General features: G+C 38.6%; 1 protein-coding gene across 5 annotated transcripts; it reads left to right on the top strand.

Moving 5' to 3' along the window:
- Positions 1-75,395: 75,395 nt before the first annotated feature.
- Positions 75,396-140,170, top strand: ARHGAP29 (Rho GTPase activating protein 29). Of its 5 annotated transcripts, XM_021921017.1 has the most exons (24): positions 81,604-81,698; positions 83,314-83,425; positions 88,252-88,340; positions 92,878-93,012; positions 103,303-103,399; positions 104,049-104,121; positions 107,267-107,315; positions 107,738-107,875; positions 108,918-108,982; positions 109,691-109,801; positions 109,902-109,982; positions 110,207-110,395; positions 111,112-111,249; positions 122,473-122,630; positions 123,213-123,349; positions 123,624-123,728; positions 125,966-126,064; positions 127,093-127,232; positions 127,508-127,696; positions 128,261-128,398; positions 132,605-132,837; positions 134,396-134,723; positions 134,855-134,963; positions 137,800-140,170. In XM_021921017.1, the coding sequence occupies exons 4-24, from the start codon at positions 92,940-92,942 to the stop codon at positions 138,681-138,683; spliced, it is 3,534 nt and encodes a 1,177-aa protein (XP_021776709.1). In that variant the 5' UTR covers positions 81,604-81,698; positions 83,314-83,425; positions 88,252-88,340; positions 92,878-92,939; the 3' UTR covers positions 138,684-140,170. The 5 variants fall into 5 exon arrangements, with proteins under 5 accessions (XP_021776699.1, XP_021776705.1, XP_017800359.2 ...); XM_021921007.2 differs by lacking the exons at positions 83,314-83,425; positions 88,252-88,340 and adding an exon at positions 75,396-75,703 and having other exon boundaries at positions 81,462-81,698; XM_021921015.1 differs by lacking the exon at positions 88,252-88,340.
- Positions 140,171-144,179: the final 4,009 nt, after the last annotated feature.

Here is a 144,179-nt window from a genome sequence, read left to right as displayed (position 1 = left end):
TGTGGTGGCTCACACCTGTAATCCCAGCACTTTGGGAGGCCGAGGTGGATGGATCCCTTAAGGCCAGGAGTTTGAGAGCAGCCTGGCCAACATGGTGTACCCTGTCTGTACTAAATATACAAACATTAGCCGAGTGTGGTGGCACACACGTGTAATCCCAGCTACTTGAGAGGCTGAGGCAGGAGAATCGCTTGAACCTGGGAGGCAGAGGTTGCAGTGAGCCGAGATCACATCACTGCACTACAGCCTGGGCAACAGAGTGAGACTCTGTCTTTAAAAAAAAAAAAAAAAAAAAAAAAGAAGGAGGGGGGACATCTCTGCTCTTTTGTCTTAAGTTTGTTGTGAACCTAAAACCACTCAATAAATAAATAAATAAATAAATAAATAAATATGAAGAAGAAGGAGGAAGGCAGGACCAGATTTGTATGATGCTACTAGGTCAAGTAAAATGAGAACCAAGAGCTGGTCACTGGATTTGGCAATGTGGAGTTCATTGGTTATTCTGACGATGGAGTTAGGGGGATGTGGAAAGATGGGGAGGAAACCCTGACTGGAATATAGTCCAGAGAAAATGAAGGAAGAGGTGGTGAAGACAGCAAATATAACAACTTTTTCAAGGAATTTTGTCACAATGAGAATCAGAAAAAAGAAGCGGCAACTGAAAGAGGATATGTGAGAGAAAGGTGTTGTTTGTTTCTTTGTTAAGGGTGGGAGATATCACAGTACATTTGCATGTTTGTCTGAATATTCCAGTAGAAAGAGAGAAATTGATGCAGAAGAGGGGATGATCATAAGAGCAAGGTCATTGCATGGGGGAAGAAGAGACACAGGGCCCAGGTGAGGGCTGGCCTTGGAGAAGAGCATAGTTACAGAAGGAGCCCTGCATTGTAATAGGAGGGCAGACAGCATATGAGGATACAGATGTGGACATTTAATGGACTTAGTGGTGCATATGTGAAGCTCTCTTATTATGCTCTTATTTTTTTCAGGAAAGTAAGAAGCAAGCCCAAGAGTTAAAAGCAAGAGGGCTTTAGAAGAGAGAAGAATCAGTGAAATAATCTCTTGAATGGAAAGAGTGAATTGACTGAGGAAATCAGCTGGAATTGCCAGGCAGCATGAAGGGTTTGAGATCACTTAAAATTTGATGTTATTGTTGGGTCTTTAAGATTAAGCACAAAACTCCAGACCCCACTTTGCTCTTACCCCTCAAATGTAGTCTTCTTTAAGACATAACAGCATCATTATTTTATTTGATCTGACAAGCATTTGTGTTGCACCTATCCAAGCCTCTGGTGCAGAGGTGCAGTCAAGGGCACGTTCTCTCCAGGGACAGACTGGTCGGTGGGTAGAGACAAGAGAGAAAGAGAGAGAGAGGGAGAGAAGAAAAGGTTGATTCCATTGGGAGTTTTGCCTTCATCCTCCATGAACAGAGGGAAATCAATACTCACTGACGGCAGCAAGCTCCCTTGAGAAGGAAAGACATTAATAACTGGGAAATGTGGCTTAGATTTGACCTTTCACTTATTGAACAGCAGAATTAGACAGACTTACCCATTCAGACCCAAGCCTTAGTGAACCCTCCCAGACCTCTCCAAAGGAGGCTTCTCTGAAGCTAACAGCATGGAGGACATAGGTCAGGAAATGAGTGGCTCCTTGTAGGCGCTTGCTGCCAAGAGGAGAGAGGCAAGGAAGGTGTCCCCATCTGGTGCAGGCTCAGTTCTCCTTCCAAAGCCACCAATCAGGTATGTTATTCCGTCTGGCAAGAGTGCAGTAGAAAAGGGCAAGTGGGAGAGTAGAAGGAAACCAGGAATGTAACACTAGTTCATGTCCCCACATAGAAGAAAACAGCAGGCATGAGGAAGAAAGGTTCCCTCTCGTGAATTGAAAGTGAGGTCTTGGACCCTGGAAGGCTGCCCTGTCCCATGCCTGGGCCTTTGAGTCCCCCTCTCCTGCCCCCCTTTATCACTGAAGCAAGCACCAAATAGGTGAGAGAGTGAGAAATTTGAGGGTATAAACATAACATTGATTACTATGTTGGCCTTTGAAATCTGAGCTAACCAACGAGGAAAGTGAGAGAGCAAAAAGGAAGTAGGATTAATCAATTGGAGGCTCAACTGGGGTCAAAGAATGGTTGACTCAGAAGTTTTAAAGGGATGGTGCTGGAAAGATCACAGCCTTTCACATATTTGAAAATTACTATGGTGGTCCTCTTGAGTCCTTTTCCTCGGATTAAACATACTCAGTTCCTTTAGTGGTCCTCATAGGGAAATGTTTCCAGTATATTTGTAAAGAGCATGTTTGCTTTCTATTGTGCATGCTCCAGCATGTGCCTTTGAAAGGGTGCACCTGGACACTACTACATGGCTTCATCCAGCTGGGGGTAGGCATGGAGTGCCCATCTTCTCGGGCCATAGACGCCCTCCTTCGCCTGGGACAGGAAGCTGAGGATCTCCTTCCTCTTCACTGTTTCCCTGCCCCACGAACTCAGCTTGAGCTCTTTGTCTACTGCAACCCCTGTGTCTGTTTTGCCTGGGTATTGCTGCCAGGTGAGGACTCCACCACCCCATAATTAGGAAGTTGTGGCAGTTTTCTGGGGACCTCATAAACACCGATATTAAATAGCAAGGACTGGAGGAGTGATTTATCTGTGGGTCATTTGAACTCTTACTAAAATTCTTAATGACATTTTTATTCATTTCTTGATCATTTAGTGTTAGTCTCAGAAGTTTTTGGTGGTAAAGGGAATGTATCTTTACTCATATCTATTTATTCAGCAACCACAAATGTTTACTGAGAGCCTTCTAAAATGTCAGTACTGGGCTACAGACATGGCCCCTGTGTTCATGAAGTGTGCAGCATAGGATCCAAAAACATCCCTTTGTTTTGTATTTTTGAATAAGGGAGATCTCCATTTACATAGAGACCTAAACTTATCTATAGGAGTTTCTTCTTCTGCCCTCTGGTTGTAACAGAGGAATTGACTCTCATGTCTTCGAAAGCCAGGCTCTTTATTTCTACTTTGGGACCTATTGCCTCTCATTCACTCTTTCTCTCCTGCATCATCCATCCCTCCCTCTGCTCATATTTCTCACCTTCAAAATCCCCTTTCCTTGTCCCACATTCTCCCCTCTAGCTACTGATCTATTCCTTTGTACTTGTTCACCAAAAAAAAAAAAAAAAAAAAAAATCATCTATGCATAATGTGTCTGCAGCTAGAAAAAGCGGAGACATGTTTGGAACAGCTGTGAGTGTTACAGCCGAGGGCTGATAAGCGAAGAAGAGCACTTTCCAGAGTGCAAGGCACTGACATCAAAGCACTCTGCAAATATTTTGATAGGAGGCAGCTGTGTTATAGCAAAGAGGGCCCTGACCTCCCCTCTCAGAGGGCCTCTGCTGAGTCCCTCTCGCTGTTGTGATCCTGATCAAGTTACTTAACTTCTTTGAGCCTCAGTTTCCTCATCTGTCAAATGGAAATAGTTGTGGCTCTCTCATAAGTTTGTTGTGACTATGAAATAGGGATGCTTGAAAGTATGAAACAAATGTTAGGAAGTATTGTACAGCAATAGTCTCCTTTAAAAGAAAATGGTTAACCCCAGTCTGTCTGGGTGCCCCTGCAACAAGAGCCTGAGTCAATGGCTCTCCTGTTGTACACTTGGGAATGTGATCCCAGGGAGCAGGACAGAGGAGGAGGAGGAGGGGAAGGAGGCAGTCCAGTGCAAATTCGGGTCACTAAGTTGCTCAGGGCTGCAGGCAACCTTGACCCACACAACCTCCTGAAGAAACTTATGAAATGTGTCTCAGAACTGTCCACCCTGGGAACAGAAAGGGGCAGCATTTACCAGAAGGTTCCCATTACCATCTATCACGGGTGGTCCACGAGCACTGACTCCCCTCTCTTCAGGGTTACAAACACATAAATGCCAAGTGGACACCAGAGAGCCTCAGGGGAGGAAGTGAAAGGTAGAAGGTGCAGAAGGAGATAAGGCCATGTCAGGTTGTACCTTTGAAACGGGCTCAAAATGGGATCCTGCGCAGTGGCTGGACTAAGAAGTGAGACCAGGAGGATTTGAAATGGTGCACAAGATACAACCCCATCCCACAGAAACAAAAACCAAAAAAATGATGACATGACTTGGCGACTTGGCTTGGGTATTTTTAGCAGGGGTTATGTGCCATCTCTGTAGAAAAAGAGGGTAGGCCTTACATACTAGTTTTTAACCTGTTTTTCTAGACACTATGTGTTTCTGCAGAATTAAGGAATGGAATCTCAAATGCCTCACCTGTCTTTTTGCATCAAATTGTAATCAGAGCCTGCATGACCTAACTGAGAGAGACCCAGACCAAGATTTTGGGGAAACTGCTCAAAGTCTCTGAAGCACGGGGTGGGGAAGGGGGGTAAATTGAGAACCTCACTACTACCATCTTTCCTGCCTACTTTCTAGTGTTTTGGGGGCTTTTGTGGGGAAGGGGAGAGGAGGTTCATAAAATAACATATGAAAAAAATTTTTATAAATGAGGAAGGATTATTATCATTTGGGTATTATTAAGTATTGATGATTAAAGTCTATTTCTCCCCAGGATTGTACCACAATCAAAGTAATTTTTTTTTTTTTTTTTTTTTTGAGACGGAGTCTCGCTCTGTAGCCCAGGCTGGAGTGCAGTGGCCGGATCTCAGCTCACTGCAAGCTCCGCCTCCCGGGTTCACGCCATTCTCCGGCCTCAGCCTCCCGAGTAGCTGGGACTATAGGCGCCCGCCACCTCGCCCGGCTATTTTTTGTATTTCTTAGTAGAGACGGGGTTTCACCGTGTTAGCCAGGATGGTCTCGATCTCCTGACCTCGTGATCCGCCCATCTCGGCCTCCCAAAGTGCTGGGATTACAGGCTTGAGCCACCGTGCCCGGCCAATCAAAGTAATTTGAGTTCAGTTGAGTGAAATCAATAAGCCTAGAGCACATACTTTGTGCCAGGCCCTGTGCAATCCATTAAAGATAAAAAGATCCATAAAGAGGAGGGACAGAGAGTAATGTTAATTCTTGGGTACTAGGCATGACTGCTATTACAGGAAGAAAAAGAAGGAGCATCAGTGCTTTGCTAGGCAGAACTGTACAGAAACAAAATTTTGCTTTTTCTTGCATTAAGTCTTGCTTTATAAGGCCTTTCCCATTATGAAGATTATAACTACCCCCTTATATGTCCATTTAGTACTTTTGAAATTTTGTTTTATATTTAATGTATAGCTTTTAAAATCTAACTTTTAAAATTGATGAGTTGTGGACATATAACTTTATTTTTTCAAATGGATAGCCAACTTTTCAACACCATTTGTTAAATATCTTATCCTTTCTCATCCTTTTGAAATGCTACCTTTATCTTATTTTACCCTTACACGTGGTCTTTGGTCTGTGCCATTGATGTATTGTCTCTTCCAGCAGGAATTTAACATTATTTAATTACAGTAGCTCTATAATTTGTTTGATAACTGGTAGGTAAACATTACTCCCATTTTTCTTTTCTCATTTTATTGATTATTCTCATGTATTTACTTCTCTGGGCAGTGTTTATCACTGCTTTATATTCCATTGTAAAATCCCATTGGAGTTTTGGTCATGATTTGCCCATATTTTCTAGAGGAAATATTATTCAAAGTCACATATTTAGAATAAGATAAAAAGGAAGTGATCAGATGTTTGAAGAGAATGACAATATGAAACCATTGTGGAGAGTGGAAGAGCTAGTCCATCAGATTGTCCTGTAGATGAGGAGGCAACCAAGTATTTATAGTGGCATCAATCTGCAGTTTAGGTGATTTTCATCAATGTTCAGCTACTCAGGAGCAGGCCTAAAGAATGATTTCATTGGTCTTACACTGGGATTGGGTTTGGCAAGACAAGCATAGCAGAAGGAGAAAGGGGCACACACAAAAAATGAAGGTACTTTTATTTCTTTGTCTTCCTTTCAGTAAAGACAGAATAAAAATAATTGTGTTTTTCTTTCACCAAATAGTAATATATATGAATAAATAAAGAGAGGTGTAACATTTTTGTTTTGTTGGGTTTTTTTTGGTTTTTTTTTTGGTTGTTGTTGTTTTGTTTCGAGACGGAGTCTCGCTCTGTCGCCTTGGCTGGAGTGCAGTGGCTTGATCTCGGCTCACTGCAAGCTCCGCCTCCCGGGTTCACATTATTCTCCTGCCTCAGCCTCCCGAGAAGCTGGGACTACCGGTGCCCACCACCACGCCTGGCTAATTTTTTTGTATTTTTAGTAGAGACGGGGTTTGTTGTTGTTTTAAACATCTTTATATAATGAAAGTGTTAACTAGTGGACAAGAAAGCTAAATTACAACTGAACTTCATATTGTATAAATAATTTATCTTGTGTATATATATATATATTTTTTTTACCATGTGACACTTGAGATATTTTCTTTTGACAGGAGAGCACTTTTGGTGTAAACCCCTATTTTTTGAGTGTGGATATTTTCCCCTAACATTTTCTCTCTTTGGAACTAAGCATTCTCAAATGTGTTCCCAGGGGAATCTGGAAATGTTGGTGCATATCCATTTGGCAGTTTGGAGGTTTGTTAGAGTGTGGGAAAATTCAGAGGTTATTTTCAGGTTATGACATCTGAATATTTCTTTGCAGGTCCAAAATACAGTTTATTTTTAATACTGTAAAGATACCATAGTCTTGATCCTCATTTTGAGAAGAAAATGCTGCCATCTTTAAAGAAATATAGCTTGAAATAAAATCCTGAGTTGCAAAATGAAGACCTAAAATTCAGGTGAAACATAACAGTCTATTAATGTTTAAAATTGCCTATTGGTTTATTATGTTTTCCCTTACTTAGGCAAGTAAAGTTAAGAACTATTGAAGTTCATGGCCATGAGGGCACATCCATGGATATCATAAAGCAGCCCTTGTACATTTTCTCTCTCTGCGAATCCAGCCTTCGGCAGGGTGATTAACAGCTTCAACCTGGGGAAAGAATGCAGTCTTTCTTCTGGGGCTTCCCAGACCCAAGACCCTCCCCATCCCCATCACAGCTCTCTAAGCCCGACTGCCTTTGAGGTGGGAAAAGACTCAAAGAAAAGAAATGTACCAATCCTAATGATACTCAGGGCCCGACTACTGTAGGTTAGCAGAAATGATGCCTTGTAAATTGGTTATAAAATGGCCTTGTCCAAAGGCATGTGACTGCTGTTTGCATAGTTCCCGTCAGCCTCAGAAGGTTCTCCATATTTCTTTCAGCCATGGGAAGCCAGTCTCACGCAATTCTAAATGAGTCGTTGTTCCAGTCTAGACTCTCACTGAACCAAAATGTGGTCAGGCGGGGTGATTGCCTTTTTCAACAGTTGCCAGCAACCTCACATTCAACTGCTCTGCTCATGTATCATATGTATGGTTAACCACAACTTATTCTTTGAACTTTGAGGTAAGACAGTGAAAATAAACTTGAACCATCAATGTATTCTTAGCACATACCACCAATTAGAATATTCACATTTCAGATTCTGATTCCTTTCGTCACTTCTACTCCCACTCTCTCCATTCAATCATAAATCCAGTCAATTTTACCTAAAAATATATCTATTATGTTCATCCCCCCCACCATCTATTGGCACTGCCAAGTTCTTGATTCAAGTCTTCCTCACCTCTCATCAGGTCCACTATAAAAGCCTAATAAATAGTCTTGTTCATCCTTCAAAAATATACAGTTGCTTATAATACCTCTCTGCCTAATAGTTATCTATGGCTCATCTGCCCAAATGGTCTGAATTCCTTCAAGTTCTGATCCTTACCTGTGTTTCCTGACCCGTCTTCTGTCATTCTCTCATTGGTGCTTTGCGCTCCTACCACATAGAACTGCCTTCACTTCCAGTGCTGTTCTCTCGGCCCAGAGGTGATATTCAACATATTTAAAGAATAGAAACTGACCAATCAGAACAAACCCCATGACCACTCAGGACTGGCACACTAGAGCATCCTGGTGAATATCGGTTGAGGCTGCCATTTCCAGCACTGTGGCTTTAATTCTTTCCCCGGCATGTCTGCAGATCCTTTACATGGTCCACAGAGGACCTTTGAGGAGGGGCTAGGGGTGAGGGAACAGCGTTATTTAGAAAGGTTTAGGGACTTATACATGATTAACATTTTCAGTACCTGTGTAGAGACTGAAGTATTTGCATAGTAGGCACTATTTGCAGAACCTGAAATGACCTCTTCTGTTTTTTGAGATATTCTCAAAATAACCACCGCTTCATCTCTGGTTGCTCTGTAAACACTTTTGCCTGCTTCTGTTTCTCAGAATGTAATCAGCAAGAGACATCTACCTCTTACACAGGCTCACCAGCAGATTGGCTTTTTTAACCAGGCTCCATCTTTTTATTTCCATGCTGACTAGGAATCATTATGTCCTGAACTGCCCTAAAAGTACAAGGAGAAATTCCAGTATCTTGTCTAACAAAAAGAAAATAATACATGCTTTTCTTCAATCCAGATCATGACTGTTTGAACTAGTCATCGTTAATCAGATTTCCTGCATCAGCAACCTTAAGAAATTGTTATCAAGTTGCTACTCAATGCAAAACACTAACCTGGCATTGAGGGAAATTTAAAGCAGTAATAGGTACAATACCTGCTCTCCACTGCTGCGGAGCTAAGACATGAACAGCTGCAGTAATAACTTTGATTTAAGCAGTACCTTATGTGTTGCTATCAAATAATAAACACTGTAGTAGTGAAGAGGAGGAAATGACCTGTCTCTCTCCCAGTTAGGCGAGGCTTTCTGGAGGAGCTGGGTCTTGAGCTGAGCATCAAAAGATAGGTAAAGGCCAGGTGTGGCGGCTCACGCCTGTTATCCCAGCATTTTGGGAGGCCAAGGCAGGAGGATTTCTTGAGCCCAGGAGTTCAAGACCAGCCTGGGCCACATAGCGCGATCCCATTTATACAAACCAATAAAAAATTAGCCAGATGTGGTAATGCACACCTGTAGTTCCAGACACTCAGGAGGCTGAGGCCAGAGGATAGCTTTAACCCACGAAGTGGAGGCTGCAGTGAGCTGTGCTGGCGCCACTGCACTCCATCCAGCCTAGGAGACAGAGTGAGACTTTGTCCTCCCATCCCCCAGAAAAGGTGGGTAGAGTTTCAACAGTGTTGCAGCAGAGTAACCAACATATGCTACAAGCTTAGAAAACACAAAGCAAGGTAAAGCAGAGCCTTGACATCAAAATGAGGTTAGAAAAGTAGCTGGGGTCAGACTGCAAAAAGAATTGTATCAGGAAGAGGCATTTGTGTTTTAGACCACAGGTAGATCCCTTAAGTTTTGTTAGGCAGAAGCTTAACATAATCAAAGCAATATTTAAAAATATTAGGCAGTGGCAGCTGGCAAGCAGAGTGCTGGGAAGTAACACAGCATAATAGAAAATAGCAGAGCCTTAGTGGTCAAGCAGTGGGTTTGAGTCTGGCCTCACCACTTTCTAGCTGGGTGGGCTTGGACCACTTACTTAACCCCCAAATCTCCACTCACTCAACTATAAACGTGAAGATAATAATATCTGTAGGGCTGTTATGAGAATAATATTTCACATTTATGAGCACTTACTATGTATTCACTCACACTGCACTGAATCCTTTACATCTGTGGTCTCATTTAACCCTTATGTTACTTCTTTAAAAACTGTGGTGAAATATACGTAACATAAAATTTGCCATTTTCACCATTTTTAAGTGTATAGTTCAGGGGTTTTAAGTATATTCGCACTGTTGTACAACCATCACCACCATCCATCTCCAGAACTCTTTCATCTTGCAAATCTGGAACTCGGTACCCATTAAACACCAACTCCCCGTTCACCCCACTCCCCAGCCCCTGGCACCACCATTTCACTTTCTGTCTCTATGAAGTTCACTTCTCTGGGCATTTCATTTAAGTTGCATTATACAGTATTTGTCCTTTTGTGACTAGCTTATTTCACTTAGCATAATGTCCTCAAGGCTCATCCATGTTACAGCATATGTCAGAATTTCCTTCCCTTTTTTTGGCTGGGTACACGGGAATTTATTAATGTTGTCTGACAAGGTCGGGCTCCCTAGGTCCTTCCCTTTTCAGGGTGTCTGGTGTAGAAACGATGAGGAGGGGAGATTCTCAGTGTGGTGGAGTACTGTGTGGCAGGGACTTCCCAGCAACTAAAGGCTTCTCTCTTCCTCTCATGCTCTTGCTGGGGCTGGTGGTCTGGGGGCTCTTACTTCTTGGAAGCCATGTGGATCATGAAGGTTATCACTTTGTTGCTGCAGCCAAATTCATTGTCATACCAGGAAATAAGCCTGACAAAGAGGCCGTTAAGGGCAATGCCAGCCCCAGTGTTGAAGGTGTAAGAGTGGCTGCCACTGTTAAAGCTGAAGGAGACAGCCTGGTGCTCAGCGTGGCCCACGATGCCCCTGAGGGCCCCCTCCGATGTCGCTTCACCACTTCCTTGATGTCATCATATTTAGCTGGTTTCTCCAGAAAGCAGGTCAGGTCCATGACTGACACATTGGCGGTGGGGACATGGAAGGCCGTGCCAGTGAACTTCCTGTTCTGCTTGGGGATGACCTTGCCCGCAGCCTTGGCAGCACCGGTAGACACATGCAGGGATGACGTAATGGAGAGCCTCATGGCCATCACACCACAGTTTCCCAGAGGGGCCATGCAGTCTTCCGGGTGGCAGTGATGGAATGGACTGTGATCCTGAGTCGCTTCATGATGCCAGAGTTGTCATGGATGACCTTGGCCGGGGGTTAGGCAGCTGGTGGTGCAGGAAGCATTGCTGATGATCTTGAGGTTTTTATACTTCTCATGGTTCATGCCCATCACAAACATGGGGGCATCAGCAGAGGGGGCAGAGGTGATAACCCTTTTGGCTCCACCCTCTAAGTGAGCCCCAGTCTCCTCCATGATAGTGAAGATGCCAGTGGACTCCATAACATAATCAGCACCAGCATCACCCTGTTTGATTTTGGTGGGATCTCACTCCTGGAAGATGGTGATGGGATTTCTGTTTTCAGCCTTGATGGTGCTGTGGAACTTGCTGTGGGTGGAATCATACTGGAACCATGTGATTCCATAGTAGACCACATAGTTGAGGTCATTGATGGTGATGATACCCATTTTGCCAGAGTTAAAAGCAGCTGTGGTGACCAGGCGCCCTGTATGGCCAGATCCATTTACTTGTTTCAGGGACTGGCTGGTGCCTCACTGAAGACTGGGGCGTCCATTGACGGGAGGAGCTAAGAGGTTGAATTTCCTTCCTCTTTAAGGCTGAGTAATATTCTGCTGAATACTTTACATCACTGTTTTATCATGAGAAAACTGGATTTAGAGAGGTTAACTCATCCAAAATAACAGAATTAGTAAGAGGAAGAGCTAGGATTTGGGCCAAAGCAATCTGATTCCACAGTGCACCCTCATTTCCCTTGCATATCCCGATGCATGTAGGTTAAGGGCCTAGCACTGCACCTGGATCAGGATGGCTGTTGCAGAAAGGCATTCTATTGTTTTTAATTATCCAGCACCTCTTCCACAGCTTATCCTGGTAACACAATTCCTCTTTTCCTTGAGAAACTCTGTCTTTGATTGTACCCTCATCCCCCCCATTACAAGGGGCAGAAAGCTGAACATGTTGCCCAGGCCAAGAAATCAGAGCCTTCCTTCCCTCCCCATTGCAGTGACAGATTCAGGAATAGTCACATGGGTGCAATCAGAGTCCTCCCTGGTGCTATGAGGAGATTGCGAGTCAGGGGTTGTAGGTGTTCATTTCAAAAACTTAGCAGGGAGATGGCAAGAAAGGTGGAGTCCTGAGTAACATCTGATCTAGACACGTCTGAAGCCAGTTGTCCCCATCAACTTCCCTACAATGTGATTCCTGGTTTTTGCTTTTAAGCTAATTGGAATTGTGCGTCTGGAACTTGCAAAAGAAAGAAATCTGACTAATTCACTAGATCAAAAGGCCCTCATGGGAATGGAAAGGAAAAAACTAACAAGAGGTATTGTGAAGCTGTGTGACGTGAAAAAGAGGAAAACATTGAGAGTCTTTCTGAGATTCAGATACCTGGTAACCAAGGATACTGCTATTACTGAGAAGGTGGAAGAAGTTGCTACTTTGGGTAGAGCTAAAAGAGAAAGTTTCTGATACTCCCAGGAGTCCAGACTACTAGTTAGTTTCCAAAGGTAAAATGCCCAATCTCACTTATGTCTGCTAAGCACTTCATCCTCTTCCAGAATCTCAAACTCATTAGTGTGTCCAAGGTCTGATTGGGATAGGGCTTTTGGACTCTGATCTTTATCCCCAACCCTGCTCAGTAACCTGGTATGAATTCTCCTTCCAAATATAATGTATTCATTTATCTGCTCATTCATTAATTGAACACATGCTTGCTTATGTGTACAGAGGACCTATATGCCAAGTATTAAGCCTATATGCCATGGTAGCTATATGCCAGGTATTATGACAGGTACTAAGAACAGAGTGATGAGAAAATACATATGGTCCCCTATCTTCAAGAAGTTTGTAATCTAGTGGAGAAATCAGACATAGGATGGATTATCACCCACATGAATATAATTAAAAATTGTATTACATTCTATGAAAGTAATAGCGTTTAATAAGAGGTGTACGGGGAGATCTAATTCAGGTGGAGGAGAGTAGGATGATTAAGGGATAGCTTCTCTGGGAAAATAACATTCAAGCTAAGGTCAGGTCAGATGAGGTCAGCACTAAAATGAAAAAGAAAGGTGGAAACCAGAGGTGTTGTTCTCACCCACCCATAAGAAACAAGTGATTCACCCACCAGGAATGTGAGACGGAGAGGCTTGAAACTGGTTTCTCTAAAGTGGAGCTGCTTAAGGCTCTTAGAGCAGGGACTGGCAAATAAATTAAGTATTGTAGGAACCTCACTGCCTGTTGCCCAGTCACCTCTCTGTGACTCTGCTCATGTATTCATCCATTCACTCATGTGTTCAAGAAATAGTTATGGAATACCCACAAGTGAAGGGCATTGTACTAAATGATGAGGCTTCAGGAGAAGCAAGACAGCCTCCAGCCCAGCTCTCAGCAAGAAGGAAGAAGTACAGGTGGGCCCACCTTCAGATAGCTCCAAGAGATGCTAAGTCTTTCCCTTAGGGAATCTGTTGCACACTGGCATATGTGCATGCTTCATAAGACTTCTATCTCTAGGCCCCAATGCCTAAAAGACTTGTACACTTTTTTCTTTTATAATTCAGAGTTAAATCTAGTTCTCCCAGTAGAGGCAAAGGTCCTCTCGACACATAAAGCTAAGAAAGAGATCACATGGGACAACATGGCAGGCTGACACCAAACACAGTGTGGCTGCCCAGTCCCTCCAGATAAACATAAGGAAAGGTCATCCAAACACAGGAAGACAGCCGCCCCCTTCCCTTTTCCTTTACCCCCTCCCCTTCCTCCCTCTGGCTCCCTTATCCCCAGAGGGTGGACCCAGCCTTTCCCAAAGTTTATTCTGAGAGCTCCAGGCTCCCACAGTGGAACGTGCTGTGGACATGGGAATACAACAGCCTAGCCAAAAGGGAGAACCAAAAATATAAACTGAGATATTTAATAGATTTCTGTTCCCCCCGCCCCAACTACCGAAAAAGTTGTGGCAGAAATGTCTGGTACTACTGTTTTTACTGTCCTTGATATGTCAACCCTTCCTAGGAGGTGGTCTTCTAAAGTTTATCACATTTGTCAGCAAACACTTCACAGAGAAAAGTTAAGCTCTTTCTTAGGATTTCTGTGCCACTCACATAATCCACTAAACAAATGCAATAAATGTTAGGGAACAAAGTCCAGAAAGCCTTGCATTTCAAATGCCAGCGACGAGTTTAACAAGAGTACAAGTAACACTACAACTGAAGGAAAAAAATTAGAAGGCTGAATTTCCTCTAAATTCGTGATTGGAATTTTGTAAATAATCAGGAATCCCAGAGTCCATAAATAGAAAGTCATTTTATCTTTTACTGACAAAATGATATGCTGATCAAAACAGTGGTGAGAACATAAGCTTTAGATTTTACTTGCCACTTATGAGAAAAAAGCATTAATACTGCAGGATTATTTACCTTGATGATTATAAACCAGCATTTGTGATGAAATGTGCAGTACTAATTTCAAAACAGACCCAGTGTTTGGAAGCAAAGCATAATGGTGACCTTTCTCATTAGCTGTTGCTCAAACAAAGATATGTTCCAGCAATATCCGATGCTTCCTTCCTGCCAGGGCCTCCACCCAATGCAATTTAAAACACTTGTGTTCCATCCAAACTAGAGCTGAGAATGTGGTGTTATAGCTGAGCTTTAGTAGCATTGTGTTTATAGTTTATTATTACTTTCTAAGTTTTTAAATGTTTTGTTTCCATAAATTTATTGCCATGAGTTGGGTTTGCAAGATTAAACGTGTGAAACCATATAAATGTACTTGTTATATACATATTTACTCTTCTACTTTTCCATCTTTCTATTTTTGTGTCAAATAGCATTATAGGTCCTTAAGCGTAAGAACAGAAATATAACTCATTTCTCTTTGGTAAGTGTTTTAATGAATATATTGCAGGCAAAAACAAAACCAAAAACAACTTTTAAGGATCATGCCTATCTTGTTTTGTGTAAAATGCTATAAACACAAATGTAAGGAAAGAATGTGAGAAACAAAAAGAGAGAAATTGAGAGACCACTTTAATACAGGTAATCCTCATGTCTGTCACGTCCAATGCTCCTGCAATCGTTAAAAGTTGAAAATGGTCAAAGCCGAGGCAATTTCCCATGGAACAATAAGTAATGAAGAATTTAGACGCTGAGCAAAGACCCAGTGCTCTATCTCTATAGAAAGACCATAAACACTTAGTACAGCTATAAATTATGTAGACCATTTATATTTTCTATAATGAGTATAATATGGTAATAGAAAAAAATTAAAGGCACATTATTTAAAATAATTTTGCCTCTTTATACTTGTGCAGTATAAAACTTTCTAAAGTATATGTACATAAGTTAGAAAGAGATACACACTAATCAATCCCATGAAAGTGTATTCCGGATGGTACACTGTCACAATCTATGAGAATGACAAGTATTTAGAGTATCAATATTTGCCGCTGAATATTATTTCATTTAACTGTAAAAATAAGCCAGCAAAATTCTTTTTATCATTACCATTTTGAAAATGGCATCTCAGAGAAAATCAAAATCGATAGCTTTCTCAGAAGGAGCTTTATTGGCTCATGGAACTGCAGTTTAGAGGTAGTGCTGCCCCAGCTGGCTGGATTTAGAGGTTCACTACGTTATTTGGGCTCCAAGTTCAGCACCTCTAATGTTCTCTCAGCTCTGCCCTTTTCTCTGTGGTCATCACATCCTCAGGCCAGCTCCCCTCATTGCTGCAGCCGTTCCAGGCTTCCCGTGCTCATACCACATGCAACTCAGAGGAAGAGGGAGTCCCAACATTCCCAACAAGAACCCCGAAGTTCTTGATGAGACACTCTATGTCACGTGCCCAGCTCTAACCAATCAGTTATTGAGACCAGGGAGATGGGTGACTGACTAGCGTAACCCCCACTGGAACTATCTGCCCTTCTTTAGCAATGTTGCTAAGAATGGAAGATCCCCTTGTCCCCAGAGAAAATCTGGGCACTACTAAGAAAAAAGAAAGGGGAATGGGTAGTAGAACAGCAATAAGTGACTGCCCAGTTCAGGACTTCATAGGAGTCATGAGGATCAGATAACATTACGATAGAAAGCAGTTTGCATAGTGCCCAGCTCACATAAGTGCTCAAGAAGTGTTAGCTGTTGCCCTTGGAGGCATCACTAGAATGCTGCTTTTTAACGCTCATTAGCCATTACATAAAATCTTAAGAATTGAATAATATGTGTGACAAAAAAGTACTGAGACTTTTAAAGAACTCATTGGAACACGTACATACCATGAGTATTGTCATATAAAGCAGTCTTTCTGAGAGAACAAATGAGCTGTCACATGCTGCTGCCAGGCTCGGCGTGTTGTTTCACCTCTGCGATGGGTGTCTGCAGCTGCTGTCTTCTCAACATCCCTATTTTGCTTGGGAAAACTTCCTCTCACCCACCCCTTTGACACTGGAAAGCCTGTCAATTACAAGACTTCCCTCTCCTCCGTGTCCTCTTCCTCCAGGGATGGTCACACAAATCAGACCTGGCCAAAACTTTCGCCACTCTCATTCTCCCCCCACTATGTCTCAATAGATGTCTTCACAGACAAAATGAGATCCATAAAAAGCTGTCTGCAAATATAAACCATTTTCTACTACTTCTCTCTTCTCAGAATAACAAAGTTATGATTCCTATTTAAGTTCCATTCAACTATCTGAGACTTGAATCTCAGTCTCTCCCAACTTGTCAGAAATATGCATTATCAGTTTGCCCTGCTCTAGCTTGTGTCTCTAATCTCACTAGGCTGGATGTCTCTCTGTTTGCCTCTCTAGAGCAACTTTGCATCCTTGTCTACCCAGCTCTGTGTTGGGGGAGGCCAAAGTCTATATAAACTGTATCAACAGACTTCTTTGTCCTCTACTTTCTGGTGGGGTTTGTCTACGGGGAAGCCCCAGCAAGGTACTTGAGAGAAAGAAGAGCGTGAAATAAAAGTACAGTAGTTCCCCCTGATCCGGGGGATATGTTCCAAGACCCCTAGTGGATGCCTGAAAGCAAAGATAGCATTAAACCCTGTATATGCTATGTTTTTCCTATATGTACTTGCCTATAACTTTTATCTTGTAAATTAGGCACAGTAAGACTTTAACAACAATAACTAATAATAAAGTAGAACAATTATAAAATTATGCCAGCATCACCACTCTTGTGCTTTGGTGCCATTATTAAGTAAAATAAGAGTGACTTGAATACAAGCACTGCCATACCACCTCAACAGTCGATCTGCTAACTGAGAGAGCTACTAAGTGACTAGCGGGCAGGGAGCATATACAGTTTGGATATGCCGGACAATGGGATGATTCACGTCCCAGGCCGGATGGAACGATATTTCATTGTGCTACTTGGCATAGTGCACAATTTAAAACTTATGAATTGTTTAGTTTTGGAATTTTTCATTTAATATTCTTAGACTGTGGTTGACCATGGGTAACTGAAACCCTGGAAAGAGAAACTATGGATTAGGGGAACTACTATATTTATTCCTCTGCCTTCTTCCCAGAAAAGTCTTCTTGGATTGGCTGTTTCTTTTGACCAAAGTCATTGTCCTCTCAAGACAGCCTTCTTCCAGGTTCTGGTAATTGCTCTTTCCCCTCATCTTTTCAAATCTATGGTAATTGTTCCACTGTTTCTTGCCTCAGAGTTCTCTACGATCCTGTTGGTTCTCTATATTGTAACCGCACTGTTGTAAGTAGCTCCTTCCTCAGATATCCCAATGTGGAATTAGAAGATTCCACAATGTGTGGAGTTAGAATTTCACATTAGAATCAGAGTAGGTATTTCATCTGTTTCCTGCTGGCTGATACATTCTCCCTCTCCAATGGATTCATTGTGTCAACATATAAGCACACGCAAGTATCCAAGATTCACAGATCATTAATCTTTTCCTGATATCTAGTTTTTTCTAGTCTATACTCTAAATTACTTCCTAGATCTTGTCATCAATTAGAATTGTTCCATTTCTGAAATCTTAAACTACAATTTAAATTGTACAATGTCTGAGTACAATCTTCTTATCAATGTGTGTTTTTAATTGCATCAAAGTCACTAAGCCCCTTGATTCTTCTTCTACTTCACCCCAATTTCTCAGCTTCCTCTAGTTTTTATTTCCTTCTCTAGGTAGCCTAAAAACAAAGCCCCATCCTTTCAATCTTTCTCTTGCTTAACACTCTCAATTTCATTCTTCCTCATTCTTCTATATACCCACTTGGCAAAATCCCAATCCTGGTGAACCCAATTACCCACCTTCTCTAACCTATACCTGATACTGATGAAGGTAGACCAGACATTGGTACAAATTGGTATCACTATTCTTTTAGGAGCTCCAACCTTACCTCCGATCCTTCTAGTTGGCCCTAGTCAACATGTTCTCCCCTTCCCCTAGCAATACAGTTTCAAACCTTCTTCTTGAACTGAAAGGAGGGGTCTACATTTGTCATTTTACCTTTCTCACCTCTTTTCTCACCTTAATTCACTTCAATATCTTTTGGTTTCACTCTGTTCACTGAAGTTGCTTTTGCCACAGTTAGCAATAAATTCTTAATTTCTCAAAATAATTGAATTTTCAGCCTTTGCCTTATGTGGCCTCTCAAGGGCATTTGACCCTGTTGTCTGCTTTCTTCTCAAAACTCTTCATTTCTTGCCTTCCAGGATAATATTATTTTCTCAACTGCACTTATCTCTTGAATATTAGTATTTTCCAGGATTCCATCATTTTCCCTCCTCTTATCTTGTCATTTAATGATCTTGACATTTAGCCCTCTGCTCATCTTATCTAGGTGTTCTTATTCACTGCCAGTGGTCACTAGCATGAACAACCTATACTCCTATCATCGCTAAGTCTAGCAGCCAAATTTTGCTCCAAAATTCTAAAGTAATATATCCAATTGCTGGCCAGGTGTGGTGACTCACACTTGTAATTCCAGCACTTTGGGAAGCCTAGGTCAAACAATCACTTGAGCCCCTGAGTGTGAGATCAGCCTGCTCAACACAGCAAGACAGTGTCTCTACAAAAAATAAATTTAAAAAATTAGCCAGGTGCTATGGCACATGCCTGTAGTCTGAGCTACTTCACTTGAGCCTGGGAGATGGAGGCTACAGTGGGCCACAATGGCACTCCAGCCTGGGTAACAGAGCAAGATTCTGTCTCAAAAAATACATACATATATATTTATATTACATATACACACGTCTGTGTGTGTGTGTGCACATATATGTATATATAATTGCTGATCCTTTTGGCTGTATGTCTGACCAATACCCACAACTCAATATGTTCCAAATTAAATGATTAATATTATCCATTCCACACTCTGCCCAAATCCTTCTCCTTTATTGAACAGCACCTGTGATATGTGAAATACATATTTGGTCTTCAGCCTATTTCTTGGCATACAACTCCTAAAATCCTTAGAAACTCTACATTGACATCTTTTTACACAGTAATGATTGACCAATGGCTGGCAGTCCCTAGATAGCTTCTGGTTGGGGGCTGGTCACCAGAAAGACCAACCCACGATTAGAGGATTGGGACTTTCAGCCTAACGCTCTAACTGGGAGAGGGGAGAGGGGCTGAAGGCAAAGTTGATCACAAGTGGCCAATGGTTTAATAAATCATGCCTATGTAATGAAGCCTTCATAAAATCCTTGGAGGACTAAGTTTGGGAGCTTCCAGATAGCTGAACACATGGAAGTTCCTGGAGGGTGGCACACCCATGGAGGGCATGGAAGTTGTATACCCTTTCCCTCACACCTCCCGCTATGCATAGCTTCATCTGTATCTGTATTCATCTGTTCTCACATTGCTATAAAGAACTGCTTGAGACTGGGTAATTTATAAAGAAAAGAGGTGGGTTGCTTCCAAGGTGGCCAAATAGGAACAGCTCCAGTCTACAGCTCCCAGTGAGATTGACACAGAAGACGGGTGATTTCTGCATTTACAACTGAGGTACCTGGTTCATCTCACTGGGACTGGTTGGACAGTGGGTGCAGCCCATGGAGGGTGAGCCAAAGCAGGGCAGGGTGTTGCCTCACCCGGGAAGCGCAAGGAATTGGAGGATTTCCCTTTCCCAGCCAAGGGAAGCAATGAGTGGACTGTACCTGAAGGAACAGTACACTTCTGCCCAAATACCATGCTTTTCCCATGGTATTTGAAACTGGCAGACCAGGAGATCCCCTCCCATGCCTGGCTCGGTGGGTCCCATGCCCACGGAGCCTTGCTTGCTGCCAGCACAGCATTCTGAGATCAACCTGGGACACTAGAGCTTGGCAGGGGAAGGCACGTCTGCCATTGCTGAGGCTTGAGTAGGTGGTTCTATGCTCACAGTGTAAATAAAGCAGCAGGGAAGCTCAAACTGGGCAGAGCCCACCACAGCTCAGCAAGGCCTACTGCCTCTCTAGAGTCCACCTCTGGGGGCAGGGCATATCTGAACAAAAGGCAGCAGACAGCTTCTGCAGACTTAAATGTCCCTGCCTGACAGCTCTGAAGAGAGCAGTGGTTCTCCCAGCATGGCATTCGAGCTCCAATAACAGACAGACTGCCTCCTCAAGTAAGTCCCTGGAGACACCTCCCAGTAGGGACCAACAGACACCTCATACAGACAGGTGCCCCTCTGGGATGAAGCTTCCAGAGGAAGGATCAGGCAGCAATATTTGCTGCTCTGCAGCCTCCGCTGGTGATACCCAGGCAAACAGAGTCTGCAGTGGACCTCCAGCAAACTCCAACAGACCTGCAGCTGAGGGGCCTGTCTGTTAGAAGGAAAACTAACAAACAGAAAGGAACAGCATCAACATCAGCAAAAAGGACATCCATACCAAAACCGCATCTGTAGGTCACCAACATCAAAGACCAAAGGTAGATAAAACCACAAAGATGGGGAGAAACCAGAGCAGAAAGGCTGAAAATTCCAAAAACCAGAACGCCTCTTCTCCTCCAAAGGAACACAACTCCTTGCCAGCAAGGGAACAAAACTGGATAGAGAATGAGTTTGATGAGTTGACAGAAGTAGGCTTCAGAAGGTCAGTAATAACAAACTTCTCCAAGCTAAAGGACCATGTTCTAACCCATTGCAAGAAAGCCAAAAACCTTGAGAAAAGGTTAGATGAATGGCTAACTAGAATAACTAGTGTAGAGAAGAGCTTAAATGACCTGATGGAGCTGAAAACCACAGTATGAGAACTTCGTGAAGCATACACAATCTTCAATAGCCGATTGATCAAGCAGAAGAAAGGATACCAGTGATTGAAGATCAAATTAATGAAATAGAGTGAGAAGACAAGATTAGAGAAAAAAGAATGAAAAGAAATGAACAAAGCCTCCAAGAAATATGGGACTATGTGAAAAGACCAAATCTACGTTTGATTGATGTACCTGAAAGTGACAGGGAAAATGGAACCAAGCTGGAAAACACTCTTCAGGATATTATCCAGGAGAACTTCCCCAACCTAGCAAGGCAGGCCAACATTCAAATTCAGGAAATACAGAGAACACCACAAAGATACTCCTCAAGAAGAGCGACCCCAAGAAACATAATTGTCAGATTCACCAAGGTTGAAATGAGGGAAAAAAATGTTAAGGACAGCCAAAGAGAAAGGTCGGGTTACCCACAAAGGGGAGCCCATCAGACTAACAGTGGATCTCTCTGCAGAAACCCTACATGCCAGAAGAGAGTGGGAACCAATATTCAACATTCTTAAAGAAAAGAAGTTTAAACCCAGAATTTCATATCCAGCCAAATTAAGCTTCATAAGTGAAGGAGAAAAAAAATCCTTTACAGACAAGCAAATGCTGAGAGATTTTATAACCACCAGGCCTGCCTTACAAGAGCTCCTGAAGGAAGCACTAAACATGGAAAGGAACAACTGGTACCAGCCACTGCAAAAACATGCCAAATTGTAAAGACCACTGAAGCTATGAAGAAATTGCATCAACTAACAGGCAAAATAACCAGCTAGCATCATAATGACAGGATCAAATTCACACATAACAATATTAACCTTAAATGTAAATGGGCTAAATACCCCAATGAAAAGACACAGACTAGCAAGTTGGATAAAGAGTCAAGACCCATCAGTGTGCTGTATTCAGGAGACCCATCTCACGTGCAAAGACACACGTAGGCTAAAAATAAAGGGATGGAGCAGCTATTGATTGGAATAGTTTCAGAAGGAATGACACCAGCTTCCCTTTGTAAAGGGTATTCAATTAGGAAAAGAGGAAGCAAATGAAAAGCAAAAAAAAAAAAAAAAAAAAAAAAAGCAAGGGTTGCAATCCTGGGTCTCTGATAAAACAGACTTTAAACCAACAAAGATCAAAGGAGACAAAGAAGGCCACTACATAATGGCAAAGGGATCAATTCAACAAGAAGAGCTAACTATCCTAAATATATATGCACCCAATACAGGAGCATCCAGATTCATAAAGCAAGTTCTTAGAGACCTACAAAGAGACTTAGACTCCCACACAATAATGGGGAACTTTAACACCTCACTGTCAATATTAGACAGATCAACAAGACAGAAAATTAACAACGATATCCAGGACTTGAACTCAGCTCTGGACCAAGTGGACCTAACAGACATCTACAGGACTCTTCATCCCAAATCAGCAGAATATACATTCTTCTCAGCACCACATCACACTTATTCTAAAACTGACCACGTAATTGGAAGTAAAACACTCCTCAGCAAATGTAAAAGAACGGAAATCACAACAAACTGTCTCTTAGACCACAGTGCAATCAAATTAGAATTCAGGATTAAGAAACTCACTCAAAACCACACAACTACATGGAAACTCAACAACCTGCTCCTGAATGACTACTGGGTAAGTGATAAAATGAAGGCAGAAATAAAGATGTTCTTTGAAACCAATGAGAACAAAGACACAATGTACCAGAATCTCTGGGACACATTTAAAGCAGTGTGTAGAGGGAAATTTATAGCACTAAATGCCCACAAGAGAAAGGAGGAAGGATCTAAAATTGACACCTTGACGTCACAATTAAAAGAACTAGAAAAATAAGAGCAAACAAATTCAAAAGCTAGCAGATGACAAGAAATAACAAAGCTCAGAGCAGGACTGAAGGAGATAGAGACACAAAACACCCTTCAAAAAATCAATGAATCTAGGAGCTCGTTTTTTGAAATGATCAACACAATAGGTAGTCCACTAGCAAGACTAATGAAGAAGAAAAGAAGGAAGAATAAAATAGATACAATAAAAAATAATAAAGGGGACATCACCACTGATCCCACAGAAATACAAACTACCATCAGAGAATACTATAAACACCTGAATAGACCAATAACAGGTTCTGAAATTGAGGCAATAATTAATAGCCTACCAACCAAAAATGTCCAGGACCAGATGGATTCACAGCCGAATTCTACCAGAGATACAAAGAGGAACTGGTAGCATTCCTTCTGAAACTATTCCAATCAATAGAAAAAGAGGGAATCTTCCCTAAATCATTTTATGAGGCCAGCATCATCCTGATACCAAAGCCTGGCAGAGACACAACAACAACAAAAAAGATAATTTTAGGCCAATATTCCTGATGAACATTGATGTGAAAATCCTCAATAAAATACTGGCAAACCGAATCCAGCAGCATATCAAAAAGTTTATCCACCACAATTAAGTTGGCTTCATCTCTGGGATGCAAGGCTGGTTCAACATATGCAAATCAATAAACATAATCCATTACATAAACGGAACCAACAACAAAAACCACATGATTATCTCAACAGATGCAGAAAAGGCCTTCGACAAAATTCAACAGCCTTTCATGCTGAAAACTCTCAGTACACTAGGTATTGATGGAATTTGTCTCAAAATAATAAGAGCTATTTATTACAGACTCACAGCCAATATCATACTGAATGGGCAAAAACTGGAAACATTCCCTTTGAAAACTGACAGTGGACAAGGATGCCCCCTCTCACCATTCCTATTCAACATAATATTGGAAGTTCTGGCCAGGGCACTCAGGCAGGAGAAAGAAATAAAGGGTATTCAGTTAGGAAAAGAGGAAGTCAAATTGTCTCTGTTTGTAGATGACATGATTGTATACTTAGAAAACCCCATCATCTCAGCCCAAAATCTCCTTAAGCTGATAAGCAACTTCAGCAAAGTCTCAGGATACAAAATCAATGTGCAAAAATTATAAGCATTCCTATACACCAAGAAGAGACAGAGAGCCAAATCATGAGTGAACTCCCATTCACAATTACTACAAAGAGAATAAAATACCTAGGAATCCAACTTACAAGGGATGTGAAGGACCTCTTCAATGTGCAAAAATTATAAGCATTCCTATACACCAAGAAGAGACAAACAGAGAGCCAAATCATGAATGAACTCCCATTCACAATTACTACAAAGAGAATAAAATACCTAGGAATCCAACTTACAAGGGATGTGAAGGACCTCTTCAAGAAGAACTACAAACCACAGCTCAGTGGAATGAAAGAGGACACAAACAAATGGAAGAACATTCCATACTCATGGATAGGAAGAATCAGTATCATGAAAATGGCCATACTGCCCAAGGTAATTTATAGATTTAATACTATCCCCATCAAGCTGCCAGTGTCTTTCTTCACATAATTGGAAAAACTACTTTAAATTTCATATGGAAACAAAAAAGAGCCTGCTTAGCCAAGACAATCCTAAGCCAAAAGAACAAAGCTGGAGGCATCACACTACCTGACTTCAAACTATACTACAAGGCTACAGTAACCAAAACAGCATGGTGCTGGTACCAAAGCAGAGATATAGACCAATGGAACAGAACAGAGGCCTCAGAAATAACACCACACATCTACAACCATCTGATCTTTGATAAACCTGACAAAAACAAGCAATGGGGAAAGGATTCCCTATTTAATAAATGGTGCTGGGAAAACTGGCTAGCCATATGTAGAAAGCTGAAATTGGATCCCTTACTTACACCTTATACAAAAATTAACTCAAGATGGATTAAAGACTTAAATGTAAGACCTAAAACCATAAAAACCCTAGAAGAAAACCTAGGCTATATCATTCAGGACATAGGCATGGACAAGGACTTCACGACTAAAACACCAAAAGCAACCACAACGAAAGCCAAAATAGACAAATAGGATCTAATTAAACTAAAGAGCATCTGCACAGCAAAAGAAACTACCATCAGAGTGAACAGGCAGCCTACAGAGTGGGAGAAAATTTTTGCAATCTACCCATCTGACAGAGGGCTAATATCCAGAATCTACAAGAAACAAACAAACAACCCCATCAAAAAGTGGGCAAAGGATATGAAGAGACACTTCTCAAAAAAAGACATTTATGCAGCGAACATACATATGAAATAATGCTCATCATCTCTGGTAATCAGAGAAATGCAAATCAAAACCACAATGAGATACCATCTCACGCCAGTTAGAAAGGGGATCATTAAAAAGTCAGGAAACAACAAATGTGGGAGAGGATGTGGAGAAATAGGAACGATTTTACACTCTTGGTGGGAGTGTAAATTAGTTCAACCATTGTGGAAGACAGTGTGGATCAATGATCTAGAACTAGAAATACCATTTGACCCAGCGATCCCATTACCGGGTATATACCCAAAGGATTATAAATCATGCTACTCTAAAGACACATGTACACGTATGTTTATTGCAGGACTATTCACAATAGCAAAGACTTGGAACCAACCCAAATGTCCATCAATAATAGACTGGATAAAGAAAATGTGGCACATATACACCATGGAATACTATGCAGCCATAAAAAAAGGATGAGTTTATGTCCTTTGCAGGGACATGGATGAAGCTGGAAACCATCATTCTGAGCAAACTATCACAAGGACAGAAAACCAAACACCGCATGTTCTCATGCATAAGTGTGAGTCGAACAATGAGAACACATGGACACAGGCAGCAGAACATCGCACACCAGGGCCTGTTGTGGGGTGGGGTGCTAGGGGAGGGATAGCATTATGAGAAATACCTAATGTAAATGATGAGTTGATGGGTGCTGCAAACCAACATGGCACGTGTATACCTGTGTAACAAACCTGCAACTTGTGCACATGTACCTTAGGACTTAAAGTATAATAATAATAATAATAATAATAATAATAGTAAAAAAGGTTTAATTGACTCACATTTCCAGATGGCTGAGGAGGCCTCAGGAAACTTACAATCAGGGTAGAAGCAAAAGGGGAAGCAAATAACTTCTTCATACGGTGGCAGGAATGACCCAGCTAGAAAGAGCAGGGAAAACTGCCTTATAAAACTGCCTTATAAAAGATCTCATGAGAATTTACTCACTATCATGAGAACACAATGCGGGAAACCACCCCCATGATCCAATTATCTCCCTCCCTCAACATGTGGGGATTATGATTCCAGATGAGATTTGGGTGGGGCCACAGAGCCAAACCATAACAGCATTCTTTGTAATCTCCTTTATAATAAACCAGTAAATGAAAGTGTTTACCTGAGTTCTGGGAGCCACTCCAGCAAATTAATCAAACTCAAAGAGGGTAGTGGAAACCTCAACTTGAGCCAGTCAATCAGAAGTTCCAGAGGCCTGGACTTGTGACTGTTGTCTGATAGGTGTGGCAGGATGTCCTGGGGACTGAGCCCTTAACCTGTGGGATCTAATGCTATCTCCAGGTTGATAGTGTGGGAATTGAATTGGAGGACACCCAAGGATTGTGATTGTTGTGTGAGAGCAGAGGAAAATTCAGTTTGTTTTTCCACATTTACCACATTATATTCCACTTTCTCAGTCACTGGAACCCAACTTTTGAGATCATCTTTGACTCCTAACGTACCAATTCATTTGATCACCAAAGACCTTGTTTATTCTATTTCCTTCTTAATTTTTCTGAAATCTATTCATCCTCTGTTTCTTCTGACCTCACTTTTTAAATGTATTTATTTTTGAGACAGGGTCTCACTCTGTCGCCCAGGCTGGAGTGCAGTGCATGATCTCAACTCACTGCAACTTCAACCTTCCAGTGTCAGGTGATCCTCCCACTTCAGCCTCTCGAGTAGCTGGGACTACAGGTGTGCATCACCACGCCTGGCTAATTTTTGTATTTTTTGTAGAGATAGGGTTTCACCATGTTGCCCAGGCTGGTCTTGAACTCCTGGTCTCAAGTGATCCTCCTGCCTTCGCCTCCCAAAGTGCTGGGATTATAGGCATGAGCCACCATGCTCAGACTAAATTTTTTCTTATTTTCAATCCTTAGTATATGTTATGGGTTGAATATTTGTGCCTTTCCCAAATTTATATGTTGAAGCCCTAAACCCCTAATGTGACTGTTTTTTTAGGCCATAATTACAGTTAAATGAGGTCATAAGAGTGGGGCTGGTAGGATTGGTGGCCTTATAAAAAGAAGAAGAAATCTTTCTCTGCCATGTGAGGGCACAGCAAGAAGGCAGCCATCTGCAAGCCAGGAAGAGGACCCTCAACAGACCCTGACCATGCTGGCACCCTAATGTAAGACTTCCAGCCCTCATAACTGTGAAGAAGTAAATTTCTATTCTAAGCTACTCAGTCCATAATATTTTATTAGGGTAGCCCATGCTGACTAAGACAGTGTATTACTTGCTGTCTCCTAGAACAAGTCATGTTCTTTCAAACTATTTTGTCTCTGTGTCCTCGCCTTTCCACCAACTGCTCACTAGGGCTTGACTGTAGTTTTTTTTTCTCCAGAATCTTTTTCTGTCGTCAGGCTGGAGTGTAGTGGTGCAATCTTAGCTCACTGCAACTTCCATCTCCCGGGTTCAAATGATTCTCCTGCCTCAGACTCTGAAGTAGCTGGGATTACAGGCACATGCCACCACACCCAGCTAATTTTTGTATTTTTAGCAGAGACTGGGTTTCTCCGTGTTGGCCAGGATGGTCTCCATCTCCTGACCTTGTGATCCACCTGCCTTGGCCTCCCAAAATGCTGGGATTACAGGCAAATGTACTTCTTTTTCTCTGCACCAGTATATTCCTTCTCCTTCTTCATCTGCAAACACTCATTCATCTTTTAGGAATCAACTTATGACTCACTTCCTCCAGAATGCCCTCTTTGACTCTTCCAGGCTGATATTCTTCCTCCATATATCCATAGCTTCCTGAGCTTAACTTTATTACAGCTCTTATCATGCTCTAGTATAATTCCCTATTAACTAATTTGTCTCTCGCACTAGCTTGCAAGACCTTTGAGACTGGGACTGTATTTTTTTTTAACCTGTATCTGCAGGAGTGAACACAGCACTCAACTCATTGTTGATGCTCAACGTGTATTTGTGGAATGAATGACTGAAACTCATGACTGCCTCGTTCCATACTCAATCTACAGTTAACAAAACACACTGTCCTAAAAAAAAAATTAAAAATAAAAATAAAAATAAAAAAAAATAAAAAAAACAAAAAAAAACAAAACAAAAAACAAAAAAAAAACACACTGTCCAACTCTATTCATTGCCTTTTGACACAGCTGGTTGTGAATGTGCGACTCTCACTCATGAAATTATGAACAGCTGGAAGACAATCATTTTTATGTTTTGTTTTTGTATCAGCCATGACACCTCACTCTGTGCCTTGTACATGTTATGTAGACAATAATTTTTTTGTTAAAGAAATAAGTACAGTTGACAAAAAAGCTAATGTACTCTAAACCTTCATTAACAGATGTTCAGTGTAAAAAGAGTGTTTGTACTCCTAATGACTCTTACGTGGATCAGATCACATCTGAAGTATTGTGTTCAATGCTGGGCAACAACCAAAAATTCCTTCCTTCAACAAATGTTTATGGAGTGCCTAGTCTATGTCACTACCTTTCTTCTGTGCCCAAGGCTTAGAAATCAAAGAAACTTGAGTTTTGCCACTTAAACTGTGTGTACCAGACAGGATTGGCTAGATTTTGTTACAGAAATGAGCAATCTCGAACTATCAGTGGCTTACCACCTCCTAGTTTTGTTTCTCATTCATGCTTTATGTCCATCATGGGCTGAATGCGACTTTACTCCACACAGTCTTCACTCCAGGACCCAAGCTTCTTCCATCTGGAGCAGTGCTGATTTCACAGCAGACAGAAGGCATAGCCAACCATGCATTGGCTCTTAAAACTTCAGTCCAGAAGTAACACACATCATTTCTGCTCACATTTCATTGGCCGAAGTCAGTGCTATGACCATGCCTGGATTCACACAAAGAGGGGCAAATAGGGTGAACAGTAATATAATCAACTATACTATGTGACCTAACCTGTTCAAGTCCCCATTTTATCATTTGTAAAATGATAATAATAATCTCTGCAATGAAGACTGAGGTAAGGATGCAAACTAACGTATATGAAGTGTTTGGCATGTTGTAATCTGTCAGGAAATTGTAGCTATTTCAATTTAAATTCTATTTAAAAGTTTAAAAATTCTGATATTCAGCATAAGAAATTACTGTAAGTAAAGCTCTCTAAGCACTTAACAGTCAAGTAAATTAGTTCTCCCTTCCTTTGAATTTTTTCTCTGAAAGCCCACTTAAACTGTCTGATTTATGTTTCCAGCCCTGGTTTGATGTTTTTTTCCCCATTTCTGCCTTTCAACTTTTTGCCAGAATCAACATAACCTATGAAGAAATTGATTGGGTGAAAATTCTGTGATTTATTATTCATTTTTTTCATGTTCAAGATCTGTTTTTCAAACAACTAAGCAACTGAGTACAAGACCATTTTTCACACTTTATTGCATCACTAGAAACTAGCTCTATTCACCATCCAGAAAATTTCTGGGTACCAATAAGGATGTTTGGAAATGGGACTGGGACTTTATGCTATAATTTTATAGTATCCACTGATTTTCTAAATTTATGGCTACATTTTAGCAGTATTTATTTTTAAATGCACCTTATTTGTTTGCTAAACTTCATACCATTTTCTACCAAATTATGCAAGAGCAAAGAGCATGATGGTATGACTTAACATACAGAGTTACACAGATCCTGGTAATATTGCTTCCAGATTCATCCACTGAAAACTCAGTGCAATAATAATTTACTGCTTTTTCATTACTCTCCCTGGAATGACTAAAAGAAATTCTAGATGCAGAGTTGAACATTCTTTCCATGAGATAATCGATTCTAGTTTTTTTTAACTATTTGGTAACCATTCGAGTTATCAAATATCAAATGCATAATCATCTAAAAAATAATTATGCAATTGGGGGCATTTTAAAATAAGTCTTTGAAATCTATTGTATACCTCATTTGAAGTGAGGGACAGGAGTGGTGCTTGGGAACGTGGGTAGCACCTTCCAAGACTTCTCTAAACCACTCAGCAGTCCTGTGAGCCACGTGTGCATGGCAACCAGGTTTTCCCTCAGCAATGTCATCTCATGTAGAATATCCTTAATGACTGTGCAGTGTTTAGAAGATAGAAAGCAATGGTACCCAGGTGGCCATTCAAACTAATGGCTGGCTACTTGCTACAAAAACAGAGAGCCACCCTGTTTATAAGTTCATTAAAATATACTCAATAACAATAAAAAATCTTACAGAGTTGGCATTGGCAGTTTAGAATAATGCGTTTATGTATTTTTTTTCCTTAAGGTTAAAAAAAGGTTGCTGACAGTTGGTCTATGTCTTTACTAAACTTTATAACTTGGTATTTATCTATAAAGCTCTAAATACTAGGGCCAAGACTGTCGAGAGAGTAGGAGGGAAAGACATCCTTCCTTACTAACAGAGGGAGAAACACTAATTTGAACTAGACTTGAGTTATTTAGATTCACTCAGATCTAAAGTCCTCATTTTTGCCTGGAGACAACCACATAGAGAGGGGAATCATCTTAATCAGCTTAGGCATAGCCCATTCTTAGTTCTTCTTCTGCAGTATGAAGCAGTCCATAGCTCTCTAAGCTGCCAGGCTTACCCTCTCATCATCCAGAAGAAAACCTCAGGGCCGTGGACCTCTAGGCAGAAGAGAAGAGGGTTAGAGGCCCTGACAGATACTATGGGACTCTCAAATCTCATTCCCTCCTTTTTTACTTATCTTCCATTTTTGCTACTTACTGGAAAAAATACACTTCGACCATGTGCTATGGCTCATGTCTGTAATCCCAGCACTTTCAGAGGCCTAGATAAGAGGATTGCTTGAGGCCAGGAGTTTGAGACCAGTTTGGGCAACATGGCAAAACCCTCTCTCTACAAAAAATACAAACATTAGCTGGGCTTGGTGACATGCACCTTTAGTCCTAGCTGCCTGGGAGGCTGAGGTGGGAGGATCACTTGAGCCCAGGAGGTCAAAGTTGCAGTAAGCCAAATTGCACCACTGCACTCTGGCCTGGGTGACAGAGGGAGACTTCGTCTCAAAAATAAATAAATAAATAAATAATAAAGCACTATCACGTAAACCAGTGGTCCCCAAACTATTGGATTACAGAACCACCATGGAACTTTTTTGAAAAAAGACAAGGTTGTGGGCTCCAGCCCAGACTTACAAGGTCAGATTCTGGGTGATAGGGCCCAGGAGTCTATGTTTTTAAAACAGTTCCTTGGTGATTCTGATTGTCTGCCAACTTCAAGGACTATGGAGAGAATTTCCAGCTGTGGGCTGCCTTGATCTCTGCCCTTGATAAAAGGGCTCAACCTATATAGTTTGAGTCATTTTGGCAATTAGAGAGATCTGGTCAGAACTGTAGCTCTCCCCACCACCCCTCTGCACTGCCCCGTCACACCTACAGCATGCTATGGTAGATGCTGAGGAGTGCAAACAAAGAATGTCCCGTGCAGGAGTCTCAGTGATTGCATGTCCATCATAATGACAGTCCTAAACTATCACATCCCCAAGGGAAACAAATATTCCCCAGCAATGCTGTCAAAACTGCACTTTTTACTCAGAATTGAATTTCACCCACCCTGGCTGCACTCTGTCCTACTGTTTACACTTTATAGCATTTGCCCAACTTCGTGTAACTGCTCTCTAATTGATTTTATCCAGAACCCCATTTTCCTTAAGTGCTTGTAAGCAGTACCTACTGGGGGAGAAGTCTGTGTGCACATAATTCAAATTCTAGTCACCAGTGATAACGCTATTATGTGTGATTGCAATTCTCTAAATTCTTTCAGCTTATTTCCTGCCACCAGAGTAACGAATGCTTTGATATGTTCCTGAGTTTCTGTGATGCTCTGCCATGAAGTCCTATAACTCATCTCACTGACGGTGTTGATCTCAGGGTTAACTTTACGTGCTGGGCTGTTCCCAGCAAAAGAAGCCTCTAGCGCACATCCCTGCCTTGTGCTTGCCCAGCAAGTTATGATAGCACAAGGGCCTTAATTCCTTCCCTGTCATGCTGTCATGTTTGGCAAACACAGAGACTTAGTGCAATCTTAGAAAATTATGAATCTTTGTTTTAGAAAGGGAGTTTACATATCTATATACCTGTACCAATGTGAGTATTTTACAAACACATATGTGTGAATACAGGTATATGTCTATAGGAGTGTGTGTGATACTAAGGTGCATGTATACACCAACATACCTTAAGATGCAAATATTCCACTGCTTTTTGTGTCTCAAAGAGCAACATTATGACCATTTCTTTTTTTTTTTTTTTTTGAGGCCAGTCTCACTCTATATGGCCGGGAGTGCAGTGGCGGATCTCCAGCTCACTGCAAGCTCCGCCTCCCGAGGGTTCACCGGCATTCTCCTGCTTCAGCCTCCCGGAGTAGCTGGGACTACAGGTGCCTGTCACCGGCTAGTTTTGTATTTTTAGTAGAGACGGGGTTTCACCGTGTTAGCCAGGATGTCTCGATCTCCTGACCTCGTGATCCACCCGTCTCGGCCTCCCAAAGTGCCTTATGACCATTTCTATATCTAATAATCACAGTTGTCACTTGTGGAGATATAATTAGCTCTTGAAAGGGTTGAAATGGCTCTGTGTCACTGGAAGTGATTATTCACCATTGGGAAGTGACTCCTAGATATTCAAGATTGATGGCAGAGGTGGCACAAGAGAATAGAAGGGAGGATGTCAGTCTTTTCTGCTTACACCACCATTATTCCATTTGTGAGGTCATTTGACAACTCCATCCTATCCTCTTAGTTATGTGGACCATGTAATAGTTTGAGAATTGAGTTGTAATTTGCAGAAAAGAACCAGGGTAAGCTCCGGGCATTCCACCATAAATCCTGACGACAGCCAGCTATTACACATCAGACATCAAATTTCCCTTGTGCACTCACCGTTCCTGGCCTTTGCTACAATTTGGCTTTCATCCATGTATTCATTTTTACAGCCATGCATTTCATTTCATTCAATAAATTATTATTTCATTCAATAAATTATTGCGCACTTTCTACATGTGGTACTGTTCTTTACTGTGTTCTGCCAGGATCACTCTTCTCCTCCTTTAGAAATTCTATTCATCTGTCCGTCTCTTCTAGTTAGACCTAATTTTTCCTCCTCCTTCCATCTCTTAGCACTTGTGCATTCTGGTAGATTTTTAAATTTTTAATTTATTTTTACTGCATTTTGTTTGATAATTAGTTTTTTGGTCTGGCTTTCTTCTCCCGCTGAAGAGGAGTTCTTGGAGGACAGGAAGATGGTCTGAAGCACTGTGTCTCCCACCCAACCTGGCACTGCCTTTTGCAGGTAACCTTCCACTGGAAAAGTCTCTTGAATTGAAAAGTGAGTGAACTGTTAAGGAACCTGGAGAGGAATATGGAAAGGCTGGAGGCTTCCAGGGATCTCACTTGTGTCCTCTTGTTAATCTCTCCCATGGGCATATAAGCTAGCCATCATGAGTGTGGCAGACTCATGGAATTCACCATTAAGAAGTAAAGAATTTAATTCCCCTGAATTGTACACTTATAAGTGGTTAAATGTAAATATTATGTTACGTATATTTTATCACAGGAAAAAACAAGTACAGAAATATTTTGCTCTGGAGTTGGGGAAATAAAAAACTAAAAGAACAAACAACTTGCAGGCACTAGCAGGAAGGGAGGCTGTTTCAGGAAGATGCTGTTAAAAAAAAAAAAAAGTTGGAACCAGATTAGGGAAACCCTTGGCCCAAAAGAGCAATGCTCATCAAAGTCCCAACAGAATGAATAGAAAGACTTTGAGGAAAAAACTCAAGGCATAGTGAAAACCCAAGTCATACCCCTAAAGGCGTTACTCAGGGCACTGGAGCGGAAATGGGGGTAGAGGTGGGGCCCAAGGATAAACAGAGAAATTTGGGCTAGAGAAGAGAGTCTATGAATATACTTATTTAGTGAATCACAGAACAATGAAGCATCAGTATGCATTCAACCAACATGGGCCAAAGGCCTACTCAGGCCACTTTTAGCCATAGAAGAAGAGATGCAGTCACTTCTTCATGGAGCTCCATTCTACTTGAAACGGTAAAAAGATAAATTAGTGATTTTGATATGATCTGAAAAGCATTGTAACAGAAATTGTGTGTTAAATGCGATGGAACATACTGGAAGGAGAAATTAATGCCACCTTTTGGGAGTCAGGAAGAAACCTCATGGAGGAGATGACATTTAAATCTGCTCTTGGAAGTAGAAACTTGTCAGAGAAGTCAGAGAAGAGAGGCAGGGCATTCCAGGCAGAGGGTCTAGCACAGACAAAGGGGCATGGAATCGCACAGCAAGTAAAGCATTGCTTCATACTATAAGCAGCTGTCCACTAATCTGCACAGAAATACTAATGCTGTTGGAGATTAACCATCTGGAGGACCTTCACAGCTACTTGTTGGGAACCACTGTGTTAATGGACAAGTATTACAGTGAATCTAGCCAAAAGGATCAAAGAAGCTAGAAAGTAGGACACTGTCGTCTGACACCTAGATGAATGTTAGCCAGATTAATAACAAGTTGTTAGTCACTACTTTGATTCCTTGCAAGTGTAAATTGATCAATACCAGGTTATTCTCCTATGCATCAGATGTTAGTACTTTTCCTAATGATCACTGAAATCACATTTGTGCATTTCTCTAAACCAAAGGAGGAACAGGAGTTATACCAGGGGAGAAGCCCTAATGCTTGGAGCTGTTAAGCATTTGCTTGTATTTATTGACAGTCGGGTTGAAAACCCATCTTTCCAGGCTGGCATGCATACTTAGTAATTAAAGCGGGATTTTATATGGCTTGAAATATTTTAATGTGAATGTATCCTGAGGGACCTCAGCAGAGAGTCTGGTTTAATAAATTTAATAACTAATTAAGACATCCTCAACTTCAACCTCCATTAGGTTAATTTTTTAATGAGTCTCAGAATGTCTCTCAAGACATTTCTTCCCTAGATGTGGTGAGAAACACACATGCATGCATGTGCACTAGCTCTAGATTTTAATCTTTGACTTGCCAGGTACTAACTGTGTAACCTTGGTAAAATCACTGAGTATCTCTGGGTTATTCTTTCCTTCTCCATAAAAAACATGTTTAAATGAATCTCATTTCATGAATCTCAAACAGTCTGATGGCTTTGTGCAAGTAGTAGAATTAGAATTGGGTATGTTATCAGTAGGCAGAAACATTTCTTGAAAGAGTTTTTTAAAGTTAAAATTAAAATTTAATAATAATTTTTTTTTTCTAGAGAAAGGGTCTTGTTCTGTTGCCTAGGTTGGAATGCAGCGCCATTATCATAGCCCACTATAATCTCCAACTCCTAGGCTGAAATTATCTCTGTGCCTCAGCCTCCTGGGTGGCTAGGACTACAACTGTGTGCCACCACACTTAGCTTTTTAAAATTTTTATTTTTGTAGAGATAGGGTTTTGCTATGTTGTCCAGGCTGGTCTCAAACTCATGGCCTCAAGCATTTCTCCAACCTTGGCTTCCCAAAGCTCTGGAATTACAGCCATGAGCCACTGCACCCAACCTACTTGAAAGGTTTTATTAACTGGCCAATATACCAACAAAATGTGTAGATAATCCAAAGCTACTGAGATGTGTCTATTTTTCAAAAACTACTTAGCCCTTTTGCTTCTGAGGGCTTGAATTGTTTTCCCTTCAGTAGCTATACCTTGGAGGACCCATCAGAAAGTGATGGAGACTATCTCTCACCAATCTGCCTCCCTCCAATAAAGATCTTAGACTTAGGGAAAAGCAAATCACTAGCCTATTCTTCTTCCTTTCTTTCCTCCCATCATTGTGTCAGACCAATCCCATCATGGAAAATTTACCTTGATGGAGAAGCAGGAGGGAATTGCAGAGAAAGGGAAAGAGGAAAATTAAAATATTAACTTCTTCGTATGCTAAAATAGAATGGTCTTCCTCATTCCCAGGCAGACTTGGGTAGTATAATCCTCTATTTTTTTTTCTCTTCCACACTAATGGTGAGTCTGATCCACCTACAAAATAATTGGTACTTTCAAAAAATAACTTTTGGAATATATTTAAAACACTCTTTACATATACTTTTCATAATATATTTAAAATGGTAAAAATAATATATTTTAAATGGAGCATGATCTGAGGGAAAATAAGGTCTGAACTGTCTCATTCAGTACAGCCAAATGTTGATCATCCAAATCCATGACAAACCTGCCTTTCAGTTTCTTTGTGACATTACTCCCTCCCTCTGCGTATTTAACTCATCTTTAAGAATGAGAAGTTGGCCTGCTTTCCAATTTCCTAGGAACAAGATCTTCCGAGAATGGCAACACTATTTTATTTAAAGTCCATTTGAATTCCCAGCATTTTAGAGAATCCATATTCAAATGTTAGAATAAAAATACATTCCGAAGTAAGATGAAAAAGTGCACTCCGCTCCAGAGCCAATGTACTATTTGGGAAAGTTCCCGCTGTGTTGAAACTGGTTAGAAGCAGGCCTGTTTTCCTTTGCAGTGTTCATAAAGGCCTCAGTAACAATCTGGGGGTCATAGCTCTGGGGAGTTACACCCATAGGCTGGAGAGTGCGAAGACACTTAAGTCATATTTGTTAGGTAAAGTAAGCCGGCCCTTTGCAATGCCCAGGAGCCGGGTGACACATTTTATAAAAAAGAAATTAAGGAACATACAGGATGAGAACTTTTTCCAATATGCTGGTAATAGGAACTACAGTGAATGGAGAATTGGGACACAGGACGTTTTTTTGTTTTGTTTTGTTTTTGAGACAGGATCTGGCTCTGTCACCCAGGCTGGAGTGCAGTGGCAACATCATAGCTCACTGTAGCCTCAAACTCCTGGGCTCAGGCAATCTTCCCACCTCAGCCTCCTGAGTAGCTGGGACTACAGACACACGCCACCATGCCCAGCTAATTTTTGTATTTTTTAGTAGAGACGGGTTTTGCCATGTTGGCTGGGCTGGTCTCGAACTCCTGGCCTCAAGTAATCTGCCCGCCTCACCCTCTCAAACTGTTGGATTACAGGTATGAGCCACCCATCCTGGCCCCAAAACTTTTTTTTTTAAGGTTGAAAACCCTCCTGCTAATCTTGTAGCTCTGTTTCTACCCAAATGCCCTGATTTGTGATAGAAGTTGAGAATTCTAGGTCTTTGGAGTAACAAAAAACCCCAAACCCAAAAATTGACCTAATTTTTAAAGCATAATCAGGAAATAGGAAACTTTCTACCACTCCAACATACCTTTTCTTCCTCGTTGCTTTCTAACACATTTTCTCGTATGTTTTTTTTTCTTTCTTTCTTTCTTTTTTAACCCTTTTCCTTCCTTTGCTTATGACATTTGCCAACTGGAACTCAGTAACCCTACTGGACAGTAGTTTAAACCAACTCTGGGTCTAAGAAGACTGCCAAGCAGCACCCATCCTGAACCTGAAGGCATGAAGAATTCTCCTGTGTTTTGCTAGGCTCGATTTATACACAGCTACTGCTCTTTTACTGTGTAAAGCATGCCTGAATTAAGCATACAGGCATCATCCATCCAAGATTCACATTTTTGTTCTGTTACCTAACAAAGAGGAACTCCTGACCATTCTTCAACATATTAGGGCAACAAAGTTTACTCCCACACATCAGCCTATCAAACCATTGTCCTTACATGGTAGTGATGGGAAGGTAGAAATCATGGTAAACATCCCTAAAACCATTTCAATTTTCCCTTCCTTCTTAGTAAGATGTTTGTAAATGTAGCCATGGCAATAAACAGTTGGCTGGAAAGATTAAATGCATCTTTAGAAATCCTTCCAGCCAGCAGTTTCCAAACATGGTTCATGCACACCAGACATACTTGTGGAGCTTGTTTAAAAGTTGGCTTCTCATCCACTTAACAAGTACTTTCTAAATCGCTAGGCTCAGAGTTCTAGAATGCTGTTCAAGTAAGTAGTTCATAGACAGCCAGGTTTCAGAATCCCTGGTAGATTAATCCAGGCTTACCCACTTGCTCTAAATGCCACTCTTTGGGTGAGTAGATGACAACTGAGTTTGAGCACTATGGCCTCTTAGAGAGGGTCAGGATTCAAGGTGAAGCTAGAGAAACCAAGACCCTTCAAAACAAACTGGTGATTTCTTTGAACGGGTCTCCAGGTGACATTGGCAGACCCTGGTTCATGAGACTACAAAGGGCCTGAGCTTGAAGCCCATGGAGACTGGACAGCTAGCTGAAGCCATGCTTCAGCTGTTGTTGTTTAAATAACCTTTGCTCCTGGAGAGTGGAGCTGGGTGGTGGGAGCAGAGAGTTGGCAAAGGACCATTGGCCTGTTCTGCTAGAGGCTTCCTAATTGCCCAGGCTAGGTTTGTTGCCCTTTTGCTGTGTTTTCTTGGTATCCCAATCCCTGCCCCATCAAATAGCATTTATCACAGTGTATGGAAATAATAACTCTCTATTTACTTGTCTTTTTTCCACATTAGACTCCATTAAGGTCTCTGTGACCACCATATTGCCAACATCCCAGCAATAAGCACTCAGCTGGTATTTGCCGAATGAATAAGTTTTGTAGCTTAGTTAGATTCAACTTGGTTAGAATTTTCTCTGTAGGATTTAAAATACATTTACTTTGAAAGCAGCTCATGTGCTTTGCAATTTAAAACAGAGTCCCACCTAAGAACAAGAAACATTCACAGTGATTAGGCCCACTAACCAAATCTAGCTGGCCTGTTTTTGTAAATTAAGCCCCTGGAACACAGTCATGCTCATTCATTTATGTTATCATTGATAGCTTCTATCACAATACGACAACAAAGTTGGTAGTTGCAATGAAGACCCAGAGACTGTAAGACCTGCACAGCTGAAAATATTACATCTGGTTTTTTACAGAAGGGTTTACCAACTCCTGCCCTAGAATCATGTGGACCTGACTGTGTGACACATTGGGCATGTTGCTTAGCCTCTCTAAATCTTGGTTTTCTTATTTGGATAGTGGGGATAATAATGGCATCCTGTCTTACAGGGTTCTTTTTTGGAATAAATAGGATAATCTCTATAAACCTGCCCATAGTGTTCAGTAACTATTAACTGTTATTTTTATAGCTTTAAAAATTTTGCCTACATTCTTTCTTGTGTCTCTTTTTTTTTAATGCTACTGCTCATCTGCTCTTCAAATTTTTAATCAAAATAAAGCCAGAGCGTTCCCTAGCCTTAATGGAGGCACTGACATTTGAAATAACTTAGGGTTCAATCAGGTTTTGGTGACTATTCAGTTTCTTAGAAAAAAAAGACTAAAAACTTCTCTAGTTCTATAAAAAAAATCCAAGGCAAGATCTTTTAGATGTTTAATTAACATGCTGTGATATGAGATGTTTGTTTTGTACAAGTTTCAGTCATAATAGACAGAAGTAGGACTTGACTTCTTACACATTTATCCCCTAATTGTGTATCTATCTTACATATTATTTCAATTGCCTCTGAAACCAAAAAGCCACAGCAGTTCTATTAAATTTCTTTGAAAAATGCAGAGGGTGGAGTAGTGTGGGAGGAAACACTGAAAATATCAAATGGTTTTTTGTATCAAGAAAGTTCTGAGTGATAAATAAGAGACCAAGCCAAGAATTTCCAAGGGATCTTTTACTTAACTTGCAACTTTGATTGCTGGAAAGCTTACTGATCACTTTTGTTAAAATAAATTGCTTAAGGCCTTTAATCAGAAAAACGTCCTGCAGAGTAGCTCATGCAAAGGAGGAGAGCATTCTGACTCATTTAATATTTTATTTACTTATTTGTCATTCTGATCATGGAGCTTAAATGGAATTACAGTTTACCCTTTAGTATTCAGGATTTCCAAAGTCTTGGCATTAATCAAGACTCTGTCTTACAGGAAAGGACAGCAGTAGGCAACTCCTACTTTCACTCCTTCAAGCACTCATATATCCATCTGAGGAGCTACCTGCTTGGTCACAGGGTCCAACTGACCATAGCAACAGGTATTTACAGTGTTCGTTAATGTATAAATCTATTCTCCAAAAGTTACACTGCAGTCTGGATTTGTATAATTGGGACATTTACATGTTGAGTTAGAATCTATCTACATTGAAGATACTTTTTTCTGGAATTTTACCTTCAACTCCAAGAAATAAGGTCACTCTGCTCTGGGTCATTTTGTGTCCTCCAAGAAGCAGTCCCCAAAAAGGAATTAGACACACATAAGATTTACTGGGGAACAAAGCCCATGAAGGATATAGGGGCAAGGGAGCAGGTAGGAAAAGCCTTCAGACTGTGACGCAGGTCTGACCTCCATGGAAGGAGAGAAGGGGAAGGAGAATTGTGAAGAAGGAACCTCAGACTGCAATGCAACTCGCCGCAAGTCTCAGCCAGGCCAGTGGAGAGTTCCAGAGCTGAGATTATTCATCAGAGGAATGTCATGTTAGCCATAAATGACCCAGCTGTAGTACTTCCCATTTCAGTCATTGGCTTGGACCAGCCTAGGTAGACTGTGACCTTGAAGTGAATGCTTGGATGTATTCAAAGATGCAGCAGCTGGAGACTGTTGGCTGCCTACCTCCTTGCACCTGGTTCTCTAGAAGGGAGATCTGAGCAATACACTTTCATGGTCACCACAGTCTAGCCTTTACCTCACAGATCCCCTTCTCCACACAAGTTCAAGGAGCAGCTCCACCATGGTTCCCATAGTTCTCTCTTCCTGAAAAGAATCTTAGAAAAAGGAGGTTAGTGGGACAAACTATAATCCCATCTCTGCAGTTAGTCTTTTTTTTTTATTATTATACTTTAAGTTCTAGGGTACATGTGCACAATGTGCAGGTTTGTTACATATGTATACATGTGCCATGGTGGTGTGCTGCACCCATCAACTGGTCATTTACATCAGGTATAACTCCCAGTGCAATCCCTACCCCTCCTCCCTCCCCACAATAGGCCCCGGTGTGTGATGTTCCCCTTCCCGTGTCCAAGTGATCTCATTGTTCAATTCCTACCTATGAGTGAGAACATGCAGTGTTTGGTTTTCTGTTCTTGTGATAGTTTGCTGAGAATGATGGTTTCCAGCTGCATCCATGTCCCTACAAAGGACACAAACTCATCCTTTTTTATGGCTGCATAGTATTCCATGGTATATATGTGCCACATTTTCTTAATCCAATCTGTCACTGATGGACATTTGGGTTGATTCCAAGTCTTTGCTATTGTGAATAGTGCCGCAATAAACATACGTGTCTGCAGTTAGTCTTAGAGCCAAAGTGACACTCACCCTCTCCTTCCTCTACTATCCAGGCTAAGTCTCCCTTACCCTCAACCTTTACTTCAGCAGGTGTTGGTGGCTCTCCTGGTGGTTTAACCTTAACTCTCTTCTCCGAGGGATCTGAGCCTTTGGCATTCATAGCCTTCCTACACCAGGACTGCTGTCTGTGCTCTTTCACAGTTATAGTTGAGTGAGGGATTATCAAGAGATCCCCAAGTAGATAACCCAGGCTCATCCCTGACCCCATTGTCTAAAAGCAGCTCCATTTCTCTTGCTGATCAGGATTTATTACTCCTGCCAAAATGGTGGCACTTCTTGCCTACTTGCCTCTGGACACAAAGGTTCCAAAGTGTCCAGGTAGAAGCTGTACCTTGTACTTCAATGGAATTCTTTGCTCTGTCCCCTCACTTCAAAGGAAGTAAGAGAGTACTTCCTTTGGGGACCAGAACTTCGAATCCTGCAGAGTCCAAAATTACCAGAGTGAGTCATCGGGAGTAATGGTGAGTGACACTACTGCTGCTTCCACCTTTTATATTCTTAATAGAGGAGATTCAGTCTCATAAAGAGGTCCTCTGTCCTGAATGATGACACTCCATCTGTAGGATATTGCCACCCAATTGGCACTTGAGCTGCATGTTCAGTAGGCCATTCCAATGTTCTAACGAGCCGCTGTTACTGGTCATTGCCCATGAGTCTGTTTTGTGGTACACAATTTCTAAGCTGGCTCCTAATAATCTTCTCTTACTAGTATTGGTGTCCTTATGTAATCCCCTACCCTTGAGTGTGGACTGGACTTAGTGACATACTTCTAACAAATAGAACAAAGCAAAGGTAATGGGACATCACTTCTGAGATTAGTTACAAAATAGCTCTGGTTCCATCTTGCTTGCCCTCTCTTATTCTCTTGCTCACTGTCATAGAAACCAGCTGCCACATAGCAAACTGTCCTATAGAGACCCATGTGGTAAGCAATTGAGGGAGGCCTCTGCCCAACAGACAGCAAGGAACCAAGTCTCTCAGTCTAACATCATGTGTGACACTGAATCCTGTTAACAATCACATGAGAGAGCTTGGTTGCAGATCCTCTCCCTCAGTTGAGCCTGGAGGTGGCTCCAGCTCAACCAGCATCTTGGTTGCAGCCTTGTGAAAGCCCCTGAGTTGGGGGGTCCAGCCAAGCAACACCTGGATTTCTAACCCACAGGAACTGTGAGTTTTGTGTTATTTCAACTCCCTACATTTTAAAGTAATTTGTAATGCAGCAACAGATGACTAATAGATATTCCTATTTGGGGCCATTCTCTTTTCTTCGCAAAGTGGGTATTCAAGTACACTGCGTGGCAGCTCTGCCCACTGGGGAAATTTGCTTTCTTTGCTGTCTTTCTAGTTCATCTCTGAGGGTAGCAGTAAGGAAGCTACTGTCCATTTTTTACTTGCTCCCACATGCCAAGCTCATCTGTCCATAACCTAAGCTTAGGCTTTTTCCTTCTGTTTAAGTTGATCATATAGGGATCCCTGCATGGCATGGGTGCCAACTGAGGGAGAGGTGCTGGTGTAGCTGTGGCCATGAGGTCCTGGGCCACCTGCTCATGAAGTTTATTTGGCCCACTGGTGCTGCTTGGGCTGGATACTGGATGTACCAGTTTCATGTTTTAATGGACTATCGCTGGGAATGTCTGACTTTATGATATGGCAGCACCAAAATAATCCAACTCATAATGGGTAGTTTTGGGTACCTGGTATCCCATGGTCACACATTCTATGTCTTCCAGGGCACAGTTACACACATCAAGAGTTATTTCTCAAAAAGTGCATAATGTTTCACTGCAGATGGCATAGCAATGCTCTGCAACTTCAGGGGCCTTCATTGTGAGTCTCTTCCTGGGACTTACCATCAACTCCACTTTCCCGGCACCAACATGTCCACCACTACAGCTCTGCCAGAAGTTATGGGCCAAGCAGTAGGGCTGCTTGTACTGGACCTGTTGCAGAGCATTTTTTTCTGCTCTGGACCCCAGTAAAAGCTGGCAGCCTTCTATGACACTGGAATATGGGTGGTGCAATATTCCTAGGTGTGAAATGTGTGACTTCTAGAGCCCAAAAGGCTCATCAGGCTCTGTGCTTCCTAATGAGTAGAGAAAGTAAGATGCAGTGCTCTATCTCTTGCTTTGGAGGCAATCCCAGGACACCTATGATCACTGGACTCCAAGAACTTTATTGAAGTGTCAGATCCCTGAATCTTGATAGAGTTTATTTACCACATTCCAGAGTGCATGTATCTGACCAAGGTCTCCAGCATGCTGACTGCCTCTTGTTTTTTCGCCTGATCAGCATGAAGTTATCAATGTCATAGTGTTTTGAGGGAAGTCTGGATTGTGCAGCTCTTTTTCAGAATATTTTATGACAAACGATTAGGATAGTTAACATAGCCTGGAGCAAAACTGTAATATTGTTGTCCATCCCATTGATTTTCTCCAATTTTCATGTATGTTGATCTCAATTTTATAATTGGGGACTATGAAAATGACCTGTATCTGGATTCATGGGCCCAGTGGACCCCCCAGTAAACGGAGCTTCAATCAGGACTCTAATTATAAGCTCATGCACTTACCTATTATTTATTCATTTATTTATTTTATGTCTCCCCAACTAGAATACCAGCTCTTTGAGAACCATGATTTTGTCAGCTTTAGTCCCTACTATACCCCCAGCACCTTTAACAATGCCTGGCACCCAGTAGGTGCTCAATAATTGAATGATTCTATTTCATTATTATTTTAATTTGCATTACTTCAATTATGAGTAAGATTGACTTTGTTATTCTATAAACTGCCTTTTCCTTACCATCATTGTTATTACAAATATATTAATAGTAATAATAATAATAATATATTTTGCTCCTTCTGTTTCTGACCACAAGCAATTACCATCTCAGAGCAGACAAAATGGCTGGTCCTATCCCGAAAACCTGACTGTCTCAGGGTGAACCTGGCAGTGGTCTTGATTACTTACAGACTATCAGTATCTCCTAACTGCTTGTGTTCCTTTAGCATCCTGTTGTCAGCTATAATGAGGCACTTACACTACATTATAATCACGGTTTAAACTTGTCTATTACTTCCCCTAGATTGTATTCTTTAAAGGAAGGAATTTTGTCCTTTCATCATACATAAACAGAACCTAGCACAATGCCTGACAAATAATGGAATGTGAATAAGTTAATTACATGAATGCTCACAAATCAATCAATCAAATGAATCCAGTCAGGGCTAAGCAGCAACTAACAAGTTTAATTTAGGTAAAAATGGAGAAATCCTAGGTCACTCATTACTCTGTAGGATATGTGATGAAATAGCTATTTATTTAGAAATAAACTTTCCCTCAAAATAGAAAAGAAGAAAAAATACTATACAGTTTGAGAGATTTAAAAGTTATTGCACCATTAAAAAATATAACCTTCTTACATGTGTATATGGATGTACCTTTATATGCATATTATATATGTATATGCATGTATATATATATATACAGGCATACATAAATAGTCATTACTAAAGTTTAGTTAGGCTTAGCAGGAAGACAAATAGAAGTTAATGGCTCAGGGATTTGTCTCTCTCTATATATATCATATATCATATGTGTGTGTGTGTGTGTATGTGTGTGTGTATATATATATATCTCTGTTCTTGAGCCCAGAAGTTCAAGGTTACAGTGAGCTATGATCAGCCTGGATGACAGAGCAAAACCCTGTTTCTAAAAAGAAGAAGATAGTTATTTGATAATTTAAGAAGATCTAGTTTAATAAATATGCCAGTATATTCATTCAAAAAACATTCAACCAATACTTATTTTACTTACTGAACTCTTACTATGTCCCTGGCACTACTCTAGGCACTTGAAAGTATTAATGAGAGAGAAACAGAGAGAGGCAAAAACCCTTACCCATGTGGAAAAATACAATAAACAGTAAAAATTATGCAGTATATTAGACAGTGATAAGTGCTGTGGAAAAAAAAATTGAGCAGAATAAAGTGGGTTCAGGGATGCCAATGTGTGTGTGTGCTGAGGGGATGTGGCAGGAGTAGGGGAGGGTGAAAGTTCCTGGAATGGTAGGTGTAGGAGAAGGTAGAAGCTTGCAGAATAGGATGATCAATTAAGCTTCGTTAAGAAGGTAAGATTTGAACAAAAACTCAAAGAAGAGAAGGGACTTAGTAAAGTGGATATTTTGAAAACCATGTATTGAATATTGTCTATAGGTCTTGCTATGTAATACAAATATTTAAATTAAACTAAGAGTTTCAACAGCTATATTCAAAATGATATCTGAATTAAGACAGACACACTTAATTTTAAAAATACATGTATTATACAGAACTATAATGAAATTTACTAGTTCTTTTTTTCGTTTATCAGAAGAAGTTTATGTTTACCATGTGAAAGTAATGAAGAGAGCTACAAAAAGGGGAAAAAAGTAATAGAATAAATATTAGCACCACCAATATGCCAAAAAATGTAGTTATTTCATCTAGCAGCTTGAGCATCCAAGGTCTCTTACTATGTAGTGAAGACTGAGGTGGTTCAAAGAAATGCAATAATACAACTATTATTTGGGAGGCATTGGCTATTAGATATGCTCAGTGTTAAGCCTTTTTCCTGGATTATTTCATGTAGTGATCTCAAGTAATACTCATTTTATGAATGAGAAAACTGAGTCTTGGAAAGGTTATGTAATTTACCCATGATCACACAGTTAGCAAGGGACCAGGTCAGGATATGATTCCAGATTTGTTTGGCACTGGAGTCCACTATTTCATTATTTATGTTATGCTACCTCTCCACAATGTTTTATTGCTACATTCATGTATACAATGGAAGATTAAACATAGGTGAGTTAAATTTTCACTCACAACTATTATTTGGAAGGCATTGGCTATTAGATATGCTCAGTGTTAAGCCTTTTTCCTGGATTATTTCATACAGTGATCTCAAATAATACTCATTTGATGAATGAGAAAACTGAGTGAGAGAAAGAAAAATGAAAATAGGATTTGACAATCACATTGCACTTTTACCTGATCCCAGTACTTAACATAGGTCACTCAAGTATATTCATGGCCACAATCCATATGCAAGACTTGTGACACTGTAGCCTTTGGAAACCAAAACTGTAGACCACATCTTAATTGAGAACACACCAGCAATGACTTTCCAGAATTTGGGATTACTAACACACCTGTTGAGGATCTAAGATGGCTCCAAGAGGCCCCAGTTTTCTACTTTAACAGTCCATAGTGTTTTGAGACTCCTATGTAGAAAGGCAGAAAGAAAATGCTAATGAGGCAATTGTCCTATTTCTAAGCTATGGGAGTAATTTCAACTTAAGATACAGAGTTGCATAAGCCAAAGATGAGCAAAATCCTGAGGAAGGCATGATAGCATAACAGAAAGATCCCTGGATTGAGGGCAGATCTGACTTCTTGTCCTGGCTCTAACTCATGTGACCTTGGGCAAGTAAGTCACTTCGCCTCATTGAGTCTTGGTTTCCTCACATGTAAGATGTCCGAAGTTGTAAAGCTTTAAGAATGCCAATGGGTGTGCTTCCTCTAGGAGATAATGATTGGTTTTCGCAAATAGTTGATTTGTGTATGTGTCTCTGGAACGTGAGGGCAATCAGAAAGTTTGATTCAAGGCACTTAGGATGGAAAACTTCAGTGCTAGAGAGGCTATGAATACTAAGAGGTAAGTTACCATGAATTTAATAAGGATGGATTAACAGGTACTCCACCTGAACAGTTTTCTTTAGAACCAGAGTTATGGCAATGAGTTAGTTCTCCCAACCTCTCTCTGTGTTCTGCACCCTGAACCCCAAAATAATGCAGGTGAAAAGAAGCAAAGGCCATAGTTTGAAGGGGCTCAGTTCATGAAGGGGGAAGGAGAGAAGGGATGGAAGAGGTAAGGAGTTAGCTCTTCAGTTAGCACAGTGAGCACACTATTCAGGAAAAGTTAGTTCCTGTCTATCATGAAGAGAGACTCAGAACTTCATTCAAAGCTCTGATAACTCCCCAACATGATTTGGAGGTGAGAGAATATTCATTTGTTGAGAGGAGTTTCTGGACTAGCATGGGCCCCAGGAGTTCCTAGTCTTTTTGTAATCAGGAGGAAACCAAGGAATAAGCATGCCATAGAAGGAACAGAATGACAGTGACCAGTGTTCATTCAATACCTGGCTTTTGAGCCTGGCTGACTCACTGCTCTGGACATGACAGTCCATTTGCCTGTCATTTTCTATTTTCCTGCTAGCATTGCTAGAGAAGGGCCAGCTCTTCCTCTTATTGCAATTGCCTGAACCCTAAGTAGGTTTTGGTTTCCTTTAATCAAATGCAGCTTGGCCAGAAAGAACACCACCATGTGCCTTGCCCTGCTGGCTCATACAATAGGCCAGAAACAAAAGCAATGTTTCTTCCTAGTCTCCCTGCATTCACATGCTTGTTCTATGCCAAGTCTATAGCAGCTGCCAGAGCGGAGGGGCACCAGATGCTCATGGATTTTTGGACTTTGGCTCCCATGAACCAAGAAACATTTCCTCACCCTCCTGATTTTGGTGCTCCCCCATTCCCTCTGGTGAAATAGCCCCCACAGCCCCTCACCTTGTAGAACCCACTAAGGTGACCAGCACCCCCACCCTTGAAGCAGGGTGATTCAGACATTCAGCAATAGGTCTAAGGAAAAAGTCACTGGAGTCTGGGGAGCAGAAGCAGTAGCAAGGCGGGAGACCCCCCGCAACTGATAGATAAAAGCACCTTGGTAGCTTTTCAAAATTGGTAACGTAGAACTGGGTAAGAACACACTATAGAGGGATGATCAGGGCATTCCAGGAAATAACTGCTGGTTTATTTCTTAGAGTTTCTTCAGTTCTGAGTGGTTGCCCCTATTATCCACTTTCCTTCCCAAGGCATGTCCCTGGAAAGGATTTGCTGGAAGAAGGATGGTCTGAGACTGGACTGCCCATACTCACGTGTTAGGCCCCATGTTCTCAAGAGAAAATTGAAATTGGAGGGGTTAAAATATCCTATCCACATGGCTTCTGGAGCAGGGCCAGAGCCAAGGAGGAAGCAAGCCCATCAGGAATGCGAGGTCATGCCTGCCAGGGCAGCTTACAGATTCAGCTCACAGGGAAGCCAGACCCAGTCAGCAATGCCAAGGCAGAAGGGGAGCCAAACTGGGCACTGAGATACCATATGGTGGGCCAGAGGTCAGAAGGCAAGTTAAGATTCTGAAGCCAGAGATGGAGCTTCAATGAAGCGAGTCAGGAAGGACCTAACAGAAGTAGGGCAGGGCTGGGATGTCTGGGGAGTGGCATAGAGTTCGTTAAGATGTAACTGGCAAAATGCCACGGCCCTTCTATGCATAATTAATACACTCCTTTTGTATTCTGAAGCAAAGTCTTGAACTATCAGTTTCTCACCAGGCTTGTAACATACAGGCCAGGGCATGCTGGGAATAGTAAAGCCTTGCACCAAAGTGAAGGGGAGTCACCAGAGTCAGGGGCAAAGCTAGGGCAGAAGTGGCAACCTACAGGAAGGGGTAGCAATAAGGGACCAAGAGTAAGCAAATGCATAGAAAATATAGCTCCATTTCACAGATGTCAAAGTCAAAGCAACAACTAATACAGGAGAGTAGCATAAGGGAATGGCCTCAGTGGCCTTGGCAAAGACCGGAGATGGGGTGAGATGGAGGACTGTGACATGCAAAGCTAAATCATCCAGGGAAGTCTATCTAGTAGGAGGTGGAGAAGAGCAAGAGATGAGCAGGTGACCCAGCCCCAGGTAATAAGGCAGGCCGAGATGATGCAGAGAAAGCAGATATCAGCTTGATGGCAGAATATAGGATGGAAGTCCCCTGAGTGAACTCAAGAGCCCAAAAGAAGCAAGTGGAAGGCTGCCATAAATGGGCATCCAGGGGCATTAGGGAGAACCACTGCCCGAACACACTGAAGCATCTGTGTCTTAGGTTTTGGCCTGTGAGCCAAAGACCATTTCCAGACCCCAACTGACTAGTAGGGGAGGGCTGTTGATGTTCTTCCCAAATGGAGTCTTCTCAGTCTTGGGACGGAAGGTGCAGGCTTTGGATGGTTGAGCACCAACCATGAATAATGGAGATGAGATGAGAATTAACACAGAATCTAATGCAGAAAGACTCAGAGAGGAACCAAAGAACTCCTGAGCCTCAACGAGAATTGTGCTAAATCATGGAAGAAATCAAGGGCTGCCGTAGTCAGATGGCCATTCTACCGCCATCTCACTACAGCTACTGCCAATATGCTACTGCCAAGATTGTGAATAAGTTTGTTCTTTCTGGAGATCAATTTGGCATTACGTACGAAGAGTTATAAAAATATACCCAGCCTTTGACCCAAAACTTACACTTCTAGGGATCTCAACTAGGGAAATAGGATTGATGCAAGCTCAGCTTTATTATAAGGATGTTCACCACTGTGTTATTTCTACCCAGAGAACATTGGGAACTATACAAGCACTCAATGATAGAGAACTTTTAACTGGCTAAAGTAAGGAACTTCTACAAAATGAACTATTATGTGGCCACATTAAATCATGCTCTTGAATGGCATGGGAAAATGTTTATATTATAAAATGCTAAGTGAAAAATGACAGAACAAACCAAAGTACACAGTGGCATATATGGAATAATTTCAATTTTGTGAAAAATTTACATATATCCACACAGGAGAAAACATTGAATGAAAGGGAAAATATCAAGGTATTAATAGTCACTATCACAGATAGTGATATTATATATTATTTTAGAATTCTAACCAATTTTCTAAAATGAATCTTGTATTATTATAAGCAGAAAACATAAACATGTTATGTAAAACCCAAGGGGAAATAGGGAAGGGAATGTAATTTACTACACTGAAGGGCTCTGCTGCCTCATTTGGTATTTCATAATTATGCATGAGTACATGGTCTGCATGATGTCTAACATTGTTAGAGCACTGCATTTTCTGATTGCAGATAAAAACCAGATGCACAAGACCCCAAACCTTTTTTTTTTTACTTTTAAGTTCAGGAGTACATGTGCAGGTTTGTTATATAGGTAAATTTGTGTCACAGCGGTTTGTTTTACAGATTATTTCGTCACCCAGGTATTAAGCCTACTGCCTATTTATTTTTCCTGATCTTCTCCCTCTTCTCAACCTCCACCCTCCAATAGGCCCCTGTGTCTGTTGTTTTCCTCTATGTGTCGATGTGTTCTCATCAGTTAGTTCCCACTTATAACTGAGAACATGCAGGATTTGATTTTCTGTTCCTATGTTACTTTGCTAAGGATAATGGCCTTCAGCTCCATCCATGTTCCTGCAAAGGACATGATCTTGTTCTTTTTTATGGCTGCATAGTATTCTTGGTGTATATGTACCACATTTTCTTTATCCAGATTACCATTGATGGCCATTTAGGTTGATTACATGTCTTTGCTACTGTGATTAGTGCTGCACATGAATATATGTGTGCATGTGTCTTTACGGTAAAACGATTTATATTCCTTTGGGTGTATATCCAGTAATGGAATTGCTGGGTTGAATGGTAGTTCTGTTTTTAGATCTTACAGAATTGTTTTCCAAAATGGCTGAACAATGTGTAAGTGTCTCTTTTTCTCCACAACCTTGCCAGCAACTGTCATTTTTTTGACTTTTTTGTAATAGCCATTCTGGCTGGTGTGAGATGGTATCTCATTGTGGTTTTGATTTGCATTTCTCTAGTGATCAGTGATGTTAAGCTTTTTTTCATATACTTATTGGCTGCATGTATGTCTTCTTCTGAAATGTCTGTTCATGTTCTTTGCTCACTTTTTAAGTGGGTTGTTGGTTTTTTTGTTGTAAATTTGCTTAAGTTCTGTATAGATGCTGGATATCAGACCTTTGTCAGATGCATAGTTTGCAAACATTTTCTTCCATTCTGTAGGTTATCTGTTTACTCTATTGATAGCTTGTTTTGCTGTATAGAAGCTCTTTAGTTTAATTTCCATTTGTCAAGTTTTGCTTTTGTTGCAATAGCTTTTGTCATCTTCGTCATGAAATATTTTCCCTTTCCTATATCTAGAATGGTATTGCCTACATTGTCTTCCAGGGTTTTCATAGTTTTGGGTTTTACACTTAAGTCTTTAATCCATCCTTAGTTGATTTTTATATATGGTATAAAGAAGGGGCCCAGTTTCAATCTTCTGCATATGGCTAGCCAGTTATCCCAGAATCATTTATTCACTAGGGAGTCCTTTCCTCATTGCTTGTTTTCGTCAGCTTGCTTTGTCAAAGATCAGATGGTTATAGGTGTGTGGCCTTTTTTCTCAGCAATCTGTTTTATTCCATTGGTCTATGTGTCAGTTTTTGTACACGTTCCATGCTGTTTTGGTTACTGTAACCCTGTAGTATAGTTTGAAGTTGGCTAGTGTGATGCCTCCAGCATTCTTCTTTTTGCTTAGGATTGCCTTGCTTATTAAGGCTTTTTTTATGGTTCCATATGAAGTTTAAAATAGTTTTTTTCTAGTTCTGTGAAGAACATCATTGGTAGTTTGGTAAGAATAGAATTGAATCTATAAATTGCTTTAGGCAATATCGCCTATTAAATTATTTTGATTCTTCTTATCCATGAGCATGGGACGTTTTTCCATTTGTTTGTGTCATCTCTGATTGCTTTGAGCAATGTTGTGTAGTTCTCCTTATAGAGATCTTTCACCGTCCTTGTTAGCTGTATTCTTAGGTATTTTATTATTTTTGTGGCAATTGTGAATGGAATTGCATTCCTGATTTGGTTCTCAGCTTGACTGTTGTTGGCGAATAGGAATGCTAGTAATTTTTGTATGTTGATTTTGTATCCTGAGACTGCTGAAATTGTTTATCAGCTTAAGGAGATTTCAGGTCAAGACTATGGGGTTTTCTAGGCATAGGATCATGTCAAGATCCCAAATCTTAACCTTACTTCTAAACTACAAAATCTTCTTAATTTTGTTGAGATGTAGCTATACTTCACCTGCACGCATAACACAGTAAAGCCAAATGAGACCCAAACTTGTTATAGTAAACACAAATAAGTGTTTATTACTTCATTATGTTCAATTATGGAGACAAAATTACATTAAATGAGATCAGTGTTATAATAACCTATGTACATTGATTTATAAAGCATGTCCGAGCTTCTGCAGCAGGCAAACTGGAAAAGGGGAAGCAACAGAGCTGAGGTAAGAAGGTCTGGCCAAGCAATAGTAAGGGACTTTCCAAGTGTTAATGTCTAAGAGGAGAGTGTACATTCAGAATCTCTGGATTGTTTCCAGGAAGTCCAGTTGGATGGAATTCGGTAGCGGCAGATGGTGGTTTCATGGCCTGGTTTTTCAATGTTTCAAGAATAGAGATGCATTTACCTTAGTTAATGGGGGTGCAGAACTAGGAAGCTGGCATTGCAGGGATACACAGGAGGATGTAAGGAAGTCAGGAAGCACTCAACAGCTGCACAGCTATGCCTCACAGAGACCAGAACATCATTTACAAGATAGAAGCTGCTTTAGAACACAATGCAGTTTGAGTTATCCTGTGGCCCTCAGACACCAGCATCAGCTGCCCTAATGCTCTGCCACTTTTATGATGATGCAGCTGTTCTTGTCTCTGTTTTACTATTCCTGCCACTACCAGCCAACTTCCTTCATTTTTGTCTCATGGCCTCAGCTCACTAATGGCACGTGCTACCACATGATTTCTTTCTCTGTGTGTCTTTCCAATCTCTCTAACTATTACCAACAGCTGGGCACCCATACCCCAACAAAGCATTCTATTTAAACTCTCCAAGACAGAAGGTCCTATTGATGCTATTGATTATTCTTTCCTTCATTAAGTAAAGCTTCCTTGCCAGATTACTCCATAGAACACTGACAGGCCTACGGATGAGCTGCTTTTGGACCAGACACCCAAATTTGGTTGAATCAGCTGAGGATGGGATATAGGAGCTTGTGATCAGCTTTCTTCAGAGTTGCTCTGGGCATTCCAAAATTGAAAGTGTAAGAAATCCCTCTCCAATGCAGAGAGTCCATCAGATTTGAGGCAGGGCCCCTCCAGGGGTAAGAGTAAGGAAGGGATCTGTTTTTAGAGAAATGAAAGCTGGTTTGGTTGTCAGAATCATAGTCTCAAAAGGGAAACTGAGTCAGAAACCACTCAGATAAACAGGGCAAACACGGCAGAGAATGGGAAAAGCCTACCATATAATGCACACTTGAATGTCCACGGCTCGCCCCAGGCATAACAGATTTTAGGCTTGTGATGACATGGCAAGTGGTGGTAGATATTGGTAGATGGACTTACTAAACACAAGCAAGTCTTACTCAGGACTAGATCAGAACTAAGCCATTTTGAATCAACACATGGAATGCCTCTAGTCCTCTACAGAAATGCCATAGAGACTTTTGCATTATGCAGGGAGAACACTTTTCCTCTCTGGAAAGTTTATTCTTCAGTCAACAAACAGTGAGTCAGAAAATGCTTTCTGAACTTTTGACTTGAGAGCTTTCAAATTTAGGCTTCCAACACAGATTTCTATTCCATCTTGAAAGGGCATTTTAGTATTTAATTTTTTTTCTTTATCATGTGTATTAGTTTCCTGTGGCTGCTTTAACAAACTACCACAAACTTGCATCACTTAAAACAACAGAAATGGATTCTCTCACAGTTCTGGAGGCAAGGCAGGCCCATGCTCCCTCTGTAGTCCCTAGAGATGAATCCTTCCTTGCCTCTTCCTAGCTTCTGGTGGTTGCCGGCAATCCTTGGTGTTCCTCGGCTTACAGGTATATTGCTCCCATTTCTACCTCTTTCTTTATACAGCTAACTTCCCCTTGTGTCTCTGTTTTCTCTTCTTGTACGGACAACAGTCATTGGATTAAGTCCCACCCTAATCCACTATGACCTCATTAGAACTAATTACATCTGCAAAGACCCTATTTCCAAACGAGATCACATCCTAAAGTTCTGGGTAGACATGCATTTTAGGGGGACATTACTTGATCCACTATAACATGTCCAATCTTTGGTCAAATTAATACTAGAACAAAAATTCTATGCTTTTCCTAGTCTCTGTTGGATGAGTTATATTCATTAATTGTATTTCTAAAATGGATACAGGTCACAGAGATGACTGAAACTGTGAAACCTCAAATCTTTGACCAGCTGCCCATTACTGGCAGAGCTCCAAAGAATCTAGGCAAAAGGAACAGACACCTAGTAAAAGAACACTGCTTATGACTACTTGGGAGTTTGGCCCTAAACTCCACTGACTGCCCCCACCCCGCCTTGTTCTAGAGATTTGTGCTGAACCACTTGGCCTGTGTTCTACATACCTGAATGAAAACAAGAAAATATCTTCTTGCAGACTCAGAGTCAAGACTTTATGATTTTCCATGGTGACAAGAGCTCAAAAATGACTCACCCAAATGAAAAACACCCCAATGGAAAGAAAAACTTGATCTGTCTACAGTGGGAAGCAGCAGACACAGAGGATAAAGATGTGGGTTTTTTGAGTCAAATCTGACATGAGTTCAGATCCCTGGTTTTGCCACTTACTAGCTGGGTGACCTCATTCAAACTAATTAGTCTCTTTAAGTCTCAGTTTCCTCATCAGAGCAATGGAGATTGTAATATCTTCCTTATAGGCAATCGTGAAGAGTAAATAAGATAATCTGTGTAAGACCTTACCACATGGGAAGTGCTAGCTATAATCATTACTAAGGCCTCGAACAACTGGCCTAAACTGCCCCTATCAGGCCTGTTGTCTCCTGGGCCTTGCCCTGATTACCAGTGGAACTGCCTAAAGCAGAAGGCTTTCCCCTGTGGGATTCCCCCTAAGACCCTCTCTCACTAGCCCATGAGAGAGAAGGTCTCCAAAGAGGGAAGGCAAAGAACACTGTAGTATCAGCTAGAGTTTCTAACTTACAGGTGACAGACTGGCAGCTCTCAAGCCAGATTCCACCTCCCTTTTTTTTTTTTGGCCTGGACAACTTTAAAAATTTGGAATTTATTGACCACATTAAAAAATTCAGAAATGTTCTATAAAAATCCAAATTTCTGGCTTAAAAAATTGAGAGACCAGGCAATATTGAGCATAAGTTCTCCTGTGACTAGAGTACACATTTACTGTATTGTGCAAATTGGCACACTTCTGAGACCGAGAGGAGGGTCTATTAATAATTTTACCTGAACAATTAGTGTTAACTGAAATTGTCCAGGGCAAATTAGGAACAGTCACTTTAACCATGACCACAGTGGTATGGAGCTAAGTAGGAATGGATGCTTCCTGCAGGAGGTCTTGTCTCTCTGTTTGTCTAAGGTTTTGAGTTTTCAGCTGCTATTTTAATACTTTGTCATATCATACCTAACACTTGGTTGTCCATCACCAGAATCCAACATCCCTGATCGGGGCTTATGTCATCATCTTCCTTCTCTAAAAAAGAAAAGGTATGGCGTGAGTTATCAAATCAGTGCATATACTGGACTTCATTCCGGTGCTCTCAGGGGTTCTGGTAAGATTTCCAATCCGGCAAGACTACCTATGCAATGTTGGCAACACTCTGTCACCATCCAGTACCTATTAACTAGTCCTTGCTGCTCTTATAGGGCATATATCATTGGGATAATGTCGCATGTGTCATAGATACATTGCAAGCTTTTCATCTCCTTCTCCTTCTTCTCCTTCTTCTTGAGACCGAATCTCCCTCTGTCACCCAGGTTTGAGTGCAGTGGAACAATCACAGCTCACTGCAAGCTTGAACTCCCAAGCCCAAGCAATCCTCCTACTTCAGCTTCCCAAGTAGGTGGGACCACAGGCATGTGCCACTATGCTCAGCTAATTTTTTTTTACTTTTGTGGAGACAGGGTTGCCCTATGTTGCCCAGGCTGGTCTCAAAATCCTGGGTTCAAGCACTCCTCCCATCTTAGCTTCCCTAAGTGCTGAGATTACAGGCATAAGCTACTGCGCCCAGCCAAGATTCTTTTTTTTTTTTTTTTGAGATGGAGTCTCGCTCTGTTGCCAGGCTGGAGTGCAGTGGTGCGATCTCGGCTCACTGCAACTTCCGCCTCCAGGGTTCAAGTGATTTTCCTGCCTCAGCCTCCTGAGTAGTTGGTGGTGCATACCACCACGCCCAGCTAATTTTTGCATTTTTAGTAGAGATGGGGTTTCACCATGTTGGCCAGGATAATCTCCATCTCCTGACCTCGTGATCTGCCTGCCTCAGCCTCCAAAGTGCTGAGATTACAGGTGTGAGCCACTGTGCCCGGCCCAGCCAAGATTCTTGAAGTGCCTTCTGAATCATAAAAGGATTGGTTTGAGAGGATCATAAATCAATTCTTTGAAAATTCTTAATTTACAGTCTCCAGCCAATGAATGAATTATGTTTCAAAAAGTTTGCTTTTAAGTCTAGCATAAAAAACCTGAAAGGTATATTCCTATAGAAGCAATGTTGCTTCCCTATTCCACACACAAACATACACAAAGTAAAATAAAAAGTAAACCATAGAATATATGAAGATTAATATTGTTAAATCTGTTTCTGGGTATTGGTTAAATTGGAACTCTGTATTTATGTAAGAGAAAGTATCTCCTAAGCAATTAGTCTTAAGAAATTCTGACCCAAGTTCAGTAGAAGGGAAGTAACTTATGAAGGGGTTCTGGGGGATTCTCCTTCTCTGCCCATTTGTATGTGCCAAGTGTTTATTCATGTAATATTTGTAGGGTAGGTACAATCTGTGTAATAAATATCGAAGCTCTTCATTATCAAGAATATTTGATGAATACAGAAAATGTCATTCCTTGATTAAAATGGATTATTTAAAACTTATTGGGAGGAATAGAACTAACGACCTACAGCTGGTGGGTATATTGGAGAGAGTCCTGCGTGAGGAGACAGGTGACCCTGCTTTGAGTTCAATCTCTTCTATTAACTTGTTGTGTAATTTTGAGTAAATAGTTCACCTTCCTTGAAATACAGGTTTCTTAGTAGCTGAATAAGGATGATAACAATAATTCATATTTCACAGACTTGTTTTGAAGGCTGAGATAATGTGTGTAGCAGAGCTTTGTATACTGTGAAATGCTATAGAACCAAAAAAAATAATGCTTATTGAGCTCATATTATAAACTAAGCAGGGTGATGGAATTAGTATTATTAACTAGCCACCAATACTAATTGCAATGGCAGCAACAGTATCCTTAAAACTGCCATACTAACTCTTCCTCTCTTAGATACAAATGAAGAGACCAGGGCATCCCTTCAACTCTGAGCAGAAATGAATCAATCTCCTCCCACTGAAAATTCTTTACTTACAGAGCACTAGGCTTGTAAACATCCTGCCTTCTCATTTTAATGACAATATTACAATGGATGTGATGCCTTATCCTGGGCCACACCCCAGAGTAGGAGTGATATTGACTCATTGTGACTTGTGAATATTAGGAAGAAATGCCCCACTTAACAAGTTGGATAATGGCAATTTTCAGCCACAGTTGGACTAACATTTCTACAGGGAAGGGAAGAGGATGGTCTTGGTTCCAACTAGAACCCATCAGTGCTGTTATTATTTAATTCCTATAATTCGAATGGTGTTGCCTTATGTGTTACTTTGCTAGGACTGCCATAACACAGTACTGCAGACTGGGTGGCTTAAACAACAGAAATTCATATTCTTACAGTTCCAGAGGCTAAAAGTCTGACATCAAGGTGTCACCGTGGTTGGTTTCTTCTGAGGACTCTCTCAACTTGCAGATAGATGGCCATCTCTCCCTGTGTCTTCACATGGTCTTCCCTCTGTGTGTGTTGGTGTCCTAATCACCTCTTCTTATAAAGACACCGGTCATTGGTGAGGGGCTGCATGCACTAATGACCTCATTTTAATTGAAGTACCCCATTTGAAGCCCATATTTCCAATATAGTCGCATTCTGAGGTACTGGGTGTTAGGACTTTAACATACGAGTTTGGTAGAATGGAGGTGGCAAACACAGTTCAACCTATAACGCATTGTTAGATAAATCAGTAGTCTACTTTGTTCTCAAGAAATTTTCCATAAGGTGTGATCTTTGTGTCCTTTATCTTTTCCTCTTCCCCAAAGCCCTGTCTCCACTACCAAAAACTACCTTCAGTTTTCATAGCACTTCAGATACTGATTCATGAATACAACATTGTTATTGGCATCTGGCAGCTCCGTTTCACTGACTTGGTGTTCAAGAAAAGCTGTGTAAATTAAAATGCCAGCTCTTGTGAAACATCTTCACAGGGTACTTCTGGAATCCACTGTCCCTTGATCCACATCCTATGCTTATATTTTTTGACTCACTAAGCAACTCCAAGGTCTGGATAAGACCACTTGCCTACTGGTCTACTATTTCCTTGGATTCTGTTTTTTTAGTAGGCTTGTTTTACCTTGTAGTCATTTTTCCTGAATGGAGATCTTTTTCCCCTCTTCTTGGTTCTTAGTCATTACCCAGGAGGAAGTTACTAGAAGTCAGATTGCTAAGCAGTATTGTCTTCATCAACTCACAGAAGAGATCTAAAGCACTTCTCACCTTGCAGCCAATTCGCGCTAACTCCTAAGCAAGGCAACTTCCTGTCTGCATGCCTTGTTTGCCTTTCTATCTGTTCTCCACCCTGAGTCTACTAAGCTGATGGTTTCAATGACATTATGTAACAGGTATTTCATCAGTTTTTTGGCTAGTAGGATATATGGTTATGTCTGTGACCTCATATATTCTAGTACCATGTAGCTCCCAGACAAAATTTAATTGCATTCATGAGTATCCTAAACTGAATATGTCATCAAGAAGAATAAGGTAAAGGGTGTCAATACATCAGTGACAATCAATATTTTTGAAGCTCTTTGAAGTAAAAGCATTTATAGACATTTCTAGACACCAATATTATAGAATTATTAACTCATAGTACTACTTTCTCTTGTGTTTTCCTTCTTCTAGTTTAAACCACACGTTGTCAGCTATTGAGATAATTTCACAATAAAATCATTTAAATTCGAGTATCTAAATGGTTGGATGATAATAGTTCTTATAATGCTATAAAATGTAATGTTATCTTGAGTGAATTTAAAAACAGGTTTCTAAACCAAATATTTTCCAACTTTTACAAGCAATCACTTCTCAATTCTCTGGCAAGCATGCCACAGGCAGCCACCCCTATATAAATATGTAGTTGGAAAGATAAACACTCATTGAAGTCACTAAGTCACTAGTGGTAACATTGTTTCTCAGAGAGTTCAGCAGTACTTGCTCAGTGGGTAGATAAAGAAAGATTAGTAATGTTTCCAATGGGCTCTACTCCTTCCTAAAGCCAGCCAGCCTTTTCCCTTAGAGAAAAGCCTTAATGTGTGCATGTGCGTGTGCGTGTGTGTGTGTGTGTGTGTTCCAGATGCCTGCAGACAACTTTCTACTTCAAGAGCAACCCAAGCTCCTCATTGGTTCTGTGTTAAGGGCCATTAATTTTTAGTAACAATAAATTGGACCTCCAAAATTATACAAGTAAATTTGTAGAACAAATTTCATATTTCAACATGTTAGTATAGCTCAAATATTTACTCATTAAACTAAGAATGATTGAGGCAGGTGCTCCCGTTTAATTTCATAGGTTTACAGAGATTTTGAAACATTGAGATTTTAAAACATTAGTGTAGAAAGGGCCCTGGTCTTGGTTCCAGTCTAGTCAGGCCAATGACTAACTGTAATCCCTGGGAAAGCTGGGCTGGGATTTCCTTATAAAATAAAAGAGAATGGGTCGGGCGCGGTGGCTCACACCTGTAATCCCAGCACTTTGGGAGGCCAAGGTGGGCGGATCACAAGCTCAGGAGATCTATACCATCCTGGCTAACATGATGAAACCCCGTCTCTACTAAAAATACAAAAAATTAGCTGGGCGTGGTGGCATGCACCTATAGTCCCAGCTACTCAGGAGGCTGAGGTGGGAGAATCACTTGAACCCAGGAGGCAGAGATTGATTTTATCAGAAAAACAGATCTCATTTTGTTATAGGTATTTTGTGAGGTTCATAGAATACACAGGTTAAGGGGAGCAGTATTTGTTTTCCTATCTAGTCAGCATTTGGTGAATTGATGAAAGAAAAAAACAATCACAGAAAATGTTCACCCCTCTACTTTAAAGAAGGAAGGAAATAATTTAAGATTTTTTTTTTCATTAGAGACGTTTTATTAGAATACTAACAAGGCCATGGGGATTTGTTCCCTTTCCCTTACTCTAAAACTTTGGCTGATTGGGTTGTTCTGATTGTTTGGCGTGATTCCAACATTTATTACTGATGTAAGTACACCCTTGGTAGCATGGGCAGCGTCAGGCTGTGGTTGTCTACTAACCTGCCCCTGAATGTCAGGAGGTTTGCCTGAGGACTCCCTGGACTACTTCTCCTGCCTCTACGGCACAGGGTGATCTTTGACAAACACCCCAGCCAACGCCGTTGAAAGTAACAGAGGCAAATGACCAGAGGCTTCACTTTTACTTCTATGATAAAATTGTGTTCCTTGGAAGAAGCATTCTTCCTTAAGTTACGAAGGCCTCTAAACTGCAGAGCCCAGAAATCCAAGAAAGGGAACCACGCTAAGAGTAGGACTTCATAATGTAAGATCCTTGAGTTACTTACGGCTCTTTCAGATAAATATTTGCTGAAGTCATGAAACTTGTCATATGTTAGTATATTGGTTACAAGCAGCTAAAGTAAAATCATTCTCAAACAAAGTAATGTGGTTCTCTTATCTGATTAAAACTCTCAAAAAGTTAACAAATTAATCTTTTCAAAAGATAACTCTAATGTTTGGGTATATGTATTGTTATTTTCTTTAAATCTTTCATTTGTTGATGAATTCCAAGTACTTTTCCAAGGGCTGGAAACACAGCGGTGAACAAAGCAGGCAGAGTCCCTTCTTTCTTAGAACTTAATATACCCATACTAGTAAGGGGACATTTAAAAAATCTGTAAATAAACTAATAAATCTATATCAAGTCAGTAGAGGGATAAGTGCAGAAGTTAAGCAGAGTAAGGAAGACAGGGAGTATCAAAAAGGTGGGTGCTATTTTTATGGAGGAGTCAAGGAAGATGTCAATAATCTGGACTATTTGAGGAGAGACCAGAAGGGAGCAAAGAAAAGGGAGCAAGGAACAAGTCACACAGATGTATGGGAAAAGCCAATTCCAGGCAGAGGAAACAGCAAAGTCAAAAGTCCTGAGGCAAGAGGGACTTTGGGGTACCTGGGGAAAAGAAAGAAGGACAGAGAGTCAGAAGTAGAAGAAGAGGAGTCATTTCCTAATATCTTTTTCTAAGAGAGGTATGGTCAAACTTAACTTCATGTTAATGTCAATTTTTATAAAGTCCAGCAGAAATTCTTTATTGAACTTCTTCTGTGTCTCAGCTTTTCATTTATAAAATGGGCATGATAGGCCAGGCATGGTGGCTCATGCCTGTAATCCGAGCACTTTGGGGGGCTGAGGTGGGCGGCTCACGAGCTCAGGAGATCGAGACCATCCTGGATAACACGGTGAAACCCCGTCTCTACTAAAAATACATTAAATTAATTGGGCGTGGTGGCGGGCACCTGTAGTCCCAGCTACTCAGGAGGCTGAGGCAGGAGAATGGTGTGAACCCGGGAGGCGGAGCTTGCAGTAAGCCAAGATCGCGCCACTGCACTCCAGCCTGGGCGACAGAGCCAGACTTCATCTCAATGATGATAATAACGATAATAATAATGGCACTTCATAGGTTATTGTGAGGACTGAATAATTTATGAAATGTAAAGTATAATTAAAAGTATATCATTAGCACAATAACTAGCCATTTATAGTTTACTAGCATGGAGTACACTATAAATGGCTAGTTATTATTACTACCACCGTAATCTTTTTATTCACAGTAGTATCAATAATTGCATTTTTAAGGCTAATATTATTTTTGGCACTGACCATAAATTATTAAGGGAGTTACCTTATACATGTTACTAAGACATCAGATAGGGTTATGGTATATGATGGCTCAAGCACACAGGTTTATATCATCAAGGTCTTATAAGAAAGTTTAAAATACATTAAAAGTTGGAATTTGAAATGTAGTAACTTAATCTGGACATAACATGAGTATGATATCCTTATCTATATACTCAAATATTTCTTTATTTTTGTCAGTCTTAGTTTCCTGTTCTCATGACAGCACAGAATTCTTGGATGTTGGTAATGTCTTTCACATTCATTTCCAGCATGAGGTCTGAATTGATGCCTTGTTTCTCAATTACACCCATCATGGAATCAAGATTAATAACCTGCTTGGTGAGTTTTGTCCACCTTGGAATCTGGAGGCTTTGTACTCACTGTGGCCTGTCAGGCTCTGAGTCGTTCTTTTTACGTGCCCCAGCAGTGAGGTCAAGGACAGCCGCAGTCCAGGGAGTCCAAGGACTGCCTGCCTTGGGGCCACCATTGTAGGTTTCCATTATTTCTTCCCCTCTTCCAGGCATTATTCATCATGGTTGAGAAGAATCTGAGAGTGGATTTAAAATTCCCTGATATATCCCCTGTGCTCAGAACAATGTCTGGCCACATTAGAGGTACTCAGTAAATATTTGTGGAATCGATAAAAATACAATAGACATGATGGACAATGTGGGTCCCTCTTATACAGACTGCTGTTCAAGCGTGGCAGAGGGAAGATCACCTGTCCACTCTCCTCCCCTGTGGGGCTGGGCTCCTACCTCCACCAGCCACATGCAACATGCACGTTTGTGATCAGCCCCTTCACCTCAGGGAACAGGATATCTGGGATAGACTTTGCTTTAGACATGAGGTTTTTGTGACCATCATATTTGGTTCTACTAGATACAACCAATTTAGCACAGTTTGTGATTAAAAAAAAAATCACACTGGAAGAATTTTTACTTCTGGACCTACTGATCATTCCCTCAGCATCCCTCCAGAAAATTCTTAGTGGGGACCCATTCTGGATTAGATACAGACCTAACTAATGTGGTAGTGTGGAACTTTCAATCTAATTAGCATAAACACTGCCAAAAACCATGGCACCAAAACCACAAGTGCCACAAGAATAGTATCCTATGTACAATATGATGTCAAATAGGGTGACTAATTTTCTTTCCTTCCTGTTTTTTTTTTTTTTTTTTTTTTTTTTTTTTTTTTTTTTTGAGACGGAGTTTCACTCTTGTTGCCCAGGCTGGAGTGCAATGGCGTAATCTCAGCTCACCACAGCCTACACCTCCGGGGTTCAAGCGATTCTCTTGCCTCCGCCTCCCAAGAGCTGGGGCTACAGGCAAGCGCCACTACACCTGGCTAATTTTTTGCATTTTTACTAGAGATGGGGTTTCTCCAAGTTGGCCAGGCTGATCTCAAACTCCCGACCTCAGGTGATCCGCCCACCTCGGCCTCCCAAAGTGCTGGGATTACAGGCATGAGCCACTGCGCCCAGCGGATGACTAATTTTCACTGGAGAGAACAGAATGGCTTCAGAGCAGGGGCAGGATTCTCTATCATGGAAGGAATGAAGAATATTTCAATAAGCAGAGTGGATATGTGTTAATATATACTGTAATTATAAAATAATACCACATCATCTGTCATATATGCTTCATTAATGCAGTATCCAGTTATGCCTTTGATTTCTTGTTTGTGTGTCTGTTAGTCCTTATCCTCCAAAACCATGATCACAAGCCACTTTAATGAAGAAACATTTAAAGGTAAAAAACCTAGATGGCTTATAAGGATGATTCAGGGCACATGCTGAGTCAGTGTTAGAGGATGTGGTGGAGATATTGCCCTTTATTTTTTAGTTTCTTTGCCAAACACAGCCACTTGTCCCACATAGCAGATGTTTGACATTCACTCTTTCTCAGTTAATAATCATATTTACTTATAAAAATGACCCAGGTGTGGTGGCTCGCACCTCTAATCCCAGCACTTTGGGAGGATGAGGCAGGAGGATCCCTTGAGGCCAGGAGTTTGAGACGCCTGGGCAACACAGCAAAGACTCCATCTCTATGAAACATAAAAATAAAAGTAGCTGGGTGTGGTGATACGAGCCTGTAGTCCCAGCTACTCAGGAGGCTGAGGTGGGAGTATTCCTTCAGTCCAGGAGTTCCAGGCTTCAGTGAGCTATGACTGTGCCACTGCACTCCAGCCTGAGCATAGAGAAAGGCCCTGTCTCTCTCTAAAACAAAGCAAAAACAAAAACTACCATCTTCCTTTGAGAATGTTTTCAAATATATTTCTCCTAACGAAGAAGGGTGAAGAATATGACAGATATGTAATCTTTTTGAAAAATATTTAAAGGGAAGATGACATTAAGTGATTTTTCCAAATTCCCTTTCCATAATTTTACCCATTAATCAGCTAATATTCAGGGAGTGCTTATGTGTCAGCACAGTTTGAAAGGTATTCTTAGTAGAGTTGGTAAGTGTTACTAACATATATTATATATAAATTCAGTGTTTTGTTTTCCTCCAAACATGATATGATGTGTGATCCAACATCTAGATAAATGGTTTATTTTGGTTGTGCCTTCCCCCACCGTGTTGATCAGTCCCATGACTCAAGGAGCACCTAATGGTAAGAAGCAGGTGGCGTGGTTAGGGACGTGCAATCAACTAGCATCTACTGAGCACCTGCCATGTGCCGCGGACTGTATAATAGCTGATGTTTTGAGTAATTTATTTAGTTTGCTGAAAGTGACAATCAGTTGAAGACAGAAAAGAGTGGGGGGAGTTTTAAAGTTAAGCACAAAATGTACTTTTGTTTTGAATGGGAGAAGAAGGGTGGAGGAAGACGGCCGACAAAACAAGTTGAAGACCTGAGTCCTGACTGGAAGGAGTTCAAAGTGTCCACCTGAGAAATGTCTAATTTAACAAGGACAGAGAACCTGCTCCCTGCAGGAGGGTACAAAAGGTGACTTTTCCTCTAAGTCGCTCCGCCTGCCCCGCTGCAAGTCAAAAGGGCGGCCGAATGAGTAAGTGGTACAAGAATGAAAATTCTTTAGGGTAACTTTAGGCGGCCCGGGATGCTGGGACAATTTCAGGCCGGGCACAGCTGACCGCTGCCTTCAGCGCGCGAGCTACAGCCGCCCCCCCCTGCCGCGGTCGCAGACCCCGCCCCCGGGAGCGCAGACCAGGCCAATGGGCTGGGCTCCAGGGGGCGGGGCGGGCGGCCGGCGCGGCTGTGGGGGTTGCTGCAGGGGCGGCGGCCGCTGTGGTGGTGGTGGTGGTGGTGGTGTCTGTGGCTGCGGCTGCGGCTGCGGCTTGGCCGGGCGTCCGCGGGCCGTGGGGGATGGGGGCGGCGAGCTCCAGCCCTCGGCGGTGGAGGCGGCCGTAGGTGTGGGGCGGGCGTCCGCGTCCGGGACGCGGGATGGAGCGCCGTGGTGAGTGTGAGGAGGTGGCGCTCACTTCGGTCGCGGCGGTCGTGGCTCCTGGCTGTAGTCCGCGCGGGCGCCGGCGAGTTGCCGTCCAGTGTCCGGCCGGGGCTAGGGGCGCGCCCGCCGAGGCAGGCGCGGATGAGCGGGAGGACGCGGGCGGGCGCTGCTGGTACGCCGCGGACCCCGGGTGCGCGCGTTCCGAGTTGGGCAGCCGGCGGGCAGCTGGGGAGAAGCTGGCCGGGTGGACTTTCCTCCCCTTCCAGGACCCCCCGAGCGTGTCTCAGCCCCGCTAGCCACCCGCCCTCATCGCCTCACTGCGGAATTCACGGGCTCCTTTACCCTTCCCCCATTGGTTTCCTTCACGGGGTCTTCAAGTCCGTCTTTCTCACTTGGGATCCTTTTTGGAAGTTTGGTGACGTTTTCTGAAATTTCAGTCTGACATATGTAAAGGCCGAGTAAAACAACAGACATTTCATGTTCCATGTTTACTTTTTCTTATTGCACTTCACCTCACCTAGGCCCTGGCTATTAGGGGAGATCTAAGGTTGTAAAACACCGTTTTGCGCATTCTCACTGTGTGCCCCTTCTGGAGCGTCTCTGTCGTTCCCTCCCACCCTACTCCTCCCGTTCTGGCTCCCCGCTCATTACTGCCCTTCCACCTTTTCCCAGCCATGGCTCTAGGGCAAGTCGTGTGCTCTGCAAAATCGGAAGGGACAAGCTGGGAGATTGCAGCTACCACCTGGAGAGCGGACCCCGGTGCGTTTGTTTCCCTAGGTGTCCCAGGACCGGGTCTGTGATAGAAACTTGGTGTTCCCGGGGAAGGTCTTCCCTTGGTTTAAACAGGGCAGTCAAGGACGGTCCTCCCTTGTCTTTCAGCCCCTCTGATAGGTCCAGAGTTTATTTCACCTTTTCACCACCACCACCCCTCTTTAAAGACCGAGGGTGGCGTTCCACATTGTGTTTTTTGGATCTTTGACATTCTCTATTTTCTAAAGATGGATCTTTTTTGGGCGAGGGGTGGAGGGGTTGGGGGGGAGGGGAATGTTAGGAGGTGTTTTATGAAAGTTCCAAGTAGCTTTTTGTTCTACATTTACCTTTTTCTTTATTATTCTTTGGGAATTAGCTTCACTTCCTCCTCATTCAGTTTGGGAGAGGAGATTCCTTTTTCAAGAAAAATACTTCAAAATTAGATATGAAAGTGAATATTCAGAATGAGTGAATCACGACAAAATTATGGGAGTCTTGGAGATTAGGTCCCTTTCTGTAGTGATTTCTTTACACAGTTTGCCAGACATGCCATTTCAAAATGCCTCCTTGTTACAGGAACTGTGTAAGTGAGCAACCCTGATGCTTAAGCTTCATGAGCTTTACGGTATATACAGTTCTTGTCTCATGATTCTGAGAAGAGTTTAAGAGTGAACTTGAAGAAAATAGAATAGGCCTGAGTAGAAAATGTTTCAGTCCCCCCAAAAATAGAACTTTGGCTGAGATGTAGAAAAGCGCTGCCCAAGAATGCACAGTGGTTGGTCATTACTGCTCCCCTCACCTCCTTAAAATAGAATATCCACCTCAGTTGTAAGCACCTTCACTTCCTCGCCTTTTAAGGCTCTTGACCTAGGAACATGAGCTTTTATATTTTATAGCCACTGCTCTTGGTCCCGGGGGTTAGCACCACATTGAACAAACTTCATGCCCAGAAGTTACCCTAAAGAATTTTCATTCTTGTGCCACTTACTCATTCAGCATTCACTAAGAAAATTTAGTCTGATCCCATTTTGTGGTAGACAGTCCTGTAGAACCTTTGCATCTTGGGTAGCAACAGACAATACAGATGGGGCCCAGGGTATAATATCATGAGTTTCCCAAGTATGTTGAATGTCCTATGGGAAAGTAGAGGGATGCTTTATATTTAGTGGAGGAAATGAAAGGCTTCTTGCAATTTCCCCCACACCTACACCACCAAGGCATTCCTAAGCAACCGCTGAAATTCTTTTGTCATTTAAGATTAGGTTCATATTCTCTAGAATTTTATGTAAATGTAATCATGCCAAAGATATACAGTGTGTGCGTGTGCCTGGCTTCCTTCATTTAGCTTAATGCTTGTGAGATTCATCTATGATTTTTTGCTATGTCATGGATATTTATGTTAAATAGTATTCCATCATAAGGCTGTACCACAGTTTATCTGTGGATGGAGATGGGGTTGTTTTGGTTTTGACTATCATGAAAAATTGCTATGCATTTATGTGCAAGTTTAGGGGTGAATGTATGTTTTCATTTCTTTTGGATGCATGTAAAATGAGAATTACTGGGTTGTATGTTAAATGTATGTTTACCTGTGTAAGAAAATGCCAGGCTGTTTCACAAAGTGACTGTATACCTTGTGTAGAAGCATGTATTACAGTTACAGTTGCCCTACATCCTCACCAACAGTTAGTACTTCAGTCTAGCTGAAATTAAAATTTCTTGCGACTAGTCAGTGGTATCTCATAGAAGCTGAAATTTGCATTTCCCTGATACTAATGGTATTGAGCAGTATTTCATGTGCTTATTGCCCAGTTGTGCATCTTTTTTTGTGCAGCGTATGTTCACTTCATTACTCATTATTTTATTGGATTTTATTTTATTTTTATGGAATTGTAAGACTTCCTGATATATTTGGTTAGAAATCCTTCGTCAGATGTTTTCTCCCAGTTTGTGACTTGCATTTTATTTCAACACTGTCTCTCAAAGAGCAGAAGTTTTGAATTTTTTTTGTTCAATTTTTTGTTGCTAGTGTATAGAAATAAAATTGATTATAGTGTGTTAACTTTGTATTCTGTGACCTTGATAATATTCATTAATTAGACGTAGTAGCTAATTTATAGGCTTCTTGAGGTTTTTTTTAGGTACACAAACATATTGTCTCTGAGTATTTTACTTCTTTCTTTTTAAATATGAATGCATTTTATTTCTTTCTCTTGTCTTACTGTACTGGCTAAGACCCACAGTAACAATATTAATCCTGATCTTAAGGAGAAAACCTGTAGGTTTTTTGTAGATGCCTTGTATCAGATTTTATCAGATTGAAGAAATTATCTTCTATTCCTACTTTGTTGACTGTTTTAATCATGAGTGGCCATGGAATTTTGTCAGATGCTTTTTCTGCATCTTTTGAGATGATCACATGGTTTTTTTCTAGTGAATGTTAAACTAAGCTTGCATTCCTTGGACAGACCCTTCTTGGGCATTATGTATTATCCTTTTTATATATTGTTGGATTTGACTTGTTAATACTGTGTTAAGAAATTTGTTGTGTGTGTGTGTGTGTGTGTGTGTGTATAATATCTTTGTCTGATTTTGGTATCAGGGTAATGTTGGCCTCATAGAATGAGCTGGGAAGTGTTCTTGTCTCCTCTATTTTCCAAGAGTTTGTATAGGATTATTTTATCTGGTTCAGTGAATTTTTTAAGTGAAGCCCATGTAGGTGTAGTTTTCTTTGTGGGAAATTTTCAATAATGAAATCAGTTATTTAATACATGTAGGGCTATTCACATTTTCTATTTCTTGTGTCAGGGTTAGTAATTTGTGTCTTTCAAAGATTTTTCCATTTCATCTCAGTTTTTAAGTTTATTGGCAAAATTGTTTGTAACATTCCCTTGTATTCTTTTATCCTTGTGTCTGTAGGGTCTGTGCTGATGTTCTTTCTTCCATTCATATTAGTGATTTGTGTTTTCTCTATTTCTTGATCAGTCTAGCTAGATATTTAAGAATTTAATTGATTTTTTTCAAAGAACCAATTTTTGGTTACATTGATTTTTTTCTATTTTCTGTTTTCTAAATCATTGATTTATGTTCTTATCATTATTTACTTCAGCTTACTTTAGGTATAATTTGCTCTTTGTTTTCTAGCTTCTTAAAATGGAAGCTTAGATCATTGACTTTAGACATTTCTCTTTTACAATAAAGCATCTAAAACTGTGTATTTATCTAACCATGACTTTTACTGTGTAATCTCCACATTTTGAAATGGGTTTTCATTTTCATTCAGTTCAAAATATATTAAAATTTCCCTTGTGGAAATTTGACCCATTGGTTATTTTAAAGTTATATTTTATAATTTACAAATATTTGGGGATTTCCTGGTTATCTTTCTGTTACTAGTTTCAAATTTAATTTTTTTTTTTGATCAGAGGACATACACTGTGTGATTTCAGTCCTCTTAAGTTCATTGGGACTTCTTTTTATCATCCCATATATGGCCTATCTTAGTGAATATTCCGTATACATTTGAAATGAATGTGTATTCTGCTGTTTTTTGGTGGAATCTTCTGTAAATGTCTATCAGGTCAAGTTGATTGACAGTGCTATTCAAGTCTTCTATGTCCTTACTGATCCTTAATGATTTTCTGTTATTCTATTACTGAGAGAAGAATGTTGAAATCTTAACTGCCGTTGGGGATTTGTATATTTTTCCATACATTTCTCTCAGTTTTTTTCTCATATTCTGCATCTCTATTTTTAGGTACAGATACCTTCAGGATTCTTGTCATTGTGATGAGATGACTCATTTATCGTTATGAAATGTTGCTTTTTATCCTTGGTAAAATTCTTTGATACCTATATTATAGAGCTACTTTGGCTTTCTTATGATTAGTGTTTGCATGGTGTGTCTTTTTCTGTTGTTTTACTTTCCATATATCTGTGTCTTTATATTTCAAGTCTGCGTTTTAATAGGCAAAATATAGTTGGGTCTTACTTTTTTACTCTGAGAATCGCTGCGTTTTTTTTACTGGGCTGTTTAGATTATTTATATTTAATGTAATTATTGGTATGATTGGATTTAAGTCTGTTACTTTGCTGTTTGTTTTATTTGTTCAATTTTTTTGTTTCCTTTTTCTTCTTGTCCTGCTTTTTTTGTTGTTGTTGTTGATTTTTTGAAATTCTGTTTATGCCCACTATTGGCTTAATTAACTTTATCTCTGGAGATTTTATTATACATTTTTAACTTACAGTATACCTTCAAACAATATTACACTACTTTACCTATCATGTAAGAACCTTACTGTATACTTTCATTTCCTCCTCCTTTATGCTATTGTCATACATTTTGCTTCTGTATATGTTATAAATTCCACAACATATTATTACTTTTGTAAAAAAATTATAAAATGTGCCTGTTCTGAAGCTTTGTTGGAGTGTGGCTAGAGTACAGTTTTCACTAGAGCTAGGTTAGATGTAATATGAGGCCTGCCCTGGGATCTCCCCTGGGGTGTTCAGTAGGTCTCTGTACTCTGGCTGATGAAAATTTGGAGTTCTTCCAGCCCTGTGGGAAACCTGGGAATTGTCCATCTATAGCTTTCTGGAAATCCTTTGCCAATCCTTGTGGTGTTTTGCTGTATACATGTGCATCTTAGTGTTCAGCAAGATAATTAAGAAATTCCCTATGCAAATTTCTGGAGCTCTTTTTCTACATCCATAGTCTCTAGTACTCTGTCCTACAGATTCTGGTGACTCCAGTCTCCTGGAACTAAGATCTCTGTCTCTTCAACTTGTTAAGAGTGCCATGGTCAAGAATGTGACTTGAGGCAGAAAGTTGGGGTAATTGTGGGGCTCACCTCATTTGTTTGTGATCCCATCTCTCAGAGATGGCGGCCCCGATCCCAGTGCTGTGTGTAGTTCAGTGTCTGAAAACAATACATATTTTCTCTATTTTTCTAGTTGTTTACTACAGTGGAAGAGTATGTCTGTTTGTATTTATTCCTCCATTTGAAATATCTTTTTATTATTATTATTATTATTTTGAGACGGAGTTTTGTTCCTGTTGCCCAGGCTGAAGTACAGTGGTATGATCTTGGCTCACTGCAACCTCCACCTCCCGGGTTCAAGACATTCTACTGCCTTAGCCTCTTGAATAGCTGGGATTACAGGTGCACACCACCAGGCCTGGCTAATTTTTTGTATTTTTAGTAGAAATGGGGTTTCACCATATTAGCCAGGCTGGTCTCGAACTCCTAACCTCTGGTGATCAGCCCGCCTCGGCCTGGGATTACAGGCGTGAGCCACCGTGCCTGGCCGCATTTGATATATCTTTTAAGGATATTTTAATCTAGAGATTTTTCTTTCCATCATTTTTCCTGCAGTTTATTTGTTGAAGAAATCATGTTTATCCTATAAAATGGCCCACAGTCCAGATTTTTCTGGGTATACACTATGGCATAAGTTAACATGTTCCTAGATCTTATAGCTTTTTAAAAAGTGGTAGTTGGATATAGAACAGGGTGTTTCACCTTGGCACCATTGACCTTTTGGGCTGGATAATTATTTGTTGGGGGTGAGGGCAGTCCTATGCATATGGGAAGTTTAGCAGCATCCCTGGCCTCTACCCACTAGATGTCAGTAGAATCCCCCTCCCCAGTTATGACAACCAAAAATGTCTCCAGATACTGTCAAATGTTTTTAGACCCATGTTCTGCTATGAAAAGTAGGCTACCTAAACTACAGAATTGTCTTCAGGAAGATGAAGCAAAATTAACAATGCTGATAATGTCACCACTGTGGATAGAAAGAATACTAATCCATTCAGTCTGGTACCACAGACATTTTGAAGAGAACACATGAGGAAGATGTGGGGAATATAAAAGTTAAGGCTGCACTGAATGGCTGACTTGAACAGCATCATAGAGGATGTGAATTTCTGTTTGAGAAGGAAAAATTACTAGAGGCAATAATAATATAAATGGTAAAAACACAAGTATTTAAAAAAAATTATATGTTGCTTCCAGAAATGTTTTTCTGCAACTTGTTGAAAAACTTAAGATATTGGACTGCTATGGTAGATACACTGGTGGTTTTACTCTTTTTTTCTGAACACTACAATTTTATCATAAGCTAAGAATTTTAGACTTGCAGAAAGGTATTATTGCATCCATTAATGTGCTTTTCATATTTAAAGTGTATTCGTGTGATAAATTACTTCAAACAAATTCAAGTCATGGGAGATTAATACAATAACCCTTTTAAATTAAAAGTGAACTACCATTTTTGCAAATATTCCCCAATGTCATCATCCTCTGGATGAAGGATGGCAGATAATGTATTTTTTTAAAGGTTTAAGAGGAGGATTGAGATTGAGAGACTTCTCAAAATTTCCCTTAGGCAACCTTACTTATAGTTTATTTAACCATCTAAGTAACATTCCTTGATTCCCGAACAGCCAGCTATTGTGACTTGTGTCAGGTCCTATGCACAGTAGTTGGCTGTTTTGGGATGGTTTAGAGGTAGTTCTGGTTTGGGGGGTGTTAAGAATAACCCAGAGCAGATATGAGGGGCAGACTTTACTTCCTTGAGCTCCCTGAGAGTTGGCCAACCCCACTCTCCTTGGCCTTCAGAATTCTTTCTTCATCCCCCATTGATGTCCTTCAATTTTGAGTCATCAGTGGATGAGTGTCCATGGTGCATCATTCTCTGGTGGGATTTGAAGGAGTGTTTGTTTTTTAGGGGTCTTCAGTACTGCTTGTCATATTAGTACTGTTAGGTTTGAGGCCTAATGGAAAAAAATTTTTAAATTAAGTCTGAAAAATAATTGTGGAAGCAGGTAATCAAGTAGCCTTGGATTCTTATATTTATATTTTTAAGGTAACAACCTCAGAGCCTAATTGGCTTCATTTCCACCAGAACTGTTTGCATGTGAGAAGTGACCCTCTTTCCTTTCTCTATCAGTGGGTAGTCTCTGTCACCTCTGTTTGTCTCTTTTATCTTCCTTATCTCTCTCCATCTCATTTTCTTTTTCTGCTTCCCCTTGTCTCTGCATATTTCTTCTTTCCCTCTTGTCTTTCTTTCTCCTTTATAGTTGTCTCTCTTTCCTTCTTACACCTCCCTTTGTCTCTCTTTCCCTGATTTTCTTTCCCTCCTTGTGAGCGCCTTTCTCTTTGCCACACCCCCACCTCCATCCATACACCCTTTCTCTCCATCAGGAACTTGTTCATGATTTTGTCAGTGATGCTTCCAGTTCCATTTTAATCAGCAACACAATCCTCTTTATTAATCCAGTTCCAATTAATCCCTTATTAAGGGAAATGGTGTATAAGTGCAAAATAATATGTTTTAAAGTAGACTTAAGAGGGTGTTTGAGGTTGAGGGACTTCCTCAAAAATTTCCTTCCAAAAACCTTACTTATGATTGAATCGTAGTTGCACTGTTCAGCCTCCTCTTGGCCTGGGGACTCCTTTGTCTCCTCTTATTAGTTTGCTTCAGTTCAGGCATCATTGGTTTCCATGGTGAGAGTCTTTGGTGCATTTTTCTTTTTCAGCACGATTAGAAGGAATTTTGGTTTTTGAAGTTTGCTGAGTATTTGTGGCAGGACCTTGGACTATTATTTTGGGGGTTTGAGGGGAAAATCTGTGTAAGTTGAGTCCAAAAAATCCAGTATCGTGCCAAAGTAACCAAGGAGCTGAGTTTTCTTATTTATCTTTTTTAAGTAGCACCCGAGGAGCCAAATTTGTTGTATTTTCTTGGCATTGTTTTTCCTGTAAGGGTTCACAGATACGTATACGTAAGGAGTCCCTCTTCTCTTTCTTTGTCAATGAGTTTTTCTCTTGCCCCACTACCCTACTTTTGGTTCTGTCATGCTCACTTCCTTTTCTGTTTGTTAAGTGGGTAGTCTTTCCTTTTATTTTTCTTCCTTATTTTCTCTTTTTGCCTTCACTTGTTTCTGCCTTCCTCGGTTTCCTCCCTTTTCCTGTGTCTGCACCTCATTTTCTTTCCACTTCTCCTCAGCACATTCTCCTGTGTCTTTTTCGGTTTCTCCTCTGTGTGGTCATTTTTCTGTCAGACCCCAGCACTACCCACATTCTCCCTCTCTGTGTTTTTTCCTCTGTTTCTCTATCTCTTTCTTTCTGAATGTTCCAGCACTGAGATAAGTGCCATCGCTTGTTCCAGCGAGTGGTGTGATATGGGGGCCGTGTGCTTTCTAGCCCTGCTTGCTATAATTATTCCATCTTTCTCAGACTTTTTTCTTTTTTTCTCATTATGAAGTGAGTTTGAGAGTGCAGCTAAGAAAGAAAGGACCGGGCACAGTGGCTCACGCCTGTAATCCCAGCACTTTGGGAGTCTGAGGCGGGTGGATCGCCTGAGGTCAGGAGTTCGAGACCAGCCTGGCCAACATAGCAAAACCCCGCCTCTACTAAAAATACAAAAATTAGCTGGGCATGGTACTGGGCACCTGTAATCCCAGCTACTCAGGTGGCTGAGGTGAGACAATCAGTTGAGCCCGGGAGGCGGAGGTTGCAGTGAGCCTAAATCAGGCCATTGGACTACAGTCTGGGAGATAGAGCGAGACTCTGTCTCCAAAAAAAAAAAAAAAAAAAAAAAGAGATAGGCCTACCCTCCATAGAGGGCAAAGGGGCATAGTAGATGGCTGGTTTTGAGGTAGTTCATTCTTCATTCAGACGTGTGGCGCCCTTCCCCAGGCCCTAACCCCTGGAAGAGGGAGGAAAACAGCGATCCACAGAAGTGCCTCATAAGAAATGTAGCTGCTCATCTGGCCATTAGCCGCATCTAGTCCCCAGGTGACTTTTCTCTGAGTCGCTCTCCCTGCCCCCTGCAAGCCAAAAGGGCGGCCGACGCAGCCCGTCACACTGGGACTGCGAGCGACCGGGCGCAGCTGACGGCCGCGTTCTGCGCGCGAGCTAGTTGCAGCCCCGACCTGCCGCGGTCGCCGGCCCCGCCCCCGGGAGCGCGGGCCAATGGACTGGGCTCCAGGGGGAGGGGCGGGCGGGCGGTCGGCGGGCCTGTGGCGGTAGCTGCAGGGGCGGCGGCGGCTGTAGTGGTGGTGGTGTCTGTGGCTGCGGCTGCGGCTTGGCCGGGCGTCCGCAGGCCGTGGGGGATGGGGGCGGCGAGCTCCAGCCCTCGGCGGTGGCGGCGGCCGTAGGTGTGGGGCGGGCGTCCGCGTCCGGGACGCGGGATGGAGCGCCGTGGTGAGTGTGAGGAGGTGGCGTTCGCTCCGGCTGCGGCGGTCGTGGCTCCGGGCTGGGGTCGCCCGCGCGAGCGCCCGCGAATTGCCGTCCAGGGTCCGGGAGGCCCGCGGAGGGCCCCGAGCGGAAGCGGTGGCGGGCTGCACTGGGACGGGTGCCCTCGCGCCAGGACTGGAGTCCTCGGGGAGGGTCCGGCCAGGGCTAGGGGCGCGTCGGGCGAGGCAGACGCGGACCAGCCGGGGAGGACGCCAGCGGTGGCCGGGGCAGACGGTGACGATCGTAATGAAAGTTAGCACACGGCGCGTACTACGGGTCCGCCTGCTGTTCTGAAGACTGCACATTTTAACTCTTTTAATGTTCAGAACAGTCCATGATTGTTCGACTCGGTTTTCACACGGGAAACCGAGGTTAAAAACCTGCCAATGCACACAGACTAGTGGTTGGCAGCGTCAGGACTAAACTCAGGCGCTTTTGCTCCGGAATGGGTCTGTGTTGACCACTATGGGTCTGTGTTCTTGCCTGGATTCCAGCCCCGCTCCCACCTGCCCTGACCGCAGCCCTCACTCCAGTTGGGCTCTCATTCCTGAGATATTTTAGGATTTCCGTGGTGCATTTTCTCCTGGTCTCTGTCTTTTGGGTTTCGTTGAGAGTTTCCCTCAGTCTTAGAGGTTTGTCCCGGTTCAATTGTGGACGCGTTTTGGGGTTTGACAGTTTTAATTAAAGTATTTTTTTGGACGGGTTAGTTGGAGTCGGGCGTTTCAAGGTGGAGCCCTCGTGACTGACGAGCCTCTTGTCTCTCTCTGTGTTGATCTTTTTAAAAGTATGTTTCTCAGAGGGTATTGGCCCGAAATCTTTTCGGAGGGCAGGATGTTACCTGCTAATGACAGGAGCTGAGCTCTCCTTCCCTTCTCTCCATCTGTCTCTGTGATTGTATCTCTTGTCTCTCGTTTATCTTTTGTCCGTCGTTGCCAACGTCGGCTGTCCATTTTGGTTGCTCCATTCTTCTCTCTTTATTTAAATTCTTGGATGAGGAACTTGCTCTTTGGCAAAGGGTAGTTTTGGCTGGTCAAAGGAGAGCCCTGCCTGCCAGGAATGCTAGACATTCTGGAGGCGGGGGGTGCTGGGCAGCTTCCTCTTTTTAAAGCGTGCTAGGTTCAAACTGTACAGAAATGAAGTGCATGTGTATTGCATGCTTTCCTTTAAAAATTGTTTACATAGTATTGATAAAACTGTTTTTCACATGTCCCTAATATGTTTTTGTGGAGAGTGCTTTTTGAAACCATAGTTAAAGATTTAATCATCATTTCAGAATGAGCTCGTCTCATCTTTTTAGCATCTTTAAGTAGATTCTTGCCAAATCTGAAATTGTACTGAAATAGCAGATTTCTGAAATATCTGGCAATTTTTCCTCAAGAAGAAATGGTAAAATGGGAAATAGTAAGTATAGATATTTGGGGCAGTTTTACACTTCAATTAGAGAGCCTAAAATGAAACCACTGCCATAATGTGCATTTGGCAGGGGGTATGTGGGGCAGCAGACATTTGATTGACACAGGCTCCTGAAGTCGTGGGGGATAGGAAGTTTGTGTCTACATTTCTAATGCACACATTACTTAGATTTACAACATACGATGAAAGTGGTTTTGCACGGTGATTTTCTACTTGCTACAGAATTCTTCGAGAAGTGGATAATACATGTTTTTAATATTGTTGGTTTGAAGTTGAAAGAGATGCACCAGAATTAGTGTGTCACAAATATTTTGCACAACAGTCTATTTGTACAGTTCAAATTTCACTTGGAAGCTTTTTAGTAGGTTTCCACAGAGTCAGTTAAGTTTCTCCAATTGTTTCCAGTCCTGTATTTCTTGCTCACAATCCACTAATGTATTGTAGTGAAGCTACATCTTGTTCAAAAACAATTTCCCACAATGAAGCACTGCTAGTAATAATGGCTTTTCTTTGTTGTTCATCTTTATGATGAACCAGGCACTCTGCTAAGTACTTTGCATGCATCATTACCTAATTAAGTTGCCAGTTGCAGTCTGTTAGTAACTACATTTTATGTTACTGCCAACAAGAGAATATTCATTTTAGCACATGAGAAAATAGTGTGTATGATCTTGGAAAGTGTATATTGTCCCAGCTTCTCATTATCATAGTTCATTTATGAAAGCTTGGGTTAAGTTTGTTATTTTAAGCATTTTTTCAATTGTAATGTTTCTTTTTTTACTCTGGAATATGAAAAGTAGTAATATATAACAAAATCAGCACATTAATCATTATAATGCTGGCTAGAGGTAAGGTGTCATTCTTTTTTATAAGAGGTGAAGAGTTCTTCCCCTTGCCATGTGTTTGATGATGTTGTTGTTGTTGTTTGTTTGTTGCAGATTTTTTAAGTCTTATTTAAAAATGTTCCAGCAGTTTTGAAACACTTTAAAAGTTTAGGTTACTATTTTATATGTAGTTACTTAAGTAAATTATTTCTGCTAAAATAGGTGAATTGTTTTAATGTCTTTAATTTTTGTAGCCATCTTTACCAGTGACAGTGACCAATTCTCTAATTTACTAAGCTTAAAAGCTGTCATAACTAAACAGAATGACTTTATTAGGTAAACTGCAAGAGTGATGTTTTGTTAGGCTAATAGGCATTTTGGTTAGTGATTTGTAAAAGAGCTGCCCAAACAAGGCACTTTGAATTTTTGTTTTGCTTTTGTTGATGGGAAAGAAGACTTAGATATAATAATAATGCTCAAAAATTGCCCTAGATTCATTTTAGAAATGATGCACACATTTAAGGATTAATGTTAGATAGTTTTGAAACTGGTTTAAATGTAGAAGTTAGATTTTCAGAAATAATTTGAGATTATCAAAAGGACAATGAATAAACTTTAAAAATTATAAAGTGTGGGGTCCCCAGTTTAATAATCAGGAGGAGCAATAATAGAAATCCAACTTTGATTTCAGTTTTATGTGATCTTCCCTCAGCTTCATATGCTTTTATTTTTGAAACATACCATTTTAGAGAGTTTTTAAAAATATATATATTTTCACTTCGAAACATTGCAACAACCCAGAGTTATTTTTGTTTCTATAAAAATTAATTGAAACTTTATTAAGTTTATAAGCCTATCTGCAGATAGTTCTAAGTAGTTCATTCCTCATATGCCAAGCATTCTGCTATGAGCAGAGAATGCATGGTTAGCAAACGGACGTGGTCTTGATTTCCATGAGATTATAGTCTAGCTAGGAAGAGGTGATCTATTTGAACTATGGAATAAGCAGTGATGAAAAGTAGAGGATACTATAGAACATCTCACAGGTGATTCTACTCTGGTTTGGTGGTAGTGGTTTTGTGGGGGATGGGGATGGTCCGGGAACATTTCTTTGAAGAGGTAAGCTTTGAGCTGAGATCAGAACGAGTTAACAAAGGAGAAGGAATATTCCCGGCAAATAGAATTACTTATAGACAGGACCCTGAGCTGAACAGTTGGTGTTTTTCAAACTGTAGGGTCATGAGCTGTTACGTGTGTGAAACCAAGTTGGTGAGTTGCACCCAGCATTTTAAAAAATGAAATGGGATGGAATTTTAAAAACCTCACATACATCACATGAGCCTTACCCAGAAGCCGTGCCACACACAAATATGATACCCTTAACATGTATATTGGCTCATTATGTGAAATTATTTCCTGGTGAGTGTCATTGTAAACAAATACTGTTGAAAGAATGAGAAGGAGGTGTGTGTGGCAGGAGTGTTGAGAGCCAGCAGGTGTGTCTCCATATAACATTGCACAGGTAGGTAGGAGCTAGATCTCATGTTGAGCCTTATAAAGCATGATAGCTTCTCACTTGTCCTTTGGAAGGGTTTTCAGCAGAGAAACGACGTTATGAGATCTGTGTTTGAAATGTTCAGTCCATTTGTGATGAGACAAGAATGGTTGCAGATAGATCGTTGGGAAAGTAGTATAGTAGCTCAGAAAAGAAATGATGAGTAATTCGCTAGTGTGGTAGCAGTAGAGAGAAGTGGATTGATTAGAGAACCCTGTAGATCAGAAAGAAAAATAAACTATGGAGTTGGGTGAGATATAGGAAGGAGTAAATGATACAATAAAATATCTTACATATGACTAGAAACGGATATTGCATAAAACTTTCTAGTGGGCCAGGCATAGTGGCTCATGCTAGTAATCCCAGCATTTAGGTAGGCTGATGTAGGAGGATCACTTGAGCCCAGAAGTTTGAGACCAGCCTGGGAAACATAGTGAAACTGTGTCTCTACAAAAGAAAAATTTTTTCTTTTTAGCTAGCTAGATGTGGTGGTATGTCCCTGGAGTCCCAGCTACATGGGTGACTGGTGGGGAGCAGATGGCTTGAGCCCAGGAGTTTGAGGCTGCAGTGAGCTATAATCACACCACTGCACTCCAACCTAGGTGACAGAGTGAGACCCAGACTCAACCCTTCCCCCCCCCCCCCCGCAAAAAAAAAACCCAAAAAACTTTTTACTGTAAATTTTATAGAAGTCCTTAGTCATCTACCATTTTTAAAGTAGCCAAATATTCAAGACAAAATACTTGAAAAAAGTGTCAATAATAAAGTGTGAGTTAATTTAATTTCTCCAATTATTTCCTTTTTGATTTCCAGAGATACAAACAAGATTAGAACTTTTAACTCTGGAAAGGTAAAATGAGAGTGAAGAAGACAATAACTGATTTTCTTGAGTTTCAGCTATGTGCCAATATTAGGCGTTTTAACATATGAAGTCTTATTTTGTGATCCCTTTTAATCCTCACACAAGCCTATAAATAAAATTGTCCTGGTCACCTATCTAGAAAATATTAGAGCCAGGATTCAAATCTAAATTTTTCTCATACCAAAAGATTACCTTTTTACTACCATCCTGAGATTATCAAAAATATTGCTCTGATAATCACACCTTTATTTATTTAACCAGTCAGGGTATGTCAGATTAGTGGACACCCTTGTAACTTGTTTTCAACAAAGAAATATCCTTGATGAGACTTGGTAACCCAGGATGTGTCGTGTGTGTGTGTCTGTGTATATGTATGTATATGCATTATTAGGAAAAACCAACTGTAATTGAACTTTTATGTTCTCGACACTTCTGTATCATTGTGTCACGTAATCCCTACAATAATCTCCTGAAATAGGTGTTGTCAGGATGTTATTCCCATTTTATAAATGAGCATACTGAAGTAAAGAGATGAATAGATCATATGATAAGTGACAGAGGAGGATTTTAACAACAGGTCTTTCTTTTTTCAAACCCCATATCTCATCTTTATTTTTGAAGGTGATGTCATGGAAGGAGAATATGACCTTCTACTAAGTGATGTTTCAGAACAACTTTTACAATTAAATAAAATTCTGTACCCTAGGAATCAACAGGGAGTTATTAAGAGCATGGATTTTGACTTCAAGGCAGATATGGGTTTAAGTCCTAATTCATTCTCAGTTGAGAGCTTAGACAAAGTTTTAACCTCTAAACCTCAGGTTCCTCATTTGTGAAATGTAAAGAACAATGGTTTGCATGTCAGAGTTGTCAGAATTACTGGCACTTAATAAATGCAAACTGCTATTATCAATAATACAGTGAATGATGATTGGTTTTTAAAAATTTAAAAATAGGATACCAAAGTGGGCTGTTGTTGAAAATCTAGTGTAATATTTCCCTGGCTGATTTAGTATTTGTGTTTTTTTCTCTCTCCCCGCTTGTTTTTGTTTTGTTTCTTGCCCCCTTAAGGATTTCTGTTTTTCTGACTGTTACATGAAAGGATGATTGCTCACAAACAGAAAAAGACAAAGAAAAAACGTGCTTGGGCATCAGGCCAACTCTCTACTGATGTTACAGCTTCTGAAATGGGGCTCAAGTCCTTAAGTTCCAACTCTATTTTTGATCCGGATTACATCAAGGAGTTGGTGAATGATATCAGGAAGTTCTCCCACATGTTACTATATTTGAAAGAAGCCATATTTTCAGGTTTGTCACTTTTCTATTAGCATTCTTACTGGATAGTTCGTAAAATTTTAAATGCTGGCCTGCAGATAAGTTTGTACACGGTGGTAGGAATAGGGTATTCTGCTTTAGAGATTTTAGGGCTTTTTTCCCCAAATCTTTGATGGTTACAATGTAAACCATTTTATAATTAAATAATAGTCTAATACATAATAGAAACTTTAGTGTGAGGGAATAAGAATACAAAAAAGAAAAATATCTTTGATTCCTGTGGTTGGGTCCATTTGACGTAGGAAAACTTGAGATCATTGGGATTTCAACCTTTTTGTTAATGGTAACATAGTGCATTGATTGGTCTTAAATAAGCAGACTAATGTTTATAATTTACGTTGTTGACACTGTTACCTAGTTCAGCTTTCCACGTTTTAGATGAAGTTTTGGTATCTAAAATGACTGCGCTTAAGTGATTTTTTTTTTTTTTTTTTTTACAAAAATCAGACTTAATTCTGTTTTGCTGATATGTAACATCTTGAATTAAGGGCTAATCACAGAATTATCTGTCTAGTTAGAAATGGATAATGGAGCATTAGACTCTGTTCTCCTAAAGTAAAAGATTGTTTATCTCTGACTCGTTCTTAGTACCTGTCTTTCAATGTTTAGCACCTCTTAGGTCTAAATTTGGTGACAGTGATAATTAATAGTTACAAAAACAGCTCCTATTCTTTTGTGGTAAATGGCAGTTTCATTTCCATATTCATGGTGGTATGTCTAGATATAAAAATGAAGATTCTCAGTGTTACTTATATGAGACCTCCTGGGGCTTTATAGAAATTTGTAAGATTTCAATAAATAGTTCTATGTATGTATGTAAGTTAAATACTTATTTTCTGATGGACATTTTGAAAAACTAAAATTGTATCTTATGCTTGTACTAAATTTAAGAGTTTATTTCTAATCTGTTATTTTCAGGTTGAAATGCCCAAAATGACTGGAATTGAAGCCTCAAAGTTTTAGTATTTGAGTTTTCCTTAAAACAGCAATCACATAAGTGATTCTTTTGAGACTGTATAAATATTATTAGAAAAGTTGTTCATATTCCCATTCATTTTAATAGCTTCATTTTGAAGTCTGATTGTGGATGATTAAATGGCAGTGAAGTTACCTAAAGTTATTGTGGAAAGATACCCTGAGTACATTAAGTATTATAATGGTAGCAAATTTGCCAAAATGATTAATTTCCCATTTATTTAAAGAAGCATAGCTTTGTAATAACAATTTGTTCTCAACTAGTTTGATTTTTTAAATTTACAAACAAAATTTATACTTCTTGATACACAGTTCATTAACTGGGTTAATTTTTAAGGTGAAATTTAAAATGATGTATTAGTTGACAAGTCATTTACTTTGATTTAAGGTATAAAACCGTATTTTATTTAATACACCAATTTAAATGCATTTTTATTCACATAAATAAGATTTCTAGTTAGGATTTCTATTTGTTTTTAGTTATTTTTCTTAAGAGATTTATATCTCTTAAAAAATCTTCATTTTATGTAATTATCCTTGTGTCACAGATTTAAAATGATAGTAATTTAAAACAAGTTGGACTACTTCTTATCTCCAAAAAACATTTTTATAGGAGTTTTAAATTGTGAGCAGACACTTCAGAGAATACTGAAGGATGGGGACTGAAAGTTGATCCTAAGTGAGAAAAGAAAAAAATAAGATACAGAAAGAGACTACCCCTTGAGGTAAAAAGATATGTATGGAAATATATTCACTGAAATTTAATTTTAAGAATTCATAAGGACATTATCAAAAAGTTTGCAATTTATGGTCAACAAATTAATTACAAAATGGATAAACTGTTTTTTTGATAACCAACGCAGTAATATGCAATGGCCAGAGGATGTTCATTATTTACCTTTGGGTTGATTTTAATGCTTAGTCTTCAATCAGAATTAAAAGGATATATGTATGCCACGTCAGGATGAATTTTGAATATAACAAGAATTTGGTTTTTTGGTCTTTGAAATACTGTTATCAAAATCTATAAATAAACAAGTTAATTTGAGTTGATGGAACCTTTTTGTTTTATAAACATAAATGTACCTCATTATAAAAGATAAGTTAAATGCTACATAATATTGTGCGTGTTTTTAATTTTGATGATTTTCAGCTTCTTTAGAATATCAGACTATTCCTTATTTACTTAACAAAAGTATTACAAAGATCTCGTGAGATGTAATCTTCAGGAAAGATAAAATGTTTAAAATGCTCTAACTATTTAAGATGGTATTATTACATGTATCCCTATAGTAATGAGCCCTGCTTTTCATCTCTGGGTGTTGAGAAATATCCCTGGACTTCTTTTCTGTGGTTATCACTGCAATGTTGAACTGTGGCCAGACAGCAAAGAGCCGTTTCATTCACTGTTTTTCTTTTTAAGTGGAAGAGCCTTGTCAGTAATTTCTCAGTAACCCTCCCAATATTTTGTGTATTGCCTCCTTAAGAGGAAGATGCCATATTTTTGGCATTGTTTATTACCTTTTAATTCACATTTGTTAATTGTTAAGCCAAAAAGGCAGCTCTTAAGAATAAAGAATGTAGATATACAATTAAATCATCTTTTGGTTTAATCAGAATACCATTTTCTCTGTAATAACTTTTATCTGTTAATACCTTTATTACTAACTGCAGCAGTAATGTGCAGTCACTTGACTTTTACCACAGATGTTTAATCATAGGTTGAGGCTAGTCTTAGATAAACAGCTTCATGATTGGTTTATGGCTACATTTTACCTTCTCCAAGTAGTTAGAAATGATATATAACTGTATATGGTGCTTTTCATTTTACAGAGTACTTTGTCATACAGACAAGTTTAATCACCCAGTCCCCTCAAAGGCAGGTACCTTTAGCTCTGTTTCACAGATGAGATGTATGTATAACTTATGTGATTTCATCATTGTCTTATTGCTGATAAATAATGACCAGGTTATACGATTTGGTTAAATTGGTAGTAAAGGATGGCAGCAAAAGCTCTGAAAAGAGAATCAGAATCTAGGTTCTAGGCTTAGTTCTACTGACTAGCTTTGGAATATGGCTTAATTCATTTAATTTTTTGTTAAGAATGAGGCACTTGTGCCAGATGTTATCAGTTTTACGAATCTGCAATTCAAAATTTGATTAGAGTTGGAGATTATTATGCATTGTTCTGAATGTTGGCAGTTTAGACCTAAGAAGACAGCTCAGTATTTGTTTTCAAATTATATGAAAACAAATTAATGAAAATTTCCTGAGAATATGAAGCTCATATTGTAATCGTCATTGAGGAACTGATTAGAAAAAATGTAAATGTCTGCCAAAGAGCTCTGTACTCCCAACAGGGTTAAGATATGTATATGGTTTATCTCTAATTTTCAAATTTACAAATATAAATAGCTTAGTGTGGAAGATTAGAGGACTGAAAATATTCTATTCTTGCTGGGGTAAGTTAAGTGACAGAGTTTGGTAATTCTCTTTCCACTACTTAACCGCCAGGAGGAGGTTACCTTGTAGCCTTATACAACTAGCAGATGTGGAATTTGAAGTTCTAGATCTCTGTCCAGTGTCATCAAGATACATTAGGAATAATTGCGGAGTAAATGTTCTATCTTATATGAAAATGCTGAAGGCACTCAGTTATGCATATGCATGTTGTGTTTAATTATAACACTGTAGATTAATATATGTGCAGTATAAGTACCAATTCAGGTTTATGGTTTCCTCCCCGTGGAATAATGTGTTCTAAATTCTAAATAACAGACTCATATAAGTGCTTTTCAAGTTTATATAATAATTTTAAAGTCTGTCATTGTGACATACCTCCCCATTTTCATGTGGAATAGCATTCAAGGAAGCTCAAAATCTGAGAATATGGAAAATGTAAAGGCTTTTTAATTGGGCTAGAAAGAATAGTATAAAATATCTAATTGTTCTGCTACTCAGTGCTTGTAAATATTAACTGCCATTTTAAAATATATTTGAGGGAAAATAAATAGTCTAATAATTTCTTACAGCTTTTTTATTATATAGTACTATTTTAAAATGGATTTTTTGGTTTGTGACTATCGTGCCTTGTTTTTGTTTCTTTTTTCTTTTTTTTTGGCTTGGTTTTTAAATAGGCTGGAAAGGAAGATAAAAATGTAAGACCAATTTCAGATGAACTAGTCAAGTTCTCTTATTTATTTATTTATTTTATTTATTTTTTTGAGACAGAGTCTCGCTCTGTCGCCCCGGCTGGAGTGCAGTGGCATGATCTCTGCTCACTGCAAGCTCTGCCTCCTGGGTTCACACCGTTCTCCTGCCTCAGCCTCCCGAGTAGCTGGGACTACAGGCGCCCGCCACCACGCCCAGCTAAGTTTTTGTATTTTTAGTAGAGACGGGGTTTCACCTTGTTAGCCAGGATGGTCTTAATCTCCTGATCTCGTGATCTGCCCCCCCTCGGCCTCCCAAAGTGCTAGGATTTCTCGTGAGCCACCATGCCCGGCCAAGTTCTCTTATTTTTAAAAGATGCTTTCTAATTTAAGAGTGTATCACCTTTATATTATTTAAAAAATAATTACACTGACCTCATAAGTGATAGCTTCTGATGAATTGTTTTTACAGGACTGTAGTCAGAAGTAGTATGTTAACTTTCTAAAACAAATTTTATTGAACAGTTAGGTTGAATAAAAAGTTTTTATTGAATTTTTTATTAAATGAGAAGTTTAATACCATTAAATAATATATTCTATCATGAGAGGTTCTGCATAAATTTACAAAGTCTTCATTGAAATCCTGTCTTGTGAGTTAACTCAGTTCTTTTCCCAGGGAGAATATACAGGAGGATGTGTAAATTTTTTTTTCAGACAAATTGCATTGTTACTTTTACCACTGATGCCTCTTATGTAACTTTACAGTGTGCCAGAAATTTTGTGAAATATTAGACACATTAAACTGCTAGCCTCAGATGTGTACTGCTCTATATTACCCTAGAAATAAATCTTTTTAGAAGTGATTTCTAATGGATATCACTTAGAAGTTAATGTGAATGTTAATAGATCATTGTTTAGTGACTAGAAGGTATGAAATGAATCTTTGAGAAACGAAGTATGAAATACAAATAGCTCATTTACACCTGTGCCAGTTCTCTGTGCATTAGATTCCTCTTCTGCATTTGCCTAGAATGGTTTATATCATTTAACAATGTTTATAGTAGTAACTAGCATATTCACTGGAAGTTAAAGCCTGGTAAATTGCAGATCGCAGAGTACTTGTCATTAAGCTTAGCTTCTTCAACCATATGCCAATATATCATAGTGATTAGGAGCTCAAATTCTAGACCCAGGATACCTGAGGTGGAATCCTCATTTTGCCATTTGCTAGTCGTTTGTAGCCCTGGGCAAGTTATTTATCTTCTTCCTTTATGCTTGTTTCCGTGTCTATTAAAAGGAGATAATGGGGGTTTTGTGACGATTAAATGCGTTTATGTGTGTAAAACTCTTAGAATAAGCATTTTCAAATGTCAGTTGTTACTATTTTCATAATCCCCGGTAGCTGAATAAAGTAAGTTGCTGTTTCTCGGGCTTCACTTTCATCCTGTAACTTCAAAAGTCATCACAGCAAAAGGAGTTTCCTAGTGATAAGTTCTGAAACATTTTTTCTCCTTATTTTCATTGCTTTCCCTAAAGAGGTTAAGCTGAATTAACAAGATTGATTTTCAAATTATTGTCAGGTTTTTTTTTAATGAAAGAAAACATCATGTTTTTTTCATTTATTTACTTAAGCATTTCCATGAAGTATTGGCAATACAAACACTGTGGTATTTTGTTAATGCATGAGAACAAAAAGTGGAGCTGGCTAATCTGTCTTCACTTGATAAGTGGAATGAAGCAGAAAATAAATGACTCAGATGGGTGAAATAGTAAATTAAAATTCAGATTACTGTATTACAGAGTGAGTAGATAAGCAAACATTGGGATACAGAAGTTTTACTATTCTAGACAACTAGTATTAAGACTTTAGTTGAATTTTATTATATTCACATCTATAATAACTTTGTAGTATAAATTAAATTTCATTACATTTACAATGTGAACACTATGGCATTTGAAAATTATCTTGTATTTAGTTATATGACTCAATTAAGTACTATAACTTGAGAGGTGTAGAAATTTTTAATAAAACATATCCTGAATGACTTTCTTTTTCAGATAATTCACCAATTTAGATTTTACGCAGAAAATGAAATTGAAACTTAAATGTAATGTCTTTTCTTCCTTAGTCAAAATACTGTGGGATCTAGCTATAAATGTATTTGTTATTGAACATGATTGTATGTGAGGCAAACCTGTTTTCAAAGGTAGTTTGAATGGCTTACAGAATTACTAGTAGTAATTGCCATTTATGTATATTAAGACTATAAAGTAGCTTTATTTCTATTTATTTGATATTCACAACAACCTTGTAGGTAAAACAGGTATTATCAATTGTGTTTTTACTGACGATGAATCTGAGATCAGAGAGGCTAAGAGTTTTGTATGTGTTCTTTTCAAGGAAGAAGCTGATCAAGGGTTGGAACCCAGGTTTCTCTATCTAAATCTATTGTTTTTTACTGCATCAAGCAGCCACTTTCTTCAGTTTTGGTAAAAATGGAATTTTCTTTAAACCATTTATGGCACAACTAGTTGAGGGCTTGCTGATTTATGAAGTTCCAACTGAAATATTATTAGGACATGCTCATGACCTCGTAGTTTACCCTTCTGCCCAAATATATAGGAAAGTTTATGAACCTTTGTGATTAGCATTTTCTTTATTTAGTCATCATGTTCATTTCTGTTTATTTGTGGGCTTCAGAAGGGTATTTAATTTCAGGAATTGGAATTCTTTATAGTGCAACTGAAGGAGCTTCTGAAACTTCTTACTAAAATAATTCTGACGCCATTTTTTAGTATGTTAGTTGGGGACAACTTCAAGATCTGTTTATTAGGGCTACCCTGTAGGAAAAAAAGGAATTGCAAGTTTGTAGATCATTTGTGCTGCCACCAATTATTAGAGTGTTTTGCAGTTGCAGTGATTTTTTTTTCTTTTATTTTTCTTGAAATCCAGGGACAGATTGGATACAGTGATTTTTAAGAAAAACTATAGCAGGGACTCCCAGGACCTTTTTACGCTGTTAAAAAAAAATTACTGAAGATCCCAAAGAGTTTTTATGTGGGTTGTATCTATTAGAAATTAAAACTGAGAAAGTTGAAAAGCATTTAATAATTTTAGAAATATATGAATTTCTACATGTTTAATTTCCTTGATTCTGAGAAGACCACAGTATTACTTTGGTTTATGTAGGCATTTAGGCCATTAGTATTTTGTAGTTTTTGCCCAACACTAATTTTGAATATTGATGGTTGTTGTTGGCACTCTGAAAATCAAGCTCTTTTGGCCTGAGATTTAATGTTTCCTAAGTATATTAATACCTGAAAATTTTATTGTAAAACATTAGAACACGGGATAGAAATAACTTTTTCTAAGACTAACATTTACTAGGTTTCAAAAAGAGGGCAGTGTAACTCTCTGTGATGAGAATCTCTCCACCTTGGTTTTGGTTAAGTCAGCAGAAGTACTAGCATTCACCAACTTTAGTTAGTTATATATGTGCCAAAGATTTGGCTGTACAAAACTGGGGAAAAAATAGCGTATCAGGAACGTTCCATAGGCTGGGCGCAGTGGCTCATGCCTGTAATCCCAGCACTTTGGGAGGCCAAGGCCGGTGGATCACCTGAGGTCAGGAGTTCGAGACCAGCCTGACCAACATAGTGAAACCTTGTCTCTACTAAATACAAAAAAAACCAGGCGGGTGTGGTGGCAGGCACCAGTAATCCCAGCTACTTGGGAGGCTGAGGCAGAATAATTGCTTGAACCTGGGAGGCGGAGGTTGCATTGAGCCAAGATTGCATCGTGGCACTCTAGCCCAGGCAACAGAGCGAGACTTCAACTAAAAAAACAAAATAAAAGACAAAAAAAAAAAAAAGGAAGGTTTTTTGATTTTTTTACACCTATTCAAATTATATTATTTTCCCAGAAGTTTCCTTTATTTCATATCTACTAGATTTCATTTCAGAGCTAACCTATATCATTAACCTATTTCTACTGCTGCATAAAATATTACGTTGGTGCAAAAGTAATTGAGGTTTTGGCTATGTATACATATATATAATTTTTTTTAGTGACCAAATCCGCGATTACTTACTTTTCCACCAACTAAAAATAGTTGCAAACATTTATGAAGGGCCTACTGTGTTCCAGCCACTGTTCTAAGTGCTTTGTGTGTTTTAATTCATTTAACCCAATAACCCTGTGAACTAGCTACCTTACCTTCTTTTTATAGGTGAGGAAACTGAGGCACAGAGGGGCTAAGTAACTCACCCAAGGTTTCTCAGCCATGGAGTTAGAATTCAGTCAGGCAGTCTGGTTTCAGAGACTATGCTTTTCAGCCACTATACTGTATTGCCTCAACTAAGTAAACCTACCAAACTAACATTACCAGTTATAAAAAAGAGATAATAGTGATACTTATTAAATTAAGACAGTTATTTAAATTGCATATTCACATTTTCCCTAAGAATTACAAAAATTGTATATCAAGCTTTAAAATTATGTTTATGGGGAAAATTTCAACAACACATAAAATTCCTAAAATATTTTACCTACTTGTATTTCATTTTAAAAATAGATTTTATTTTTTAGAACAGTTTTAGATTATAGAAAAATTGAGATAATAATACAAAGTTCCCATATAGTCCATACACTGTATTAACATCTTACATCTCTTAGAGTTATAGAGCCAGTGTTTGATAACCAGTAATAATGATGCATTATTATTAACTAGTGTCTATATTCAGATTTCCATAGATTTCCTCTAATACTCTTTATTATCTTCCAGGATCCTATCATATTACATTTAATTGTTTCTCCTTAGGTCTTCCTTGGCTGTAAGCTTCTCAAACTTTCCTCATTTTTATTTTAAGGAATACTGATTAGGTGTTCTGTAGGATGGCCCTTGATTAGAATTTGCCTGACATTTTTCTCCTCATTAGACCGGGGTTATGGGATATTGGGAGGAAGATTACAGATGTAAAGTGTTGTTTTCATCACTTTATATCAAGGATACTTACCTTGAACATGATTTGTCACTGTTGATGTTGACCTTGGTCACCTGTCTTCAGTAGTGTTTGTCAAGTTTCTCCACTGTCAAGTTACTCTTTTTGTCCTCTTTTCCATACTACACTCTTTGGAAGAAGTTAGTCCACATAGGTCATATGTAAGAGAGTTATGTTTCACCTTCTTGAGAGCAAAGTATTTGCACACATTTTTTACAGTTCTTTTACACTAGAGATTTGTTTCTTTTCCCCTGTTTACTGATGTATTCAATCATTTATGTCAGTATGGACTCATGAACATTTGTTATGTACTTTAGGTTATAATCCAATATTACTTTATTTGTTGCTCACATAGTTCCAGCTTTGGCTATTGGAAACTTTCAGTTGGTTCCTGTGCACCTTTGACATGCCCTCCTCACTGTAGGGTGTTTTTTGTTGTTTGTTTTAGTTTTTTTTTTTTTTTAAAGTTCTTCCTTCCTTTCTGGCATTACAAGATGCTTGTTACTTATCTTGAACATTTCTACCCCGGTCCTAGAATCAGCTATTTCTCTAAGGAGACCTGGTTGCTTTCATTGGAGAATAGTATTAGAAACCAAGATCTGGGTGCTAGGTGTGCTTGTTGCTACTGTCATTTCTTTTAGGCCCTCTCAACTAACAAAGAAATATATATATATATATTTTTACATATAGATATTTATATAGACATACATATTTTATATGTACATTTTCATGAATATATTTATACATGCATACATATGTGCACATACATTTGTATGTATATATGTACATATGTGTATATATGTTTAAATATATACACATAAATATTTCTATATGTAGTCATACAGAAATGTGTATAAAAGATATAAATATGTATAAAAATATATACTTATATAAATAATATAGATGACTTGATACAGAAATATGTGTATATACATACATGGGTCATAATGAGTATGACCCATCATAGTATTCAGTATTACATTGAATGAAATAATATCCTTTTGTTTTTAATAGTGCCTAGCACATAGTAAGTGCTTAATAGATATTAACTCTTATTAAAAACCAATGCTGTGTAAGTTTACAGAAAGGAAAATTATATAAAAGTACCGTACTTAAAGTAGTTGTCTTGTCAGACTTTTGAGGATTACTTCAGGGGTTAAAGGTAGGGTGATTATACTTTCTGATTTACTTGGGATGAAGATCGTAGAATGTGATTGTTGTGCTAGCATGACTGTGAGTAGCATCCCCCTTTCCACTAGCAAAAGTATTTTGGTTTGAATGATAAATTATATAGTCATCTTATTTAAGGGGTAATAAAACTGCATCTCTCTGACCTAGAATGATGTAAATGAGTGGAGTAGGCTGGGAGAAAATGAATGGGCACTGAGAAGAAACTCATCTATCTAAGAGAGCAGCACTGCTCTGTTCCAGCTACTGTGGCCGAGGAGGAATGTGGCCCTGAGTGTAAAAGATTTTGATTTTTCAGGAGTAGGCAAAATCTAGAATTTGTGTAATGATCCCTCAATTTTTCATCATTGGCAACTAATTCAGTTTTTCTAAAAAGCACAAAAACTCATTAAAGGTCTGTACATTTTATCATAGGTAAATTATATCATAATTTTAAAAATGTGTAGGTTAGATGATGATCTTTATATGCCTGAGTTACTGGATATGTTAAATAAATATATGATAGTAAAAGTATAAGACAAGGAAAACTTACCTTATAAAGTTGTCTCAAGGGAAGTCTGGAGCATATATTAAAACTGAGAAAACTGAAAAATGTAGTACTTAAATTGACCATAACTGTGAGAGCCTTTGAAATCCTTAATGAATTAAAATGACTAAGGATTTTCTGAAGGCTTTTTAAATTGTATGTAATTGCAACAGTGAAGATAGAAATGAACGTATAGTAGGCAAAAATTGTGTAACCAAGGCTTCTACTTGAAATGTGCTTCAGGTGATGTTTTGTAGTTTAGATTTGTGGAACTTTGCTCTGGAAATAAATTATTTTTTTTTCTTTTTAAAGACTGTTTTAAAGAAGTTATTCATATACGTCTAGAGGAACTGCTCCGTGTTTTAAAGTCTATAATGAATAAACATCAGAACCTCAATTCTGTTGATCTTCAAAATGCTGCAGAAATGCTCACTGCAAAAGTGAAAGGTAAGGAAGATATAGTCAAAGTGGGTTGCTGTGGGCAAAAAGGAGCCAAGTGATATATTTTAGTTTATAATGAATATATAGCCAATTCCTCTCATTGCATTTGTATGATGTATGTCAATAAGGAGTTATATATACTTTGATATTGAAATATTCCCACTAAGTCACACCTAAAGCTTTCTTCTTTTTAAAAACTAACTTTATTTAGCAGCAAATACTTTAAAAAGACTAACTTAAACCGAACAATTGATGTTTAAAATTTGAGTTTTTTATGAATGAGTGCATGCTCTTTCGAGGTGATTAGTGTACAAGAAGTCTTTGTTATGTGAGGACAACTGGTGTTGGAGAGTGGTAATCTCTAGTGACTACTTAAAAGAGGGAATCAAATGCAGAAAAAGAAGGCTTAATTGGGACCTTATTTTAAAATGTGAAAATGAAATTAAAATTATAAAATAAGTTTATCATATATATGTATGGGTGTGTGTGTATCTATAGCATATAGATGCTAAAACTTAGCATGAAGAGTTGGACCATTATCCTCTGATGAAATGACTTGCCACTCAAAATTGTGAAAATTATTCTGGGTTGCGGTATATAAAAGAAAGATTGAGAACGAAGTGAGTGTTTGAGAAGAAATGAGACAGGAGGCAGGGAAATTAATTAGGAGATTGTTAGGAATAATGGGCTAGATGAGGGTTGAAGCTGAGGGCTTAAGCTGGGTGTGGTAGTGGTCAAATGCGATTTGTTATATAAGAGGGAATGAATGTCAGTTTGACAGAACGACACAGGTTGAATGTTAGTGGTTATGGAGAAGTTCGGTGTTGAAGATGTGGACTTGGGAATTGTTGATGTATAGGTAGTGGAAAAGGATGACATCAAATGAGTATGCAGAGTAAGTAGAGGACTGATGTGAGATCCCAGGGAGAGAGAGAAGATATAGAGGAATTGGAGAAACACCTAACAGGTAGGGAGTTGGACCTACAAGGAGGTGACATGGAATTTTAAAAGTGCAGGGTTTTAAGAAGTTATTATCAGTGTTAAATGCCACCGATAGGGTAAATGGATTCAAAGTAATAAAACTACAAAAAGTGACCTTTAGGTAGCAGTGATGTAGCAGTCAGAGACAGACAAGGTAACAGCAATCCTGTGACCAATTCTGTGATAGAGGTATGCCTAGGCACCATGGGAGCACAGAGTGAGGAACTCACTCTAGGCTGAATGAGGAAAGGAAACTCTCCTTTTGGGGAAAGGGATTGCCTGTCCTGAGTCAAAGGTCAAGTAGGCATTAACTGGACTGGGCTGAGTGGGAATGGGGCTGCGATACAAGAACTCTGGGTGAGAAAAACACGATGAGATTGGTGAACAGGATCATATTCGGAGAGGCTAAAGGGCATGCGTCAACGGATGAAGCAGGAAAAAAAAAAAAAAAACCTTGTCTACAAAATATAGTTCACATACTTAAGGAAACCACCCCACCCAGCACTTTTTGACATAGATTTATCATGTTTGTGTGGTTTCCTTTTTTCTGTATTTCAAACACTGAAAAAAATGTAGATGATTTTAAATGGGAAACATGAATAGCTTCTTCTGTCCTGACTTTCAAAAATGTGCTTAGTAACCAAATTTGTTTCTAAATAGATTGTTTACAAGTACCATTTAACTTTACTTAGATAGGGAAATTTGCGTCTATAGATAGTAAAATTTCCATGCTTGGAAATAGCAACCTAGTTCAATTGTTGTCAGTAGCTATTGTGTGCGGTCAGGATGTCCTGGGGAAGGAGTGCGCCTGTGTCTAGTTGGTGTCCACATTCCAGAAACAAACTTGAAGAGAGTGCTGTCTCAGATACCTTGAAGATCTTTTTGTCTTTGAGGAAAAGTAATTTTCTGAATATTATTTTCCACTATTACTATCTTTACACTTGGGATTATTGTTACTCTTTTACTTCTGTGCTGGATGACATTTAAAAGGGGAAGATTATTTTGTTGTTGGGAAACTTCCTCTGTTTCAGTAGGACTCCATGAGACTAGAACACTTTAAATAATTGTGTTTTCTTTGTGTTAAATTTGTATGGTTTATAATAAAACTTCTTTCCCTGCCCCAACTCTTATTTTGAGGCCATTTAAAAATATCATTGATACTCCAATTGAAAAATATTCAGCGACTTGAATAATTGAGGTCAAATCAACTTAATTAATTATTTCATTTAATGGCAATTTAGTTTTCAAAACCTGGAAAGGCAGAGAGTAGGTAGAAACCATTTTGAGTATCTGTTCAGTGCCAGCCAGTCTAAGTGCTTTAAAACCTATAAATGTACAGTAGTAGCTATTTCAGAAAGGAAAAGTTTTTGGGACAGAAAGCTGTCTGGAATATGGGGATCCTTTATATTAGTTAAGGTTTCAGTCTTTTTGTTTGTTTAAGAGATGGCATCTCACTCTGTTGCCCAGGCTGTAGTGCAGTAGCATGTTCATAGCTCACTGTAACCTTAAACTCCTGAACGCAAGCAATCCTCTCACCTCAGCATCTCAGTTAGCTGGGACTACAGATGTGAGCTGTCACTCTCCTAGCTGATTTTTAAATTTCTAAAAATTTTCACAGGGACAGGGTCTTGCTATGTTGCCCAGGCTGATCCTGAACTCCTGGCCTCAAGCAATCCTCCCACCTTGGCCTCTAAAATTCTGGGATTACAGGCATGAGCCCCCACACGGGGTTCATCATTGAGTGTTTTTTTTGAGACAGTGTCTCACTCTGTTACACAGGCTGGAGTGCAGTGTCATAATCTCAGCTCACTGCAGCCTCCGCCTCCTGGGTTCAAGCAATTCTCCTGCCTCCGCCTCCCGAGTAGCTGGGATTACAGATATGTGCCATCACACCCGGCTAATTTTTGTATTTTTAGTAGAGATGAGGTTTTACCATGTTGGCCAGGCAAGTCTCAAACTCTTGACCTCAGGTGATCCGCCTGCCCTGGCCATCGAAAGTGCTGGGATTATAGGCATGAGCCACCTCGCCTGGCCCCATCATTTAATTTTAACTCTGTGTATGTTTAAAAAACAGCAGTGACTTGGGTATATGATTAACTTTAAGACCTTAAGTATGAAATGCATTTTTTCAGATCTACCAAACAATAGAAAAAAATACAGAATAACTTTAGAATCAGGGATGTGGAATCGTATTTGTATTACCACAGGTTTGAATGCATGAAGTGTGTCTGCTTCCTCTGTGTAAGTGAGAAAAAGGAATCTTTACCCATATTTTTTATTTTAAATGTGGAGTTTACCTTCTAATAACTTTTAAAAGAAAAATCTTTAGTTTTTTTCCCATTCATTCTAGTAGTGATTTGCGTTTCCTGTGTGTCCTCCTGTTTCCAAGCAGGAAATTAAGTCTGACAAAATATTTGCAATATGGTAAGAGAGATACAGCCTGTTTTTAAAGGAGATAAAGGTATCTTCAGAACTCAGTAATTTATTATGTACTATTTGTTTTCATTATTTTCAGTTATTTTGGTCAATCTTATTTTTAATATAAATGAAAGTAACCCTTAATTTAGGTTTTTTATGTTCTGCATTTTACCCTATATTTAAAAATTGGTAAACAAAAAAGAAAAATAAGTCTTAATTATGCCTTCAAGATTGTAGAAGCCTTATACTTCTGTTTTGAAAACTTGATTTTATTAATAGGCAGTTCACACGGAATGCAAATGGTATAAAAGGGTATTGAATGATGAAGTTTTTTTGTTGCCTTTGACCATTAGTCACTCATTCCTTTACCTAGATAAGCGACAACCTTTATTGGTCTCTTGTGTGTTTTTTCAGAGATATACATATACAAGCACATACACGGATGTGTTCTCTTTTTTAACCTCCTTTTTACACAGATGGTAGCGTTCTGCTCCTTGTTCATTGTCCTGGTTACCTGCACGGAAAGGGTTTCCTCATTCTTTTGTTACTATTTGTTTTTTCAAAGCTGTATGGTAATCCCTTATATTGATGTACTATAATTTATTTAACCAGTTAACTACTGATGGATGTTTGGATCATTTCCAGTTTTTTTTCTATTACAAACAATGCTTCAATAGTCATGCAAATTCCTAGATGAATAATTGCTGAATCAGCAAGCATGTGTGTTTATATTTTTTGATATTACCAGATACCCTCAGTATAGGTTCTGCCCTTCTGATAGCAGTGCTGAAGAGGCTGATTTCCTGTACCTTTGCCAACAGACCTGGTTACAAAGCTCTGTTATCCAGTGTGATAGTGAAAAGTGGTATCAGTCTAGGTTTGATTTGCATTTCCCTCATTTTGAGTGCAATTGAATATCTTTTCATTTGTTTCAATACCATGTTTACATCCTTTTATGTTAATTGACCTTTTGTCTGTTTTTCTTTTGCTGGTAGGTCTTCTTTTATTATTGATTTATAGAAACTCTGTGTAAGTAAAATTAGCCTTTAGTCTTTGATTAATGTTGAAATTTTTTTTTACATGATTTTTCTCTTTTATTTTTGCATTAACATTTTTCAGTGTTTTTTATGGTTTCTGGGTTTTAAGTATCAGGAAAGACTTCTCTGCTCTGAGATTATAATAGAATTCTTGAATGTTTTTTCTTCTGATGTTTCATGGTTTCATTTGTTGAAGTTAAGTCTTCAGAAACATTGTAAAGTATCTAAGCGTCTGGTAAGTTTTAGCAGGTAATTCATCTTTTCGCCACTAATTTGAGGTGTCATCTTTATCATAAATACACTACATTCTCACATATATCTGTTTCTGGACCTTATTCTGTTTCATTGATTTGTTCAGTTGTATGCCCAGACCATTCTGTTTTTATTGTAGTTTTTGTGACATTTTAATATATGGTAGGGATAACTTGTTTAGAATTTTATTTTTTCCATGAAGATTTTTGAATTGGCTGTTTGGTTCCAAAAAATACCTACTTTTTTAAAATTTATAGATTAAATTAAGGAAAATATACATACTTAGTATTTCTATCCAAGAATATAATATGTACTTTATTTCTTCAAGTTGTCTTTTGTGTTCCTCGGAAGCAACTTAAAGTTTTCATTAGGTAGGTCTGGTAGCTTTTTTGTTTTTTTCCCTGTGTATTTTATTCTTTTTTCCCCCCCCTTTTCATGCTTTTCTTCCATTGTATCTTTTAATTGATGGTTTTTGAACTGTGGGCTCTGACTCATGACATCAAGTTAGTGGATTGTGACCAGCATTTTTTAAAAATGAAAGAGAATAGAAAAGAAAAATCAGAAGCAACACTTATTATATAAAACTTAAGTATGTGTCAGAAATGTTATAGGTGTTATATAACTGATTATTATTATTATATGTGTATAGAATACTCAGTCATGATGCAATATGTATTTTTTCCCAAGGTTGTGGTAGAAAAACATTTGAAAGTTGCTGCTCTGATAGGTTGGATGAATGAAAGCTATTCATGTGATTTCTTGAAGAGATACTAAATGTGTCTTAGGGCTTTGTATTGTGATTTAATAGGGAACTCAAGGGAGGCAATCATTTAAACCTTAAGCAACATTTTAATGAGCTTTTGAAGAACTATTAATAGAGGGGATGGAGTGGAGACAGAGACACCAGTCAGGTTGCTAAATAGTTCAGACTAGAGGTAAAACATGGGCTTTTAAATTAAATCAGTGGCAAATGGGGATGGAAAGGAGGAAAAAATATTTTAGAGGCATTTTTGAAAGTGAAGCTAATAAGCTAAGGATTGTATGGAAAATAACAGGTGGAAAGTAGGAGAAGAAATATATCAGCCTATTAGAAATGCAAATTGAGCTCGGAGGTTAAAACTAGACAGGTAGTTTAGGAATTTGTTCCCTCAAAGGTATGGAAGTGGATGAGATTCTGTAGGGATAGTGTATATAAAGAAAGAACTATAGAGGCTAAGTAGAGAAAGCTCTATGGAGTACAGATTGTCTACAGATGGATATTGAACAGAGGAAGAGAGCTTGTGTTTACTGAATCCAAGCACTGTACTCTGGGTGCTTCACACTTGTTTTCTCAGTCATTCCTCTCAATAATATGCTGTTTTGCTTATGAGGAAATTGAAGTAAGGTAATGTATCCAGACTAACACATAAAGTAGTAGAAACCAGATTTAAACTCAGGGCTGAAACTCCAAAGCCTTATATTACTTTTATATCACCTCTCATTTTGCAGATATGGAAACTGAGGCATGGAGAGAAGTTTGTCCAAGTTTTGCATATATATTAAGTGGTAGTGTTGTTGAAACTTGCAAAAAGGTTTAGTAGCTTGAAGACTTATAAGAAAAAAGACCTCTAATTTTGACTGATAGGTTATTGTTGACAGTGTTTTATGTTATTATATGATAATAATAGCTAACATTTTTGAACATCTTCTATGTAACAGGCTCTGTTCTAAGTTCATTTAATCTTCACAACAGTTCTTGAAGTATGTGATTATCCCCATTTTATAAATTAGGAAACTGAGTTACAGAGGGGTGAAGTTATGTAACATTGTAAGAGAGAGAGTTAGGATTTAACTTAGGCAGACTGACTTCAGAACCCATCCTCTTTACCAGGGGCTGGCAAACAGGCTGGTGGGCCAAATCTGGCCAGCTGCCTGTTTTTGTAAATAAAGCTTTATTGGAACACAGTTAGTCTTATTCATTTATGTATCATCTATGGCCCCTTTCAACAGAATTGAGTAGTTGCAACAGACTGTATGGCCTGAAAAATGTAAAATATTTACTATCTGGTCCTTTATAGAAAAAGTTTTCCAGTCTCTGATAACCATTAAAGTGGATGTAAAGCCAAATCTTGAATGTAATGTTAACTTGGGAAGAAAGGCAATACAGGCCATGGCATGGCCTATTTATAGCAGTTCAGTAGTGAAGAAACGGTAAATGGATTGAATGGTAACTTTAAGGAGAAATATGGTAAAATGAACATTTTTTTCACATAGGAAAGATTTGAGTATGTTAGTAGCATAAGAAAAAACGTCAGTTGAATAGGAGATAATGAAGCTGTGAGGGAGGAGTAAAGTTGGTATAGGGTTTTGGGGAATGTAGGAAAGAGTAGGAATATTTATTATTGGAAAGGAGCCAAAGACTTTTCTTTGAAACACTGAGCAGGAGCAAAAAAGATAATTATGTTAGATATTAGAAATATAGGGTTGTTTTGAAGTCAGACAAAGGCATTAGGAATAGGAATTTTCATTAGGTGGCTATAACTTCACTCAAGTAGGGATGAAGATAAGATGGTTCAAATGTTGAATTGATTCAATAATTATTCTTTTCACTACTCAACGGTTGTTACAAATTATTATTTTTTAATCTCCCCGTCATGTTTAGTGTGATAAAAAAATATAAGAAAGTAAGAATAATTATACAATTTTGGATAGTGTTATAAACTATTTTTTTAGCAGGTTAAAGTTAGGGAATACAAGTAGGATTTACATTGTTGATGGTATTATGTTATAAATTACTATTTAAAGTCTACAATGTATTTTTATAAACAGCTTTATTGAGGTATGATTGTATAATAAACAATGGTACCATTTGAAAATTCTGATATATGCATCATACTCCTGTGAAATTGTTATCGTTCTACCTGTATCTCCTGGTCTCCCCTTTCACGAATTTTGATATGTTGTTTTTTCATTTTTATTCTGCAAAATCCCTTTTTTTAATTTTTTGAGATGGAATCTTACCCTGTCACCCAGGCTGGTGTGCAGTGGTGTGATTTCGGCCCACTGCAGTCTCCTGCCTCAGCCTCCTGAGTAGCTGGGATTGATTACAGGAGTGCGTCACCACCCCCAGCTAATTTTGTCCTTTTAATAGAGATGGGATTTCGCCATATTGGCCAGGCTGGTCTCGAACTCCTGACCTCAGGTGATCCTCCTGCCTCGGCCTCCCAAAGTGCTGGATCAGAATACTTTTTAATTTCCTTTTTTCTTCTTTGACACCTGGGTTATTTAAAAGCGTGTTATTTAGTTTCTAAATATTTGGAGATTTTCCGGAGATCCTTCTGTTGCTTCTAATTTAATTTCATGTTATCACAAAAAATATTTTGCCTCATTTGAATCCTTTTAAACTCATCAAGGCTTGTTTTATGGCCTGTAATATAGTCTATCTTGGTATTTCAGTGTGCATTTGAAAAGAACATGTTAGGTAGGGTGTCATATAAATGTCTTGTCAAGGTGGTAGATAGTGTTGTTCTAATCATCCCTATGCTTATTTTCCATCTACGTGTTCTGTCAGTTATTGCGAAGGGTTATTGAAATCACCAGTTATAACTGTGAATTTATGTGTTTTTCGTTGTGTTTTTTAAAGTATTTTCAAACTCTGTTTATTAGGTACATAAATATATGGAGTTATGTCCTTTTTTTTTTTTTTTTTTTGGAGACAGAGCCTTGCTCTGTTGCCCAGGCTGGAGCACAGTGATGTGATTTCAGCTCACTGCAACCTCTGCCTCCTGGGTTCAAGCGATTCTAATGCCTCAGCCTCCCCAGTAGCTGGGATTACAGGCATGCGCCACCATTGCCTGGCTAATTTTTTGTATTTTTAGTAGAGATGGGGTTTCGCCATGTTGCCCAGGCTGGTCTTGAACTTTTGAGCTCAGACAGTCTGCCCACCTCTGCCTCCCAAAGTGCTGGGATTACAGGCATGAGCCACCGCGCCTGGCTGTTATGTCCTTTTGATGAATCGACTCTTTCATAATTGTAAGTGACTCTTTTTATCCCTGGTAATGCCCTTTGTATAGAAATCTTTTTTTTTTTTTAAATAAGAAACAGTTTTGGTCTGTCAGCTAGGCTGGAGTGCAGTGGTGCAATTATAACTAATGTCAGTCTTGAACTCTTGGCTGCAAGTGATCCTCCTGCCGTGGCCTCCCAAAGCCCTGGGATTATAGGCATGAGCCACTGTACCTAGCCTATTTCTTATGTTTTATATGAGTGTGTTTTAGTTGTTTCAGGTAGAAGTATAATCTGTTTATCTTGGTCAGAGTGAAGTCAGAATATTTTTTAAATGCCCATTATTTAAGAACCATATTTGCAATGGTAACTTTTTCTTTTTGTTTGTATCAGTGATATTTCGAAGAATCTGATGAAGGTTATGGATCTTAGCCTCCCGCCTGCCAATTTACGGAGGCTTATTATGTTTATAAAATTTTAGTTGCAATTTCGTGGAATTTATAGGCTTGAAGTTTAATTCACTCCTACCTAGGAATTCTTGCTTTCCAACTCTCGTTGCGTATTAGAATTACATGAGAGAGCTTGCGACAAAATATATTCTTCACCACATACCATGAAATCTGAATCTTTCATTAGTGGGACCCAGACTTTGTTTTTATTAACAAAACTCCCCAGGGAATTCTAATGTGCAGCCAAGATTAAAAACGACTCTGTTTTAAAGCAGAGGATGACTACTACTTCAAAAGATTTCTCTTCCTTCCTTTTATTGGCGAGAATACTAGGGAGGAGCTATATAGGGAACCAGTTACTCTTTATACCCAGTCAAAGTAGCACCGGTTACTTTAAAAAAATTGCCAATTCCACCTTCAGACTTTGTCTTGGTAAACTGTGTTTGCGCTTTTAACAAGAGTGCATACAGAAGTTAAAATAAGAAATCTTTTTCAGTTGTGTTTCATAATTTGCTTTAACAAAATGCAAAATATTAGGATATCGCTATTGTAAACAAAAGGCAGCTGTATGTCAACATGGACCTCAGAGCCCAAGAGCTTGTTATAAGAAATAAGGCGGTAAGTAAATAGGAATTTTAATTTTCCAAATCACTGGGTTTTTTTTTTTAATGTGATATGCTTTGTTACAGGTTTTATGTTGTATCAAGTATATGTATGTGTATATATATATATGACTTTATTGGTAATTCATTCTAAAAAATGTACCTCATATTGCCTTCAGTGAGCTACAATGTGTTTGGCTGATTTTAAAATGCCAGAAAGCAGTAAGGAAGAGAAAATAGCACAGAACACTCTTAATAATTGAGAGGTGTGGTATAACATGGACTCTGTGACTCCAGCACTGATTGATTTCACATGGCGTCAGTTTTTAGATGTGTCAAATTATGTAATCTATGGAGTAGTTAGTTTGGAATGCTGCTTTTATGCAAGCTGATTCTTTTATATGAATTTCATAATGAAGAATTTGAACATCATGTCCATTTTGTATGTTAGGCTTTTCAATTTCTGAATCTTCTAATGCTCTTGAACTAATGATGAAGTTTTAAAGGATTAAATGATTCTGTATAAATCTAGTTTAAAGCATGTTTTTCCTTATTGTAACCAACTTTTCCTTACAGCTGTGAACTTCACAGAAGTTAATGAAGAAAACAAAAACGATGTCTTCCAGGAAGTGTTTTCTTCTATTGAAACTTTGGCATTTACCTTTGGAAATATGTAAGTAGAGGACTGTCATTTAAAGCAGCTGGGCCTAGGTGTCTTAGTGAGAGTGTGTTGCATTATCCAGTAAGATACATGGGAAATGAAGTATTAAATGGTATTAAATATCACAACTTTGGAAAAACTACCTTCTGTATGGCCTTATTACTATATTTGAAGGTTTTTTTTTTTTTTTTTTTTTTGAGACGGAGTCTCGCTCTGTCGCCCAGGCTGGAGTGCAGTGGCGCGATCTCGGCTCACTGCAAGCTCCGCCTCCCGGGTTCACGCCATTCTCCTGCCTCCGCCTCCTGAGGAGCTGGGACTACAGGCGCCCGCCACTGCGCCCGGCTAATTTTTTGTATTTTTAGTAGAGACGGGGTTTCACCGTGGTCTCGATCTCCTGACCTTGTGATCCGCCCGCCTCGGCCTCCCAAAAGTGCTGGGATTACAGGCGTGAGCCACCGGGCCCGGCATTTGAAGGTATTTTTATAGCTATTTAGAAGCAACATCCATTTGCAAGTGACTGTGGTTTATGTGAACAGATTCCTAGGGGTTTATTTCTAAGGTTCTTATTTTTAAAAAATTATTTTAGATAACATGTTGAATGTAAACCGTGTCACAAAGAAGTGTAATGACTTGTCTTTCTTTTTTTAACCTCCCTGGATAGCCTTACAAACTTCCTTATGGGAGATGTAGGCAGTGATTCATTATTGCGACTGCCTGTTTCTCGAGAAACTAAGGTAAGCTAAGTTTGTGTGAAAGCAAAGTCTTTAATGTTTTTAACCTCATATTTCAACTATTGCCTAATCTTAGGCCGGGGGTAGTGGCTCATACCTGTAATCCCAGCACTTTGGGAGGCCGAGGTGGGCGGATCACCTGAGGTCAGCAGTTTGAGACCAGCCTGGCCAACATAGTGAAGCCCCGTCTTTACTAATAATACAAAAAATAGCCAGGCGTGGTAGAGGGCACCTGTAATCCCAGTTACTCGGGAGGCTGAGGCAGGAGAATTGCTTGAACCCAGGAGGCAGAGGTTGCAGTGAGCTGAGATCACACCACTGCAGTCCAGCCTAGGTGACAGAGTGAGACTCTGTCTCCAAAAAAAAAAAGAAAAATTGCTATGAAATAACAGAATATGAGGAATGTATGGATAATATTTCTTTAAAGCTTTATGGTAGTAATATTTTTAATTGACTAAACTTTTCTGCTGAATGCAAGCAAAATACATAAAAAAAACTGCATCAGGGACCTGTGTTGATCATTTTCTGTTAAGGAAGATCAAATCCAAAAAGAATTTCAACAGATATTTGGGACCAGGTATAGTGACTCATGCCTATAGTCCCAACACATTAAGAGGCCAAGGTGGGAGGATGGATCATTTGAAGCTAGGAGTTCAAGACCATCCTGGTTAACATGATTGAGACCCTGTTCCTACAAAAAATTAGCCAGGTGTGGTGGCACACACTTATAGTCTCAGCACTTTAAGAGGTCATGGTGGGAGGATCACTTGAGGCCAGGAGTTCAGGACCGGCCTGGTTAACATGATTGAGGCCCTGTCCCTACAAAAAATTAGCCAGATGTGGTGGCACAAGTCTGTAGTCCCAGCTACTTGAAAGGGAAGCTGTGGGGGGGTTCACTTGAACCCAGGAGTTCAAGGCTGCAGTGAGCTGTGATTGTGTCATTGCTCTTTAGCCAGTGAGACTCTGTCTCTAAAAAAACACAAAGAAACAAAAACAAAAATCCCAAATATATGGAAATTTGCCAAGGACTTATATTATTATAAAAACTTCACGTCCTTCCTAAAATTATATAAAATAAAAATGACTAAGGCATTTGTTATATGTATTACAATATTGCCAAAAATTATGACTGATTCTGAAGCCATCCATTGACAAATGAAGGCGAATGATGAGAAGTTTTAAGATGTTTAAATATTTTGCTATTATTCATGATTATTCCTAAAGTTTATCTTTTCAAACTATTGCTACTACCTCAGAAGATAACACAGTTTATCTGTGTGGCAAGACACTGAACAATTTAAATTTTAGGTGTGAATCGTATTTCCTGTTTCTGTACCTTTATTGTGCATACATATGATACTAATTCTTAACAGGAAAAAATGCTTTTTTCTTTTTTTTTCTTTTGTACTTTTTTTTGAAGGTTTTAATTTGTTTTAGAGATTGGAATAAAAAAGCTATGATGATATATAATCCTAATAATAAAATTACTTTGACCAACAGTTTTGAAAAATATCCTTTAAAAATAATAGCTGCAGCCTGGGCGTGGTGGCTCATACCTGTAATCTCAGTACTTTGGGAGGGTGAAGTGGGTGGATCACCTGAGGCCAGGAGTTTGAGACCAGCCTGGCCAACGTGGCGAAACCCAGTCTCTACTAAAAATCCAAATATTAGCCAGGAAGGGTGACATGGCACTTGTAGACCCAGCTACTTGGGAGGCTGAGGCACGAGAATCTCTTGAACCCGGAAGGCAGAGGTTGCAGTGAGCCAAGATCGTGGGCGCTGCACTCCAGCCTGGGTGACAGAGTGAGACTCTGTCTCAAAAATAAATAAATAAATAAATAATAGTTGCAGGCTCGCTGTCTCTATATATTTGCCTCATTTGAATATATATATATAGAGCAACTATGTATTACATATATATAATATTTTATATATTTTTTTTTTGAGAATGAGTGAGAACTCTTTCACCTGGGCTGGAGTGCAGTGGTGCGATCTCGGCTCACTGCAACCTCCACCTTCTGGATTCAAGCAATTCTTGTGCCACAGCCTCGCGAGTAGCTAGGACCACAGACATGCGCTACCACACCTGGCTGATTTTTGTATTTTAGTAGAGGTGGATTTCTCCATGTTGGCCAGGCTGGCCTTGAGCTCCTGACTTCAGGTGATCCATCCACCTCAGTCTCCCAAAGTGCTGGGATTACAGGTATGAGCCACCACACCTGGCCTGTTGCAATATATTTAATAGTGGTCACTATGTACCATGCTCTGCGCTAGGCCTACATCATCTTAATTCTTAAAACAGTCTTTTGAAAGTAGTGTTCTTATCCCTCTTTTACAGAAGACCAAACAAAGTTAGGTGAATTTAAAATATGTAGCCCAGTGTCAAACAGGTAATAATGGAGCTCGACTTCAGACCCAGGTCTCCTTGATCATTTTTGCATTGAATCCCTGTATACCCTGTACTACCCAACTTAAATCGATTAAATTTGTTTAAGATCTCAAAGTTTTGGTAAATGATGTTTTCCAGCACAGTGCAATAAAGTAGCACCAGCCACATGTAGTTCTTTAAATTTAATTATAATAGTTAAATAAAATTAAAAATTCACTTCCTAGTCGTGCTAGCCACTTATTAAATGTTCAAGTAGCTACCTGGAGCTATTAGCTACTTTATTGGACAGTACAGATATAAAACATTTCCATCATCATAGAAAGTTTTGTACTAAACTAATAGACCCTCGGAGACATGCTTATCATATAGTAAAATGATAAAAGATGACTGGAAGAGACAGATCTGTGTCTTCTGTTTAGATAGCAATCTGTTTGCATTGCTTCTCTAACTTCTTGACTAATATTTTTATTATCTGCAAAATTTAAAGTTTTGAATGGATTCATTAATGTTAACTAATGCTGTTAGTAACAACAGTGAGGTTGTTCATTCTTGGATCTTGGGAACTGCTGTTGTAAAAAGCTGTGAAATTCTTATGAAGTGTTCTGGCGCTTGAACAGACTTCTCAGGCCCTTTAAATTTTAAATACTTGAAATTCTTTAGCAGGAATTATGTCAGAGTAACAAATTGGGGCAAAAAATTTCTGAAGCAAAGATTTGTGTTCCTCTCTAATTTTAAATTTATCTTTTTCCATGTTATAAGTCGTTTGAAAATGTTTCTGTGGAATCAGTGGACTCATCCAGTGAAAAAGGTATTTATAACTTTTCACAAACTTCTTGTAGTTACTTTCCATAAATGTCCTGGATTAATCTCTTGCCTAGTAACCTAGTGTATTCATTTTTAATGCAAAATGATATATGAAGTTTTACATATAAAGCTTAAGGGAAATAGCCTGCTAGAGTAGATAGATAATATGAGATATAGACTGATCAAGAATTATGTAAAGCTTTTAACTTGATGAATAATAGAAATATATTTTAAGACAAAAATACATTACAGTTTGAAACCATTTTAAGTTTAAACTCTGGCCTTTTAAATTGTAAATTTGTCACTTGTATTTTTTTAAAAAAACAGTTTTTATTGACTAACATCTTAGGATCTGAGTGCTTCTTTGTTTAGAGTTATGATGTGATCACATTTAACATATACTTACCTTGATATTTTTGTTTTCAGGAAATTTTTCCCCTTTAGAGCTAGACAATGTGCTGTTAAAGAACACTGACTCTATAGAGTTGGCTTTGTCATATGCTAAAACTTGGTCAAAATATACTAAGAACATAGTTTCATGGGTTGAAAAAAAGCTTAACTTGGGTGAGTTGCCTTTTAAAGCATCTGATTTAGAGTGTAATAATTAAATTGTTTCTAACTCATTTTTTACAGATTATGAGTAATAGAATTCCAAATTAGTACCTGTTTCATTGTAGTGAATAAAACCATTATCCAGAAAAGACTCTTCTTACACTAGATGTAATTATTGAATATTTACTGTGGACCAACTACTAGACCTAGGGACAGAAAAACAAATAGAATACTGTCTCCGCCTTCAAATAAGTCATACTCTAGTTGGTAAAAAGAAATGCAGTCAGATAATATGGTCAGGAGATAATAGCAACAATAGATGTATGAGTAGAAGGCAATGGAAGCAGAGAAGAAACATTTTAACAGCTAATATTTCCCCAGTGTTTTACAGTTGTCAAAATGTTTTCATAGTCATTATCTTATTTACTTCATACAAAAACCCTGAGAAATAAGCAAGACACGAATTGTTTTTCCTATTTTACAGCTGAGAGAGACAAGACAGGAGATTCCCTAAGGTCATATAGCAGATTTGCTTAAAGTCGTATAGCGTAACTGGAAGAATATAGAATCTATCCAAAGCCTATGCTCTTTCTACTATATTATTTGCTTATAATAGAGAATGCTAATCAGAATCACCTGAATAGTCTTGTAGAGGGTCAGTACACAAGCCTAGGTCCTATCCTTCAAAGAGGTGAAATGAAGGCAAATATATTCTGAAAAAGTTTGCCAGTTGATTCTGATGAGCACTCACAATTACGAAATGCTGCGTTAAGAACTGTACATGGTGGCTTATGCCTGTAATCCTGGATATTCCTGAGGCTGAGGCTGCAAGATCACTAGAGCCTGGGAGTTCGAGACCAGCCTGGGCAACATAGTGAAATCATGTCTCTTAAAAAAAAAAAAAAAAAAAGAAGAAGAAGAAAGTATTGCTGTGTTATATCTTGATACTAGTATTTGTGATAACTTCTTAATTGTGGAATTACAAGTAATTTTAGAATATGGGGGGGGAAAATAAATTGATTTTACCTTCTGATACCTTCTTTGAACTTTTCAGAATTGGAGTCCACTAGAAATATGGTCAAGTTGGCAGAGGCAACTAGAACTAACATTGGAATTCAGGTAAGTGTTCTGTGAACTTCTAGGGTTCTATAATAAGAAACTACTCATGAACTCCCAATAATTTGCAAAATCAAAATATTTCAGTTAATATAGGAAAGCACTTAAATGCTGATCATTTTATTGACAAAATTATTTTAAGTTTAGATGGATGTCCATTATGAAAAAATCTAGGAAATATACTTTTTTTTTCATCTTAATACAGGGTCTCACTCTGTAACCCAGGCTGGCGTGCAGTGGCATGATCTCAGCTCACTGCAACCTCTGTCCCCCTAGGCTTAAGCGATCCTCCCACCTCAGCCTCCTGATTATGTGGAACTATAGGTGCCCACCATGCCTGGCTAATTTTTGCATGTTTTTATAGAGATGGGGTTTCACCATGTTGCCTAGGCTGATCTCAAACTCCTGAGCTCAAGTAGTCCGTCCCCTTGGCCTCCCAGAGTTGTTGGGATTACGGCGTGAGTCACTATTCCTGGCCAGAAATTTACAATTTTATACAAATACTGATTGTCTTGATAGCTACTACTTTTGCTAACCAGTTTTATAATTAATTAATTTTCTTCTATATTTTTCTCATAGTCATGTTTATGACTAGTTATTTTTCTGGGGGCAAAAGTCTAAACTTAGTTTCCCTTTTTGAAGAGTAGTGATGTGTTTGGAATTCTAGTGCTATTTCTATTGTAAAATTTACTTTTCAATTTTAAATTTTAGGAGTTCATGCCACTGCAGTCTCTGTTTACTAATGCTCTTCTTAATGATATAGAGAGCAGTCATCTTTTACAGCAAACAATTGCAGCTCTCCAGGCTAACAAATTTGTACAGGTAAAGATTAATTTATATGTGTAATACACTTTTTCGTTAAACAATGGCATGCCTTTAGAAAATTGCTTTTTTCTTTTTCCATTTTAAATACCCTTCACAGCCTCTACTTGGAAGGAAAAATGAAATGGAAAAACAAAGGAAAGAAATAAAAGAACTTTGGAAACAGGAGCAAAATAAAATGGTTAGTATTAAAATGGAGTTTCATATACCTATTTGTGAACATTTAAAATAATCTGCAGTATATACTGACCTTCCTTGCTCTCATTTTTCTAAAATACTGTCTTAACTATCTTGCTGAATATGCTAAAGACATTTAGCATAAAGACATTTAGCTGAATATGCTAAAGACATTTAGTTCTGTAGGATTTCTTTCATATTCTGTGTTTAACACTCTTTGCGATGTAGCTTGAAGCAGAGAATGCTCTCAAAAAGGCAAAATTATTATGCATGCAACGTCAAGATGAATATGAGAAAGCAAAGTCTTCCATGTTTCGTGCAGAAGAGGAGCATCTGTCTTCAAGTGGTGCATTAGCAAAAAATCTCAACAAGCAACTAGAAAAAAAGCGAAGATTGGAAGAGGAGGCTCTCCAAAAAGTAATGATCTTTTTCTTTTTTATTTGCAAGTTGAATTAGCAGTAATCTGCCAGGAGTTTTGTGTCAAAGTTCTGTGTCTGCCAGGACTGCCTGGAAAGGCGTGTTAAAAGATGGCTAAGCCCATCCCCCAGAGTTTCTCATTCAGTAAGTCAACAGAGGGGGCAAGGCAGGTTACATTTTTTAACAGACTCTCAGGTGGTGCTGATGCTGTTGGTGAGGATCCACATTTTGAGAACCACTATGCTGAGAGCTGAATTTTGGAGTTTGTGAAAGAATATCTTACTGAAGGCAGTAGTTTAATAGATATTTTACTTGACAAGAAAGTTCACCTTTTAAGCAAGTATGTGTGTATATGTGTACTAATTCAAGCACCTGATAGCAGGGATAGGCAGAAGCTTTGTATTATTGATGAAGTGTAATTTTACGAACAAAATTCTATAAGATTATATGGAATATAGTAAATGTAAATATAAAATGCTATTTCAAATAGGAGCAAGTATTTTATAGACAAACAATATACTAATTATAAATTGTACATGGCTGTCCATTAAAATCAAGTGCCTTTGAATCACGGACCAGAACAGATTAAGTTTAGAAGTATTATTTTGAAAACAGAATATTTCAGAATTTTCAGTTATTTCAACTTAGCTTTACTATAGTAAATATTTGTTTAAAATATAAATTCTAGTGGTTTTCTTTCTGTCATATTTGTGAAGGTAGAAGAAGCAAGTGAACTTTACAAAGTTTGTGTGACAAATGTTGAAGAAAGAAGAAATGATCTAGAAAATACCAAAAGAGAAATTTTAACACAACTCCGGACACTTGTTTTCCAGTGTGATCTTACCCTTAAAGCTGTAAGTAATTTCTTCAGTATTTTGAAGGCAAGAAGAAAAGACCGTCAGGCCAGGCATGGTGGCTCACACCTGTAATCCCAGCACTTTGGGAGGCTGAGGTGGGAGGATCACTTGAGCCCAAAAGTTTGAGGATACAGTGAGCTATGATTATGATTACCCACTGTAGAATGGGTGATCAAGAAAGAGAGAGAGGGAGAGGGAAGGAAAGAAGGGAGGGAGGAAGGTAGGGAGGGAGGGAAAAGAAAGAGAAGTCTCTGTATCTGCAGAAGGGGAAGGTATGCCTTATAAGTTACAATTCTTATGGGATTTAGATTCTGAGATTAATAAAATGTGTTGAGTTTGCAGATTGATTTTCAGTTTTTCATAGTGATGCACAGTTTGAATTTCTTTTGATCTGCCTTTCCCCATGTTCTCTGGATTAATGATTTGTTTGGTTAAAATTGAAGTCTGAGTGTTTAAAATTGCCTCTAAGCCACCAGTTTTCTTGACTTTGCTGACATAATTGTTTTGACCCTTGAAACTTCTGTCAGTGCTCTGAGTTATATTCTTCAGAATTGGAGTAAATTAAATATTAAAATTGAACCAAATTATTTGTTTGGAGACAAAGCATTCTGCCCTGAAGTATTTTTATTTACTCTTTAAAATGCTTTTTGTAAAATTAATTACATATAAAACCTTTTTTCCCATGTATAGTCCGCAAGTTTTAACAGTTATAAATTTGTGTAAGTACCACCACAATCAGGATTCAGAACAATACTCTCACTTAAAAATGATTCCTTCATGCTACTTACTTTGTAGTCCAACTCTCTGCCCACTCATAACCCCTGGCAAGTACCGATCTGTTCTCTGTCTTATTAGTTTGGTCTTTTTCAGATTGTCATATAAATGAAGTCATATAGTATATAACCTTTTGACTGGTTTATTTTACTCAGCATAATGCCTTTAAGATTCATCAGTGTTATGCATGTATCAATAGTTTGTTTCTTTTTATTGCAGAATTCCATTGTGTGACTGTACTATAGTGTTTATCCATTCACTAGTTGGACATTTGTGGTGTTTCCAGTTTGGGGTGATTACGAGTAGAACTACAGAATATTTTCTTATACATTCTTGTTGAACATAAGTTTTCTTGTCTCTCAAGTCAATACCAGGAGTGGGATTACTGGTTGGTGTGCTAAATGTATAGTTACCTTTTTAAGAAACTGCCAAACCGTTTTCCAGAGTGGCTATAATATTTTTCATTCTAACCGGCAGTGTCTGAGAGTTCTAGTTGTTCTGTGTCCTTGACATGTATCAGTCATTGTTTTTAAATGTTAGCTGTTCCAATAGGTGTGTTATCTAATTGTGGTTTTAATTTGTGTTTCTAAAAATGATTAACAATATTGAGCATCTTTTCAAAGGCTTATTGACAATCTATATTTTAGCTATTTTAAAAATTGAGTTGTTTATTTTCTTGTTGAGCTTGCATATATTTTCTCTCATTCTGGAGCTTCTCTTTTTATTATTTTAGCAGTGTATTTTGGGGAGCAAAAGGTTTTAATTTTGTTGGAATCCAACTTATCAGTTTTTTCTTTTATGGGTCATGCTTTTGGTTATATCTAAGAGTGCTTCACCTAACCCAAGAACATAAAGGTTTATCCTATGATTTCTACTAAAACTTCTGTAGCTTTACATAAAGATATATGATCTGTTTTGGGTTAATTTTTGTGTAAGATTTAAGGTACAGGTTGTTCATTTTTAGCATATGGATGTTATATTAAAATTATACCCATAGGATTTTACTTTATCAGAGTGACACAGAGAGGTCAGTGCTGTTGAAAGAAAAACTTAGGACTTAAATTTCCCAAGAGAAGGGGACACATCAGTCCACGCAGGGCCACAAGGGAAATACTGGGTTTGGCAAGCATAAGCAGGGATGAAAGGAAGCTGAGTAGAGTTTTTGTTGGGGTTTCCTCAGGAAAGGCAAGGTAAACTGTTCCTCAACAGTTTGGCTAGTGTGGATTTCCGTGGACTTTGGATCATAGGGATGGTTTCTAGTTGTGTTGTACCTGACCCCGGGGTGATTTAGGACAGATAAAATAATTGGCTTTGTGTGTAAGAGTTAGAAAAGGAGGTGGCTGGATTTATAGACTGGAGACTTGTTGCTTTGCACATGAAAGCTGTGATCCTACCTGAGCCCTTGGCTATCTCTAGGAATTAGCTAGCCCAGGGAGAGTCAGTCTCTCACTGGCCAGCATGCTTTTTAAGATGTCAAAACTGCATAAAATAGAGAAAATAAAAAACATGGTAAATGCAGATGTCCACTTGTTTTGATACCATTTGTTGAAAACACTATGCCATTTTCATTAAATTGCCTCTGCATCTTGGTAAAAATCAGTTGGCCATATTTGTAGGTGTCTACTTCTATATTTTCTGTTTTGTTGCACTGAAGTACTTGCTGTCTTTTTTTTTTTTAATACTTGAAGTTCTGGGGTACGTGTGCACAATGCGCAGGTTTGATACATAGGTATACATATGCCATGTTGGTTTGCTGCACCCATCAACTCATCATTTACATTAGGTATTTCTCCTAATGCTATCCCTGCTCCAGCGCCCAATCACCTGACAGGCCCTGGTGTGTGATGTTCCCCGCCCTGTGTCCAAGTGATCTCATTGTTCAATTCCCACCTATAATTGAGAACATGCGGTGTTTAGTTCTTGCTGTCCTTTTTGTAAAGCCCCAGTGTCTTGATTATTTTTGCTTTACAGCAAGTCTTAAAATCAGGTGCATAGTGTGGGTCTTCCAGCTTTATTCTTTTATAGAATTGTTTGAGTATTTTAGGTCCTTTGACCTGCCTTAAAAATGTTAGAATCAGCTTGTCCATATCTCCAAAAACTCTTGCCAACATTTTGGTTGGATTTGGTATTAAGTTTTAGATCAGACTGGGGAGCATTGACTGTATATGTAGCATCTTAGCAATATAAAGTTACCAACACATGAACATACTATGCCACTCCAACTACTTAGGTCTTTGATTAAAAAAAAAAAAAAAATCAGCATTTTGTAGTTTTCAACATACCTTTAATAAGTTGTGTTAGATTTAATCCTGTGTATGTATGTGTTTATTTGGGGGGGCTATTGTGAATGGTCTGTGTGTACACATAAGTGCATATGTATAGATTTCCTTTATTTAAAATTTCCATTGTTAATTGGTTTGGGGGCTTTTTTGTTTGTTTTTGTGTTTTGAGACAAGGTTTTACTCTGTCACTCAGGCTGGAGTACAGTGGCGTGATCATAGCTTACTGCAGCCTCACCCTCCTGGGCTCAAGTAATCCTCAGCCTCCCAGGTAGCTAAGACTACACGTGCATGCCACCATGCCCAGCTAATCTTTGTATTTTTGTAGAGACTGGGTTTTGCCATGTTTGCCCAACCTGGTGTCGAATTCCTGGGCTCAAGGAATCCACCCACCTTGGCCCCCCAGAGTGCTGGGATGACAGGTGTGAGCCACCGTGCCTGGCTGTTTTAATTGTTAATATTTAGAAATATACTTGATATTTTGTGTGTTGGTCTTGTATTTTGCAGCCTTGCTAAACCCACTTATTTGTTTTAGGAGCTTTTTGTAGATTCTTCGGGATTTTCTACATAGAAAATTATGTTACCTGCAAATAGGGACAGTTTCATATCTTCCTTTCCAATCTGTATTCCTTTTATTTCTTTTTCTTATTGCCCTAACTAAGGCTTCTAGTACACTGTTAAATAGGGGTAGTGAGAGAAGACATCCTGGCCTAATTGTCCATCTTAGGGGAAAAGCACTGTCTTTCACCATAAAATATGGTGATAGCTGTAGGTTCTTTGAAGATGCCTTTAATCTGGTTAAGAAATTTCTTTTTTCTAGTTTGCTGAGAGTTTTATCATGAATAAAGGTTAGATTTTATCAAATGTTTTTCTGCATTATTTGATACATGTAGTTTTGTCTTTAGCCTATAAATATGGTGGATTATGTTAATATTTGAGTGTGGACCTAGCTTTGCATCCCTGGAATAAGCCCGTCTTGGTCATGAGGAATTGTTTTCTTTTATATATTGCTGGATTCAATTTGCTACTTTGTTGACTATTTTTTTCTTTTTCTCTCTGTTAGAGAAAGATTGATATGTCTTAAAAAACCTGTTTTTGTCTGATTTTGAAAGTGTAAGGGTGATTCTGGCTTCATAAAATGAATTGGGAAGTGCTCCCTCCTATTTTGTTTTCTGGAAAAGATTGTGTCAAATTTGTGTTATTTCTTCTTTAAAAGTTTGATAACATTCCTCTGGTGAAAGTGTCTAGGCTTGGGATTTTCTCTTTTGGAAGTTTTTTTTTTACTACGTATTCAGTGTATTTTGATATAGACCTATTCAAGTTAATTATTTCTTCTTAGGTGATTTTTGGTAGCTTGTGGCTTTCATGGAATTGGTCCTTTTTATCTAGGTTGTTGAATTTATGTGCATAATGTGTCTTGTAGTATTCTCTTACCTTTTAATGTCTCAGTGGGCTGTAGTAATAACCTCTCTTTCATTCCCGATACTGGTAATTTGCATCTTTTTTCTCTTTCTCTCTCTTTGGTCAATCTGGCAAGAGGTTTATAAGTCTTATTATCCTTTTAAAAAAGAAATAGCATTTAGTTTCATCAATTTTTCTTTTTCTCAATTTTACTGATTCTGCATTTTATTCTTTATTTCTACTTTCTTTGGGTTTATTTTGCCTTTTAAAAAAAAGTTTCTGAAAGCAGAAGCTTACGTTGTTTATTGAGACCTTCCTGTGCTTTTCTGATACATTTAGTTCTTTAAATTTTCCTCTCCAAGCATTGCTTATGTATATCTCACAAATTTTGAAATTTGTATTTTCATTTATATTCAGTTCAAAATATTTTCTAATTTCCCTTGAGACTTCGTCTTTGATCTGTGGATAATGTAGAAGTCTGTTGTTTAATTTCCAAGTATTTGAGGATTTTCTGGATATCTTCCTGATACTGATTTTTAGTTTAATTCTATTATGGTAGGAGAAATACTTGTTATTATTACATTTCTCTTAAATCAATAAAATAAAAAAGAAAAGTAGGGAAAAATCGAAACTAAAAGCTGTTTCTTTGAAAAGATCAGTGATGAATTTTCCATGTGCACATTTGAGAAGCATGTGTGTTCTGTTGTTGACTGTGCTTTATAAGTATCAATTGGTTCCTGTTGTTTTAAGATGTAATTTATTTCTTCTGTATTCTTGATGATTTACCTTTTGCTACTTTTATCAAGTACTGAGAAAGGAGTTTTGAAGTCTCCAACATATGGTGTATTTTTAGTTCTATCAGTTTTTGTTTTATGTATTTTGAAGCTCCATTGCTTACACAGTAACAATTATTATATGATATTGGTATATTGATCCTTTTATCCTTAGAAATGTGTCTTTTTATAGTGATAAATTCCCTTACTTTTTATTCTACTTTATTTAATATTGATATTTTATTCCAGTTTTCTTTTGATTATTTTGAATGTAGCGTATCTTTTATCATTCTTTTAATTTTATCATATTTAAAGTGAGTTTCTTATCTAGCATATAGAGAGCATATACTTCTGTCTTGATTTTTTTTTTTAAATCTATTTTGGCACTATCTTATAAGTGGAGTGTTTAAACCATTTATATTTAAGGTAAATATATGTTCAGATTTAATTTTATCATTTTATTTCTTTTTCATTTATGCCTTATGATATTTTCCTTAATCTATTTTCCTTTTGCTGCCTTCTTTTGGATGAATTGATATTTTTCTAGACATACATTTTAATTTGTCTACTGGGTTTTTTATTATGTATCTTCATATACCTTTTTAAAAAAAATTGGTTGCACACATCTGTGTTATTAAGAAGTTATAGTAGCTCAGGTTATATTCCTAACTTCTAAGTGTTTTCTGAAGAAAACATTGTAAAGGAAAAATAGTGTGGATGCTCATAACACCTCCCCGGCACCAGTGTCATAAATTGAATATTGCTTGCAATGGTCTTGGATTCACTGTCAATTGAATATTGGGTTGCCTGGCCCATGGGTCCAGTTACCAGAATGATTTTTTTCGCCTTTGTTCTTATAAAATGAGAAAAAAGTTTAACAAATGAACCAAAACTGAGATTTTGTTTGGTAGAACTCTCTACCTTCACTTCTCTTGTTCTAATGACTACAGTGTCTTTTTCAAGAGAATATGGCTGTTACAAACCATTCCTGGCCAGCTTCCAGTTAGGAAATTCAATTTTTATCTATTTATATAACCTGAAAAAATCTCCCTCTAATTATCATTTAGAAACTTGCATTGCCTTAATAACCACAATGGTTGCACGTAGACTTCCATTATTACTTTTTACTTTTGTCTACAGTTACTCTCAGTGGAGCTAAATGTAAGACTACATCGGTTGACCAATGAAAAACTGTGTTTGATTGTTTATGTCATATGGAGTCAACCAGTTAAGCAGCATGTATCAAAACATAATAGTTTTTTAGATCATTTAACATTGTAAATTCTCATTAGAATCCCACAATCAGTGCAACTTACTTGAACTGAGTTGCTATGGACTGTTTATCACCCCCTGCAAAATTAGCATGTTGAGATCCTAATCCCCAGTGTGATAATGTGATGATATTTGAAGGGTGGGGCCTTTGGGAGGTGACTAGGTGGAGCCCTCATGACCCTTTCCCTTCTATCATGTGAGGACACAGAGAGAAAAGAGCAGTCTGTGCACCAGGAATTGAGGCCCACACCAGACGCTGAATCTGATAGTGCCTTGGTCTTGATCTCTCAATCTCCACAACTGTGAGAAATAAATCTTTGTTGTTTAAGTCACTCGGTCTATGGTACTTTTGTTGTAGCAGCCTGACGTGACTAAGAATGTACAGATGTAGTAGTACATATATGAACTCTGTCATATATGAAAATGGATATTGTGTCATTAAGATACAAAATAAGCATTCTGGTAAAAAACAAAAATTATCTCTTTCATGGAACAGAAATAGAAGTTCTAAGATTACTAGTTACCTGAAAAAGTAGTAATGAACTGTGAAACACTGTTGAAGAAGCTGAATATTTAATGTGGTTTCCAGAGTTATATGAAAATGCTAGATCCATTTAAAACGTGTGCTAGGACAGTTCAGCCTAAAATAGATTATTCTATAAATAGCCAATTTAAAAAAAATGGTTGCACACTTATCTGTGTTTATACATACACTTTTTTTAAGTCTACTTAGAATTAGTTTTTTACCACTTCAAGTGGAATGCAGAAGCATCACCACCTAGAAGTTCCTTTACCTAATCTGGGTTGTATTTGATATATGTAAATTACATCCATATACATTGAAAACCTCACCAGACTCTCACAATTTTTGCTTTTAAAAGTCATACATATTATAAAGAGGTTAAGAAGGAAAAAGTAGTCTATTATTTACTATTTCTATTCATTCTTCTTGCATTCTAGTGGTTCAATCTTTCCTCTGGTAACATTTTGTCTAAAGAACTTCCTTTACCACTTATTTTATAGCAGGTCTGCTGGTAATGGATTCACTTGGTTGTGTTTCATATGAGAATGTCTTTATTTCATCTTCATTTCTGAAGGACATTTTCACTGGATATAGAATTCTAAATACAGAAACCAGTTCTTTCACTGCTTTAAAAATATTGTTCCACTGCCTTATGGCATCCATAGTTTCTCATGAGATACCAGTAATCATTTTAATTATCATTTCCCCAATTGTGGCATGTGTTTTTCTTTGGCTGTTTTTGTGGGATTTTTATTATTATTATTTTTTTTTGTCTTTGGTTTTTATCTGTTTAAGACGTATCTAGACCTGGTTTTTGCTGTTTTTTCCTTTTTTGGATTGATTGAACTTCTTGAATCTACAAGTTTGACTCTTGAAAAATTTGAGAAGTTTTCAACTATTGTTTCTTCAATCTGTTTTTTTTTTTTTTTTTTTTTTTGGTAGTATTCTTTTTCCTCGTTCTCTGACACCCAGTGACTCAAACATTAGAGCTTTTGTTAATCTTCCGCAGTTCTGGAAGTCCTTTATTTTTTCCCCAAAGCTTTTTCCTCTTGGTTGTTTATTCTGTTCTGTTGATCTGTCTTCAAGTTCACAGGCTCTTTTCCTTTGTTACCCCATTCTCCCATACAGTTCGTCCAGTAAATTTTTTGTTCTGGATACTTTATTTTTCAGCAATAAATTTTCCTTTTGTTTCTTTACATCTTACATTTCTTTGCTGAGGCTTCTGTTTTTCCATGTTTCAAGATTGTTTGCTTTACTTTTTTAAAACCTTTGTAATAGTTGTTCTGGAGTTTTCATCTGATCATCCCAAATCTGAGCCATGTCAGTCTTGGTGTTTTTTTATTGTCTTTCGTCTTGAGAATTGTTTAGATTTTCCTGGTTCTTTGTATGACAAGCAATTTTGAATCATATCCTAGATATTTTCACTACTACTTTATTGACTCTGGGTCCTGTTTATAACCTATATTGAACATTAATTTTTTTTCAATTTTAGCAACTATTTGATACAGTTAGGTTCATTTTCCAGCTTCTGTGTGACTTCCTTCCCAATCTTCTGGCTGGGAAACTTAGGTCTGCCTATTCTGCTGTTCTCCCCGGCCAAGTGTGGGGAGGATAAAGAGAGAAAAGTAACAGAAATTTCAGACCCCTCTTACTCTAGACACAGTTCACCTGGTCATAAAGGAGGATTTCCATCAGAGTTTTGGCATCTCTTCAGCTGCTACTGTCATCATTGCTGCTCCCACAGGATTGTGTCTTAGGGATTTGGACTTGCTTAGGGTCTAAGGCAGAAGAGAAAACAAATATACAAAAGAAACCAGGGAGTTTTCTTCTACTGGTTAGTTACATCTCCCGTCACCCCTCCCCGCTTTTGTTCCTTGAACCAGAAAGAACCTCTCTTGGTGCTCCTTTTGTCTACACTCAGTTTGTACTTTGGGACTTGGAGAATTGGGTAGGAGCTGAGCATGGGCTGGAAAACAGGGCAGGAGTAGACCTATTGCTGGACTGGTCATACCTCGAATTGTAGTTTTTTTCCATTTACTTTTCAGAGTCTTGATTTGTGCATTCTGTTCAGATTTTTAGGTGAATTCAGTGGGAGACTGGGGGGAGTTAGCTTACTGCATCTGAACCAGAAAACTTCCTTAAAGTGTTTTTGAGTTTTTAAAATTGTATCTCATTTATTTTCCAAATTTTGATTAATTAATATATTATTTAGTTAAAGAATCATGAAAGGATTTAACAGAATTATAAAATCCAGGATTTGAAATTACCTTAGAAGTCATTTAGGCCAATCTTTTACCTTTGATAAATTCCCTCCACCTCAAACAATAGCTAATGATAGCTAAGATTGACTACGTACCTGCCAGTGTATTAAGCTCTTGGTCTACATTAATTCATTTAGTTCTCACAAAAATCTTATCAAGTTTTTATCTCCATTTTACTGATGAGAAAACTAAAGTTTAGAAAGCCTTCTCAAGATGCGGTCCTTGGTCATATTGCCATTACTTTGAGAGCCTATGAGGAATGCAGAATCTTGGGTTTCAACACAGATCCTTAGAATCATAATCTACATTTGGACAAGATCCCCAAGGTGATTCATTTGCACATTAACTTTTTCAATGCAGTTAATGAAGGTCACCTAGCATGCAGGTTACCTTTAGGATCAAGAGAGTAAGCAGTTTACCTTTAGCTGGAGAATGCTCTAATATAGCCAGTTGCTAGAATTAAACTGCACCTTATGCAGTTTGAATTTTCTTTGTTTCTTGAAGGAGTTAGGGCACAAATAAGCTACTTATTCTGTTATTTATACTTTTCAAATACTATTTATGCAGAGTCAAGTATCCTTAGGGAAATGCCTGTCTACATTGAAAAGGACTTAAAGACTAATTATCCTATCATCTGGTATGTCAAGAGAGATGAAGAAGAAACGTGGCAGTCTTTGAAATAACATTAAGCTAATTGAAATTTAGCATTTATTCAGATTGTTTCCCTTAAATACCTTCCCCACAAAGAAGCCAGAGTGTCATTTTAAAGAATAAATCAGATCATGTTATAGCTTTGTGTAAAATGCTCCACCAGCTTCCTGTTGCACTTAAATTCAGACACCTTGCCATAGTTTAGATGACTACTTTTTTTAGCTTTGTCTTCAACCAGAGCTCTTTCCATATACTTCAACCATATTGACCTTTCATCTGTTTCTTGAGCATGACAAGCTCTTTCCCATTCACATTTGCACTACCTCCTCCTTTTGTTTGGATAGATCTCCATGAAGCTTTTCTTACATCAGCCTGCAATTCAAATGTTACCTCCTCAGAGAGGCCTTCCTTAATTTACCATGTTGGAAATACCCTTCCACAAACACATACCTGGTCATACTGCATAATTTGACATTCTTATATAGTATTCATAGCATTTTTCAGTACCAGAAAGTATTTTATTTACATAATTTGTTACTTCTCTCGCATACCACCCTCAGGAGAATGTAAAGGTCCATGAGAGTCAGTATCTCATCGGTTTGCTGTAATATACCCAAAGCCTAGGTTTTTGTGAACATCAAATTAGTTTATTCATGTAAGACTCTGAGAATGGGTCAGGCATAATGTACATACTTGTCAGCTGCTGCTATTGTTATTGTTGTTAGTAGAAGTGATGATAGTGATAATATATTTAGGCATTTGTGAAACTCAATGGAATAATGTATTTTGAATAGATTCAAGGTAATATCTAATTATAAGAACGGAGTACTGTAGTTCAGCACTTCTGTTTTTATAGGATTGAAAAAGTGAAAACAGTCTAAATAATAGTTCTTTGATTGGAAGTGTTTTCCCCATGTTTTTCTCTGAAGAGTTTAGGCAGTTGTGATCAGACCATCAGGATACAGAGATGAGGATCCTCAGAAACACATCCATCTCCTAAAATTGTGAACCAGTTGGGGCATGTGGTTTTTGAAGTCACTTTTGAATTTTTCAGCTAAAAGCCAGTTTTGCTGGAAATGATTACTCATAGATATTAGATTCAAACTACTTTTCTCCCTAATCTAGACATTATGCAAAATCAGGCATCATAGTATGCTCAGAGTGATATTCAGTGATGTATGCTTCACTGTATGGCGTTTTTATTGATGCAGTCATTGAAATAAATGTATGTTTTATAACATTCTGTATCTCATGAGTTATTCTGCCTTTTGTCTCTGTGTCCATAGGTAACAGTTAACCTCTTCAACATGCAGCATCTGCAGGCTGCTTCCCTTGCAGACAGTTTACAGTCTCTCTGTGATAGTGCCAAACTCTATGACCCAGGCCAAGAGTACAGTGAATTTGTCAAGGCCACAAATTCAACTGAAGAAGACAAAGTTGATGGGTGAGAATTAATGTACAGACAAAATTATTTCAAAATATAAAACACTTAATTGTTAAAGTTTCTGTCTAGTACAAGGAAGTGTCTTTTCTAACTGACAAAATTAACTTAAAAATTTTCTGAGTTCTTTAAATATTATTTTATGTTATCGAAGTAGTTATATTTAAGGAACAGATATAATTCACTAACAGTAAGCCTTTCCATTTTGACACAGACTTCTTTTATTTAAGAATTAAAAATCATTTGGGAACATCATATGATGGCCATACATGTTTTGAATGTCCACAGAATTTAACCTATGTTTTCCACAGAGGTCATGCTAGAAAAGTTAAACCATGCCATGAATTATTAACTATACTTCTGCTGTTCCTTCCCATGTTTCCACTGTAATAAGCACAAATAATTAAAAAGTATTTGCATCTCCTATAAGAAGCTGAACCATGTAGTATGATTTGTTTTTAATATTTAGTTTAATTCATCTGTGATTGTTAAATTAATAGATTTTTCTAAACACAGAATGGAATAGACTGATTATTAGTTATTCTCTGGAGTGTTGAGTTTTGTTTTTTGTCATTGTTGTTTCAGAAATGTAAATAAACATTTAAATAGTTCCCAAACTTCTGGATTTGGACCTGCCAACTCTTTAGAGGATGTTGTACGTCTTCCTGACAGTTCTAATAAAATTGAAGAGGACAGATGCTCTAACAGTGCAGATATAACAGGTAGTTTTCCACACTAAAAAGAGTGCTAATTTATAAAAGGTCAGATTGTTCGAATGTGATTGTTAAATTAATTTTTGCTCTGGAATTTAAAAATCAGGCCTTAGATTGTAAATTTGTGAGATCTTATTCACAGTTGTTATCATGGTTCCTTTCTTGAAGTTGATAATTGGTTATTGTTAAAGAAATTTGTATTGTCTCACTTGATAGAATGTCAGTATTTTACCTTATGAAATCCACCTGTAGCCAAGTTTTGACTTTGTTCTTTTTATTAAAGGTCCTTCCTTTATAAGATCGTGGACATTTGGGATGTTTAGTGACTCTGAGAGTACTGGAGGGAGCAGCGAATCTAGATCTCTGGATTCAGAATCTATAAGTCCAGGTACATCAGTATTTAAGTCTAGCAATGAAACTCATTGAAAGATCAGTCCTTTTTTGTGTATTTTTTGACTACCTTGCTTTTATAGTGAACTTTCATACATAATAGAGAGGAAAGTGTACAATTTAAAAAATAGTTTTTAAAAACCCCTCATATATTCGCCACCCAGCCTAAGAAATAGATGGTTATCAGTATATTAGAAGCCCCTGTACACACCTCCGTGGTAACATTGCCGTATCTCCCCCCAGAATAAACCATTATCCTGAAATGTTTTAAAAATATTCCCTAGCTATTTTAAATGTTTCTAGTACTTCTATCTGGTGAAGTTTTGCTCTCTTCTGAATGTTATACAAATTGAATTACACTATTGTGACTTCATGTATTTTTTTTAAGATCTATGTGAATGTAGGTAGTCATCTTTATTTTCACTGCTGTATATTCTGTGACTATAACTGTCATCTTTTGGATTGTTTGGTACTTAATTGCTATAATAAACAATGTGATTTTGCTATTTCTGTGCGTGCAACTACTTATTCTTGTTAATTTTTTACAAATGTGCTTTAAGATACTTTGATACAGATTATCTCATGGTCCCCAGAGAGAAACAGAGTAAGCATTTTGAATTCTCCATTAGTGGCTTCTAAGAGGGCGATTTGCCTAGGTTATACAGCTAGCAGTAGAAGAAGGTAGCAATTGAACTCATGAGATTCTACATCCAACATTCTTCCTTTACACCTCTACCAAAGACTGCTCCAGGCCCACTCTTTCTGGCAACGTTTCTTTCTTCTAGGATCTTAATAGATAGATTATAGGATTTAAGCCATCTCAGATTCCAAGGCCTTTTTCTTCTCTTACATATTGCAGAAGTTTTACTGATTTAGATAAATCTCTTATATTTAAAGTTAGAAGAATATTTTCACGCAGCACTGTGTTTATAGGATGATTATCACCTGCCACTTTGCTGCCTTCTTTAAAAGTAGCACTGTTCAAGGAACATTCTGGAAATGGGAGCCTAATATTGAACTGAATATTTGTAATTAGCTTTGTAACAACAAACTGGTTCTAGGTAGCTCCAGAAATTATGACCCAATCTAGAGCAAGCCCCATATTATTTAGGATCCCATAAAACTTCATGTGGTAAAGACAAAATTTTAGAAACCACATCGCCTGATAAATGGGTGAAAACCTGGGAATGCCTTGCCTGGGAAAAAGGAAAATTGGAGACCTGTCAGCTGTCTTCAAATACTGGAAGTGAAAAGGGATTAAAGTTAGAGTACTTGTTTTCTCCGTTTGGGAAAAAATATGACCAAGCCTGGGATTTATAGGGAGGCAGTTTTCTGTTCAGTAATGTAAGAAATGCATTTTACATTTAGAATAGTTATAAAATGGAGCAATACAACTTTGTGATTTATCAGTCATTGGGGGCACATTCAAAGTGAAAACTAGATAGCTACCTTTAAGCATATTGTGGAGAAGAATCCTTTGGTGAAGAGGATGTTCTTTAAAATCATTTGTAAAGGCTTTTCTAACTCTGAATTTGAAACTGTTAAGGCCTTGCGTTAAGGTGAATTCTTCCACTTAGATGTAGGCCTGTGGAGAGGGAGTAAATAAACCTCATTCCCAGTTGAGCTGCTTCCAAGCATGCTTTGATACATATGCAGTGTCCTTTGCTGACATAGCTTGTATACTGTGGTCTCAGCTCCCTGCCAGTATCACTGGGCTATTGTTCCTGGTTCCTAGTCTGCCGTCTTGCCAGTAACATAAATGTGATGTTACTGTTGGGTTGTTGTATTCAAAGATTTTTGTATCTTTTAGAAAGCTTTTGGTTTAATCGTATACATTTATAACTTAATTCAGCAAACATTTAACGACAATTTTACTGTTGTGCCAGCTACTCTGTCACATGTTAGGTATTAGACATGAATGGAAAATATCAGCTATACTTGTGAAGTTTACCATATCTAATACTTACCATCGGAAGTTGGCAGTAAAGTGTTATTGGACTACATGAGCCTCAGTTTTAAATTTGTTCAGGAAAGTCAGATTTGGTTAAATATCTTTTCATTTCCAGGAATGAGTATCAGAATTCCCTGTTACCCAGAGAATGAGAATAGAAGCAAATTTTTACATTGAAGCTAATAAAATAGTATGACTTTTGTTAATTCAAAAGTATTTTCATTTCCTATTTCAAAGATCCTACAATGAATGGTCAGGTAATTGTATCCACAATTTTCTTTTAGGAGACTTTCATCGAAAACTTCCACGAACACCATCCAGTGGAACTATGTCCTCTGCAGATGATCTAGATGAAAGAGAGCCATCTTCCCCTTCAGAAACTGGTATTGTATTTACCTGAATTAAGTCCCACTAAACCAGCTGAATCAGTAGCACTGCATGATATTAGAAAAATAGTATAATTTTAAAGAATCAATACTTTCTTGTGTATTAAACAAAAAAAATTCACCATGACTTAAATGTATCCCAACAATTATGTAGAAGTACGAGTTGATAATGTATTAATTAAATGTTACAAATACAAATATTAGAATAGGCAGCAAAACTACTGATGTAAAATGTATTGGCATGGTGCTAAAATAACAGGCTAGATATCATGTGTTTTAATAAACCTAATACTATGACTTAATGTTAAAAGGGTTGGGGTGCATAAAAAATTCTAAAAACCTCCTTCAAAAGAAACAATGCAAGAAACCAAGCAAGAAAACTAAGTAAGTGTACTTCTTGAGGATAAGGAAGTTGTGGATTTTGAAGGATAAAGTTAAATCAGTTACCTTAACAACTTGAATTAGAGGCGTATAAATTCGTTTTGTACGTTTAATGCCTACAGATACCTGGTTTGGCATCATTTCCTAAATTAATGGAATGTGTGACTTCCAGTATAGTATTAATATGTAACTAGCTGATATTAACTTTAATTTTATAGTAAATTAAGAAAGCTTTATCTGTAATGCAGATAATGCTCACACTCTAACCTCACACAGCTATTTTTCTTTGTTTATGGGGACTTTTTCTAATGCCTCCTATGACACCCTTCCCAGCTCTATGAAAGAACATGTTAATAATAGTGTAAATATGCTGATTCTGAAAACATTATGCCATGTTATTATTCATAGCAATGACTTGGTGACGACTTTTACTCATAGCTAAAATGCTTGATAAATGTGCCTTTTAAGAGATCTATAAATTGGACCTATAAATTGGATGCTAAGCAGCTATTTTGATATTACAGATTCAAACCTTTTTATAATATATGAACGATTACAGGGTTTAAAGATTATTCAAAATATGGTATCACATGGTATAATTTTTCTATCATTTTACAATTTTTATAAACTATTTCTCTCGCAAGGACCCAATTCCCTTGGAACATTTAAGAAAACATTGATGTCAAAGGCAGCTCTCACACACAAGTTTCGCAAATTGAGATCCCCCACGAAATGTAGGGATTGTGAAGGCATTGTAGTGTTCCAAGGTGTTGAATGTGAAGAGGTAAGATCTTTGTGGAATTGTGTTGGCCCTTTTATGCTTTTTGTTTTCTACTTTTTTGTTATTAATTTTACTTTTTAGGATCTTTTGCAAATATATGTTTAATTGTTCTGCAGTATGCCTTCTACAATTTTATGTTTTGTTTTGTTGTTAAATCTTTCAAATACCACAAGTAATACCGCTTAAACTCACTTTTGTTGTGTTACCCCTCACCTGCAGTTTGCCCAGTTGTGAATAGTTTTAAGGTTAACCAGTTTCAAACTATCATTTTCTTGTAGTGTCTCCTTGTTTGTCATCGAAAGTGTTTGGAAAATTTAGTCATTATTTGCGGTCATCAGAAACTTCCAGGAAAAATACAATTATTTGGAGCAGAATTCACACAAGTTGCAAAAAAGGAAGCAGATGGTATCCCTTTTATACTCAAAATATGTGCCTCAGAGATTGAAAATAGAGCTTTGTGTCTACAGGTACATTATAACTCTTAAAATTTTAAAAAGCATAAATGCCTGTGTAACCTAATGAAAAGGAGACTTTAAAAGAAAATAATGTTCAGGGGTTTTGTTTTGTTTTGTTTTGTTTCTGAGACAGGGTCTCACTCTGTTGCCCAGGCTGGAGTACAGTGGCATGATCACTGCTCACTGCAGCCTTGACCTCCCAGGCTCAAGCAACCCTCCCACTTCAGCCTCCTGAGTAACTGGGACCACAGGCACGTGCCACCATGCCTGGCTAATTTTAAAAAAAAATGTCTGTAGAGATGGGGTCTCCTTATGTTGCCCAGGCTGGTGGTCTTGAACTCTAGGCTCAAGTGATATTCCCGCCTCCGCCTCCCAGGCACCTGGCCAATGCACAATCTTTAATAACTAAATTTTTTCAGATTTCTACAGAAAATGTTACCTCATTTGGCCTTGAATAGTTTTTTCTAAAATACTAATAAAATTTGAAATAGAATGAAAAGATTGAAAATCAAATATATGTAGATTTAGCCATTTGCACTAAAGAATTTTGCAAAATTTTTTTCTTTTCTGTTGAAGGGAATTTATCGTGTGTGTGGAAACAAAATAAAGACTGAAAAACTGTGTCAAGCTTTGGAAAATGGAATGCACTTGGTAGACATTTCAGAATTTAGTTCACATGATATCTGTGACGTCTTGAAATTATACCTTCGGCAGGTAAAATTTTTACCCTTGAAACCCACCATTAAATTAAAAACAGCAAAAATCTGATTTGTATTTTGCTGATAACATTTGCTATACGTGTTTTTTCATTGGCATAGACGGTATGGGTGTCTTGCTGATTATTAGTGCATGGGTCAAAGAGTATATTAAATATATGTACAGTTTAAAGAAAAATAAAAACAAACTCATCTCCCATCACCCACCTTAAGAAAATAGAATATTACTGTACCTTATAAAAAACCCCCACGTTCCTCTTCCAAGTTACATCCGCCTAACTCCACCAAAGAGATCTTTAATAATCATAACTCTCTCTCTTTTCTTAATAGTTTTAATACATGTTATTTATTCCTAAACAATGTATTGTTAACCTTTGGAAAATTGACTTGAAAGCATAAATCTAGCTGTGTAAGGCAATCCCAGTATCCACACAGTTATATGAAGTAAATAAAACAGTGTCTGGATCGTAGGCTGGCTTTGCCTTCGTTGATATTTTAAAATAGCCATTGTGATAGGGTAGTGGTCAAGATCATGAATGTGTCCTGGGAACACGTAATTTACTACATTTGGACCATCTGAAAGGACTGTCCTGTAAGCTGGGTACTGCACATTCTAGCGGGAATATGGTCAGGGAGTAGGCTGCTCTCTCTTTTTTTTTTCTCACTGTTATACCTGTAGTTTGCAGGAGTAGGTCCAAAGACCTACTTGGTGGGACGAAATAAATGGCTTTGGTAGCATCAAGCAGCAGCTCATGGGGGGATTGCAAAAACTTAATCAGCACATTGTCATGAGACAAGTACAAAAAAAGATCTGAGCCAAGCTTAGCTGATACTCTCTGTCCTCGGGTGAAAATGAAGAGATAATGTCAGAGGGAATAGCGATGATAGTCCTCAACATATCAATCTCTGCAGTTCTGTTGCTCCCAGCTGGATCCTGTTAAAAAATTTTTTTTTAATTGACATGTAATAATTGTACACATTTATAGAGTACACAGTGATGTTTTGGTATATGTGATGCATAGTGATCAGCTCAGGGTAATTAGCCCAGCCGTCATCTCAAACATTTATCATTTCTCCATTTGAGGAACATTCAACACCCTCCTTTTAGTTATTTGAAAGTATGTAATATATTATTGTTAACTACAGTCATCTTACAGTGGTATAAAACACCAGAACTTACTCCTCCTTATCTAGCTATAATTTTGTACTGGATTTTTAAAAATATGGTAACTAGCTGCCATCCTGGGATATCTCTTCCACCTTCTCCTCATTTTTGAGGAAATGCCTGTCATGTCTTCCCTTTTTTTGTTGTTTTTGTTTTTGTTTTTGTTTTATTCTCCTGTTTTGGTCATGCCCATACTTGAGCAAGGTAGAATAGGAGTAAATATTTAAAACCTTATTTATCCACGAATATCTTTATATTCTACTCTCTTAAATGGAAATATCATGGTGTTGATAGTGTGGAAGGTTGTAATATTCTAGGCTGAAAATTATTTTTCTTCAGAAATTCAAAGGTGTTTTTTTGTTGTCTTCATCTAAAATCCTTCTCATTTCTAACTCCTTGTATGTGGCCTATGATTTTGTCTCTGAAAGTTTGTAGAATCTTCTTTTTTTCCCTTTATCCTAAAATTGTATAAGTATGTGTTTCGATGTGGGTATATTTTATCCACTATTCAGGGCCCTCCATGAGCACTGCCAATCCTGGTTAGTCCTTTAGTTTTTGGAACTTATCATTTTGCTGCTCATTTCTTCCCCTCTATTTTCTCTTTGCTTTCCATCTGGAACTCTTATTTGGATACTTGACAACCTGGACAGGTTCTCAAGTTCCCTTATCTTTTCTCTATCATTCATTTCTTTTTTTGTTTTCTTAACAACACTTTCTAAGAGATTTCCTCAGCTTTATCTTTCTTCCTTGCTGTGAACTATTTCATTCCTGGTATCATGTTTCAATTTTCCAAAACTGTGGTTTTTGTTCTTTTTGCAACTTTCTTCCTTTTTTAATGACTGCAGTATCTGAGGATATTTATAGTTTGTTTTTTTTTTTTTTTTATAGTTTAATCCTTTTTTTTTTAAAGGATTCTTTTCTTGGCTTATTCTCTAGCCTTGCCCAATAGAAATATAATGTGAGCCACATATTACAATATTAAATTTTCTAGTAGCCACATAAACAGGTGAAATTAGTTTAATATTTTACTTAAACTGAAAATACCATTTGAACATTTAATCAGTATTTTTAAATTATTAATGAAATAATTTTACCTTTTTTTGTTACTGAGTCTTTAAAATCTGCTATGTTTTGTTCATTTAAAGTACATTTCAGTTTAGACCAGCCACATTTCCAGTGCTCAGTAGCCGTATGTGCCTTGTGGCCACCATGTTAACAGCACAGTCCTAGACCTTTACGTTTTTTTTTTTTTTTTCCCTACTCATTTTGATTTCTGTCTCCGTGGTTGTCTGCTTAAAATGAAAGAGTTGAAAATTGAATCTCTTTCGAAGCTCCTGAACACATGAAGTCTTTGAAGACTTTGAGCTTTATTGTAGGGTGATGTAGGCGGACTGTTTGGGAAACACTTGATGCCTCTATCGCTATAGGTTTCTGTTTATGGGGGAGTCTGATACCCCAGAGAAGAGTCTTTTCTTGCCTAGAGTGTGGTGCCAGTCCTGTAAGAGCCAAGCAGGCTAAGAAGGTCTCAGGATCTCTATGTTTAGAACGGCATGTGTAGCCACTAAATCCCCATTTTCAGATAGTTGCCCATCTGTCCTTTGTGTTTGACATTGCCCATCCAGAGACTCTTTGTTTTATACTGCCTGGAGAAGAAATCTTGAGACTTCTCGGAAAGAGGCTGCTCAGAAGAGTCAAGTGGCAACAGGGATCTACAGATCTTAGCCATCTCAGATAGCCCACGCTCCAGCAGTTTCAGAAGACCTACTGCTGACAGTCCCTGAGTCTCCTTAGGATTCTGTCAGTCATGTTGGTTCACAGTTTGAGATTTCAGCTTTCTCAGAGCTGCTAAGTCAGTACTTGTTCATTTGCTCTTCAACTCTTCAGCTTATGAAGTCATGCTTTCGTCTCCTCTCCTATTCTCGCACTCCTGTGGGCTTACTGTATTTTAGTGGGATTGCAGGGAAAGAAATTGGGTATAATTGTTGAATCTACCATGTTAGCCCAGGAAACTACTGGCGTATCTTTAATCACATTTTACAGGACTCTTAGCTGAAAAATGGAGGCCAAGTAGCGTTGAATGACTATAAATCTTGTAATGAATTGTCCTTTATCTCTTCTAGCCAGGCAAGGAGAGGAAATGAATAGGGTCCAATACTATCAGCTCTCATTCTGTCTCAGGAATATTATGTGATGGAGACTTTCTTGTGAGAAAGCATGTTCCATTCTTAAAACAATGTTAGAGAGTAGCCTTAATGCTACTCATTTACTGTGTAGGAAATCTGCAGCTCCAAGAGGTGTTAAGTGACTTCCTTCAGATCCCAGAGTAGTGTGGGTAGAAATTGATTTCAAGGCTGCCCCTCTCTAGGACCAGCAGAGGAAACCAGAGAAAGGGGCACCTACCTCACCACTGATAAAATAGAACATCAGGTAGTAGTTAGACGTACCCTGTGTTTCATCACAGAGCAAGTGGAAACATTGAAATTCGGTATGACACCGGGCAGATCAAAATGGCATGCCCTTTGTTAGTTTGAGAAGGTACTTTTTCTTTTGACCTATTTATGACAATTCAAGGTGTGTTAAAAAATTAGATAAATAAAATGTTGACAATGTTTTCTTGCTGTTTCTCTCATATCAAGAAAATTCAGTTTATTTGCCTTTTTAATTAATTTGACTTATTTTATGCATTATCCTGGGTTTTATTTCAATAAAACAGTTGAAGATCATACTAACTTTGGGGGAGTCATGAATGTAATTGGTATAGAATATATATCAGACTTGTAAAATTCCATCATGCAGCTTTAGGTTTAGTTTTACTGATTATCAGTTAAGTCATTTTTAATACAGATACAATTTATGATGATGATTCTAGGTTTACTTTATAGACCACATCTGTAGCAAACATTTACATTACTAAATGTGGATTGACTTTAAATCTTCTTAATGTAAAGGGACATCCTAAATCGTTCTGAAACTGTTAGTAATAGTTGATTATTAACAGAAAAAAAGAGTACTCACCCCAATGTAATTTTATTTCTTTAGCTCCCAGAACCATTTATTTTATTTCGATTGTACAAGGAATTTATAGACCTTGCAAAAGAGATCCAACATGTAAATGAAGAGCAAGAGACAAAAAAGGATAGTCTTGAAGACAAAAAATGGCCAAATATGTGTATAGAAATAAACCGAATTCTTCTAAAAATCAAAGACCTTCTAAGACAATTGCCAGCATCAAATTTTAACAGTCTTCATTTCCTTATAGTACATCTAAAGCGGTAAGAATTTTATATAACTAGAACATTCATTAATGGGCAATTTATTTTGTTTTGTTTTGTTTTTAATTGTGATAAAATCCAAATCCACATAACAAAATTTACTTTCTTAGCCATTCTTTTTTTTTGGGGGGGGGAAGACAGGGTCTTGCTCTGTCGCCCAGGCTGGAGTGCAGTGGCAAGATCTTGGCTCACTGCAACCTCCGCCTCCTGGGTTCAAGCGATTCTTCTGCCTCAGCCTCCCGAGTAGCTGGGAATACAGGTGCACGCCACCATGCCCAGCTAATTTTTGTATTTTTAGTAGAGGCAGGGTTTCAACATAACTGGCCAGGCTGGTCTCAAACTCCTGACCTCATGATCTGCCCACCTCAGTCTCCCAAAGTGCTGGGATTACAGGTGTGAGCCATCATACCTGGCACTTCTTAGCCATTCTTAAGTGTTAAGTGTGTTCATATTGTTGCAGTGTTACTTTTAAAATGAACATTTCATCTCCAATCTGTGCAAGGGAAGGGGAGACATTGAAGATATATGTACTTGCAGCCAACATGGTTCCCTCAGATGCCTCCTGTGTGCCAGGCTCTGGCTGGCTAAACAAGGATGAAAACACAGGGCTTCAGCCATCTGTTGGTCTCATCAGCTGCAGGGACAGATCTGCAGACAAGCAGAGTACAGCATCATTGTTATAACAGCTATGTACAGCATGCAGAGGAAGATTGTGTGGTCAGGGCATAAATCAGAGGAGATAGCCCTTGAATCAGACTTACAGAACCAAGTAGTGTCTTGGTGGGCAAAATGACACAGAAGAGCATTCCAGGCACAAAGTCACAGACATGGAGACACAAGAGCACATTGTGCATCTGAGAAATACAAGTGAATTGGTTAGGCTGCAATACAGCAAGCAGTAGCAGAAACTGAGCCAGCTAGAGGCCTGATAAAGTTTTGCGTGCCTGGTAGGTGCACTGACCATCTTGCTTCGGTACGCACTAAAGAATTTTGAGCTAGGGATTTGACAGGCTCAGATTCGCCTTTTAGATATTTTGGCAGCAATATGGAAACTAGGTTGAAGAGGAGGCCTTTATTACAATTCAGATCTCCTTGAATAATCATAGAAATAAAAGGTGGTAAGAGCTTCAAGTGAGGCCAGAGGAGTGGGGATGGTGTTGGAACTGAGATCTTCAGAAGGGAGAATCATCTAGACTTGAAGACTGGAGATGGGTAGTGAGAGAACTGACAGTGTTGTTTAGGTTCCCAGTATAAGGACTTGGGAGGATATACCATATACTGAGATGGGAGCAGTTTTTAGGGGTATTTTTTCTTTCTGCTGGTAAAACTGTAGTACTTCCTTCTACTTGAAATTTATTTCAATACTGTGAAACTGTGAAACTCTATTTGGCATGTGGTCAATATTTTAATCAAATAAATATAACCTTTTCCTAGACTTTTTCCCCCTAGTATTCTTATGCAGCTCATTTTTCCTCCACCCTCTCTATTCCATAGTAAACTACAGTCAAGGAACTCTAATAGGCAAATCTTATGCAACTTTATGTGTTCTACTTTGCAGGGTAGTAGATCATGCAGAAGAAAACAAGATGAACTCCAAAAACTTGGGGGTGATATTTGGACCAAGTCTCATCAGGCCAAGGCCCACAACTGCTCCTATCACCATCTCCTCCCTTGCCGAGTATTCAAACCAAGCACGCTTGGTGGAGTTCCTCATTACTCACTCACAGAAGATCTTCGATGGGGCCCTACAGCCGCAAGATGTCATGTGTAGCACAGGTGTTTTTTCACCTCAGGTTGATCAAGGCTGTTTTCCAAAGCCTCTGTTATCACCAGAAGAAAGAGACCCTGAACGTTCCATGAAGTCACTATTTTTTCCTTCAAAGGAAGTGAGTTTGACCTTTATGGAATTATATTAGAACTTTGTAATGTTTATGTTAATAAGTTAAAAATCTTTGAACTCTTTATTTTGAGGTTGTATTTTACTTCTTCCATTTTAAAAATTATCTTCCATCAACAGGATATCCATACTTCAGAGAGTGAAAGCAAAATTTTTGAACGAGCTACATCATTTGAGGAGTCAGAACGCAAGCAAAATGCATTAGAAAAATGGGATGCATGTCTCAGTGGTGAGTAGCCATGTTAAAAAAAAAAAGTTTGCTGACTTAAAACTGCCGGTAGAACCATGATTAAAGTCAAGGTGAGGGGTGATGAGGGAAGCCAGAGAATGAAGCTTTATTAGTTAACAAATCTTGACTAGCCATTGAGAAAGTTGCCTTTTAGTGTACCTTGCATTTAAATGAATGTCATTCTTCATAAAAGTCTTTCTTGTAATAAGGACATCTTAGAGGTCATAATGTTTTTTGTGTTCCTTCTGAATTTTGTTTTCGTTTCTGCAGTTTGCCATCAGCTAAAATCAAGGTAGAAATGTGTTGAGCAATGTGATATTCATTAGTATCTTCTGGTTTCATAATTCAGTGCATTGAACTAACTGTTCATATGGAGTCAAACTAGACTCTTAAAAAAATTTAGAGTCCTCCTTTTTTTTTGACATGCTTTTTACCTGTGGCCTACATTTAACCCATTGAACACAGAGATGTGTATGTATTTTTTATTTCCTTGACTACAGTCATTTTATTCACTTATTTTCTCTTTATAATATTAGTTGCTGTCATTGCTAGTTGTTAAGCTGGTGAAAAAGCTTCCATTTATATTGTCATTTCTACATTGTTATAGCTAAATTCCAAGTTTTTACATTGCAGCCATATATGTTAAATTTAATGTGTAATCAAGTATCAGTGAGCATAGGGTCTAAAAAGGAAAGGAGTGACGGACATGGTGGCTCACACCTGTAATCCCAACACTTTGGGAGGCCAAGGCGGGCGGATCACCTGAGGTCAGGAGTTTGAGACCAGCTTGGCCAACATGGTGAAACCCCATCCCTACTAAAAATACAAAAAATAGCCAGGCATGGTGACGGGCACCTGTAATCCCAGCTACTCAGGAGGCTGAAGCAGGAGAATCACTTGAACCCTAGAGGCAGAGGTTGCAGTGAGCTGAGAATGTGACAAGTGAAATTCCGTCTCAAAAAAAAAAAAAGAAAGGAACTAACATTTACCAGGTACCTGCCTGTTCTGTGCTAAGCACTGTGCTTATTTGTTTGATTCTATTTGATCATCATAATAGTTCTGTGCTATAAAGAGCATTATCCTCATTCAGCCCATAACCAACCATCTGAAAGAGACTAAGTAATGCCAAAGATTGTGCTCCTAATACATTTGAACCCAGTTCTGATTGCTAAACCTAACCTTTTTCACTATCCCATGAAGCTCTTAGGAACAGTAATGATAATAAATGTCACTTTCCAGTGTTTATTACATACAACATAATTTTAAGCACTTTTCCTAGTAGATCATTTAGATCACACAGCAACATAGATACACATAGGAGTCTTTTTTCACAGATGAAGACACATAGCCACTGGCAGTGGCTAGACAGTGATTGCCTAGCCCAGTGCAGAAGTGGCAGGCAGGGCTGAGCCAGGACCCAGGCAACTGTGCTTCAGAGTCTGTACTCTTCTCCATTATGCTCTAAGTTTTTCCCTCAGAAATTTAAGAATATACATTGGTGCTTACAGTCCAATTGCAAGGAATCAGGTCCCTTAGAATGCTCTATAAATGTGTGGAGGACCCGGGAAAGCAAATCAAAAGAGCCTTGGCCCGGGTGTGGTGGCTCACACCTATAATTCCAACACTTTGGGAGGTCGGAGTGTGCGGATCTTGAAGTCAGGAGTTCAGGACCAGCCTGGCCAACATGGTGAAACGCTGTCTCTATTAAAAATACAAAAATTATCTATACATGGTGGCAGGCACCTGTAATCTCAGCTACTCAGGAGGGTGAGGCAAGAGAATCACCTGAACCCAGGAGGCGGAGGTTGCAGTGAACCAAGATAATGCCACTGTACTCCAGCCTGGGTGACAGAGTGAGACTCTGTCTCAAAAAACAAAAGCGAAACAAAACAAAAAAAAGAGCCTTGGAACCCAGGGAAGAGAGGCCAGCAGTCCCAGGTGTAGAAGAAGGTCAGATGAGATGACAACCAAAAAGTTACTCTGGTGGGTACCTGTCTGCAAACCACTGCCTAAAAGATGTGGGTGAAGGACTGGGTGGCAGGGACAGGATTGCATGCTCTGCTTGGGGCCGGCTGCAGCTCAAAGTCAGGATGGCGTTGAGGCACGGAGTTGGTGGATGTGTTTCGGCAGTGAACAGAAAAGCAGGAGAATGGAGGGCTGGAACATTCCTGGAATTGGAATTTTTTAGGATAGATGCAGGAACTGAGGCTTTTAAGTGAGAAAACATGGACCATGGGTTCAGACTGTAGAAGAAAGAAAATCTGGGAGCAGATGGGGAAAATGGCATTTTTTAACTTAAAAGCTTCATTTGACAGAATGGATGTTATGCTTTATTAGTTAATCAGATAAGGAGAGCATCTAAGTAATCTAATATGATATGTTCTCACTGGGTTGAGTGTAACTGAAAAGCAGATTGAGTGAGTTGGCAAAATCCTTGGGATTCAGGGCACAGTTACATCTGGTTGGTGTGTAAATTAGTGCCACTTTTCTGAGGTTAATTTTCCCATGTCTACCTGTTGACATTGTGATAGTCTTTTGACCCAGAAAGTACTTGTTCATGCACAGCACTTAAAAGGAAGTTACTCAGCAAGTGTTTTTTGGTATTTTGTAGCGGTTCATATTGATTTAAATGAGTAAAAAATTTGAACTTTTAAATTCAATATACACTTTTAATACTGTGCAAATGTTTAACTCCTCTGCATAGATAACTGAGAATATTACTTTAGAAAAAATATGTAAGACTTGTATTGTCTTGATACAGTGTTCATCTCTAACTCATTCAGACTCTCTTATTAACCATGTGCCATGAAGTTAAATAGATTGCTTTCATTTTCAGACAAAGCACAGTTGCTTCTAGACCAGGAGGTTGAATCAGCATCCCAAAAGACAGAAGATGGTAAAACCCCTAAGCCACTTTCTCTGAAATCTGATAGGTCATCAACAAACTGTGTGGAGAGGCATACTCCAAGGACCAAGATTAGACCTGTAAGTTTGCCTATAGATAGACTACTTCTCGCAAGCCCTCCTAAGGAGAGAAATGGTAGAAATATGGGAAATGTAAATTTAGACAAGTTTTGCAAGAATCCTGCCTTTGAAGGAGTTAATAGAAGAGACACTGCTACTACTGTTTGTTCCAAATTTAATGGCTTTGACCAGCAAACTCTACAAAAAATTCAGGACAAACAGTATGAACAAAACAGCCTAACTGCCAAGACTACAGTGATCATGCCCAGTGCACTCCAGGAAAAAGGAGTGACAACAAGCCTCCAGATTAGTGGGGACCATTCTGTCAATGCCACTCAGCCCAGTAAGCCATACACAGAGCCAGTCAGGTCAGTGAGAGAGGCGTCTGAGAGACGGTCTTCGGATTCCTACCCTCTCGCTCCTGTCAGAGCACCCAGAACACTGCAGCCTCAACATTGGACAACATTTTATAAACCACATGCTCCTGCCATCAGTATCAGGGGGAATGAGGAGAAGCCAGCTTCACCCTCAGCAGCAGTGCCTCCTGGCACAGCTCACGATCCCCAGGGTCTCATGGTGAAGTCAAGGCCGGACCCAGACAAAGCATCAGCTTGTCCTGGGCAGGCAACTGGTCAACCTAAAGAAGACTCTGAGGAGCTTGGCTTGCCTGATGTGAATCCAACATGTCAGAGACCAAGGCTAAAACGAATGCAACAGTTTGAAGACCTCGAAGATGAAATTCCACAATTTGTGTAGGGTTGTCAAATTTCAGGGGTTTTTTGTTGTTGTTATTGTTGTTGTGTTATTTTGTGGTATTGTGCTTATTTTGTGAAAGAGTGTTTTGACAGGGCCCCTTTTGTATAGGACTGCCAGATCATGGGTTTTGCCTTTTGTTGTTGTATCGTATTATCCTCTGTTGGTAATACTGAATGGTAGAATGTTTTGATAGGGTCACATTTGTGCCTCACTGGAATTATCTTTAAATTCTGTATTTTTGAAGTTGTGAATAAGATAGGTGGATTCATATTTTTTAAAGTTCAGTTGACTTTCCCCACCAAATGGTCCATTTGAATGCATCCCTAATATATGATAATAGTTCTCAACTAATAGGTGCAATTTGGGAAAATCAGGTTTATTTTTTGGAGTGAAACTATTATAAGTGCTTATTTATAAAAGGAATGTTTCTGAATGCAAGTGCCTAAAAAGATTTTGTTGGTATGAATATGTTTTTTCACATAACTTTATACTGCATCTTTTACATTTGTGCTTTTTTAAGATACATATGTAAGCTCTTATTTTTCAATTGGCAATTCACTTAATTTTTAAATGTTTACATAATGGCCAGAAGGCTTGCAAATCTGTATTTAATTGCATTTTAATTAATTGCCAGTTTTTACATGTGATAGTCAATTACATTGTATAAAGAAAATGCACTTAAACCTGTTTCTAAATTATATAGTTCAGTTATGTTGTATTTGGCATTAGATGGTTTTAATACATTTGATAGTTTTTTCACCCCTTGGCTTTATTTTATATAAACTTTTGTTATTCAGCAGTTCTGAACTTTTTGGTATTTTATAAATGGTCCAAAAAATGCGTGTTTCAGAAGTTTTTAAATTCAGTGCATTTCCTCTTGATTTGTCTGGGCTAAAACCATTCCTTTTGTATGAAATGTTTTGACTTATGAATCATTTTATGTACTTGTTCTACCTGGATTGTCAACCATTGAAAGTGTATATTCCATCCAAATCAAGCTAAAATTTATTTAAGTTGATTCTGAGAGTACAGGTCAGTAAGCCTCATTATTTGGAATTTGAGAGAAAGTATAGGTGATTGGATCTGTTTCATTTATAAAATGTCCAGTTTTTAGGACTAGTACATTCCTGTTATTTTCTGGGTTTTATCATTTTGTCTAAAATAGGATATAAAAGGGACAAAAAATAAGTAGACTGTTTTTGTATGTGTGAATTATATTTCTACTAAATGTTTTTGTATGACTGTTATACTTGATAATATATATATATATCAACTTGTTAAATTATCTCAAGTTCTCGTGGCTTCTTTTCAATTGTTGCCTATTACAGTATGAGAGTTTAAGGTTATTAACCATTGGCTTAGAAGTCAATACCTGGGATCATACATCCCTTGACTACAATGTGGAATGAGTTTTATGGAAACTTGTTTTATAGTTCTATGTGATGTGAAGGTCTAGGGAGCAATAACCAGCCCTTTTTTTTCCTGAAGCCTTGTTTTTAGTCCTCATTGTACAAAATATAAAAGAATCATATTGCTGTGAATACCTAAAAAGAAAATTAGAGCCAATGTGTATTGAGCCTTCTCTGTGTGCCAGGAACTTTGCCAAGTTGCTACATGGATTATTTTATTTCAAGTCCAGAGCAACCTGTAATGGGTGGGTAATCATGTTATTTTTTCTGTGTTACAGGTAAGGAAACTAAGGCTTAGTTAAATGACTTGCTTCTGTGTTCCACAGGTGGAGTCAAATCTCAAACATAGGGCGGTCAGATTTTGATGGTTAGTGCTCTTAATGACTATGATTACTAAATGATATCTGGTAGTTTTTAACAATAGAAAATGCAACTTTAAAAATTTTTTATTGTGGTAAAATACACGTAACATTTACCATTTTTAAGTATATTGTTTGAACCATTTTTCAGCATATAGTTCAGTGGCATTAAGTATATTCTCATTGTTTTGCAACCATGAGCACCTATTCATCTCCAGAACATTATCATCATCCTATACTAAAACTTAGAAAATGTACTTTTAAACTTCTTCAGTTTTCTTTTAATATATGGAGACAACCCAAAGGTTATATCCTGTAATAAACTCACTTCTCTGTTTTCCCTCACAGCTCAAAAATAAGAATTTCACTTTTGGGTCCTTTCTGCCTTTAGGGTTCCCTGGCACTTTGTCCAGCTTAGAGCCTTAAGCCTCTAGATGCTTTCTAGTTTCCTGGGGCTCTGAGGCAAGTATCTCTTGAGAAGAGGTTGCTATTTCTAGAGTGTCCACAGTGTGCAGTGTGTTGTGCTAGCTAATAATGTGGTGGAAATCATTTATCCAGAAGTTGTTTTATGCCACATGGAAAGATATGTGAGCAAAGGGAAGGGGCAACAGCGGGAGCCCTGTTAGTGCTGCCAGAACACCAGGAAGCCTTGTGGGAGGTGTATTGTCCAAGGTTCTGAGAAGTCATTTCTGAAGGGTTAATCATAACTTCCCTAGCCAAGTTTTACCTACAGAGAACTTAATTCGAATTTATGAATACAGTATGTTAAATTACTTTTAGTGTACCTTAGGCAGTGTATTTGTTTTGATACAGAGACAAAGACTATATGATCCCTGAGACTTGTGGCCTAGTGAACTCATAAGCAGATAGAATTGTACGTCTGTTATTTGGGTGATTTAAAGATGGTACTATGGCTACACTATTCCTAGCTATTGTTATGTTACTTACAGTATTTATACAACTGGAAACACCTCTTTAAATGCCAACCATTGTATATTGTTAAATAACTTACAGTCTATGGAATTCTGTGGGTTTTTCTTTCCTACAGGTAGGAAATTATGGTGATGTGTTGATATGATTATATATGTAGACTATTCAGTTAACATCTAGGAGTTAGCAAAGTTGCTACATTCACAATCAGTATGTAAGTCAGTTGTATTCCTGGATATCAACAACTAACAGAAATGAAAGTTTTTAGAAAGATCTCTTGAATATCATTAAAAAATACAAAATACCTAAGAATAAGTCTCACAAAAGATGTACAAGATCTTCATGGAGAAAATGTTAGACCATGTCAGGAAGCATTTAAGGAGATCTTAAATAAATGTAGCACTCCATAATGTACACAAATTAGAAGCTTCAGTCATGTAGAGATGTTAATTTACATTTGTAGATTCAATGTAATCCCAGCCAAAATATTTTTTTGCATTATTACCTCTATCTAATGTGTATTTCCTTAAGACAAGGGCATTCCTACATAACCATAGTACCACCATCAAACTTAGGATATTGACATTGACATCATAATGATATCTCATCCATAGGCCACATTCAATCTGCTGATTCTGATTGCCTCCGTAATGTTCCTGTGTTCCAGCATCCCAATCCAGGACCACATAGTGCTTTTAGTTGTCCTATCTCTTGTTTCATTCAGTCTGCAACAGCTTTTCAGACTTGTCTTTGACCTTGACACTTGAGGAGTATTGACCAGTTTGTAGAAAGTTCCTCAGTTTTGGTTTATCATTAGTTAAGACTCATAAGATTTAGGATAGACATTTTTGTCCAGTACTACAGAAATGATGCTGTATACTCAAATGTGTCATGCCAGGATGCACACAATGTCAATTTGTCTTATACCTGATGCTATTAATTTTAGTCACCTGGTTCAGATAGTATATACCAGGTTTCTCCATTGTAAAATTAGAATTAGGAAGTACTTTGTGAGGAGATTCTTAAAGATTGTAAATGTCCTGTTTCTCATCGAATTGTCACAGACTAGTTTGAGTCTATTGACAATTCTTGACTGAACCAGTTACTATGTTGACTGTCAAATGGTGAGTCCATGGCTTCTGCCTTGGTTGGCATCCTACTACTGTATTAAGTGTCCTCACACTCAGCCAATCTACTCTGCATACATAAAATAAGCATGCAGTTCAGAAAAGAGATTAAACAACTAATAGATTAAACTTCTGAGTTACAAGCTTTATTTGAGTTAATCTTCAGCCTTAATTAACAAAAAACTGTACATGACATGAAAACATGTCTCAGGTTTCTGGATACAGTTCATGCCCATTCGTTACAGGATGTTGTAAGTTGTCCTTTTATAGTGTTGACAGGATTGGAAACGAGATGAACAGTGACCATTACTAATGAGGCATTGCTCATTGATAAGTGAATACAGCACTGAAATTTAAAAATCAGGCCGGGTGTAGTGGTTCACGCCTGTAATCCCAGCACTTTGGGAGGCCAATGTGGGTGGATCACGAGGTCAGGAGTTCGAGACCAGCCTGACCAACATGGTGAAAGCCCGTCTCTACTAAAAGTACAAAAATTAGCCGGGCGTAGTGGTTTGTGCCTGTAATCCCAGCTACTCAGGAGGCTGAGGCAGAAGAATTGCTTGAACTTGGGAGGCGGAGGTTGCAGTGAGCCGAGATCACGCCACTGCACTCCAGCCTGGGTGACAGGCTGAGTGAGACTCCATCTCAAAAAAAAAAAAAAAAATTAAAAATCAGGATGACTATAACACAGCCTGACTATAAGAATGGCAAAATCTTATTTACAGTTGTAGACACAGACCTGATATACAATAGTTGCCATCTGCCAAATTCTCTGTAGATCATTTTATACGAAAAATTTGCTTTTAGAGATCTGCTAGCAAAATCAGAAATTTTCTGTATCAATTATTTTAATCAAAGTTGTAAGAGTTCATCTAGTAATTGCCAAAAAAAATCACTGGAATAACACAGGAGACTAGGACGGGGAACCAAGGTCTACGTATTCTCCATCTCCAAGTATAGATACATAAGTCTCATGATTAAGATTCAATGAGTTTTAAATGACTTTTTTTGTTTTAAAACTGGATCATAAATGCAGCAGTGTGTATATATACATGTATCATTTAAAGAATGATTATAAAATGAATTCCCATTTGCCCCTAACACCCTTATCAGGATGTTAGGGAACCACCAGAATGCCCTTTCCTGATCACATGCCTGTCTCTTCTCACAGCAGGTGTAACCACTATCTTGAGTTTTATGTTAATCTTTCCTTGGCTTTAAAACAAACAAAGCTACCTGTACAATTGTAACTATACTTTATTTTTCCTTTTTTAAAACACTAAAGTATTTTACTGGGTATTTATCCTGCAATGTATTATTATTCCCACTGTTGATGGGCATTTAGGTCGCTTTCAGGTTTTCTTCCTGCTATGAACAATGTTACATTGAAAACTTAATCTACTTTTCCCTTCATTCACTTTTTTTGTTTGTTTTTTGTTTTTTGTTCTTGACACATAGTCTTGCTGTGTCACCCAGGCTGGAGTGCAGTAGCGCGATCTCGGCTCACTGCAACCTCTGCCTTCCTGGTCCAAGCGATTCTCTTGCCTCAGCCTCCCGAGTACCTGGGATTACAGGTGCACGCCACCACACCCATTAATTTTTGCATTTTTAGTAGAGACAAGGTTTCACCATGTTGGCCAGGTTGGTCTCAAACTACTCACTTTGAGTGGT

Source organism: Papio anubis, chromosome 1 (assembly GCF_008728515.1).
Source record: "Papio anubis isolate 15944 chromosome 1, Panubis1.0, whole genome shotgun sequence".
NCBI classification, from domain to species: Eukaryota; Metazoa; Chordata; class Mammalia; order Primates; family Cercopithecidae; genus Papio; species Papio anubis.
Note: the sequence above shows the minus strand (reverse complement) of the source record. Positions and strands in the feature narration are given on the sequence as shown.

Excerpts from the sequence above, each read along its gene's own strand:
- ARHGAP29 (XM_021921007.2), top strand. The coding sequence starts at position 81,494 with ATGATTGCTCACAAACAGAAAAAGACAAAGAAAAAACGTGCTTGGGCA. Across the intron at positions 127,233-127,507 it reads AAGGTGTTGAATGTGAAGAG|TGTCTCCTTGTTTGTCATCG; the intron begins GTAAGATCTTTG and ends ATTTTCTTGTAG. Across the intron at positions 132,838-134,395 it reads CTTATAGTACATCTAAAGCG|GGTAGTAGATCATGCAGAAG; the intron begins GTAAGAATTTTA and ends TCTACTTTGCAG.